The sequence below is a fragment of the Puma concolor genome, chromosome A3, assembly GCF_028749965.1.
Source record: "Puma concolor isolate L17-30 chromosome A3, mPumCon1.1.hap2, whole genome shotgun sequence".
Classification (NCBI taxonomy): Eukaryota; Metazoa; Chordata; class Mammalia; order Carnivora; family Felidae; genus Puma; species Puma concolor.
Genome location: NC_141669.1, coordinates 122163052 through 122284947, shown reverse-complemented (window position 1 = coordinate 122284947; position 121896 = coordinate 122163052). Strand labels below are relative to the sequence as shown.

The 121896-nt window shown below is 41.4% G+C and overlaps 1 protein-coding gene across 1 annotated transcript; it reads right to left on the bottom strand.

Moving 5' to 3' along the window:
- Nucleotides 1–1046: 1046 nt before the first annotated feature.
- On the bottom strand, nucleotides 1047–98035 carry TOP1 (DNA topoisomerase I). The gene is made up of 23 exons (XM_086702812.1): nucleotides 97961–98035; nucleotides 96962–97183; nucleotides 96454–96756; nucleotides 96099–96123; nucleotides 64463–64565; nucleotides 50624–50747; nucleotides 49620–49675; nucleotides 46372–46467; nucleotides 45240–45315; nucleotides 41707–41813; nucleotides 33719–33834; nucleotides 29691–29812; nucleotides 28653–28775; nucleotides 26320–26507; nucleotides 25895–26039; nucleotides 12034–12177; nucleotides 10340–10525; nucleotides 9264–9332; nucleotides 8623–8737; nucleotides 7539–7666; nucleotides 3711–3805; nucleotides 3333–3482; nucleotides 1047–2350 (listed from the first exon to the last, which is right to left on the bottom strand). Exons 1-23 carry the CDS (start codon nucleotides 98033–98035, stop codon nucleotides 2248–2250), a joined length of 2871 nt encoding a protein of 956 aa, XP_086558938.1. The 3' UTR covers nucleotides 1047–2247.
- Between the last annotated feature and the right edge of the window lie 23861 nt (nucleotides 98036–121896).

The window sequence follows — 121896 nt, the reverse complement described above, 5'->3', positions numbered from 1 at the left end:
CCCATGTTCTCATCACTCACCCCCAAGCCATAAAGTACAGTGTACTGATCAGGTGTTGCAAGAGCCTCTGTTGCCATTTCTTATGTTCAATGCTTTAGCTACCTCTACACCACACGATTAAAAAAATACGTGGTTGTAATCTGCTCCAACGCACTGACGGTATATAACCTCCTTTATTCTTGGGGTGAATGCTACCTCCCTCACTGACCGATGAAATGCGGGCTGCCAAGGAGCACCTCCAGGGTTCTCTGCAGTGGGCCAACACCAGACCAGCACCCAGCCCCAGGGAGCTGAGAGACCATCCAGGAGATGGCTCTCCTCCCAGAATATACCTGTGCATGCATGCTAGCAAGCTAGAGGGCCCAGGGCTAAGTGGCCAATTCTGACCACTGATCTTCTTCCTGCTCCATTTGGCCAGGAAAGCTCTCTCTTCACCCTAAATTCCAGACTTAACAGTAACCTAGTATAAAGAAAGGAACAATTTTTTAGGGACCCTACAAATGTGGGTACAGGAGCCCTGGGGAGTGGCCACAGACCACGCTTTTTCAATTAACCAATCAACACGAGGAGAAGCCTACAGCTGGGCCTCTGGGATCCAGTGTCCTAACTGGCTTAGTACCCTTAATTCCTGCCATCCTGACTGTAAGCTTACCCAGACAAGCAAACCCAGACAAGCTCCCTACTGCTTCTGGCCAATATGCTCAGAAAGCCTGTCTCCCAAATACATTCACTTTATCTTGCTCAATAAACAATACCTACCCTGGGCTCCAAATTCAGTTCTTGCACCCTCCCTTACTTCCTGGGCCCGCTTTTATCTTAGGATATGGACTTTGGCTCCCCTCTGACCCACACCCAAGGCAGCAAGACAGGTGCAGCCCCTTCCAGGCCCCACCCAACCCCTGGGGAGGGAGCCGCCAGTGCCGAGCTGAGCAATGAGAGCACATCCCACACAGAGCCGAGCCCTGCCCTCTCCCACCAACGCCCCCCACCCCAACTTTGCCCCAGTCAGGTCGGGGACCTTGTGTAACAAAGAGGCAGACACTAGGTTTCCGTTAAGTTGTAGGAATTTATTTTAAATAACCTACAGTTGATTAAAAGGGAATTCATGATAAAAATAGAAGATACTTGAGGAAAGATGTGGGAAATGGACTCTGCACACACGCTAAACTAACAATGCTTCTAAAACTAATGATTATAGCAAAAAATGTCTTCACATTAAAATTCTGCTTTTTATGGTTTTTTTTTCCATTTTTTACACAATTACAAAAGAAAAAAATAAAAGCCCTAAATTCTTGATTATTTTTCCTTTTTTTGGACCAAATACTCATTTTCCTCTAAATTATTGACTCGTGGAACTTTTTACACAATAAAATCTTTCAAGTGAAAGATTGGGTTTAAAATGAAAAAGATGGATATATGAAGGGTACAGAGAATGCTCAGAACAAAGAATGATGGGAAAATGGTTTCAGTCACTGATTATTTCATTATCCTTAGACTCACTCACCCCCTCATCCCTCCCCAACCCCAATCTACACGATCTTTAAGATCAAGAAAAAGGTTTAAATATTTTAAAATAATTAAAAAGAAATAAAAATTCACATTTAAAAAGGAACACTCAAGTCAGGAAATATTTTCCCATCATGCTTTTCTGTGAATAGGTGTCTGAACCAAAACACTGCCGATGTCACGACTGCTTCAAGTTTAATGAAAATTGATTCCCATGACAATAGATAGTGACAATTCTCACTAACAGGTGCGCTGGGTTTTTGTTCTACTTAATTTTAAATTCCTGAAATGGGGGAGGGAGGAGGGCGTTTAGGAATTCATTTCTATTAAAATATAGAAGTTATTGCAAAACCCTAACTGTAAAAACGCACCAATATAATCGGACTTCGTATACAGTAGCTAAGAGAATCCAAATGCTTCAGTGAAACAGTGAATTTGCCTGGCAGAACTCTGACAAATTCCTATCCACTTGCTCTCTTGAAAATAAAAACAAAATTCAAAACAAATCATACAGCTAGAATTTTGATATCTGAAATATTTTTAAATAAGTTGTCCATAGGACAACTGGCTCAGCTCTCCCTTATAATATCTCCAGGTTTATCTTTTCGCAAAGATGTTCGTTTGTTAAGACTTGCCGCCTCTCTCCCTCAGCTGTGAGGGTAAGCAAGGCTCACAGTTTATCCACCTTCCCCAAACCACACTGTTCCTTTTCACAGAACCCTGCCCGCCCCTCGAGACTGGCTAGAACTCGTAGTCCTCATCAGCCATGTCGATGGCCCACGCAAACTTCTCCCGCTGGGTTTTGTTGTAAATTTTCTCAATTGGGACCCCCCACTTCTTGCACCTGTACACAAAGGAGAAAAAGGGGGATTAGTGTCTCAGGGAGCAACAGCCCAGACCCAGGGCAGGGACCTGAATATGCTTGCTTTGTGTCCATCTGCTGAGAATGAATTTTAAGAACATGCCAAACATATTCTAACAGTATCATGTGCTCGTGACCTCTAAAGTAGATGCTACTACAGATGTACTAATGAAAAAAACCTAATGCAGGGAGTTGAGTAATTTGCTTACCTTGTCATGCAGCTAGTGAGATGGAGCTAAAAAGTTAACCCAAGCTGTCTGGCTCTGGTGTCCATGCTCTCAACCACAATGCATACTGCCCGTCAATCTAACTCAACCTCTAGCACCCAACAGGGCAAAAGAGCAAAAAGGGTACAAGAGCCGGGTGGAATCCCTGACCCATAGGAGCAGGTCAGGCTCAGAAAAATGCACATTAATTAATAAGCATCTTCCAAAAAATAAATAAAACTCACTTATTTTGGACGTCATTTTATGACTGTGGGGTTAAAAGCGGACACAAACAATAGAGAATTTATCTTTGTTATAAGCTCCCTCTAACTCTGTACGTTGCTCAGATCTGCAGTCTTTTTTTTTCCTGCTTGTTCCTTTCTTCATTTGTAAAAAAAATTTATCGAAAAGTTTTGTTCAAGTGTAGATAGATGGGCTCCTTTTAGATTTTTCCTTTAATAAGGGCCAAGAGTTCCTATTCTTGTCCTAAAGTTCCATAGGGGTAGAGGCTGCAACTGCCTTTTAAAAACAGACAAAAACACGCTCCAAGGCAGTATAACAACATTACTGACCATTTAGGGTCACTGAAGATGTTCTAGTGCAGTTGCAGTGTGCATAGTAGAAAGGCAAGGATTTCCCAAAGGACTTGCAAGTATGAGGTGAAGGGATGGCATGGGAAGGCCAACAGTGCTCTTGAACCCTCCACTACATTCTCAAGCCAGCAGCAGGACCCCAAGAAGGGCCCAAAGATTACTTACCAAGCCACTGTAATCCTTGGGTCCAGATAATTGAGTTTGGAGGTTCCCAAAGCAATTTGTTTATTTTCTTCTCGGTCTGTGGCCTGAACTTCGAGCTTCATTAACTGCTCCTCCAGTCTTTGCACAGCCTTCTTCTTTGACTCTACCACCCTGGAAGAATGGAAGTCATCAAGAACCAGGCCTAGCTTCTGGACAAAAACACTGCAACCCCACCCGGCCATGCAGGGGCAGCAAAAGCAGGAAAACCCTAAATACATACAGAGATTTCCAAAAGATACCACTCAGAAACTCTAGAAAAGCTGGGGCCCTGGGCCTCTGATATTACCCCTGCTTTTCTCTCAACCAGTCCCCAGCTCTGCATAACAACCAGGTACATACTTCTTGGTCTTTGCATCCTTTAGGACCTTGGCATCAGCCTTAGCACTTTTCAAGTCTCTCCGGGCATCTGCTAGTTGTTCCTTCTTGGCATCAATCTAGGTGGGGAAGAACAGTAAGGTTTAAAAATAAAATAAAATCAGCCCGGAGAGAAAAGAGCTCCATCAGACATGAAACCTAGAAGCTGTCTCCACCAGGCAGGCTGCCTATGTCAGTGGCATGCCACATAAACCTCCCCCCTCTCCCAGGGTGGCTTCATGAAGGCACAGATTAGATGCACAGTGACTGCTGAATGCAAATGCTATTTCGTCACTTATGTTCTTCAGTGACCCTTCAAGAAATCGGTGATCCTTCTATAGGCAGTGACCCAGGGCCTGTCCCCTTAATGCAAAAGCTCAGGTTACAGAACCTGCCAGGACTGGGAATGTGAGTGCCAATCTTTCGATCACATAACGCTTTAGTTTTAGACACCTGGGAGGAGGGCTACAGATGAAAACTGTTTACTAAATGGATCCTGTGTCAGGTTATAGCCTTCCTTCTACAAATACTGCAGGAGATAACTCTTTATGAAGCTGAGACAGGATCCTTGCATCTACTGAACCCAGCTCATTCCTCAGATTCTGCCAGCACTCTGGGAAGGAGCTGCCAGCTTCTCAGGAAAAAAGGATGCACTGGAGAGAATACCCAAGGGAACCCAGGAAGCTAAACAGCTCAGCCAGTCGGCTGAAACCTATATATGGCACAGCCTGGCTTTGGCCTTCTGTATTTTAAATGAAAGGGAGCTGAGACTGGAAGGAAATTAAAGCAGTTATCACTCAAAAACAGAGGTCTGAAAACATTTTTAGCTATGGAGCTTTTTTTTCCAAATAAAATCTCACGGAATCCCGGTTTATAAAGGATGAAACAAGCAATTCCACCCTTTCTTGCTTATAGAACACTTGGAGGGCCTCTGGAAAACCTAAGCTCTTAGTTCTTGCTTAAGGACAGCAGCAGGCAACACCAGGAAACTAGAGCCCAAACCAGGGAGCTCATGCTGCTGGGGGCAGAACCTCAGATGTGCTATTACCTTTCCTAACCTACAAGGTCGAGGGAACCTCTGCAGAGTAAATAAATACTTGCCTGATTCAACACAGTCTGGGCTGTTGCTCTCAGCCTAGAATTGTCTGTTAAATATACACATATAGCCCAAGTTTGGAAACAGAGGCCACCATTGTGAGAGAATCATTAAATGTATTTTACTATGAATGGCTTACTTCCAACATCCATGTTGTCCAAAGTCAAGCTGAAGGAACTGATTCTATACACAAAAGCATCAGACACCACTAGCTAGATTCTTCTTGGGCTAGAAATTTAACAGACCACAATCTTTTAACCATTTCCGTGGATGTTAAATTGGCAGGCTGTTTCAAATTCTCTCAAAGCATCAAAGACTCCATTGATTCACTTGGCAAACAGGGGCGTGTGTTTGCTTTGTGGGCACACAGGAGAGGGTTCCTGGGCTCGGAGGGCTCGTCTGGCAGGCGGCCCTGGGCTGCCCAAACAGTGGTTCCAGAGTAAGATCAACAAAATACCTCCTCATGCTCCAGGGGGATGGGTAGCTTGAATTGGGTAAACAGCACCTGAATATTCATGCTTTTATTTCTGGCTTGGAACAACAACACGGGGAGAGTAGATGATTCCACATGACCACCATTTAACAGAGTGGCAGCGAACAGGAGCTGCTAGGATGGGTGGCCTATAGGGTTCTTTGCCTGCCAACCATATATTCTAAGGATTTGAGAGGCCTAGGGGTATATATTCATTTACTGTGCGTATGTGCATCCCTCTAGCAAAACCAGATGGCACCTGTAGCATGAACTGTAGGTTGTGGGTATCTTTTGACCCAGACATACTACTACCGGGTATTTATCTTGAAGAAATTTCAACAGGAGGAAAATATATGGACCTGAAAATGTGTATGGAGCCTCACTTTATAGCAGTCATTTTTAGTTTTTATTTTAAATTTATTTATTTAAAAAAAATTTTTTTTCAACGTTTATTTTTTTTTTTGGGACAGAGAGACAGAGCATGAACGGGGGAGGGGCAGAGAGAAAGGGAGACACAGAATCGGAAACAGGCTCCAGGCTCTGAACCATCAGCCCAGAGCCCGACGCAGGGCTCGAATTCACGGACCGCGAGATCGTGACCTGGCTGAAGTTGGACGCTTAACCGACTGTGCCACCCAGGCGCCCCTATTTATTTATTTAAGAGAGAGAGAGAGAGAGAGAAAGACAACAAGCAGGGGAGGAGCAGAGATGAGAGAGAGAGACAGAGGATCCAAAGTGGGCTCTGTGCCGACATCAGAGAGCCCAGTGTGGGGCTCAAGCTCACGAACCATGAGATCATAACCTGAGCCAAAGTTGGACACTTAGTCAACTGAGCCACCCAGGCACCCCTGTAACAAGTCATGTTTAAACTCCACCTGTCCTAGTACAGAATTCTGTAAATGTGGATGGAAAAGAATTACATCTGTAATTTCACTAACCTGTTTGAAATTCATCATTTCGTCTTCAATTATGAATGTGGGCAACAAACCATAGTAGTATCAGTAGTACCTATGATATATTCGCCACCAATATAATACAGATATTTCCGGATCATTAAAATTGTTGCAGAAATCTTAAGTATTGTTTATGTATTCTTTACTACCCTTGAAATTTAGTGATTATTAGACCCACCTTGAAATTTAGTGATTATTAGACCCACCTTCAGATCTTACTTAATAAGTTAATAAGGAAGCACATCACAGACTTTAAAATATACTTGGTAAGTGTATTTCAGGATAATTGGTCCTTTGTGACAACCCTATGTGTCTGTTCTAGAGTGAAATACCTGCCAGTTCTCACTGAGAGTTAGTACGTTGGAATGGATTAGTTACGTAGCCATCGCTAACACAGAAACGCTCACCACCGAAGTGTTTAGTGCCAGACAGAGTCAGAAGGAAGAAAAGCACATGGAAGAGGAATAGCATCTACTTGTTTGCATGTCTCTCTCCCTCTAGGGCAGCAACTCTGACACACAGCCAGAATTCAACAGATGTTTGATGATGAGCTACATAAAAATATGAGTCATGTGGAATGTGTAAAAATAAAAATAGTTGTGCTAGGATTAGGGGGAAATAAAATATCATTGTTCATCATCTTTTTAATTTGAAGCAATCTAATTTAGAAACAGTTGTATTTCTGGACTGTGGCAAGGAATGGTGAAGACCATCTTTATATCCATTATTCTCATGTATAATAAGGACAATAATATTTCAAAAGAGGGCACACATCAAACTCAGCTTTTCAAAATAGGAAGAGTGGCCAGTGCAGGAGTTCTGTCCACAGAATACAGACTTTATTAAAAAAAAAAAATAAAAAAAAAAAAAAATTTTTTTTTTAAATGTTTATTTTTGAGAGAGAGCAGGTGAGTGCGCACGTGCATGTGAGCCTAGCAGGGGAAGGGCAGAGAGGGGGGGAGACACAGAATCTGAAGCGGGCTACAAGCTCTGAGCTGTCAGCACAGAGCCCGACACAGGACTCAAACCCACGAACCGCAAGATCATGACCTGAGCCGAAGTTGGAAATAGACTTTCTGAACAATGAGTACCTGATACTCAGTTATCTTCATCAGGGATAACTCCTATCATATTTCCATTTGTTTATCTTTAGCATGGACATATCTTCCAGAACAGACCTAGAACTGGCCTTCTCATATCCCAGCCCAGAAGGCCTCTTATTTGCAGATCATCTATCCACAGCAGATGTGGCTCCCTTCATTTTGCGACCACACCATCCAGATCCACATTACCTTAGACTGCAAGTTCATCATGGACTTCTCAAAAGTTTTGGGTGGTGCCCTCTGATGGTTACAAAGAATTGCAACAGCTCGGTTGGCACGGTTGTAAGACAGGATCTTTGCTGGGATGTTCTCATCAGCTGTGAAGAAAGAAACATGACAATAAAAGAGTTAGTTTGTATATCTGAGGAGAATATACCACATGGCTTCCCCAGCACTTCCTCATGATTCTGCCAGCCCTCATCTCACTAAGATGATCAAGTTCTCCTGAGACACAAGGTCAAAACTGAGAGTCAAGTCATCAGCTTGTCTGAAAGGCCACCCCCTGTCCCCCAATGTAGTCTGAAGAAAATGTAGAATTGGAACAGAAAATGTCTGTAGAGGAGGACAAGACAAAAGGATCACAAGCTTTATGTTTTAAAATCATAAGTTGGTATCTGTTTTACAAAGAAAAATTCAAAGTGTCATTGGAGGAATATTTTACTTATGTCACATGGCATCCTTTGTCCCACCCCAAAATACTGACCCTCAAAATACCCTCTTTGGATTTTCTGGCTTTTATATTCTAAAGCCATTTGACATAGAGGACAGAGGAAATTTAGCAGTGGCTGGGCTCTAGAAAAAGAAGTTTGTGGATGTTGGTCATACCTCCTGCACCTAGTTTTTAGGAGAATACTATCAACTCTTAAGGGGGTAAAAATGGCAGAAACTTCAGGGGAAGGATGTGCTCTCCTTTTGCAAAATAACATGACAACTTTGTTCTCTCCAATTTAACCAAACATTATAGCACTTTCATCCTATTACCTTTATTAACATACATATAAAATATAAAATGCAGGCATTTTCAGAACAAATAAAAGCTCCTGTCAGCATTCCATGAAAATAAATCTTGACGTTGGGGTAGGAAAGGTGAAATAGCACTGACCTTCTGTTTATACAACTAAGCCTCAGCTCTCTATTAGAGATACGGAAGGAAAAGTTTCCAGTCACAAAGTTAGGGAGAAAAAGCAAAACCGATCCAGGACTTAAGCTAGCTGAGCAAGGGCAATGGACGTACAAATAAGGGTACAGGACTGCTTGGCCAAACAATACTTACGGGCTGTGAGTTCTTTCAACTGTTGCTGTAGCGTGATGGAGGCATTATATGTACGGAACACCTTGGCTGTCAAGCCCTCCATGAGATCCTGAAGATGCTTATTCAGAATACCAGTCTGGAGGAGACAAGGCACAGAGTATATTGGGATTTAGGTAAAAGCCCTACCACTCTGCCCCTTCTGGCAAGCAAGCCCTAGGACATTTATGCCAGTGCAATCTCAACTCTGCCAAGTCTACTGCCTTGCCAGTGAGAAGTTAGAAAAAAAAAAGAAGAATTCCAAATTACAGGCTTGCATGATACCTCCCTATGAAGTACTTTAATCTTAAGCAGGCCAATAAAACAAATGTGTCCTTCCCTATTAAGACCTTCCATGATAAGCTATCAGGCTTTGGTCTCCAGCAGAGGTGGCTGGGCATCCAGCAAGAGAAGACTCTGTTAAGAGCCAGAAGAGGATAAAAGGCAGGGTTTGTCTACCTGTCTCAGGACTTTGGTCGTGAATTCACTATGTGCCTGAGGGAGGAAGTGTGTCTAGGATAGGATGGCACAGGAGGAGAGTCCAAGCCACCCCTGGGCAAACCTCTCCTTTAGGAGCTCGAGTGGCTCTGGCCCCTCCTCCAACCCACTGCACTTTGTCCACTCACATTGAGTCTATCAAAAAGATCATCCTCAGGCTGTTTGTTCTCCATAAATAGCTGTAAGTTCTTAAAAACCTAAAAGAAATAGAAGAACCTATTATTTGAAAAGCCTTTACTTTGGAAATAATTGCAAACGTACAAAAACTTGGAAAACAAAAAAGCACAAGGAACACTGACATCCTTTACCAGATTCACCCATTATTACCATTTTACACGTCATTTGCCACTGACATAGTACACATGTCTGCCCCATTTCTATGTGTGTGTATATACATGTTCATTGTTTGTTCTGAACCATTTATGGGTACTTGTATTATAGTCCTTTACCCTTAAATACCTCAAGGTATTTCCAAGAATTTTCTAAGGATAGAGATACTGCCTTACATATGCACAGTACTCATCAACTTTATAAATCTGCATGAGGACATACTTTAGTGGTCCAGTTTGGTCAGCTGACCTAGTGATGTCCTCTACCTCCCCAGTATGGAACCCAATCTAAGGTAAGGTATTATATTTGTCATGTTTCTTTAGCCTCATTTAATACGGACCACTGCCACAGCCAGCAAAGCCCAATTACCTGATTAGACATCAGGCTGTTAAAGGACTGGATTATGGGGGCCCTGCAGCACCGTCTTCAGCTGTGGGCTCAGAGGTTTGAGGATAACAGGCTACTGCTTTGCTCAGTCAGGAGTTGGGGAGAGGCTGAGCAAAGCTACAAAAATGACAAATGTGCAACATGACCAGGGGATACTAAAACATGGTTGAATCATTACAACATGGTGAGTTAAATCTTATGCTGAAATTTGTCATAAGGGCCCACTCTCTACAGCATGCTCTGTTGAATACTACTACAGGATGTGGCCCCCTAATCCCAGAAAGGTAGCATGGAGCAGAGGAGGTGAGGGACAGGGACTAAAAGGAGGTACACAGGACAACCAACAACACCTCTCCCCTCCCTTTCAAATCATTTTCTTCTAGTGCTGAGCAAAATGCAGAGCATACAAAAAGCACTCAGTAACTGTTGAATGACTGAATGGAAGAAAGAAAAAACAGGCAAGGGAGCACAGGCCACAGGAACTTACTCGTTTCTCAACAGGTACTTTGTTATAATATCTGATTGAATCTTTCCCAAGGAAGTCAAACTCTACCACGTATTCCTGACCATCCAACTCTGGGTGCAGATTGATATGCTCCACACGAAGTGAACAGCAACCCACAGTGTCTGCTGTTTCTCCTTCTTCCTTCTCATTGCCTGCTCTCAGAGCAAGCTGTCCAGGGAGGAGGGAAAAATGAGAACAAATGAAAATACTTCAATCTCACAGGATCTACAAGAAACCCAAATAAGTCTCCCAATTCTCTTTGGGACAGAGCATCAGTCTGCAAGGTCTGAGAATTCTGGATTCTACACTAGTGCTGCTTCTTCAAATAAATGAAGTACAGAGAATCAAAATAGTATTATCCTTTCTCAGAAAACCAAGCTTCTCTTTATTCTGTTCTCTCAAATGGGGATGGAGGAAAGAACCTCTTTCTCTTTCTTTCTTTCTTTTTTCTTTCTTTCTCTCTCTCTCTCTCTCCTTCCTTCCTTTCTCCCTCCCTCCCTTCCTTCCTGTTCCTTTCTTTCTTTCTTTTTTTTTTAAACAAAGCAGGGGCACCTGGGTGGCTCAGTCTGTTAAGTATCCAACTTCGGCTCAAGTTATAATCTCATAGTTCACGGGTTCAAGCCGAGTCAGGCTCTGTGCTAACAGCTCAGAGCCTGGAGCCTGCTTCAGATTCCATGTCTCCCTCTCTGTTCCTCCCCTGCTTGTGTTCTCTCTCAAAAATAAACAAATATTTAAAAAAAGAAAAGAAAAGAAAAGAAAAAGAGTGGCTCTCTCAGCATTTTTTACTTAAAGAGATATATTTCAGTTTATAAAAAAGTAATAATAATAAAACAAAGCAGCATTCCTATTCTGGGCAATCAGACTCAACATGCGAGTCTCTTAATTTTGCTTATTTTTTAGATAACTCAGAATTTGAGCTAATCAGCACTAAAATTTTCTAAAAGATACTGACAAACTGACCTCCCTCACGGTCTTTCAGGGGTGCCTGGGTGGCTCGGATGGTTAAAGCTTCAGACTCTTGGGTTTCAGATCAGGTCATGATCTCATGGTTCATGAGTTCAAGCCCCATGTCGGGCTCTGCATTGACAGTGCAGAACCTATTTGGGATTCTCTCTCTCTCTCTCTCTCTCTCAAAATAAATAAACTTAATAAAAAAAATTTTTTTAAAACATAGTCTTTCAAACTGTAGTTGTGATACATTAGTGGTTTAACCAGTTTTAAGGGTTATAACCACCCTTTTTAAAAACAAGAAACAATTTAAAATGTCAGAATTCACTCCTTGTAGAAAGCTAAACATTGTTTTGTGCAACTTTTGTTTCAGTTATACACAAACACCTATATGTATATGTATACATATATACATATATACATACACACACACATATATATATATATATATATATACATACATACATATATATATATGTGTTGGGTCTGTGATGTAAAATAAAATTTTTTGGTAGCTTATAGTCAAAAAAGAATTTGAAAATGTCACAGTATTTCTGGCAGATTCAGATAGCAGTAGACTCTGAACGCCTCTCTCTCCACTTCTACCTTCCTTACTCAACCAGAGGTTGGTGCTTCTCTAGTACTTAGCACAGGGCCTGGAGGAGTAAACAAGCTCCACATCTTTGATAAGCTGAACATGTTAAGCAATGTGACAGGACGATGCTCACCTTGTCGATGAAGTACAGGGCTACAGCTCTCTGCCGAACTTTCATCTCTTTGGACTTCCAGTCTTCTCGATACTGGTTCCGGATCTTGTCCACACACTTCTTAAGCCGCCGAGCGGTCTCATATTTCTGCCAATCTTTCTCACCCTGCAGAGACCCAACCCCAAAGGTGGATTGCTTAGGAATGGTGGAGTAAAAACAGACTTTGAACACCCAAGTTCAGAGCTGTGAACCAAAGAAAAGAAGCCTGAGCTTAAGCAAGGTAGAAAAAGAGTAGTGAAGAGAAACTATAAAGCATTTAACCTGATGAGAACTCATGCTGTCCTGTTTCACTGTCAAGCACACACACGACTCCATTCTAATTGCTAAATTGTTTATGTTCTTGGGAAAAGCCCACATGGCATATCCCCAAAACGGACTTCTGTCAACACAAAGGGTATAAACATCCCCATTCCCACATCAGCATCATGGCTCTCTCTGCTCCTGAATCTGTGAGCCAATAGCAGTTTTCTGCTAAGACCGAATTTCATTACATTCAAGACAACCATGCACAATTTGATGGAAGTGTCAAGGAAATAGAGCCAAAGATTACAACCTGTAATTACTAAGGAACACAATGACTTCCAGGAACAGCTGTAATCATTCACCATTTTCTAACTTCTGCTTTTTTTTCCCAATATATGAAATTTATTGTCAAATTGGTTTCCATACAACACCCAGTGCTCATCCCAAAAGGTGCCCTCCTCAATATCCATCACCCACCCTCCCCTCCCTCCCACCCCCCATCAACCCTAACTTCTGCTTTTAAAAGTATTCTTGATTAGATTGAGGAAAGCAATGTTACTAGGAAGACTTTTTTTTTTTAAAACATTAGAGCTTTTGATATAAGATTTTAAGATGGATTTTAAAACCAATGAAGGGGCGCCTGGGTGGCGCAGTCGGTTAAGCGTCTGACTTCAGCCAGGTCACGATCTCGCGGTCCATGAGTTCGAGCCCCGCGTCAGGCTCTGGGCTGATGGCTCGGAGCCTGGAGCCTGTTTCCGATGCTGTATCTCCCTCTCTCTCTGCCCCTCCCCCGTTCATGCTCTGTTTCTCTCTGTCCCAAAAATAAATAAAAAACGTTGAAAAAAAAAATTTAAAAAAAAATAAAAAAATAAAAAAAAATAAAATAAAACCAATGAAATGTTTTTGAAAGAGAGTGAAAAGATAGTCTCTACCCAACAGTGACAGGAGATTAGTCCTGCTGCCACGCTGAAAGGAAATTCACAAGCAAGGGCTGATACTAATGTCAAGTGAGAAAGGTAAGAAAGGGGGAAAAAAAAAAACCCAAGGACTCCCAAGAGAGTCAGGGAGTATTCTAAGGTCTAAAACAGATTATATGACATGAATACAGGGATGGAATTCAAGAACCCAAGAATCTCTGCAATTAATTCCCCCACCTATGAGAGAGAGGGACATCGTGATTTTTACCCACATAAGCCTAGCTCCCGCCTATGCCATGGGACACATGGTCCTTGAAGTGTTCAGAACTGTGGTCAAAGTAATCAGCCTTCTGAGCATGCAGGAAAGTTGGCTAAGTGAAAGCAAGAAAGATCTACTTCTAGCTCCACCAGCACCCCGAACTGCAAGCTCACCCGGCTGCACTAAGGGTTCATCACTCTGCCACAAATGTATGTGCCCAAGTTGTTTGTAAGTGAACTACTTGTTGTGGGTGGGTGATTTAGCAGTTGTTGATACAATACAGAAGAAGTATCAAAGTTCTATTTCCTGACAATGGCAAGCTGAAAATTTCTCACTGGTTTTTCCAAGTATGTACTAACATTTAACAGGGTGAAGAAAAGGTGTGATATAGCTGTCCTCATATACAAGTAATCCATTTCCATGACAATCGTGCGAGAGAGACACACACGCACAATCTTCAACAGCACAGCCTCCCGCTCAGGAGTGGGCTCTTGGCCATCACTCTAATGCATGCAGGCCTACTAAAGCCTAACTCCAAGTCTTCAAAATCCTGTAGGGTCACATTTGCGCAATTCCTTAGTTATGCCACTGAAACAAGGTTTAGAAAAACCCAACAAATAAGCCATTCACAGAGGGTACCACAAGACCAACTTTTCCTCACAGGTTGGCTCGGCTCCTGACCCAAGGATCCAGGATTCTCTCAAGTAAGGACATAAGAGGCGGGGCGGAGGGGCAGAAGCCACTTTGTCTAGGTCTGGGGGAAGGAAAGCTAGCCTCCAGGAAGTATGCTTAGCCCTGCCGTCAGTTTCCTTGAACGGAATCCAGACAGTAAAAGGCACTTGAACAAGCTTTCTCAGACTACTCCCAGAAAAAAAAATATCCATTTAGGTCTTCCAGACAGGGTCCTCCTCAAAACCATTGCAGTGAAACAAGGTATCCACCACAGGGGAACTGCCTTTAACCCCCTCCCATCTTTCCCTACCCAGTCAACCCTCTCTACGGATGAGAATCTAATTTGATTACTTATAAGTGACATTCTTTGAGAGATTGTTTTTAACTAGTGGGCTCACCATATTTTCTGGTTCTAATATAACTGCTTACTCATTAAGCATACTGGATAGGGGCACCTGGATGGCTCAGTTGGTTTAAGTGTCTCTTGATCTCGGCTCAGGTCATGATCTCACGCTCATGGAATTGAGCCCCACATCGGGTTCTGTGCTGACTGTGTGAGCCTGCTTGGGATTCTCTCTCCCCCTCTCTCTCTGCCCTTTCCCCACTGGCACACTTGCTTTCTCTCTCAAAAATAAACTTAAAAAAAAAAAAAAGTCTAAAAAAATATATATATATATACACTAGGTAAATGGGGTCAGGATCTGAATTCAGGATACAAAGTGGGAAATGAGCTGTTCCTGTTCTCCAATCCTCTCTCAGAGATTTGTATTGGGGAGCGATGACATTTGCCAATATTCTTAAGTGGCTCTTCTTCTTTATTTGTTGGAAGATTTTTTAATTTTTTAAGGAATCTCTACACCCAACTTTGGGCTGGAACTTACACCCCTGAGATCAAGAGTCACACACTCCACCGACTGAGCCAGTCAGGAGGCCCATAAGTGGCTCTTCTCACTTAGCTGGTGATGCACCAAAAGAGGAATGACTAGCATTCTGAATTCCAAACATCTAACATTTAAACAAAACATACAACAAACTGGCCTCATACATTTAATACCATGTTTAAAGATAAAATCCAACCAACTTTTCATATATGCTCATTTTTAGATGTTTGCCTTATTACTGATATGTAGAGGTTGTTATATATATTCAAATTCTTTTCCACATACAAGTAGTGCATTTTAGTCCACTATTTCCTATTCATCTTTCATTCTGAATAAATCTAAAAGAGATTTTATGTTATACAATTTTAAGTGTACTGTTTAATCCGTTTTAACAATTCATAACCCCTGTAACCTACATCTCATCAAGACAGAGAATATTCTCTATCATTTGAGAAAGTTTCCTCGTGCCCCTTCCCAGTTAATCACCAACTAAGCAAGCACTATTCCTTTAATCTGACTTGTATCATCATAGCTTGGTTTTGCCTAATTTAGAATATTGTAAGAATGGAATCCTACAGGGGTGCCTGGGTGGCTCAGTTGGTTAAGCGTCTAACTCTTGATTTGGGCTCAGGTCATGGTCTCACAGTTTGTGGGTTCGAGCCCCATGTAGGGCTCTATGCTGACAGCGTGGAACCTGCTTGGGATATATTCTCTCTCTCTCTCTTCTCTCTCTCTCTCTCTCTCTCTCTCTCCCCCTTTCTGCTCCTAACTCATGCTCATGCATGCGCTCTCAAAATGAATAAACTTAAAAAAAAAAATGGAATAATACAGTATAGGTTCTTGTGTCTGGGCTTCCCAATACGTTTTTAAGATTCATCCATGTCGTTGCATTTATCAGTAGCTTGCTCCTTTTAATTGCTGGTATATAGATACAATCCAGGACTATCCCTAATGTGTTTGATGAGACCATGCGTTTATTCTGTTGATGGACCCCCCTAGGATGTTTCCATTTTGAGACTTGCACGAATACAGCGCTGCTATAAACATTCTTGTACAACTCTTTTCGTGGACATAGGTTTTCAATTTCATTTAGGGCAAAAATACCTAGAACTGAAACTGAGATCTCATTGTGGTTTAAATCTCCTAGTAATTAGTGATGTTGAGAACTCTTTCGTGTGCTTATTTATTGGCCATACCTCTATCTTGTTAAGCATCTGTTCAAATCTTTCGCTTTTTATGCGAATGTTTGTCTTTTTTATGGAGTTATAGGAATTCTTTGTATATTCTCGATACAAGTTTTTTGTCAGATATACATGCTTCCAATATCTTCTCCCAGCCTGTAACATAAATTTAATTAACCTTGTCCTTTGTTGAACATAAGTTTTTAATTGTAATTATTTTTTTTTACATTCACTTATTTTTGAGAGACAGAGAGAGACAGAGTACAAGTGGGGTAGGGGCAGAGAGAGAAGGAGACACAGAATCCGAAGCGGGCTCCAGGCTCTGAGCTGTCCGCACAGAGCCCAATACGGGGCTCGAACTCACAAACCGTGAGATCAGAACCTGAACTGAAGTCGGATGCTTAACTGACTGAGCCACCCAGGTGCCCCAATTTTAATTTTTTTAATGTCAATTTTTGAGAGAGAGAGAGAGAGAGAGAGAGAGAGAGAGCGAGCAGGGGAGACGCAGAGAGAGAGGGAGACACAGAATCTGAAACAGGATCTAGGCTCTGAGCTGTCAGCACAGAGCCCCATATGGGGCTCGAACTCACGAGCTGTGAGATCATGACCTAAGCCGAAGTCGGATGCCCAACCAACTGAGCTACCCAGGCGCCCCTACAAGTTTTTAGTTTTAATGAAGTCAACTTTATCAATTGTTTCTTTTATCATTAGTGCTTATTGTGTCCTAGGAAATCTACAACAAGGTCATGTAGATGTTCTATCACGATACCATCTACAAGTTCTAGTGTTTTATTCCTTCTACTTTAGAATTCAGAATTTTAAAGATTCAGAATATAACTTTTTAAAAAATAAGCGTTATGTCTTATTTTACTTTTCTAATAAAACTCACCAAAATCAGAGCTTCCCAAGACTATAAAGTTTTATAAGGACATTTTCCTTCAATCCAGCTCTTTAATCCCCAGATGGTTACATTCAAAAGTTTGTAGGTATATACATCTTTGAAACCCCCCAAAATTATAAGCTCTAAAGATAGAAAAGTGTATTTCTCCCTAAGAATATTTTATTAGGATTGAATGCAATGTAATGTCAACACGGATTCTAAAGTTTGCTGTACTTAATTTAAAGAAAAAATGACAAATTTTGTTCATAAAGTTAAGACCGGTTGAAGAACCTCACTTTTACTAAGGGCTACTTTACAGGTAATGAGACTAGATCATGTTTCCAACCTTGGCAGTGGGCTGGACTTAGCAGTGAGTACCTTAATAAGCAGTCCTTTTAACCTCTGGATCTATGGTTTATCCAGGATCAGAGAGCTTTGTAGAAACCACTGGTTCCAGAAGGCTGACTGTCATTTTCCCGCTATTTCATATTCCATGGGCACCAAAGTACAGAGTGGAAGAGGAAGGGAATGGAAACACTTGCAACAAGATGTCTATATAATGAAAATCCTGGAAGGTAAAGCAGAACTAACCAAGATGAGCATAGAAAGATGCGAATGAGCTCAGGACAGTCTTTACCTGAAACACACATTCCTGCGGCTCTCAAAAGTCCCTAATGTTTCGACGGCTTGTGAGGCTGTTTGTAGTATAAACCTGACTCTGACTGCAAGTAGGCCAATTAAAGTTTCCGGAAAGGGAGACATTAAAAAGATACACTTCAGCTGTGTGTTTTTTTTTTTTTGTTTTGTTTTTTTACCCTTGACTGCCCAACTTTAAAAAATTGCCAAAAGTCTCTTAGGGTGTCTGGGTGGCTCAGCTGGTTAAAGCATCAGGCTCAGGTCATGATCTCACAGTTTGTGAGATCTGCGCTGGGCTCTGGGCTGACAAGTGCAGAGCCTGCATGGGACTCTCTCGCCTTCTCTCTCTGCCCCTCCCCTGCTTGTGTTCTTTCTCTCTCTCAAAGTAAGTAAATAAATATTAAGAAATAAAAATAAAATTGTCAAAAATCTCTAAGTCACGTCATGCTTGAGCTAAATTTCTTAATGGAACAGAGATGGGGTAGAACAGAACAATAACATAACACAGGGGAAGTGAATAAGTAAAATAAAGACAAGCAAAAGAATCTCAGAATAGAAAAGTCTCTGGAGGCCGAGAAGAAAGGTATAGAACAAAGCCCCATCATGGTAGCCTCCCATGTTTTGGATCCAAAGTCCCTAATGAAGTACAACCATCAATTACCACTCAACACACTACTACAAAAACTTATTTATAGACTTTTGGGTTAGATGGGGTTAAGTGAAATCATACTTTAATCCTCAGGTTGCTTCAAACAGCAATGAAAGTGCTCCAAGCAAGATGGGGAGACCTAAAGCCAGGGCCTGTGTTAGTTTAGGCTGAGCTGGGCTCGAAGACTGCTATGAGGAGGGAGCAGAGAAGTGGAGAGCAAAGAACAAATGAGAATGATAACATGGACAAAAACCACCTCCCAAAGTTTACAGACAGAAATTCCAGAAGACAAAAGAAAAATGACTTAGAAAAACTGCCAACAATAATTAGTACACAAATTCAGTTCAGGCAACATTTTAAAAAACAATCTAACAAAGGTTTCCTCATATATATCAATTATGAATAAAGAGAAAACAGATGTAACAGCCACAAAAAAGGACAAAAAATTATAAAACAAAACAACAGAAATGAAGTGAAATAAAATTCAGTACACATGAAATAATAATTAGAAATTCTGAAAGCAAAAATTAATAATTAAAATGAATTATAGGGGAGATACAAACTTCAGGATGCATATAATCAAAAGGAGAATTAGCAAATTGGAAGGGAGTCCTAAAGAACTTCCCCAAATAAAGACCAGAACTAGAGGTAAAGAATATGAAAATAGAGGGGCGCCTGGGTGGCGCAGTCGGTTAAACGTCCAACTTCAGCTTAGGTCATGATCTCACTGTTTGTGAGTCCGAGCCCCACATGGGGCTCTGTGCTGACAGCTCAGAGCCTGAAGCCTGCTTCAGGTTCTGTGTCTCCCTCTCTCTCTGCCCCTCTCCCACTCCCGCTCTGTCTCTTTTTCACTCAAAAAGTAAATAAACAGTAAAAAAAAAAAAAAAAAGAATATGGAAAATAGAGCTTTAAAAAAAGTGTAGATGGAGAAGCTCCAATGTTCATCTAAGAGAATTCCAAAAGAAGCAAATGGAAGGAATGATCTAGAAGCTGTGGAAAAATGGCTGAGAGTTTTCTAGAATAAAAATACATTAGTCATCTGATTCAAAGTCTAGTCTGAGCATCTATACAAAAACAGCAAAACCTTGGTTTGTGGGCATAATTCATTCTGGAAATATGCTTGTAATCAAGCACTTGTATATCAAAACGAATTTCAAGAACCACTGGCTCAGTCGTGATCATGTGACATTTGGTGCCACATACTACGACTTCTATTGCAAGACATCGCTTACTAATCAAGTTAAAATTTATTAAAGTTTGTATGTCTTGAGGAACACTCAGAACAATCCAAAGTTTTACTGTATATCCATATTTAGATATACAGTAATAAAGATACTCTTTACTGGAGAAAAGATAGATTATAAGAATGAAAATAAAGAAATTTTCAGATAAATAAATACCTAGAGAAAGGTATGGAGTGTAGAAACTAATCAAATATATCTCACTGTGATAACTACTGAATGGACAGAAGGTTAGGATTTTATGTATGATTGTGGGTTCTTGTAAAAAAAAGAAGTAAAACTTAAGCAGAGGAAGTATGCGGTGTAAGAACTGGGAATGATTAGTTTAAAATGCCCTTATTTACAGGTAATTTAATTGTCTATGTAGAAAATACAAAGGACAGATGCTTTTAGAATAAGAGCTCAGCAACGTTGTCATATATTACCACTCTAGGAAGAACAGAAATGTAGTAGAAAAAAAATCACATTCAGTAGCACTAAAAACTGTAAGGTCTCTAAGAAAAAAAGGCTTTAAACATAGGAAAAATTTCTGTGGAGAAGATTACAAAGCAATATTAGAGGGTATATTCAAAGACATGAATTAGTGAAGAAGTAGAATATGTTCATGGACTGGAGGACTCAAAATAATGTATCCTCCCACCCCCCCACTAATCTACACATTCAATACAATACAAATCTCGGGACACCTTGATGGCTCAGTCGGTTAAGCATCCAACTCTTGATTTCAGCTTAGGTTATGATCTCACCAGTCGTGAGACTGAGCCCTAAGTTGCCTGTTTGGGATTCTCTCCCCCTCTCTCTGCCTCTCTCCTGGCTCATGCGCACGCACTTTCTCTCTCTCAAAATGAATAATAAACATTTAAAAAATTTTAAAAAATCTCAACAGTATCCATTAGAACATGACAGATTTATCTCAAAATGAATGCAAAACATCGGAGAGGAAAGAACAGTCAAGACAATTTTGAAGAACGAGATGAAGGAAAACTTGTCCTATGCAGTAAAAACTTACCAAGCTACAGTAGTTAACACAGTAAGCTACTGATGAAGAAACAAACAAACAGGACAGAGAGCCCAGAAACAGATTGACACACATGTAGAAATTTGATATATAAACAGAGAGGGTAATACAACTAAATAGTTCTGGAACAACTGGTTATTCATTTGAAAAAATGCATTAGATCTCAACTTCATACCATACACAAAAATACATCTGAATAGATCAAAGATCCAAATGCAAAAAGCAAAACTTGAGAAATGTTGACAAGGATACATGAGACAGAAATGTGTACATGCTGTTGGGGGAATGATGGTGATGTAAACTGGTTCAGGCACTTTAGAGAACTTAAAAGTATCTAATAAAGAATCTTTAAGGAAAATTTTCATCTATACAAGGAAAATGTGTTTATTCCAGAACTATTTTTTTTTTAATTTTTTTTTTCAACCTTTATTTATTTTTGGGACAGAGAGAGACAGAGCATGAACGGGGGAGGGGCAGAGAGAGAGGGAGACACAGAATCTGAAACAGGCTCCAGGCTCTGAGCCATCATCAGCCCAGAGCCTGACGCGGGGCTCGAACTCACGGACCGCGAGATCGTGACCTGGCTGAAGTCGGACGCTTAACCGACTGCGCCACCCAGGCGCCCCGTCCAGAACTATTTATAATAGCAAAGTATCATAAATAACTCTAAATGTTTCTTGACAAGGGAATTTTTTTTTTTTAACATTTATTTATTTTTGAGAGATGGAGAGAGACAGAGCAGGAGCAGGGTAAGGGCAGAGAGTGAGGGAGACACAGAATCTGAAACAGGCTCCAGGCTCTGAGCCGTCAGCACAGAGCCCGATGTGGGGCCTGAACTCATGAACCATGAGATCATGACCTGAGCCGAAGTTGGACGCTTAACGGACTGAGCCACCCAGGCACCCCAAGAATAATTTTTTTTATAAAATAGAATACCATGTAGCAAATAAAACAAGTAAGTTAGAAGTATATGTCAAAAGAAAATCTCAATACAAAAGCTGAGTGAGAGAAGTTGCAGAATGATCTCAATAACTTACCTAGTTTAAAAATGTGCCTTGTAAAACAATACTACATATTATTTATGCACACAGAAATAAATTATGAAAAACAAAAATATACACAAGAATGAAAACATTAAGTTCAGTAATAGTAACCTCCAAGGAAGAAGGAGAATGGGGGGTGGGGTTCAATTGTGTTCATCAGAATACTTTTTAGGAAATGAAGTAACTGAACAAACAGGATACAATGTTAAGGTTTGACACAGCCAGATGGTGGACATAGTATTCAATACATTATCTATTCTTGTATGTTTGAACTAGTTCATAAAAAATAAGACCCCTAATGTTTGTATCTATTTTTTTTTTAATTTTTTTTTTCAACGTTTATTTATTTTTGGGACAGAGAGAGACAGAGCATGAACGGGGGAGGGGCAGAGAGAGAGGGAGACACAGAATCGGAAACAGTTGTATCTATTTTTTTAATTTTAATTTTATTACTTTTTAAATTTACATCCAAGTTAGTTAGCATATAGTGCAACAATGATTTCAGTAGATTCCTTAATGCCCCTTACCCATTTAGCCCAGTCCCCCTCCAGTAACCCTCTATTTGTTCTCCATATTTAAGTCTCTTATGTTTTGTCCCCCTCCCTGTTTTTATATTATTTTTGCTTCCCTTCCCTTATGTTCATCTGTTTTGTATCTTAAAGTCCTCATGAGTGAAGTCATATATTTGTCTTTCTCGGACTGATTTTGCTTAGCATAATACCCTCTAGTTCCATCCACATAGTTGCAAATGTCTCTTTTAAATTTCTTTTTAATGTTTGTTTCTGAGAGAGAGAGAGAAAGGAGAGAGAGAGCGCGAGCGTGCGCATACGAGCAGGGGAGGAGCAGAGAGAGAGGGAGACACAGAACCCAAAGCCGACTCCAGACTCCCGAGCTGTCGGCACAGTGCCTGACTCAAGGCTCGAACTCACCAACCATGATATCATGACCTGAGCTGAAGTCAGACGTTTGACTGAGCCACCCAGGCGCCCTGGAGTTGTCTATTTTTATCTAGAGAATGCTTCTCCTACTGGCACTGCATTTAAAGACTATTCAAAATACTGTCAAACCCCAACCTCTGATGTTCTCACTGTTTTGGTGAGTGGGAAACAGCCAACAAGGATTGGCAAAAAGCTGGAGAAATCACATTTCTTTTTCCCTTCCAACTTCCCAAGCCTTTAACCATCTTCATGACTCTTAGGATCCCAACCCAGCTGAGGAGAGTCAGCCACTCTGTGAGGGGTATAAGATTCTAGGCAGGCCTACCTGTGGGTGACTTCTAGGTTCATTACCATAACCATCATTCAGAAACTTGCACAAATCCCTACAGTATATGGGGGTTATCTGGATACTGTCAGGAATAAATTGGTGGCTCTCAGCTCTGGAGGGTCTCCACCTGGCCTATCAACAATGGAGATCTCAACCGGTGAAGGCTCTCCTATAATTAACTTGAATCCTGGATATTAAGAGAACGCAGTATACATTTATCTGGAATCTGTTCACCTCTCTCCACCCACACTGGCATCATTTTGTCCAGGCCACCACTATCCATTGCCTAGAATACAACAGTATCTGATCAATATTCGTACTTCTGGTATGCATATAATCCAATCTTCACAGAGGTTAGTGCTCAGAATGATCAGTTATGTCACAAGTTTCTAAAATACGAATCTGGTATTGTTCCTCTTGTTAAAACCCAATAGCTTCCTACTGGATTTAGGAGAATATAAACAATTTTACGAAACAGCCTGAAAATCTGGCCTGCATCCCCCTGTAGCCTCCTCTTCCTGCCCCCTTCCTGCTCACTGTACTTCTCTCAGTACAATGACCTTCTCTCAGTCCTCAAGACCACCAAACTCTTTCTCACCTCAGGGATTTCAAAAGGCAATTTTCCTTATCTGGAACATCCATTCCCTTATCCTTTCCATGGATAAATCCTATTCATCTTGTAAGTCTTATCTTAAATGTCACTTCCTCAGAAAGGCCTTCCCTCCACCCCGGTCAAATCGAATGCCCTGATACATTCTTATATGGTACCCTGTACTTTCCCTTTGCATCATTTACAAGAGCTCGTGTTTACTGGTGTGACTGTGTGTAAAGCCTCGGAATCTTGTTGAAGCGGGTCTATGTTCCAGACACGCCTCTGTTCAAAGTCCTTCAATGGGTCCTCACCAGATGCAGAGCACAGACCAGTCTCTTTAGCATGGCACTTAAGGCTGGCCACAATTTGGCAGTAGGATTATCACACGCAGGCAATCAGGAGGCTAAGGATTTAAGTCAGAGTGAGTAACTAACTACTGGATCATGAGCAAGTTTTTTGGCCTCCAAGAGACTAAATTTATTTCGCTATAAGACAGTGGCATTAGTACATGTGGTATGGTTGTTAAGATAATCAAATATAAACTTATGTGAAAATACTTAACAGTAACCTGGTATCATTATTTTGTTTTTTTGTTTTTTTTTTTTAAGTAGGCTTCATGCCTAGTGCAGAGCCCAACACGGGGCTTGAACTCACGAACCACCCGAGATCAAGACCTGAGCTAAGACCAAGAGTTGGATTGGATGCTTAACCAGCTGACCCCACCCAGGTGTCCCAAATTTTTATTTTTTTTCCATGTGTAAAATACACATAAAATTTAGCACATTCACAATGTTGTGCAAGAATCACCACTTGCTAATTCTTTTTGTTACTTCTTTTTAACACTTCTCACTCTCCATCTATAATGACATAATTCTGTTTGGAATATCTCTCTTTTAACACCAACAGTAACCTAATTTCCTTCATAAAGTTGTTCCTCATCCGTAAGTGCTGGGAAATAACTGCTGCATTTCTCTAAAGCACGTAATGCTTACCTTTCTTCTAATACAGTTGAATACTTACCCAATTTGCCCACTAGCCTAGGAGTTGAGAGCTAAAACCACCATTTATCTACCTTTATTTCGGAAGAAAATAACATGCCCCTTTAGAACACCTGACTTCTGCTCGTGAGGGTTTTCTTTCTGATTCTATACTTAAACTAGGAAAAGTGACATTTTCCAACTGAATGGCAGGAAGTATCCGAGATTTTTCATATTAGAACAAAGAACTATGGGGTGCCTGGGTGGCACAGTCGGTTGAGCGTCCGACTTCAGCCAGGTCACGATCCCGCGGTCCGTGAGTTCGAGCCCCGCGTCGGGCTCTGGGCTGATGGCTCAGAGCCTGGAGCCTGTTTCCGATTCTGTGTCTCCCTCTTTCTCTGCCCCTCCCCCGTTCATGCTCTGTCTCTCTCTGTCCCAAAAATAAAAATAAAAAAACGTTGAAAAAAAATTTTTTTTAAATAAAAAAAAAAGAACAAAGAACTATAAGCTAGAGAGTGTGCAGTTTATAGCGCTGGCAAAACACATAGCCTTTTTAGGTGTGGCTTTCATGTCTTACCATGTTCAATAACCTATAAACCAAAATTAAGAGTGTCTTTAGTGCCAGTCCTCTGTAAGTTAACAGTCATAGTCTACAAAGAACTCATTTCTTGGCTGCCTTTTTAGAGCTCATCTCTCTTTTAGGTTGTTATGCAAAGTTCCACAGTACATCAGAGGGAGGAAGTTCTCCCAAGCAGGGTATGCCTAGCAGGCTAACAAGAACGGACTGTCCTTCCAAGACAGTTTTCCCCTTTCAATAATAGTATTAACAAATAACAACACAGGGGTATACAATGGTTTATGATGTGCTTTCATATACATAATCTCACCTGGTCCTGGTGGAACCTATCCAGGTGTAACCTTAGGAAGCCGAAGTATGTTAAGACTCTAGATTTTACAACTTCTGGATTCAGAGCAATTCTGCTTCCTTCTTCAGAGCCAAGAAAGGGGGGGAAGGAAGCAGCAGGAGCCAATTTACATTTACTGCATTTTTCATCACAACCCCACCACTGGATAGTAAGCAACACGAAGGTAGGGACTGCATCTGTTTTGTTTACCAACACAGTTCCTAACACCATGCATACATATGGTATGCCAGGCACATACTGGGATTTCAGTAAATATTTGTGAATAAATGAATCAGATTATAATGTGACGCAGAAGACAGATACACCTAAGGAAGGCATGAAAATACTTGATTTTGTGGAGAGTTTTTAATTTGTCACAGTGATTCTAGAGACCAGTAACACTACATTTCAACAAGAGATTATCAGCCCCACTAACTGGGGCAGCTCTTAGCTACGTCTTACCTTGATTCGTGAACTGGGGTTCAGCATGATATATTTAATGGAACCTTGGATGTTCTCTGTCCAGGAGACCAGCCAAGTAACCTTGTTATCATGTCGGACCTCTTTCCATTTATGTCCTGTAGGAGGAGAAGGAACCTTGGCATCTCTGTGGAAATAACAAAGTAGGAGGGTAGTGAATTGAGGAGAAGTGAGGGACAGTTTCACCTTTTGTGACCTAAAGTGGGTAAATCTGCTGAGCATGTATTTCCAAATTTCCTCATCACCAGTCAGTAACTGAAAAATACTAGGAGATCTATATATATGGAAATACTGTGCTGTTCCCAAACAGACTTATGCAACCTAGGAAATACTCCCAGCAACAATATTCCCAAGAACAAATGAAGCCCCCAACTTTATTTCTGGCCCAAACAATGAGCTGTGCTCACTTGCTACAGTTGATGATTATATCCTCAGGCATGATCCGTCTCTTCAGCATGCCCATCTTGGGGTGGTTGCCACGGCCACGGAAAAGCCCAGGAGGTTCTATCTTGAAGTTGGCAATCCTCTCTCTGTGGTTATCCATAATACAGAAGCCATATTCTTTCAGTAATTTTTCATTCTCCTCTTTGATTTTCTGGAACAGAGCAAAGAAGTATTCAAAAGGGATTCAAATTGCTGTTCCCTATTCCTACTATTTTATCTCTTATTTGAGAACAGGTCAAGGTAGAGAAAAGTCTAAAAATCACTAAGAAATATGCAAATAGGGGTGCCTGGCTGGCTCAGTCAGAATAGCATGTGACTCCTGAACTTGGTTATGAGTTTGAACCCCACCATAAGTGTAGAGAATAAATAAAACGTTTTTAAAAATTAAAAAAAAAAAAAAGGAAAGAAATGCAAATAAGGATAACTTCTAACAGTTTCCAAACATAAACACAATAAAAATTCCCCAAAATATCTATGCTTGACTTCTAATTACAGATTCAAAACTGATTCTATTCTCTTAAAGGATTTATGTGTGAACATGTTACATAGGTATTTCTAAATATAACTTTAAAAACTAACGTCATTTTGTTGAGTAGTGTCAAAATGGCAGAGGGGTATGACTCTCTGACAGGCCTCATAAAAAAACATCTCCATGTTTTCTCATAGGTTCCAGACACATTTTAGTTGTACAGTACTTCAGATGGGTTTTCAACTCAAGCATACCTGTTACAGATTCTTTCCTAGGTATATGGGTACATACATTGTCTACTTTGTGATCCTTGCTCCAAAAAAGGAGTGTGGGTGTGGAATTTGGAGCCTCCTTACCCTCTGCTGACTCTTTCGTATTATACTTAGAAATTCAACTTAACTAAGTCCTGTTGCCTTGTAGGTAGAAACAGATTCAGAACTTGCTGGCAGGTGTCCTTGGCCAGGGCTCTGACAAGGTGATACTTCTGAAACTGTCCTATCTTTGGGTCACTATTTGCAAAAACAAAGCTCCAAAGTGGTTTAAGTTTTAAAATACCCCTGAAGTAAATAATAAATCAAGTTTCACTAACTGGGAATACTGAGAAGACTAAAATGGGACTGAAAAGTCTGGTGCATTTATCATTCTTACAGTAACTCAAATTTTAAACTAAAGGTCAAATAGGTACCATCAAACAATGAGTTATATAAATACAGTCGTCTAAACTGTATAAGCATGCACGTCCTTTAAAATATAGAAATTAAAGGGCTTTAAAATTCCTTACAGTCCTTAACATCTGGACCTCCAATTAAAGACAGAAAGACGGAAAGGAAAAGGAAAAGGAAAAGGAAAAGGAAAAGGAAAAGGAAAAGGAAAAGGAAAAGGAAAAGGAAAAGGAAAAGGAAAGAGAATAAAAGAAAAAGAAACTTTGGCCTGAATTTCTGTAGATCAGGGTTTGGCAAATTTTCTCTGGACTGAAAATATTTTGGTCTTGAGAGCTACACGGTCTCTGCTGGACCTACTCAACTCTCTTACTGCCTCATAGAGGCAGCCACAGAGGATATCTAAACAGCTAGCTGTGGCTGTGTTCCAATAAAACTTTTTAATTAAAACAGACAGCCTATAGTTTACCTACTGGTACCCTAGAAGAAAATGACATCTCACTGGATACTAGAAAGATCGTTCTGGAATGAAGATGGAGATGGATGAGCATGCCTAGATCCCAGGGAGATCAAGAACAGGGAGGTATGGGAACAATATTATCTGTTTAAAACCCTAATATCCAGAAGTCACTGTGCAGGTCTGCCCGTCCTTAAATACTGTATTACTGGAATTACTGACTGGTTTTGGATCAAAAGAGCACCAGGTTCTTACACTAAGTCATTCAATAAAGTGCCTATTATTCACAACATTCAGTATGTAAAGCCCTTAAGAAAATTTAAACTTTACTCGGCCAAGAATCCTAAATCTTCAGTACAGAGCCATGTAAAATTACTGAAGTCAAAGTTGTGTAGGAACCAAGAAGAAAATTAGATGAACTAATCACTATTCCAAAATTCTCCAGAGGTTTAAGACATTCTATAGTACCGGGGTGCCTGGGTGGCTCAGTACGTTAAGCATCCAACTTCAGCTCAGGTCATGATCTCGTGGTTTTTGAGTTCAAGCCCCGCATCGGGCTCTGGGCTGACAGCTCAGAACCTGGAGCCTGCTTCGGATTCTGTGTCTCCCTCTCTCTCTCCCTGTCCCTCCCCTGCTTGCACTCTGTCTCTGCCTCTCTCAAAAATAAATAAACATTAAAAAAAAAAAAAAAAAAAAGAAATTCTATAGTACCAGTTTCTCTTCCTTGCTCATCTGTTTGCGAGCTTCTGACTGGGCTTTGAAATACTGGCTCATCTGGGTAAAATCACATTTGCTTAAGTTGGTGATAATATTCTTCTCTTCATTAGTCATTTCCTAGTCAAAAAAGGGGGGGGGGGGAGACAGAAGAAGAAGGTAAATACACTATTTAATACCCTAGGTTTCTTTGTGATTACAGCAAAGCACCATTTTTTTCAGCCAAAGGTGTCTGGAGAGGTAGCCAATCTAAATTTGTGAGTTTCGAAAAAAAAGAAAACATAATTTTATTGCTTTGTGCTATTATAAAATATTTAATAGAAAAAAACTTTATATGATTTATCATTGAAAAAGCTCATGGAACTCTTATGTAATCTGAGCTCTTTACACCCTGCCATATCCACAGGCCTGTGTATCCCATAGTTGAGAAACATGAATACGTATCATTTCCTTTAGCAATAAGAGAAACATTTCCATACTTATTCTCTCTTAGAAACATCCCTACTCTACTCACTTAAAATGTTATTTTCAGGGCTATTCAGAAGGTAAACTTCACCTCAGCCTCTGTCCACATTATTCAAATTGAGAGTAAGTAGATTGTTTAAAATCACCTCAACAGATGTAGGACATGTGATTTCAAGAGCAAAAAGTACCAAAAGCAAGGAAGTAAGAATAAAAAGGGAATGGGACATCACATTAACATCTCTCTTTGCAATAGGAGACAGAGGGGCAGGCAGTCTTGCAGAGACAAAGTTTCCTTTGCTCAACCAGAATTGAGGTTTTTTTTGTTTGGTCTGATAAAGTCCCTCCTGCAGCCATATGAAAGTGAGAGGAAAGAAATATACATATTCTTGTTGGATAGAAAATCTATGTAACATAATGAACAAATAGGGAAAAAGGAAAAACTTTAAATACAATAAAATTCATAAAGCTCAAATTTTACATCAGAATTTTTTGTGAAGTTACAGTTTACTATTTAGTATTTGATTAATATCTTTGCGAGGTGCTAGGATATTAATACATGAGCTACAATACCTTTCTCCAGTCTTTAAAGAAATTTTTCCTAAATATTTCTTTAGTAGTATATTCATGGTCGAGCATTTTTGCAAAGAACGTAGCTACTTCTTCTGCTTTGGGGCTCAGCTTCATGACTTTACCTAGAGGAAAAAGTGGTTCCAAAAATTGAGGTGTATAATTCATGTTTTGAGTATAAATACTGAGCTCTGGAGAAGTCTTCTAACTAATGGTTTACCTTCCCAAGGTATACAAGGTCTGGTGACACATGGTAACAACAACAACAAAGACAATACACTGATTTATATCTAGTTGTAGAAGTTCTCCTTCTCTTTAGCAGATATTTACCTGGGTCATTCTCTGGAGACTATGCCAGTAAACTGTTCCCAGGTGCCTGCTCAGGACAGGGATGAGCTGGGGGAGGCCCAGCCACTCTTCCTTTTCCTTTCAGCAAGCAGGGTCCTTTACACCTCTTCAATGGTTTTTAAAAATCAAATCCTCAGAGGGACTCCTGCCACTGCTAAGCTAAGCAGCCTCTGTTCAAGAAGGGGAGGAAGGGATAGGGCAGGGAGTGGAAGAAAGGAATTGTGGGGAAAAGAAATAGGCATCTTTCTTCTTTAAAGTTAGGTGGGTGGAATATGAATAAAATAATATATATCCACAGCAGGCAAGCCCAGATATCCCACACGAAAAATCTAAGTAAGACCTTCCTCTAGAACTCTGATACTCAAAGTGTGGCTCACAGATCAGCAGCATTAGCATCACGTGGGCGTTCTGTTAGAAATGTAGAATCAAGCCCCAACCCAGATCTATAGATTCAGCAAGTGCATTTTAAGAGACCCTCAGGTGGCTCGTGTGCATACTAGAGTTTGAGATGATTGCTCTGGAACACAGGCATTATGAAGTTGCCTCTTTCAGGGAAACAGACTCATCCAGAGCACAAGGGATGACTGGGATTCTTGGTAGCATGCACGTTAGCAAAAGCTGTTCTAAAGGAATCCTGATGTTATACAATGAAAAATGCTAACTGTAACGTAAATCTGAATGAGGCCTACGGGCTTTGTGTACCTTAATTAGATAATAAAGCAATAAGGGGACGTACTTGGGAGTTTAATCTACTTTTAGAATAGAGTATCTTTAACCGTACTCTTAGGGACAATTTCCATTTTTTCTTGAACATCCAACTTTACAACACCATCTGGAACTAATCCACGGCATAATAATTTGACTATACCTAAAATGCGGTTAAATACCATCCCACTGTCTTGCTATTACATAGCTACTAAAATTCACCAAGGATTTTCACTTTCATTATAGAAAACTAAATCTTAACCAGAAATCCATTCATTTCAAAACTCAGAAGATAACTCATTTCATGATGGCTGGGAAATCATCATCCCTAATTGCGGGATATAGGGAATCATGGCACAAAACTGAAATCGTCAGGGTAGACAGAACTTGTGTGGAATCCGCAACTCGAAAGGCCAACAGGTGGCACCACATTCCCCATTCAAATCTCCTCCCCCTCCCCCCAACCTCCTGCCTTTGAAAGAAGTCATTTTCGGGACGACAGGGTTATTAGCTTTCAAGGCTTTCCGGCACTTCTTCAGCTCTCCCCAACTCAGGTCTGAACTAGAGTTGCCAGTAAAGCTGTAACATGTTTCTTTTTCTTTTTTAATGTTTATTTATTTTTGAGAGAGAGACAAAGCATGAGCAGGGGAGGAGCAGAGAGAGACAGAGGGAGGGAGACACAGAATCCAAAGCAGGCTCCAGGCTCCAAGCTGTCAACACAGAGCCCGATGCGGGGCTCGAACCCACAAACCACGAGATCACGCCCTGAGCTGAAGTCAGATACTTAACCGACTGAGCCACGCAGGCACCCTGTAATGTTTCTGATATAAAGGAAAATTTAAGTCACTAAATTTAAGTCACTATAAATTTAAGTCACTATATTCAAGTCACTAAAAATAAAATAAATGAAATAAAATAAACGGCAAGAAAAGAATGTAAACTGTTCTTAGGTCTGTTTGACATAAACCAGTATCAATAAATATTTGAAAAACAAAAAAATGGAGACTCTTTGGGCAATTTTACTGAATTCTGTACCAACAGAGGAAGGAATTTTGATGCCTCCTATTTTAGATGAGCTGTCAAAAGAGGAAATGACAGCTCCCCAGCAGCAGAGTGGTGGGAAGAGGACTAGAAGTTTCCTGGCAATGGGAGCACTTTGTGGAAAAGCCTGAGCTCCAGGAAGAAGAAACTGCTGAGTCAGAGCTGAAAACTGGAGGTTCTCAAGAGAGACACAAATCACTGCTTCAGCAAGCGGGTGCCCTGCCTCCCTGGCAGTTCCAAAGGAGTCTGAGACCTCTTTTCCCTAGAGAGCAGGCAGGACTTACAGTATCAATTTGGACCAATAATTCAAATACAACATCCTAACTTACTGGACAATGCGAATTTACGTAATCAAAGGGAAGAAATACCGGTGAGAAACCCAACTGAGAAAATGATACAGCTGGAGCTCCTATAATGGAGCACTGGCCAAGAATGAAGGAAAGGACCACAGTGACCAGTGATGACTGGTTCAGGCCTTGGCTTCCCATCTTGAAAAAGAGAAACCCAGAGACTAGAGAATCTAGCTTTCCTTCAAATCATTTTGAACCTCAAAATGGGGCTTTACTAGTTGAGCTTTCTAAAGCTCTTGGTAAGTCCAGACATGAGCTACAAAATACATGGCCTTTTAGGATTGTCTTCTTCCAAGATTCTAGGCTCTTTTTCCTCACTGGAGTTTGGCTTTGGAGTTATATTTAAGTAACCAACTATGAGGGCTAATAGAACTGTGTCCTGTGTGCTCTGGTCGACACAAGTCAGAATGTTTATATGATGCAAGTAATTGTCATTCAGGCTATAGGGTCCTGGTAGACTGCAAATACTGTGCAATCAGAGCGTGGTCAATATTGTCCATTGCTGCTGGGTCTTGGTGTCTAACACAGGCACACTGGATAAAAAATGAATTCCAGCTTGCCAAGCTTGACACGTCCCCCACTTGCAAGACCCAGTATAAACTACTACCTTTATCTATAAATATCTGTGGCCCTAAGGCCATTACTGGCGGACAAAGAGATGTACGAGAATTTTCCTGAGTGTGTTCACCACTAATGCCCTTAGGCAGTTTTCCTGCCCAGTATTTCTCAAGGTTTGGTCAGCAGACCCCTTGGTTCAGAACCACCCAATACTATTCCACATCTATTAAATGAGTCCAGATCCACCTAGCAAATCTTAAGCATGTAAGGGTCTGGGGGAAAATGCTCTACCCATTAATGGATAGAACTCTTGGAATGAGGGAGATCAGTTGAACATTCCCATCTGCACAGTGCTACACTGCAAAGAGGAAGAATGTCAAAGGTACTCTTCAATTCTTCAGCCCAAGGACAGAAACACCAATGGTAGTTAATGGACAACTCTGAGTGTTCTGAGAGAAGCGCGTAGGCAGGGCAGTTCTTTACAGCAGCCTATGAAATCTGACTGCACATATAGTAAAGGCATATTGTTGTGCTATGTACAGAGTGATTGACACCGACCAGCCCTACCTAGAGGCTGATGGCTGACTAATCTTCAACTGAATACTAGTACTATTTCTCATGATGAGCAGCTTATCAGCTTGCATTACATTGCTAAGGTAAAATACTACCATTCAAGTAAGGCTTTTCTAATAAATCTTGCAAAGAGTGGCTTCTCAGAAATGAAGTTCAGATAAAAACATTTAACTGGGGGACCAAGTGCTGTAAGCTATGTGGAGGGAACTTTTGGGGACCATGTAATTAAAACATTAACAGTCCCTTTTTCTCAAGGCAGTTCCTTCATCACCAAATGAGCCTTTAAGAGGTAAGTAAACACCTGATGACCATTCCCCCAAACCACACAATGACAATAAAACAAAATGAAATAAACAAAAAGGATTATATAGCACAAGATCCCTCCACGTTTTCTATTCGTAAGTAGAAGCAGGCTCTTTTCTTGGCCAACAATTAGACAACCTTGGAATAACTCACCATCATAGTAAAACTTGACATTCTCTGGAAGAGGCTCATATGGTGGAGCAAAAACAGGGCCTTTATGTTCTAGGAATTTCCACTTGATGCCTTCAGGGTAGCGTTCCTCTTCCCACCTTTAAAAGATAAAGTATAACACCGTTCAGTGATCACCTAGTATACAAAGTGTCATTTTTAAATGCCCAAAGAATTTATCGTTCAATTGGTTGATGCTCTAAAATAACTCTGGGCGCCACATTCAAGACCTGGATCAAAAGAACCAGTATTCTTCACCTTCAAAAAGCCAACACTCACAATAAATAAAATGGAATACTCAAGTGAACACAGGAAAATACAGTTCAACAGTTCAGTTCTACGAGTGGATACAAGGGATCCCAACTCAAGGACCTTGGCAATAACTGGGAGATATGGAAATGGAAGAGTTGTTTTACCACCATGGTATACATGACAGAGGTAGATGCCAGGTGAAGATGTAGGGAAAAACAACCCTATAAGAAAGTGCAAGACGGAACAGAAGACTGGGAAATAACAGTTCAGTTGGGGTACTGAGTTTAAGGTACTCATAGGTTACCTAGAGCTATCTAGCAGACACTGGTAACTAACTGAATGTAAAGTTTAGTGCAAAGAGTTTTTTAAAAACCTTAAAAATGATCAGACATACAGAAAAAGACAAATACAAGGAACACCATATCCCCATCACTTGCGTTCAACAACTGCTAATATTATGCTAAGTTTCCTATTTTTTGCTGAACCATTTCAGCAATGTAAACTGCAGTATGATACCTCACCTCTAAATAGTTCACCTGTAAAAATAAAGATATTCTCTCACATAACTATGATACTATCACATCTAATAAAATTAGCTTCATTCTAATACCTAGACCATACTAAAAACTTCCCAATTATACTCAAAATGTATTTTATAGGCCAGGATCCAATTAAGGATCATGCACTGAAATTGGCTGATAGGTCTCAAAGTCTTTCTTTTTCTGAATTAGACCCTCTCACCATCATCACCATTTTGTTTAAGAGTCAGTTGTCTTACAGATAGAATATTTTATTATTACTTTTGGTTTTATTTTAGAGAGAGAGAAAGAGCGCCAATGGGGGAGAGGGATGGAGGGAGGGAGTGGGACAGTGCGGGGGGGGGGGGAGGAAGAGAGAGAGGGAAAGAGGGGGGGAGGCAGGGAGAGAGGGAGAGAACCTTAAGCAAGTTCCAGGCCAAGCACAGAGCCCAACACAAGGCTCAATCCCATGACCCTAGGATAATTACTTAAGCTGAAATCGAGGGTCAGATGCCTCAGAATAGGATATTTTAAAACTTCACAAATTTTAATCTTCACTATTTCTACTTTAAAATTAAAAAGCTCCAAAGTTCTACAGAATACTCCTAAAGGCTAACTATGCATATTATTTATCATCTTCCAACTACAATATTTTTTCCAACTCCAATATTTTATTTTTTATAATTTTTAAAAAATGTTTATATATTTTTGAGAGAGTGAGAGAGCACAAGAGGGGTAGGAGCAGAGTCAGGGAGACACAGATTCCGAAGCAAGCTCCAGGCTCTGCTTGAACGCGCAACTGCCAAGATCGTGACCTGAGCCAAAATTGAACACTTAACCGACTGAGCCACCCAGGCGCCCCTTATTTTTTTTTTAAGTATTTGTTTATCTTGAGATAGCAAGCGCACCCACAAGCCAGTGAAGGGCAGGGTGTGGGAATCCCAAGCAGGCTCCGTGCCCAGCACAGAGCCTGCTGTGGTGCTCGATCTCACAACTGTGAGACCATCCTGAGCTGAAATTGAGAGTCAGATGCTCAACTGACTGAGCCACCCAGGTGCCCCTAACTCCAATATTTTAAACGAAGTTCAGAAACATCAAATAAAAATTACACATACCAAATTACTGTAAAAAGAGCATCACTATAAAACCAAAGTCAACGGAGATGATCAAATGATTTTTGACAAGCGTACCAAGACCATTCAACGGAGTAAGTAGGTTTTTCAACAAATGCGCTGGGAAAACTAGACATTCACATGCAAAAGAATGAAATTGGGTCCTTACCTTACACTATATGCAAAAATAAGCTCAAAATGGATCAGAGACACAAACATACAGGCTAAAATTATAAAACTCGTAGAAGAAAACAGAAGGGCAAAAGCTTCATGACTCTGCATTAAGCCATGATTTCTTAGCTAAGACAACAAAAGTACAGGCCACAAAAGAAAAAGACCAACTGGACTACAAAGTTAAAAACTGCACATCAAAGGACACAATCAACAGAGTGACAAGACAACCCACAAATGAGAGAAAATAATTTGCAAAGCATTATTATCTGATAAAGGATTAATATCCAAAATAAAGAACTACAACATAAAAACAACAAACAATCCAATTAGAAAATAGGCAAAGGAGGGGCGCCTGGGTGGCTCAGTCGGTTAGGCATCCGACTTCAGCTCAGGTGATGATCTCACACTCCGTGAGTTCGAGCCCCACGTCGGGCTCTGTGCTGACAGCTCAGAGAGTGGAGCCTGCTTCCGATTCTGTGTCTCCCTCTCTCTCTGCCCCTCCCCTGCTCATGCTCTGTCTCTGTCTCAAAAATTAAAAAAAAAAAACGCTAAAAAAAGTTTTTTTTTAAATAGGCAAAGGACCTGAATACACACTTCTCCAAAGATATACAAATGGCCGGTGAGCATCTGAAAAAAAATGTTCCACATCACCAGTCATTAGGAAATATAAAAGAAAACTATGAGATTTCGCTCACACCTATTAGGATGACTATTATCAAAACATAAATAAACCAGAAAATAACAAGTGATGATGAGGATATGGAGAAATTAGAATCCTGTGCACCGCTGGTGAGAATGTAAACTGTGCAGCCACTGTAGAAAGCAGTATAGTGAATGAGTGCTTGAAAGTTAAACACAGAACTACCACATGGTCCAGCAATTCCACTCCTAGGAATATACCCAAAACAATTCAAAGCAGATATTTAAACAAATTCACAGCAACATTCCATTCCAACATTCGTAGCACCACTATGCACAACTGCCAAAAGGTGGAAACAATCTAAGGATCCATCAATAGATGAATGGATAATCGAAATGTGGTCTATACATACAATGAAATATTATTCAGCCTTGGGAAAGACGGAAAATCTGACACATGCCACAACACAGATGAACCTTGAAGACATTTTCTTAAGTGAAATAAGCCAGTCACAAAAGGCCATACATTGTATATTTCCACTTACATGAGGTTATGTAATCAAATTCAAAGAACAGAAAGCAGAAAGGTAGTTACCAGGAGCCAGGAGAAAGGGGAATGAGGGAGAGTTTCAGTTTTGTAAGATGAAAACAGTCCTGGAGATAGATGGGATGGTGCTAAGGGTTACACAACAACGTGAATGTACTTAGTACCACTTAACCGCACACTTAAATGGTTAATATGGCAAATTCTAGGTTTTTGTATTTTATAACTAAAAATTAAAAAAAAAAAAAAAACCTCAAAGATTTAACAGAATCTTAAATCTAGAAGGAGCACTGCATCAAAGATCCTCAATAACTAACCTACCACTTCCACATATGAAACTGGCAGAATCTCCCAACTAGACACTGGCACAGAAAGGCTTAGATGCAGGAACCCATCCAAATTCCAGAGTCTGTTACTCTCCAAATCATAAAAAAATCCACATGTACGTATATATGTATTATGTGTGTAGGCATGTATATGAAAGCAACTGCAAGACACCTATGTGCAGCACTGCCAGAGTGACAGTGAGGAGACTGAGGAACACCACGTTTTCCCTTATACTGGGACTCGGTTCCATTCTTCTCATCAACTCCAGTGGTGGTGGTTATTGTTTGGGGGGGAAGGGTTGGAGAAGAGAGGGAGGGAAAGAATCCCAAGCAGGCTCTGGGCTGACAGGGGAGCTGGATCCCACGAACCGTGAGATCAAGACCTGAGCCAAAACCAAGAGTGAGACACTTAACTGAGCCACCCAAGTACCCCAACTCTGGTGTTTTTTTTTTTTTAAGTTCATTTATTTATTTTGAGAAAGACAGAGACAGCATGAGCAGGGGAGGGGTAGGCAGAGAGTGAGGGAGAGAGAGAGAGAATCCCAAGCAGGCTCCACACTGCCAGCTGTGGAGCCTGACCTTAGCCTTGATCCCATAATCTGTGAGATCATGACCTGAGATGAAACCAAGAACCCAGAGTCAGACGCTTAACCAACTGAGCCACCCACGTGCCCTCCAGTGGTTTTTAAATTAAGACTCCAAACTGTTTTTATAATTCTTCCTATTCCAGCATGTTCATCCTGAGGACTCACAGTAACTTCTCTACCATTTAAGTAAAATAAGAGATTCAGTGAATCACTCAACACTAAACCTCAGTTTAAACAGAAAGAGACCATATCCTTCAACAGGCTGATATCATCGGATCAACAACTATTACTGTAAATATGAAAACAGTAGTATTGCCCTTTTAGGCCTACATCAATGGCTCACCAATAAAATTAAGGAAAACATGTACCTAGACACCAAAATGACTTCTTTATGGCAGACTTATGAATTCAAGGTAGGTATCAATGGATAGTAAAATATGCTTGAAAAGGGGAAGGTGGAAATGTGCTAGAAATGTATGTAAGACAGGAAGGTAAACATCCATGTGCTGTGTGAAATCAAGCTCCCTCACAGTTAAGAAGCACCTCACAGTACACTGTAAATGCGTGATTTTTAAAATTTCAGAAATAAAGCTCAGTTACTACAGCTTTCTTGAAGCTAATCTCTGGAATCAAGGACAGTTTCTCTGGTTTGAGGAGAGTATCAATTCATATTCCATAAATTTCATTATCTCTATTACTGATTATATTTCTGAGTCCTGGTCTTTCAACACTAATTCCTTACATTACAATCCTAAATCCTTACAGCATTTTGCCTTTGTTGAAAAAGACTGAAAACTCCATTTAAAGTCATACCTAATACAGCAAACAAACACCCCAGTTTCTAGGTCTTTTTGTGAAGAATCATCTGTTTAGAACAAACACGGGACTTCTGTTCCGACAGGTCAGTCCTGACAGAAAAGTGTGTTTAACTCAAGAACTGAAACTCCATACACCTACAAAGAGTAACCCTCAAAAACAGGGGGGCTCTTGGGTAAATAGGTCTTCACAGACAAGCCTGAGCATACCACAAGCACTTGTAACATGGTCTGTATGGGGGAAATGTGAAAAAATAAAACCCAGAGGGGATCTGAACCATTTTCCCCTCTCCACAATTACCAAAGTGAGGAAGATAAAGATCAAAGTTTTTCTGGTTTCTTTTCGGCAAGATTAACAAGTCTGCAGACTTTGCGGGGTGGGTAAGGGGGGGGGGGGGAGAAAAAAGTTCTTCATGTGTGCCTGGTGAAGTGTGTAACACTTTCAGTGGGATGCCAAGAGGAATAATAAAAATGAGAGCATCTTCCACTTAAGGTCCCTGACTATGCTGCCAGTGGCAGGCAGACACTGAGGACTAGAAAACTGACTTCAGAGTACAGTACGCAACCTACCATGAAAGGAAGAACGGGCAAGCTATCAGTTAAGAGGCCAATCATTTTTGTTCTCTACTTCTAAAAACTTACAGTGTGCCAACAAGCAATGTGCTTAAGAAAGCACAAAATTTAACAATGTATGAGGACAGCATGCATTGGAGGCTGTAGTAAAGACAGCTCACCCCCAAACCAACCATCTTCAGTGAAAGACTAAGCAGTCCCACTTAAGCCAAAATAAGAATATAAAAATCAAAGGTCATGGTCTCTCGGGATTAATGTGTGGCAACACTGATAAGGATTTCAACCACAGAAGCAAAACGAGACTATTACACTCTTCAAGGGTTATCTAATTCCACACATACAAGGCTGGACCAGGACAAGAGAATGTCTGCTTCAGGGCCCAATAAAAGCCAAGGCTCCACAGGAAGGGGGAAGACAGCAGGGCGCTAGTGATGACCAGGAAATAAACTTGTTCGTTCAGCAAACACTTAACTGATCACTACCTCACCATTCTCATGACTCCTAATAACAACCCCTAATTTACATAATCATTTCATTTTATCTTGCAACAGTCAACAGTCTATCTCTGAAAAACTCTGAAGAAAATAAAAACACATCCTTTTGTTTCCTGACTCTGGCCCAGGATTCCTTTGCTCTGTGACTTTCTGTTTCTAGACTTTCCTTTTAACCCCACATATGCTCAAACCAACTATGCCAATTACATAGCTGTGTTGAGCATTTCTGCCACTTTAGCTCTGCTCCTCTCAGTCACCTCCCTGGTGACTGATCCTTCCCTTTTCCTCAGACATGCTGGGTTGGGGAGATTACTGTTCCAAATTACAAAAGCCACAGAGGAAATGCATACTAGTGGGTCTAAAACTCTACACACCAAACTATGAATGGTAGTTACTTCAGAGTTGGAAAGGAAAAACGAGAATGGGAAAAAGAACTCATTTTTTTCTAACTTGTACACCTCTGGATCATTCAAATTTTTTTCAACACAACTACAAATCATATATAATTATACAGTAGTTAAAAAGTTGTAAGAGGGGCGCCTCTTGGGTGGCTCAGTCGGTTAAGCGTCCGACTTCGGCTCAGGTCATGATGTCACAGTTCGTGAGTTCGAGCCCCGCGTCGGGCTCTGTGCTGACAGCTCAGAGCCTGGAGCCTGCTTCACATTGTGTCTCCCTCTCTCTCTCTGCCCCTTCCCTGATCATGCTGTGTCTCTGTCTCAAAAATAAATAAACATTAAAAAAAAAAATTTTTTTTTTAAAAAGTTGTAAGAAATATCAGTATTAGGGGCACTTGGGTGGCTCAGTCAATTGGGCGTCCGACTCTTCGTTTTGGCTCAGGCCATGATCTCATGGTTCGTGGGATCAAGCACCACGTCGGGCTCCACACTGACAAGCATGGGGTCTGCTTAGGATTCTCTCTCTGCCCTTCCCCCCATTCATGCTCTCTCTCCCTCTCAAATAAATAGCTTAAAAAACATATCAGTATTAAAAATACTTGTTTATTTCAAAATTCTAAATAGCTAAATTTATTAAAAAATAAAATTTCCCAACCTAAGCACATTTCAGAAGTACCCTGTTACTACTATACTCCTCCCATAAAGACTAAATCTTCACTCCCATTGTCGATGACACTTGTTTTCTTAATTACAACCCTAGATATTTTGATACGCATTGTTTCCTAATCTGAAAGACATTAAACAAAAAGATGTATCATTGATTATTGTTCTTGGCATCTTTCTTTTCTCCTATCCTAAGATGTTTTACTGATCACTTTTCTAAGACTGTTCCTTTCATATTTATGTTAAAAGACCTTTTTTCATATTAAGAATCTCAGTCCTCTGCAAGTATTTTCCCATATGATTGTTTTTAATGCCATGAATTTGTCGGCCATATGCAACATTTTAATTTCGATAGACCAATTTTATAAATCTTTTCCTTATGGCTCTGGTTATATATCCTGCTTCAAAAGGTCTTCGTTATTCTACAATTATAAAATATTCATCCAGATTTTCTTGTGGAGTTTATTTTTTAAACCTATAAATAGGCAGTTTCCTGAACCTGATTTATAGAATAATCCATCTTTTCTCTATCATTTTAAATGCAACTTTCTTCATATGCCAATTCCTCTAACACACACACACACACACACACACTCTCTCTCTCTCTCTCTCTCTCTCTCTATTTCTCTCTCTACTTCTGTAGTTCATTCTGTTCCAGGGTGGGACCAAATTTTGACAACCAGTACGTTTGAAATGCAGTTAATGCTTTCACTAGGATGTTTGCTAGGACCTAGAAAACTTATTTCAGCATGTTATTCTGGAAAGATTTTAAGTACTTTCCTCCTCCTCCAAATATCAGGCTATTAAATTTTAATAACACTTTTGTTCAGTTAGGCCGTGGAACCCAAGAGTGGACACTGTAACCAGGGCTGCCATGTTACCATTTCCACTTCTGTTCCTCTTCTTTCTTCGGCTTCTTTTTCTTGCTATCTGGCTCAGGAACTTTTTTATCTTTATCTTTATTCTTGGGTTTTTTCAATTTACCATCCTACAAAGAAACATGGTGAGAAAGCACTTAAGTAAGTACCAATCACATTTTTAGAAGTAATTCTGAGGGGCCATTAGGAAGAAAAACTGGAACCACAGAATATTATAAGTGGAGAGGTTCTTAAATCCAATCCTCTCAATTTAATAAGTGAATGAAAATTTACTGGTCCTTTTCTCTAGAGCAGTATTTCCCAAAACTCCCTGACAAATGATTACCTAAGAAAGTAGTTAAAAACATTCACCATGCATGGAAGAGTCTAGGAAATTATACGTATGTTTTTTAGCCTCAGAGGAATGTTTGGGAGAACACTGTTAATAGAGAGTAATCCCAATGTATTACACTCACTTGTTTTTAAACCTCTCCCAACACCATCAAATAATGGGTATAGGCCTTGTATTAGAAACTTACTATACAATTTGAAAGGAAATTCCTGACGGAGTCTAGTGGGGGAATATTAACTATCACTGTTGCTTGCATATAGAGTCACGAAGCAGTAAACAAGTATTTGAGAGGTCCTAAAATGATCACCAATTTCTAGTACAGTAATGTATTTCTCTATGGCTCTTCTTTGAACTGTGACCCTAGATGAGCTGTCATTGTGGCACAAACATAAACAAATACAACTCAGTAACACAGGAGATTAATCTCAAAACACACACATCCAGTAAAAAGTATGTTATTCAACAGGTGGGGGTCCTGCTCCACAGGATCTAAACTCTTAAAGAATATTTTCCTTTGTCCTAACTATCCAAGATAACTTCTTACTCAGCAAGTTTTATGTAGCTCTGAAAGGTGGTTTTGAGTCCTCTTAAAATCAATTACAGAATGGCAGGGCTTGAATCAAGACCTTTATCGACAGTTTGACCTTTTCCAGTTATAATCAAGGAAAACTCCAAAACAGGGTTTGGTCACTTGTTCAAGGTCCTATATAGCTGCTATTACCAGAAAAATAATAGTGTGACTCATGGGAATGACTGGAATATATAAACATTCTAGGACTACATGACAGGATATAACTATCAGGATAAACTCAGGATTTTTTTAAAACTCTTTTTTTAATGTTCATTTATTTTTGAGAGAGGGAGAGACAGAGATACAAAGAGACAGAGCGTGAGCGGGGGAGGGGCAGAGACAGGGGAAGACACAGAATCTGAAGCAAGCTCCAGGCTCTGAGCTGTCAGCACAGACCCTGATGCAGGACTCAGACCCATGAACCGCGAGATCATGACCTGAGCTGGAGTCGGACATTTAACTAAGTCACCCAGGCGCCCCAAACTCAGGATTTTAAAGCAAATGATTTTTGGGGTAGAAGGAAGGGGAAGGACTATGATACCAAACTATTTTAAAATAGGAATGGAGAATATAAATGTATGTTTGGGAGGAGAAAGTACTAGAGGATCATATAATCCAGATAATGTTTACTATTTAGCCTGAAACACACCACAGGAAAGGGAAATGTTTTTCAGTTAAGACATTCTCCCTACAGCTTCTGAACACGCAAGCAGATGGTCCCATCAAGAAACCACTGGCTACACTGTATGTTTTCAAGCCTCAAAATGGGATAATCAGTCACTGAGAGACTTCCCAACAATTCCCAGAAATGAAAAAAAACCACAGCCAGTTAGTGAGGTTTCAGGACTGCTCCTGCCATCTAGGGTACTGGCCATAATAAGACTGTGTATTAACTCTAGGTCTTTCAGCCTGTGTGTTTTTTTTCCTCCCCTGTAGGGAGAGGGTTGCTGAAAAGGACAATAAAAAAATAAAGTTAAGCGTCCTTTTTTCCAAACGGTTTAAAGCAGTTATTATTACCTCCTTCTAAACTGTGAAAAAGGTATTATTTTACATTAGTGCAGCAAAGGCCTAAAGGCAGTACAGAAAGCATCGAAAAGCTAAAGTTGTGTGTATTTCTTTACCCACTAGTCTGTACTGATAATCTACACAAAAGTGGGGTGACTACCACAACCACTCAGCATTTCACTCTCGATTCCTTGAGAGGGTGCTCATAAGCTGACACTGCTAAGAACGGGCTAGCTGTCAGGAAAACCAGTTTCCTAACTTAGGACCTGATCATCTCTCTCTATGGCTCTCCTTCTCATTAATAATCTTAATGTGATTTCACTTCAGACTCTTCTCCCCTCCCGGGGAGTTAAAAGATCAGCAAAGACATGCAGGAGACAAGATAACATGGTAGCTAGTGTAATGGTTCTGGAATCAGAGTGCATGGGACTGAATCCTGGCTTTACTACTTAGTAGTAAGTAGGACTCAAGCAAATGATTCAGCTTCTCTATACCTCAGTCTCTGCATCTGTAAAATGGAGAGACGATAGTAGCAGTATTTACCTCTTAAAGGTGATTGTAAGGATGAAATGAAATCATTCATTTAAAGCACTAATAGTGTCTGACACACAGTAAGCATCTGTTATGTTTAATTTTAATTATTATAAATTTTACTACTACTATAATAGATTACACTCTTAAAACCCACTGCTCCTATTACTATCTTTACTGATCATACTCTGATGTGCTAGTGACTTAATACCTGTGAATCCATCTTGCCCATGACCATGGCTAACCACAAACACAGCATAAGAGCCAAGAACTCATTCAACCCCCTCTGAGAATGCAAGATGTTAAGACTCCTGTGATCTTCTAACATCTTTCACTTGAATTACTCTTTAGTATAAGAAATAGGAAGTGTCAAAAGAAGGGACCATATTATTTTAAATCTACTACAAGCATAAAACCAAACCCCTAGAAAAGTACTTGTGATGAGCTGAGATGTTAAGGAAGGTGATAAGCCAGGAGAAGAAGGGAGGAAGAGCATGTGTGTTCCAGACAGAGGGAACAGCATGTGCTACACAAAGCTGTGAAGCACAAAAGAATCCAGTGTGGAAAAGAAACAAAGGAATTCAGTGTGTCTGGAACAAGCTAAATTAGAGAAGAGGCACAAGATGAAGGGAGGTACCAGATGCAGGGGCCAGACCTGGAGGAGTTGTGGTAAAGAGCTTGGATTGCATCATATGTCCAAGCGGCACCCATTAAAGACCTTTAAACACGGAGAGTTACCCTAAGTAAGTGATGAGCAAGCTTTGTTAGATATGAGAGCACTAAAAAGCATTCTTAGGGAAAACTCTTCTGGGTTGTAAGCCAAAGTATGATTTCTTGTTAACACTTCCTCTGCAGGTATGAAGATGGTGTACTTTCTCCAAGAACATCAGCTAGCAGCAGAGCTATGGGCAGTCACCCACGAAGGCTAAGAAAGATCTTAAAACTTGCAGTGCCACAGCAACTGTTACACGTCTTTCTTAGCAGTTCCCCTACGAAAGACCAATAAATTCCTAAAATTCACCTGCCTTCAAAAGCTGTTTTATGGAAAACTCCCTATTCCAAACCCAAGCCTCCAAGGGCCACAGTCTCTTTACTAACCTCTTCTTCCTCCAGTTTTCGTTTCTTCTCTTTCTTGAGATCTTCTGTTTTAATTTTCTTAGGTTTATAATCAGCACTACAAAGGGGAACACGAATATGCAATTAACACAACTTTGACTCAGTAGTTCTCACCAACAGGATCAGGACCTCCAAACTCCTCTTGGAGGCTTCCAAAGCAGGCATGACTATTATTCTTGGCTGGGGACTGATTCCACAGTCAGAACAGGAATGGAGAAAGTCAAGAAGGCCTAACAAGGACTAACAGTTATAGTCCTACACAGAACAAAACATTTATATTATATACAGGCCTGGAAGAGATGGGGAATGGAGGGCTATCTACAGAAACAGACACCACTAGAAGATGAAAGTCTGGGGACCAAATGCCCAGCGCAACAACAGCTACCACAAAGTAATACCTACCTGGAAAGGGGAGGAAAGAAATACTATATGCATTCTAAGTGAATACAAATGAGTTCACTAAGTATTTTCCCTCCTCCCTTTCCACCCACTTTCTATCATAAATCTTTTATAGATTCCTGGAGTATAAGAAGCTATACAAGATTGAAATTATAATGAGTAGAACTTAACCTCACTGAATCTGAGAAAGAGGTACACACAAGCCTCAAATAATTATTTTAAGAGCAATTTTATTATCTCTATACACTGAAACTTCACTTAGAATGCATGGACAGGCACACACACACAAAAAAACAAACCCAAAAAAGAATGCATGGACAGGCACAGAACCTAGGAAAAATTGTTTTAACAGTGAAAACTTATCTGTGGTAGGAGATAATAAATTTAAAGTAACTTGAATAATTTAAATGTTCTTGATGAACTCTGTATTATTCGAAATTTGTACAATAAACAGGCATTACCTTTTTAAATATGAAAAAATAAAAAGATAAATATTTCTGCATTAAACATCAGTCAGGTACACTACTTATTTGCTTAGCAAAGCCTACATTTATAAATCAAAGATGACTAAGCTGCCCAGACCATTAATCACAAATTCCAAATGACTAAAGTCAATCAATGCCATTTTTCTGCAAACTGGAGAGACATATATCGCATTTACTGTTTAAACAAATCCTTTTTTGTTTCCAAAAATCAAGGAATAAGAAATACTCACTCATCCTCTTCTCGAGGTCTCTTTAATGGCTTTATATCCTCTTTAGGAGGAGCAAAATAGCCATCATCTTCAGGTTCATCTTTAATTCGTGGTGGACTGAAGAGGGAAAAAAGACTAGTTAATGAGACTGGGAATGTCTATAGTTTGTTAAGTACTGCAAAGTAGGGATAAATCATCTCACTGATAAGTAGTTAATACAAGGATAACAACATGTACTTGTACAAATTATAAAGGTTTTCACTTCCTTACACTTAATTCTCACTACTGTGAGAAGTAGAACAGTAGAAGTATCTACTGTGAAGTAGGCAGTATTGCCCGCCATTTTACAGGTGAACAGGCAATATCAAAATCTGGGATCAGGACTCCTTAATCTAAGTCAGTATTCTTTCCTACTGCATGTTCGCTGCCTTTGCCAGCATGACCCAAACCACAACATGAACATGTATCTAAACCCACCAATGATGCGAACTGATTATTCTAGTACCAAAAGCTAAATACAGCTTTTATAAGGAAGGGAATAAAAATTTATTTCTCGAACTTGTATCTTAAGATTCTAATGGAAAATAACCTTAGTTACATGGAAAAATAACTAAGCTCACATTACAACAAAAGAAGTGCATGTGCTATATGACAAGAAACTGCAGCTATTCCAAGCCAAATCTATTCATTGTTCAACTTCCTCCCAGAGTTTACTTACTTTATACACAGGAGAGTGCCTTGCCCTATTTTTGTTAAGACTTTTTGCCTTCTGAATACAAAAAGATGATTCTCTTAGACAACTATTTTGAACCAGAAAGAGGAACAAGTTAAAAAAAAAACAAAACAAAACACACACACACAAAACCATGGGACCAGCAATCACCAAACCTTGGGATGTTCCCTGGCCTGGCATAAGTCAGCAGAACCTCACAGTTCACAGACAGAAGCAACAACAAAGCTAACTCAGTAGAGGGAATGCCTCCCAACATGAAACCATCTGTTTCTAAGGGGTCCAAGAGATAAGCATCCAGAGTCAGCTGCCAAGAACACTCAAGATATTCACAGGGTTTCAATGCTACCACCCTCCAATTCCCCAACCATACTGGATCCACTTGCTTGTAACAGAATCTGAATGTTTAAAGAGATCAGTTTTTCTTCCTTACACCTGCACACTCCTCAAATGCCAATCTCTATAGCTGCTTCTCCTCACCACGGAAATTACTAACATAGTGTCAAGAGTCCAGTATCTCCAAACACTTTGCACCAGAAGGAAAGAAACATTGTCATTCACCCAACTAGTTAAGTAAATGCTAGATCCTAGTACTATCACAGGTGAAGTTAACAACATGTGGGAAGGGTTACTAGGCCTGAAGGAAGAACTTGTAAAACAATTTACTGTAAAACTGTGTTCCACCCAGTAAAGTATCTGGATTGGTCCACAAAAAAAACCTGCAAGCTAGCAAGCAGTCTGGCAAAGTGAATGGAAGGCTGCCTGGAAGGCTGTGTTCCTGATCTTCTAACATGGAATTTCTGAAACTGAATCCTGGACTACACACCAAGTCCAGAGAGTCTATTCGTATCTTAGTGTTAGTTTAATGAAAGTCCTAGGTGGTCTCTTGGCAGCAAATAGCTACCCTGTACTCACTGTGAGAAATCAGAACACCTAGGGAAGCTTTCAGCTCTAATGCTTCTTGACTTGTATTATTCTGCATTCCTAGAACAGTTACAAAATGTGCCTGAAGAGGGCACCTGTTTCTCCTAGTCAATGGACTCAGAGTACACAGCAGAATTTTCAAAACTGTTCTCAAACGAAACTGAAAGTTCGAAGTTCCAAGGAGGCAAAATTCCCCAACACTGTGCTCTAGTTAATATGCAAACCCTTCCACCAATTCTCAGAAAAACCATTCTGTCATTCAATGAAACAGATGAGAATATATGACCATAAACTTTTTATTTTTTGAAACCAGAGGGGACTTTCATGTTTTTTTTTTAGGGAGCTAAGGTTGATGAAGAGAATCAAAATGGCAAAAACAGTACAGGAAAACCAAACTCGAGAGTGCATTTTCCTCTTCTTCTTGAAAAGAAATCGTGTATCGCTACTCAAATCTACACCAATCCCTAAAACATATATCAAGTAAGCTTCTACAGATGAGCCTCAGAATACAGTAGTGCCCCCTTATCCACAGGGGATATATTCCAAGACCCTCAGTAGATGCCTCAAACCGCAGAGTACTGAACCCTATATATGCAATGTTTATTCCTATACATACATACTTGCAATAAAATTATAAGTTAGGCACAGCTAGAGATTAATAATAATAATGAAACAGAACAATTATAAAACACTTTAATAAAAATTATTTATGTGAATGTGGTCTCTTCCTCACTAAAAATATCTTACTGTACTATACTCATCCTTCTTGTGCTGATGTGAGATGATAAATGTTTATGTGATAGGATGAAGTGAGGTGAATGATGTCAGCACTGTGCATAGCATTAAGGCTACTACCGCCCTTTTGACGGTATGTCAGGAGGATCATCTACTTCCTGACCGTGGCTAAATGAAACCACAGAAAGCAAAACTGTGGATAAGGGGGGATTACTGTATTACTAAGGAGGAATTCAGAGTAGAGTTTTCTTCAAGAAATCCATAATTACTACTGACTGAATATGAAGTTTCTTTTTGGGGGTGATGAAAATGCTCTGAAATTAGAAAGTGGGGTAGGGGGAGGCTGTACAACCTTGTGAATACACTAAAAACCAATAAACTGTACACTTTTTTTTTAAGAAATTTTTTTAATGTTTATTTTTCAGAGGTGGGGAGGGGCAGCGAGAGAGGGAGACACAGAATCTGAAGCAGGCTCCAGGCTCGGTCAGCACAGAGCCCAATGCGGGGCACAAACCCACAAACTGTGAGATCATGACCTGAGCCAAAGTCAGACGCTTAATCAACTGAGCCACCCAGGCACCCAAACTGTACACCTTTAAAGGGTGAATTTTATGGTATGTAAATTATATCTGAATTTTTAGAAATTTCTTCCTGTCAATTTTCTCCACAGAAAATAGCCTTCTGGACAATGTGCTGGTCAGTTTCACTAAATGACACTTTGGAAATGCTTAGATTGGCTTAGAGCAAGTCCTCTCACTACTGACCTCCTTGGGAACCTAGAGGTGGGTCAAGTCAGTATATTTTATTTAAGTTCAGACAACACTACAACATGCATAGCTGGCCAAGAGAAAGAACAGCCAAGGTAGCAGAGGAGTCTTACCTAGAGAAGCCATTTTCCTTCTCCTTTTTTATTTTTGCATCCCCAGAGGCTCTAACCTGAAAATAATAGTAACTGGTTAGTACCTTGACAGGACTAAATTTGAAGAAGCCTCGCTCTGATTTGAGAACATGTGGTCTCAATTCTTGATCACAGACGGACTTATTATTAGCAAAACTGAACAGGTGAACTAAAGGTCTTGACATTTTCCTAAGACTCATTTTTTACAGTTCTTCAGGGTGAATTATCCAATTTACTAAGAAATGTTTCCCTTCAAAATGACAGTTTTTTATCATTAAATGATGGCAGGTCCCCCTCCCGCAATAAATATACTCCACCTCTCAAGGATTTGCCCTTGGCAGTGTGCAGAGAAAATAAAAAACAAAACAAAAGGTAACGATGAAGGACAATGAGCAAGAGGTGAAAGCAGGTGTAATTTTCATTACATTCTCTTTCATATTGTCTGAATTTACCAAGTACCAACACTATTTTCTCAGAAACTAAAATAAAAATGATTTTTTTTTTTAATGATTTACCACTCATTTGCAGCCAGATGAGCCTAGCCATTTTAAGAAGGCCTATACTGGTTATGGAACCAAAAGCCACAAAGGGCACCAGCATCACTAAGTTTTCACTCAGGAAGGACCTTCATTCAACAAAAGACCAACATGGCATTATGCCTTCTCCCAAAAACAGAATTATTTTCCCCACAAAAGAAAGCTGACATTTCCAGAAACTCTACATTCTTCATTTATCCATATGCCATTTAAAGTAAGATAACGATATGGATAGATTTGGTTCTGTGAAATTCAGTGGTAAAGGGCTTTGGTCTTCATTGCTTAAGACTGTGACTGACGCCGAAGTCTCCTGACAGAGACCTTTTCACTCAAAGGCCAAGGGATTTTACTATGCAATGAAGGTACTTTCATTACCTGCTTTTATAGATAAAGAAAATGAAAAGTACATCTCACAGCTCTTCCTTCCTCATTGGAAAGAAAGTTCTGTACCTTTTCCTCCTTTCGTTTCTCCTTGTCTCGGTCTTTGTGTTTGTCTTTATGCTTTTCTGAACTTCCATCTTTGTGTTTGGTTTTCTCCTTCTCTTTGTGTTTCTTTTCAGAATCTTTATGTTCACTGTAAAAAGAAAAAAAAAGAAAAGAAAGAGTTAGCCCAGAGTAGGGACCACAAGGGTTCATTTCACAAGATCAACTCACAAGATACCCTAAGATGACATGAAACCATGGAAACTTATAATGCTTTAAACAAACAATCCTGACAGAAGGTTCAAGTAGAAGCTCTTGGCTACTGTACTTTCTTTATTCTTGTTTGATGTTTTTATGTTTTCGAAGGAGCAAAGAAACCAAAGAGAAACACAGTCATTCTAAACATACCAGGACTTTTTGTTAAGTGACTGATAATATACAGACTGGGCTTCTACAATATTCTACCAGCAAAAACTATGATGGAAGCTCCAAACTGAGCAATCACATCTGAGGTGAGAGGGTAGAAACAAATGACACAAAAATGCATTTGGTGACTATGTACACCCAACGACAACCCAACACAGTAGATGTTTCCTGCTAGCTTAACTAGGAAAGGCTCGTCCCTCCTAAAAAAAATTTTTTTAATGTGTATTTATTTTTGAGAGGGAGGGAAGGAGGAAGGGAGAGGGGGAGGGAGAGAGACAGAGCCCGTGCACGTGAGCACACGCGTGCAGAGGGGTGGAAGGGCAGAGAGCGTAGGGGGCGGACAGGACAGAGGATAGGAAGCAGGCTCTGCGTTGACAGCACAGAGCCTGATGTGGGGTCCGAGCTCACGTACCATGAGATTATGACCTGAGCCGAAATCAAAGTTGGGCGCTTAACCGACTGAGTCACCCAGGTGTTCCAAGGCTGGTCCCTTCCAGAGGTGGCTTATAAACCCTGCAATAAGAAAAGACCTAGCTAAAAGCAAAGACATATCCTGTGCTAAACGTTTAAAGCCTTGCTTTTAAAGGGGTTTGTAGACGGGGAACCTTGGTGACTCAGCTGGTTAAGCGTCCGACTTCGGCTTAGGTCATCATCTAGTGGTGAGTTTGAGCCCCACATCAGGATCACTGCTGTCAGTACAGAGCCCACTTCAGATCCTCTGTCTCCCACATTCTACCCCTCTCCTGCTTGTACTCTCAAAAATACATAAAATATTTTTTTTAATTCATTAAAAAATTAAAGGGTTTTGTGGACATACTGGTAACCACTGTAAAGGAACTGCTCCTCTGGAAAACTAAATATGACATTACAAAGCAAGAGCCATTAGAATGTTCATACCCTAGGAGCACCTGAGTGGCTCAGTTGGTTGAGCATCTGACTTCGGTTCAGGTTGTATTCTTGGGGTTCGTGAGTTCAAGCCTGATGGGACTCACTGCTGTCAATGCAGAACCCGTTTTGAATCCTCTTTCCCCCTGTCTGCCCCTCCCCCACTTGCACTCTCTCAAAAATAAAAACATTTAAAACAATGTTCATACCCTAGGATCTAGATCCTGGAAGTTTCTCTTTGGGAAATAACATTGCATAAAGATGTTATGCAGCTATCGTGCTATAATTTGTAAGCCCTACAGATATATACATACAATGCCTATGACCACAGATGGAAAAAAGGAATATATAAAAGCATGCATGTGGATAAAAACTAAAGAGGCAATAAGCAAAATCACATATTTAGGGTGGCAGAACATCAGATGACCTAGATGAGTGTTTTCTTCAGTGCGCTGGGCAGGTAGTTTATGAAACTTGTTTACTGCACCAACCAATATATTCCACAAGTTAACAAAAGGAGGGTGAACTCAAGTGCTATGCACTGGGGAGCCCAACTTAGACACAGGAAGCTGGCAGCAACCCCATCTCACAGGGACAGTCAGGCCTATAGGTAGCATCGGCTCCTGCCTACCCTGCCACCACACACTGAATTTCCCATCTGTCATATTTAGCCTCAGCCCAGAAAAAGGAGATTTTACCAACAATGATCTCATTAGGCTATGTTCATCCCATGGGGTTTGTTCTAAAGAGATTTGGCCAGCACACCTGGGTACATAAAAGGCCAAAAGGGAGAAACAAATGATGGCATCCAGTTAGGGGAGAGGCGCAGAAACTGGATCAAAAGGGCATCTTCTGTCACACACATCTCTTTGCTTGAAAGGAGCCTCAACTCGAGGTAGGCATTTGGGTGATAAATAAGCAAAAGCTTTATGAAATCTAGCCAGGAGGACAGAGGAACTAGTAGGAACAGGACTACAGGGTTAGGAAGATCCAGGAACTGTCAGATAAAAGAAAATGATGTCAACTTCCACTTGTTTATATACTCCTCCCTCTGTTGCTCTCATCAGGTTGTTACTTAGATGTGCCACAAAATGAAGTAACAAGTTTCTCCATAGGCAAACTTTAACTCATGAAGGCTGAGCCCAGTTCAGTGTACTTGGAGGCATATGGTGACAGTGTCCCACCATGCTTCTTGTGCTCAGCATGATAACGATGTCACCTCCACTTAGTGTGTTCTCCTAACTGGTTTTTACCAAGATGCAATGTTTTACCAAAATATTATTCTTTACTTTGTACAAAAACGGCTCCCGACTCCCTTAACACTCTTACTTCCAGTTCTCTCCCACTTCAGACTGACTAACCAAAGAGCAAAGATGCCAAGATTGCCATGAATTCTTCAGAAGCTTACACGTACAAAATCCCATTACAGCAAACCGTGTGAGCTTACTATTCCATTAGATGAGCACTGTAGTTTTAGTGCTTTTTAAACATTAATTATAAGAGGAATTAACGGCCATCTACACAAGTTTTTGCCTAAGAGCAAAAAATTTGGAACAATTACATCCATAATACCTATGGATAAATGCCCCCCCCCCCCCCCCGCACACACACAGTAAGAAAAACTCCCACTTTCCAAAGAAGCATTGTGCTTGGTATTCTCACATACATTTCATGCAATCCTCACCTGTGAGGTGGATTTTATTATCCTCTTAGACTGATGAAGAAACAGAGGAGTCAGTGTTTCAAAGTCTAATTCAAAGGTACAATGTTAGAAAGAAGGGAAGTTGGGATTTAATTCAGTATTTCCACCTCCAGTTCAAAGTACTTTCCACTAAATCAGTACCATTACATGTCCATGAAATTGATACCTACTACTTAAAGTAGACCGGTATTAGAGAAAGATGCATGGCCAGTCTGAGATTTGAAACACAAGTCAAAACTTTATTGTACCATCAAGGAGAAACTTTCTAGAATAGACATCTTGGATATCTGAAATGATAAGACCTTTGGGATAGTTGTTCCTTATTTTTTCTTCCCATGAAACTATAAACAGTTGATTTAGGAATCTAAGTTTAGGAACGCTCCATCTTCCTTTCCACTTTCCTTTCTTTCTCAATGAAAGCAATTCCTAGAAAGAACATCAGTCTGTTTCACTAGGAAACTGGCTTTCTGGCCTTTTGGCCATCACAGCATGGGAACCTACCTGTAAGTGTACACACAGCCCTCCAGTTTTCAGCTTTGCTGTTCATTATCATACCAAACAGAGATCAAGGAAAAGAAGTCAGCAAACAACAAAGCAATGTGACAGTACCCAGGCCACCCCCAGGAAAGTGAAAAAAGTCAATGATACTTCCTCTGCCTACATAACGAGAGGGAAATCTATTCAGGAAATTCAAAGTACCGGCTAGGTAATACCCCTTTTATAAGTCATAATTAAACCAAAGACCAGAATGAGATGGGAACTACTGATGTGACTTTCCAAAAGAAACTCACTTTCTTCCATTCCCAATCGTTTAGATGCAAGAGAGCCAGTAAGGATTTTTATACTAAGTGAGCTCAGATGACAATTTAGGACTGTTAAAAATTAGAGTTTATGAATCCCTGAACACAAGGCTAACAAGTCTACTTGTCAGGTGCTGTTCCTGTCCCTGTGTCCAAAAACAGAGAACAGAGTACTGGAGTCCTACCCCCTCATCCATAACTCCCATGCTGGCAGGGGTGCTGGCAAGGAGCAAGACCCAGTGTCAGTCTTTCCTGGGAATCTACCTGAAGTGGCAAATGCACATGGGGTACAAAGACCTGTGATACAGAAGCATGTCTAAGGCTGCGCCATGGAAGGTTAGAAGCAGGATTAGGTCAGTGGCAGATAAATGGAGCCAATCTGGGATCAGTTAGACTGACTCATCATCACTGAGGATTTCCTAACATGTACCTCTTTTTCCAGAAGGCTTAAAACTAGTTTGATTTTCATGGTGGCTTAATGAGCAGCATCTTTTCCACTGATAGTGAGTTGATACAAATTCTGACCAGTGTAGAAGAGTTCATATGTTGACTGCTTGTCGAGAGAAATTACCTTCACCTTTATTCTGATCCTTCCAACTTTTCCACACATAATAGACACAATGTCAGGGGCACCTGGGTGGCTCAATCAGTCATAAGCATCTGCCTCTCGGTTTCAGCTCAGGTCATGATCTCGCAGTTTTGTGAATTCAAACCCTGCATCGGGGTCTGCGCTGGTAGCACGGAGCCTGCTTGGGATTCTCTCTCTTCCTCTCTGCCCCTCCCCCACTAGCATGGTCTATGTCTCTCTCAAAATAAATAAACTTTAAAAAAATAGACACAATATGTCAAAGTCACAAAATAGACTTTAATATACTGGCCAATTCAGAGGCAGTAAACAGATGACTGAAACACTGAAGAAATTTCAGTGGGGTGACATAAGAGACATCAACTAGGAGAAAGGCTTACTACTGATCATAGTAAGAAACCCAAATATAAGAAAAAAATGCATTTTAAGAATGAGTTTAGTCTGGAGGAGCCCGGGTGGCTCAGTCGGTTAAGCGTCTGACTTCAGCTCGGGTCATGATCTGGCGGTTCGTGGGTTTGAGCCCCACGTCAGGGTCTGCACTGACAGCTCAGAGCCTGGAGCCTGCTTCGGATTCTGTGTCTCCCTCTCTCTCTGCTCCTCCCAGCTCACACTGTGTGTGTGTGTCTCTCTCTCAAAAATAAATAAATATTAAAAAAAAAAAAAAAGGAAAAAATTTAAGAATGAGTTTAGTCTGGGATATACTGAAGGCCAAAATACAGACAGTAGCTAACATTCCTAGAACTTCTGTAATGGTCACATTTTTGGATGAAATATTAATTTCACCATTAGAATCCTGGGAGAGAAAGCACCAATTATTGGCTAGGTACAGAAGCTGGCTCCTTGGCTTAGGGCTCCTGTCTGTCTGGGGTTTAGATCCACCACACTAGCAGAGCCTGGACAAGCAAAAGGCAATGCCAAAGAGAACAAATGGAAAGATTCAAAGCCACATCTCCAGATTCTACCAAAAAAAGTAACCCATGCTACACTATTTTTAAAGTGACAGTGAAACCTTTGGTCTGTACCTCCTGCTGGAGCTGAGTAGACAACAGAGAAGGTTGACCAGGGTTCTAAGGCACTGAGGCAGAAGTGTGGAAGTAGGGAGATGGCAGCAAGAAGCCAGGAGGAAAAAGTATTTTCCTTTTGTCCTGGGAAGGCACTTGGTACCTCTTTAGGGGAAAAAAACAACAACAAACTTGTGTCCGATATTCTGGGAAGCTAGGACGTTGGCAATGGGAAACCATTTAAATCTGTTAAAGAAAACAGAAACTGTCCTCTATCACCAATAAAAATATTTAACAGATGGGACATCTGGGTGGCTCAGTCAGTTAAGTGTCTGACTTTGGCTCAGGTCATGATCTCATGGCCTGTGAGTTCGAGCCCCACGTCGAGCTCTGTGCTGACAGCTCAGAGCCTGGCGCCTGCTTCAGATTCTGTATCTCTCTGCCCCTCCCCATCTCGTGCTGTCTCTCTCTCAAAAATAAACAAACAATAAAAAATATTAAAAAAAAAAATTTAACAGCACTAGTGCCATCCCCCCTTCCAAGCAGTTTAAATCCTCATAACAAAACCCTTGAGATAAGTATTAGTATCTCCATTTTACAGATGTGGAAACTGAGACACAGAAAAGTAAATCAAGGAATACCTCTAATGAGAGTCATAAAGATTTAAACTCAGGCAGTCTAGCTTGAGTCAAGCACTCAATCACTGTTATGTCACCTCTCAAAACAAAAAAGAAAGACTGCTAGGGACAGAAGGAGGCTTTCTATCTTCTGAGAATAGGACTTAGCCACTAATGGCTAAGAGAACAAACTCATCCCTGCTACTGGGCCATTTCTCAAGGAAGCAGAGCACAGCCAATGGCGAATTCCTATGGGAGAGCCTAGAGAGCTTCAAAGCTATGGAAGGAGGACATTCATGGCCCCTTCAAGGAAAGCAGGCAATTATGGCTTAAGTAGCGTTTGCTAAATAAAAAATTCCAGGTAAATTCAAAAGTTGTCTCTGGATCAAGAACCCAGCAGTTTCTGAAGGCTTCTAAGAAACGAAGATTTCCTATTACAAGTTACTAAACAAAATCACGAGAATTATCAAAACTTTGTATTGAATGGAATTTTAGAAAGTATTTATAGACCCCTCATACCATTTGTGGCTAAGTCCTGTATCTTCCTTTCTCAAGTGTTTTCAAATGGCTTCTAGCTCCCTTCAGAATCAAGTCCCAACTTTGCAAAATAACATTTAACAGTTTTGCTTCAAGCTGTTTTTTTGAGTCCCATTTTCTATCCCACCTTCTATTAACCCAAGGCCTACCTAAATGGATTCCTTCCAGAGCAAAGCACATTACAGCCTGTCCATGTTTGTATAAAACTTCTCGCTGTCTCATGTCATCTTTCTAGCCATCATCTTCCCTTGTCAAGACCTTAACAGTCTTTTTTAGTGGCTAGCTCAAATCCTCTTCCTACCATGAGATCTTTAAAAATAAATTATTACAGTTCATTATAATAAGGCTAGACAGAATTGAAAACTAGGGCTCCAAATTGGATGTTATCAATTAGCAACTACTAAACTAGATTCTAAGATTACGAAAACTGACAGCTCTACTTTATCTGAATGACACTCTACTAGGATTTAAGGTCACCGTCACCACCACCTCAATTATTTAGTATGTTAAACTTTCCAAAGACTTTTTATCTACCTAATTTCACTGACTTCTCCCCCCAACAAACCTGAAAGGCTTACCAGACCAATACTGCTATCAACAATTGACCAAAATGGAAAACAAGATCCAGAAAGAAATAAAATGGTTTGAATCAGGACACACAACTAGTAAATGTACGACACACAGTAAATTATAGAACCTGGACTCTCAACTTCTATTTTTTGTGTGTTTCTACTATATAACATTGACTCCCACGTGAATGGTGGTGGTACTTCAGTTTTGTTTCTCAACTACTCAACTTTACCTACCTACTTAGGTTAACTGTCCCCCCCCCCCCCCCCCCCGACATGCTGATATAGGGATCTGCAGATAAGTGGCAGGGCGTTGGCAAATAGCTCACAAAAACGAAAGCAAAACGTCTTTTAAATTTGATTCCTTTAAGAAAACGTCCCCTGAGAAATGGATACTTAATCCCAGGGTATTTTTCCTAAGATCATACATTCTCTCAATTCTAATTCAGGTAGAGTTTGAAACTGAGGAAAACAGAAACCAAAAGCATCCTTATCCTCACATGTTTCTCACACTGTACAGATTAGCACTGCCAACATGGCTGGAAAAGCACTTCCCTTACTATTTCACAGCAAAGCTTTTCTATCTTCCCTGGCTTTCCACAAATTTGTCACTCCAGCCTGAGTGCCAGGCTTAAAATTGGCCAGAGACGCACAGTCAAAAACCAGCAGGGACTGGGGTAGGGGGAGGGACTCTAGCAGGAGGAATCTTGTTTTTAATGTATGATAGTCCTTTATTTCTAAAAACCAACCCCCCCCCAACACACACAATTGCTTCTAATAATGTTGTTTACATAACAGGTCCAGCATTAAAGATAATTTATGGCTAAGATTGTAACTTTTCTTTTTTTTTTTTTTTAATTTTTTTTTTTTTTTTTCAACGTTTATTTATTTTTGGGACAGAGAGAGACAGAGCATGAACGGGGGAGGGTCAGAGAGAGAGGGAGACACAGAATCGGAAACAGGCTCCAGGCTCTGAGCCATCAGCCCAGAGCCTGACGCGGGGCTCGAACTCACGGACCGCGAGATCGTGACCTGGCTGAAGTCGGACGCTTAACCGACTGCGCCACCCAGGCGCCCCAAGATTGTAACTTTTCAAGAAAGTATCCAGTGAGATCCCACAAGCCCAGTGATTCCTCAGCATCTAGAAAGAATATTCCTTTTGTTTCTTTTGACAAGATTTATATATATATTTTTTAAAAGGACCTGACAGGCTCAATATTAATGCTAAAAGAAAGAAGCAGTGCCAGAGATAAATAATAGAATAAATTATTTTTATTTGACTTTGATATAAACTCTGTGTTATTATGGGCCAAAAAGGTAGTAGTCAGAGATGGGGTTTTCATAGGGTCAGAACTTAATGAGATTAATACTTCTATTACCAAAACTTTCAGGGATTTGAGGCCCAAAGAGAAGAGGCAGTGCCTGAAAGGTCTGGCATTTTAAAACCTGAGCTGCCAACCACTGCATATAAGAAAGAAGTGCTTGTGTTAACGCAGTTCAGCTATACAACTAACCTTTCTCAGGGAGATTTTTTTCTTTTTACTAGAAGGAATAATGTAGTGGGGAAAAAACACAACTCAGAAGCCCTGGTCTATCATCCTTGCTCTGCTACCACACCACCTTGTGACTTCGGGCATGTCACCTCAGACTCTTGACCACACAAAGAGATAAGATGGAATGATCTTTCATACCCTCTCCCTTATTTTGTACCTTAAGTAAGAACAATACAGGAGAATGTATATGAATAAGATGGGATCTCCCGAGGGATGGGATGGGTCCACATCCCGTCCTGTCTCAGCAGAAAGGCTGGTTTCCCTTTCTCTGGCATTCCAAGTATGCAGCACATGTTACTGTGTGGGAGAAAGAGGTCTCCTGGACCTCCTTTGGGTCCTAAGTGTAGTCTGAGAAATAACTGATGCTAATATCTAACAGAAAAGAAAAGACACAGAAACACATTAGTGTAAAACTTGTTTCCTTATAACACCAACAAAATCATGCCAAACTGATTAGCGAATATTGGAATCAAATGAAGTTTTAAGAAAACATGTTAATAAATCTTAATTATTCTGGGCTTTTGCTACAGAAGGAAAATGAAGAAACCCAAAACTACTAGAAAGATCAGAAGTCACTTAAAAAAAAGGAACACAAAACTGAAACAGGGGCACACAGATGGCTCATCAGGTTAAGGGTCCGACTCTTGATTTCGGCTCAGGTCATGATCTCATGGTTCATGGGTTCAAGCCCTGAGTCAGGCTCCCCACTGACAGCACAGAGCCTGCTTGGGATTCTCTCTCTCTGCCCCTCCCCTGCGTGCATGCTCTCCTCAAAACAAATAAACTTTAAGAAAAAAAAAAAGGGAACACAGTGTACAGGATTTTAATGAAATATAAATATATAACCAATTCACTTGCTTTGTTGCAAAGAGGTAGTATGTCAGTAGAGGTCAAAACAGGAAGTATTTAGAAGTCTGCTTACAACACATCATCTGGTTAAACTGTCTTAAACTTACATGTGAATTAGAGATCCAGGGCTAGATTTAGTCATTTACTAGATTTAGTAAACAGAAACTTGGGCCAGGTTTTTCAATGCCTCTTGGCAAACACAGGCTATTATTTCTTAAGTATTTTGATAAAAATGAAGAAAATATTAAATGAATTAAATGAAATATTCAATGAATGTGCCTATGCTATAATCTTGGAAAAGTATGCTTGATAGATGTACAAAATACCACCTCCTCCTATTTGTGAAACTGTTCACAGTTAAAGAGCTCTCACAATTAAAGACTCCTCCTGACTCCTCTGAGTCCCCTCTGAAATGTGTATTGATGCACAGGAACTGAAGAGGAGTTAAGAAAGGTTAGGTGACCTAATGAGCAAGGTCATGGGAGACGTAAGCAGAGGGACCAGGATGAGGCCTTCTTCTAGACAGAGGCAATTAAGCTACATTGGGCTTTCCAAGAAAAAGGACACCAAAATAATATCTTTTATTTTTAGAAAGGAAGTTTTGGTAAAATGGAGCAGGGCCAAACGGATGTCCCAAAGCTTTTTATGCCACTTCTACCTAATCTTTTCTCACACAAGGATAAATTTTGGTTGGTGAAGTCAGATGTACCAGAGAAAAAGGGATTCATCTTAAAAAGCTTGTTTTAAACATTAACCTCCGTTTTCTCTTAAGATTTGTTGGTGGGGGGGGAGAGGGGGGACAGATTCATGCTAACATAGAAATTAGCATTCTTTAACAGCATTTTCCTCAGGATGAAGTTCTTCGTGGTCAAGGATTTCTTTTCTTTTCTTTTTCTTTTTTTTTTTGGTATTTCATATCAACCAGCAGAAGAGAAGCACAGCAGGCAGGATAAAAATACTTGTTTCACATGAGCCAGCAATTCTACTCCTAAGTATTTACCCTAAGAATTGAAAGCAGGGACTCAAATAGAGACTTGTACACCCATGTTCACAGCAGTGTTCTTCACAACTGCCAAAAGGTACTAACAAACCAAGTATCCACCAACATAGGAAGAGATTTTTTTTAAATGTGGTACAGACACACAGTGGGAGTATTATTCAGCTATAAAAAGGAATGGAGGGGCGCCTGGGTGTCTCGGTCAGTTGGGCGTACGACTCTTGATTTTGGCTCAGGTCATGATCCCAGGGTCATGAGATCGGGCCGTGTGCTGGACTCTGAGCTGAGCATGGAGCCTGCCTGGGATTCTCTTTCTCCCTCTCACATTCTCTCTCTAAAAAAATTTAAAAAAAAATAAAAATAAAAAAGGGTATGGAATCCTGATATGCAACAATATGGATGAACCTTGAAAACATCAGATTAAGGGAAATAAGCCAGACACAAAAAGGATAAATATTTTGTGATTCCACTTACATTAGTACTAGAATAGGCAAATTCAGAGACAGAAAGTAGAAAAGAAGTTGCCAAGGGATGGGGTTGGAGGAGAATGGGAAGGAATGGTTTAGTGGGTTTGGGATAATGAAAAAGTTCTAGAGATGAACACTGGTGATGGTCGTACAATACTGTAAATATACTTAATGCCATTTTGAAAGCGCAAAACACATTATGTACATTTTACTAAAAACACAGAAAAAACCTGCTTGAAAAATGGAAGCGCCAGAGGGAACTATCTCGTCGAAGATTAAGAGTATGTGAAAAGAAGAGAGAAGATGGCAACCAGTGTACCCACAGGTCATCCATGCACTGATCCAATACATGCTAGGTAAGTGCCAGTTATCCACCAGGGACTATACAAAGCCTTGAGAATGCAGAACAAAACAGACTTCAGCTCTCTTCTGAGAGACTTTAAGAGTCTAATGAGGAATACAAAGAAGAGACAATTATAACACCAACACAACTTGGCAATTACTGTGATAGGAATGTATTCAAGGTGTCAGAGAGCACACTGAAGTCACACTCAATATGAGGGGATGGGCAGAAAGGATACCTGAAAGAAGTAAAGTCTAAGTTGTAACTAAAAGAATGATATTAAGAGGGCAACAGAGTACTCCAGAAACAGTAATCGCATATTTTAAGGCATATTTTAATAGCATGTTAAATTCAAATGAGATTAGGGGCACCTAGGTGGCTCAGTTGGTTAAACATCCAACTTCAGCTCAGGTCATGATTTACGGTTCGTAAGTTTGAGCCCCCTACCAGGCTCTGCGCTGACAGCATGGAGCCTGCCTCAGATCCTCTGTCTCCCTCTCTCTCTGCCCTTCCCCCACTTGCACGTGCCCATTCTCTCTCAAAAATAAACATTAAAAAAAAAAAGTTTCCCAAGACTGGATATGGAATATGAGAGAAGGGTAAATGTCAAGAGAAGTAGCAGATGGAGAGCCAGAGAATTGCTACGTGCACTGGAAGGAGAGGAGAAAAGTGGCCAGAAAGGTGGAAAAGGACAGATGCATGAAAAGCAAGGAAGCTGGTTTTAAGGAGGAGGGCTGGGCCCAGAATATAGTGTATCTCAGAAAATGCTCTAGGTGTCAAGAATCTGTATTCTGCTGTTGTTGAGTGGAATATTCTATAAATTCCAATCAAATCAAGTTAGTTTGTGGTGTTCAAGTATTCTACATAATGATTTTTCTCTCCGCTTACACTATCAATTGAGAAAGACTTAGCAAAATCTGACTATAAATTGTCCATTTCTCTCTGTAGTTCCACCAGTTTTTATTTTGCGTATTTTAAGGCTCTGATATTCATACATAAACATTTATAACTGTTATGCCCTCCTAATTGGTCCCTTTTTATCTTTATGAAATGAACTTCCTTATTCTTGGCAATACTCTCTGCTCTCAAATCTACTTTGGTAGATGTTAATATGGGCTGAACAACTATAAACTGGAGAAGAAAAGATACACGTGAATGGAGACTGGATTCAACTACTGATATTAAATTCACCAGAGTAATGAAAATGGAAACTAGATGATCGAATGGTAAGCAATTAGTGAGTGGTAGGGGGAAAAAAAGACCACAGGAGTGGTAGATGATACATAAAAGCAATGTCCCCACTAGAGAAAATTTATCTGGTTATTTAAAAAAAAAGTTTTTACATGTTTTTATTTATTTTTATGAGACAAAGAGACAGAGAATGAACGAGCAGGGGAGGGGCAGAGAGAAGAGGGAGACACAGAATCCAAAGCAGGCTCCAGGGTTGGAGCTGTCAGCACAGAGCCCAATGCAGGACTCGAACTCGTGAACTGCGAGATCACAATCTGAGCTGAAGTTGGACACTAAATCAACTGAGCCACTCAGGCAGCGCCCTTAATCTGGTACTTTTAATGATTCATAGACTTATTCATAAAAGGAATTCATTAGAAATATCTTAACATTTTTTAGTGGCTCATAAAGAACAGACTTGGAAAAACAATTCTCACTTTTGACTTGTCTGTAGACAATATGCCAAGAATGATGCACTTCTAAGAAACTCTAGGCTAGAGGTACTTATTCCAACACACAATTGATCTTTACGTTCCCTTTTAACAAAACTTAGGCCACTCTGAGGATATCATATAGCACTGTTCCCCAACAACTGCCTTTAACTTAAAATGGAAGCATAAGTCCTCAACAAGGGGTTACATATCCAAAGATATGCAAAGTCTTTGGGCTTAACCACTTGCTTCCTACATCAAAAAATGGGAGCAAAGCAAAAATGAAAACATCTTTCTGAGGCTTGAATCCCTGAGGTAGCACTACTGAGTTTCATTTATATTGGTGGTCACTGGCTTCTGTAAGAGTTGAACCCTTCTGATAATTTCATGAAACTAAAAAATGCTCTCTCCAGGAAAATCTCATATATCCAACCTTTGCAAATGATTTCAGGGGCTCATAGACCATGGATGCTCAAGGTAAGAAATTTTAATTTATGCCTGCTTAAAGTACAGAACGAATATATATAGAGTCTCCAATCCAGTCACACCTTTTTATCAAGCAAAGTTCTCTGGACCTCATGTGTTACAATGAATCCATAGCGGACTTAGTTAAAAATTATATTTCTTATGAAATATATATTGAAAGAGGATTCACCATACTTGCTTTGTAAACCTTGATGTGAACAATAGCCTTCCCAGTAAGGCCGAATTATCAAGGCTATACTCTTAGCAACTCTGGAATCAAATGCAGTCTCTGCTTACTTTGCTATCCATGCTATTTACCCATGGCTCAAGTTAAGGCCTATTCCAGGTGAGCCAAGCCACAGTCAACCCACTGCCAAATGATGAAGGACTTGCTGGTTTAACCCTTACCTGTTGCTATGCTTGGACTTTTCTCGGTCCTTCTCCTTGTCTTTCTTGTGTTCTTTGTGCCGGTGTTCTCGATCTTTATGTTTATCTTTGTGTTTATGAGAATCTGCAACCGTAAGAGATGAGTCAGTTAAGAAGAGTCATAAGCTATCTCCTGCCCACCTATCTTGACAAGTTGGTCAAGAAGCACAATGACACGACTCAAATGGAAGGTAGCCATAAGAGCACACTCCACTGGAAGGAAAGATTTCACAAAGCCGCCCAGACAAGGCATCCCATTACCCTGCCTCTAAAACCAAGACATGTGTTACAAACATGAAGGGGAAATGGGAATGAATTCTACTATAAAAGGAAGTAACAGTTTGGCATTCTTCTCCCTGTATCTGGTAGCATTGAGACTAAGTCATAAATGATACAAAAGGATAAATCTTGAACACTGACTCTCGAGATGGTTATCTACATAAGTTCTGGAAAATACAAACCTTAGGAGATATGCTTTTAAATCAACTTTAATAAAGTATAATTTCTATGCAGAAAACATACACATTTTTAAAGATACAGTGTGGTAAGTCTAACAAACATATGCACAGGTATAATCCCCATCACAATCAAGATTTAGAACAATCCCATCACCCCAGAACGTTTCCCTTGCATCCATTCCCTGTCAATCCCCATCTTCCCCCCCCCAGCCCCCTCCTGCTGAAAGCAACCACTAATTTGCTAGCACTATGGATATGTCTGAAGTTTTATATAAATGAAATCATACAGGATTTACTGTCGTGTCTGACTTCTTAGCATGATACTTTTGACATTCATCCATGTTGCTGGATCTATCAGCAGCTGGTTAAGATTTTACTGCTGAGTGGAATCCCACTGTTATGGATATACTGCAATTTACTTATTCACTTGTTGATGTACATCTGAGTCGTTTCTAGGTTATCATGAATGAATCTGCTATGAACATTCATATATAAGTCTTTTTGTAGACATGTTTGCACTTCTTTTGGGTACATACTTAGTAGTGAAATCACAGGGTTATATATGTTTAACTTAAAAAAAATTTTTTTTAACATTTATTCATTCTTGAGAAAGAGACAGAGCATGAGCGGGGGAGAGGCACGGAGAGGGGGAGACACAGAATCTGAAGCAGGCTTTAGCCTCTAAGCTGTCAGCACACAGCCCAAAGTGGGGCTCGAACCCATGAACCGTGAGATCATGACTTGAGCTGAAGTCAGACACTTAACCAGCTGAGCCACCCAGGCACCCCAGTATATGTTTAACTTTATACAAAACTGCCAAATTGTTTTCCAAAGTGGTTGTACTATTATATATTCCCACCAATATGCGTTAAGAGCTCCAACTGCTATAAATTCTCTAACACTCAGTACTGTCTTTAATTTTAGCCATTCTAGCAGGTATGTAGTGGTATCTCACTGTTGTTTTAATCCAGCTTCCTAATTAAATAACGGGCATCTTTTCACATGCTTACTGGCCACTCATGTATCTTCTTTGGTGAAGTATCTCTTCGAATCCTTCCCTCATTTTAAAAACATTTGTCTTCTTGGGCATCTGGGTGGCTCAGTCAGTTAAGTGTCTGACTTCAGCTCAAGTCATGATCTCACGGTTTGTGGGTTCAAGCTCTGCACTGGGCTCCACACTGACAGTGCAGAGTTTGCTTGGGATTCTCTCCCTCTCTCTCTCTCTCTCTCTCCTTTCCCCATGTGCACGTGTGCTCTCTCTTTCAAAATAAACTTAAAAATATATATATACACACACATACGTACATATATACATACATATCTGTATGTATGTATATGTATACATATACACACACATATGTATGTATATATACATGTATGTCCTCTTATTGAGTTTTATAAGAACTCTTTATACATTTTAGATTACAATTTTTTGGCTGGATATATGTATTGTGAATTTTTCCTAGGAATTTTACAGAGGTAAAGGATAGGGCACATTTTTAAAATTATAAAGATATCCAGTTGCTGTAGCGCCATTTCTTAAAGAGATAGCCCTTTCCTCATTGAACTGCCTTGGCCTATATGTTGAAAATGAAGTGACCACATAATCTTAAGTCTTATTTCTGGACTCTATGACACAAACACACACTATTTTGACTACTATAGTTTCACAGTAATTTTCTTTTCACAGTATGTTCTAATATCGGGTCATAAAAGTAGTTTTGTTCTTTTTCAAAACTGTTTTGGCTACTCTACGTCTTTTGCATTTCCATGAAAGTTTTATATTCAGTTTGCCAAATTCCAAAAAGAAGAAAAAAACAGCTGAGAAGTTTGTTTTCACAGGACAATGTGGAGAAGTGACATAAAAAAATCATTAGGTCTTTTGATCTGTGAACATGGTATCTCTCTGCATATTTATGTTAGTGACTCTTAAATTTTATTGCATATGAGAATTATTCCAAGGGCCTATTAAAAATGTGGCTCACTGGGGTCAGGTCACACCAATGCTGAATATGAATCAATTGGAAGTTTATGTACCCAAAACATGTGTGGTGGTTTTTTAAAATCTGTCCAACAGATTCTCTGACACTTCTCTGTTCAAGAAGTGTAGCCTAATTTTCTTCTCCTTGAGTATAGGCTAGATCTGGTAACTCGTTCCTAAAAACCAGGATAAAATGGAAATGTCAGTATGAGACTTTTGCCACCAGGTCATGAATGGTGCTGGATCTTTCTTCTTGTTCTGGGGGGAGCCAGGTGCCATACTGTTAGGACACTCAAGCAACCCTAGTGGAGAGGCCCATGCAGTGAGAAAGTGAAATTCTAAGAACAGCCATCGGAGAAAACAATCTCAGAAGTAGGTCCTCCAGTTTCAGTTATGTCTCCAGACAACTCCAATTTCATGACAGACCCTGAGCCAAAACCACCCAGCTAAGCTGCTCCCGGATTCCAGGCTCACAGAAACTACATGAGAAAACAAGTGTTTGTTGTTTTAAGCTATAAACTTTGAGGTAACATGTTTTGTGTAACACATGTTCTGTGTAACAATAGATAACTAACAATAATGTGCAGGCAATGTGCATGCTCATCCCATTCCTGGCTCACAGCAAAAAAAGCCACATTTGGCATAATCCACTAAGCATCTATCCTGTGCCAGGCCCTAGAGAAACAAAAATTTGATGACCATATCCCTAGCTATAAGAATTCTCATCCCAAAGAGATGGGAAAAATAAAATCATACGGTGTCAAAAAAAAAAAAAAAAAAAAGAACTTAAACCCAATCTTCCACTTAGCACACAGAACCCTCTAACTTCTCGAAGTCTCAAGTCTAGAATTATAAAATGCTGAGTTAATCCAATACACAAAGGTGGTGACCCCTGTTTACAACAGTAATAAATACCCACGTTATGTCTGCCCCAAACTAACAACTTATGGTTAAAACCACAATAATAACAAAACATGCCACCAGCACTACAACCTGGAATGAAGTCTGTGTGTTTTGATTTTGTTTACGGGTCAGATTTAACAAATAAGAAACAGAACATTAGGATCTGCTATTATGGCCAGAGTAATGGCAAGGACACAATATTTTTTTTTTAATTGCTCTCTGTATAAGTTAACACATACATAAACAAACAATATTAAAAAGACTAGAAGACAGACACCCAAATGTTAAAAGTATCTCTCTGTGGTTGGTAAATTTATGAGAAAACTGAGATTGTGTGTTGCTTTCTTTGCCTTGTTTTCCAATTTTTGCCCATGATGAATCACTTATATAATAAAAGCTATTTTTAAAAATCACCAAGATTTGCCAAATACTCATATACACAAGGAAAAAGTAGTTTAATTCATTAAAAAGCACTAAACTTAAAAAAAAGGAAACTAAGTAAAAGATGAACTGAAAGTAATTCCAGGTAGGTTTCAGGGAACTATTCTGCCAATAACATTATCTTTTTAAGGGCACAAAACTTCAAAACTGATTTTAAAGCCAGGTCAGGTCTTTTAAAGCAATTGCTAATCTAAAAACTCGTAACTAAAATGTCTGGTAAGAAACTTAAGGCTGTAGCTAATAATCCAATGATATAAATAAGACTCAGGTTAAAGATATAAAACCAAGTGCCTTAATTTCAAAAGACGTTATTACATATCTATCGTATCGATCATATGCTCAAACTGTGCTATGTGTGACATGACAGGTACCAGAAACTCTAATATATGACAACTTCAAATATGTGAATGGCTACAGTATAGCTCCACATGGCAGGCTGGGTCCTCCGAGGAGAACTGACAGAGAGGTAAAATGAGACACCTGCAGAACATCAACAGTGTATAAACAAACACAATTACCAACTGACAGAGAAACTATAGAGATGATCTACACCAGGTAAATTGATAAATAACCTCTACAGATGCATACAGAAGTACTTCCAGGTAAATGCTATCTGGAATTTGCTTTAAAATATGCTCAAGGCAAGAAAAAAAATCAGGGGGATACGGGGAAAGATGAAACAAGATTGGCAAAAAGTTGAGTTACTGAAGTGGGGGTGTAAGATACATGGAGTTCATTATACTACTCTCTCTACTGCTGTTCATGTTTGAAAGTTTTAATAATAAAAAGCTGAACACTATCTTTAAGCTTCTTCCCTTCCAATCCCTTACTTTTTTATGACATAAGGATACAAGGAGAAGACTAGCTTAGCCCAAGAAAGGATTGTGTTAAGGAGCAGAGAGAGAAAAGTTTGATAGATAACATTAACCCATGAGCCAGGGTGTCCTACTCTAAGGGTGACAGGGAGCCACTTCAAGCAGAAAAGGAACAAAATAAAAGCCATACTTAAAGAAGATTAGTTGAAGGGCAACATGAATGGAAAGGTAAAATCAAAATAACTAGCTAATGGTTTTTTAAGCAGTCTAGGAAAAAGTGATAGCAAGGAGTGGAGAAAGAAAGGGAAAATGTAAAAGCACGCTGAAGAAAATGGAAATAGAACCCAGTTCCAGGAACTCCATAGATTGTGTATAGTAAATACATTCAGAGGAAGAGTCAAAGAGAACTCAAAGACTGGGTGTAGGTGATTAGGGGAACAAGGTGCTTTCACAGACACAGGAAAGCTGTGCAGAACGAAGATGGGGGTCAGGGGGAAGAATGGAGAAATGATAAAACTAACTCAAGTCATATTATACTTAGGGTAACAGTAGACCATCCAACTACAGATGTTGGTCAGAAGAGAAGCCAGTAAGTGAAAAAGTGAAGCCAATAAGGGCAAACTGATCTATGTCCCTCATGGTGAAAATATTTATAGAAAGCAGACTAAAGGCCTTAAAGATCAATAAGTATGTACCCCTTCCCCTTAACTGGAATTCATCTAAGAATAGATACTGTTAAAATGTTTTAGAGAGGGGCGCCTGAGTGGCGCAGTCGGTTAAGCATCCGACTTCAGCCAGGTCACCATCTCGCGGTCCGTGAATTCAAGCCCCGCTCTGGGCTGATGGCTCAGAGCCTGGAGCCTGTTTCCGATTCTGTGTCTCCCTCTCTCTCTGCCCCTCCCCCGTTCATGCTCTGTCTCTCTCTGTCCCCCCAAAAAATAAATAAACGTTGAAAAAAAAATGTTTTAGAGAAAGGATCTTGCCACTTTAAGAGTCTGTTAATGCAAAAAGAATGGTGTTGAACTTGACTGATAGATTAGAAATGTAAGATGTAAACCACTACATATAAAATCCCTAGAAAACCTCATTGGTTGTAAAGTTAGGTCACCTAATAACTTGACAAAAACTGTTCCAAAGGCTAGCATTAAAAATTTTGAGAAGACATGGGGGGATGACCCCTGAAAGAAGGCAGCCTTGAGGAAACAGGCTAACTGCTAATTCCTTTCACTGACTTCACTGGAGTTATAAAGACAGATAAGTAAATGAACAAACAGAATAGCAATCAACATCTCTTGCCAATATTATCTAAGGTGTTCCTTAAAGTTAATAAAGATTTTAAGTAAAGACACTTCCAAATGACAAAAGAGGAAAATACTTGTGTGTCCTCAGGACATAATTCTCAGGATAAGTTGCTGGCTAGCATAACATAAGGATTTGATGGTTCGTGTGCAAAAGAAAAGGAAATCTTTTACTACTAGATTCAGAATTATATTCTTAGGGTTAATTCAGGTACAACCATTTTTAATATATTATTAAATCCAAAGCGTCCTGCTGAAGATTCATCAGACATGAGCTCAACCCTTAAGGAGTTTACAATCTAGTAAGATATTTAAGACACGGAGCCAAACAACCACGGCCCAAAGCAAGCAAGAAAAAAGGGGCACTAATATATGTGCCAGAACCATGCTAGAGTACTCAGAAACACAGTTTTATTCAATTTTCTTATGACTCTTCTAAGAAAATATTCTCGCCGTTTCACAGAAGATAATATTAATGGCTATCTCCTATTAGGTGAGTTCTCCATGCAAGTTAGTAGGCTTCACATGTCATCTCTGGTTTTTACAACTCTGGGTGGTGCCAATTTCCTCAAATCTGAGACACATTTTTGCCTCTTTTAACATCTTAAAAGTGCACATAGTTCATTAACCTCTGTGGAGGGGGAATTTGGCAATGTCTAACAAAACTAACTTATACACAACTTCTTTTAACCCAGCAACCCGTATCTAGGAATTCAGCCTGAAGACACACTCCCAAGAAAGAAAATTTATGCTGCTCCATGCATATGTGAAGGCAGAGAAAACCTTTTTAAATTTGAGACTTGCTAAAATAGATTAAATTTCGTTTCTTAACCCCAAAAATCTCAAATGTCAAATGATTAACATTAAAGCAACAGTGTTTTATTGCATCATGATGCTCATATTCAGAAACTATGCAAACTTTTTATAAAGATAATAGACATTTTCCCCAGTCTACACATGAAACATATGGATGTCATGACCTCCCCATCTCTTAATTGATGGCAGAATTTTCTACTTTACTGCCCTCCTGCTATCTTTCATTAAGGGTAGTAAAGCAGTAGAATTACTTAATTTATGGACGTTTTGAAAAGAGTCTTAAGGGTAAAGATAATTGGGGGTGCCTGGGTGGCTCAGTTGGTTGAGTATCCAGCTCTTGGTTTCAGTTCCAGTCATCATCCTGAGGTCATGAGATGGAGCCCCGGGTCAGGCTTCATGATGAGCATGGAGCCTGCTTGAGAATCTCCCTCCCTCCCTCTCTCTCTCTCTCTCCCCCTCTGCCCCTCCCCCCCAGCTTGAACACATGTGCTATTTCTCTACTTTAAAAAAAAAAAAAAAAAGTAAAAATAACTGAAACAAGGCTTAATGACTCCTTTGTTTCCAAGTGAAAAGTAGAATGATGAGGGGAAACAACCAGGGAACAAGAAGAAATAAAGAGCCAGGGTCCAAGAGGGCAGTGAGGAGTAAACTTAGGCTCCCTGGAGGAGGCAGTGTGTGACCTAAGTCTTACTAAAGGCAAAAGGGTTAGGAAAGTAGAAGGAGAGAGGGCATTCTTGGCAGATGAACAATTGAAGTCAACTGTCAATTATTACTGTTTGATTTTGCTGAAAAATTCATCTTCTTCATGACTGAGCAAAAATTAAGTGCGATCTACTTTCTGCCAGCTAGGAAATGACAGAGTTGATTCTTGCAAGGGGCATATTAAAAAAATAAAATTCCAGAGTTATATTTAATTTGCCTCTCGAAAGCCATGTGTTCCAAAAGCAGTGTCTTAAAAAAAGATATAGATGCACTCCTACTTCTTGTAGCTTTAGAGTCCTAATCTTCTGCTTAGATAGAAAGGAAACCAAATACCTAAGAATAAGAAACATCAGTATCAAGTAAGTCCAGCAAAATTCAATCCAACTCTTATCAAGTCCCTGAAAGCTGGTCTAATCCCAGGCTCACAATGAAGCTGCAGGTTTGGAAACCAGGTAGAGAGTCAGCTCCATGTTGTCAAATCAGTGTCAAACCAGGCATAAGGAAAGAGTTCATTCCCCATTAAGAAAACCAGATACACACACACACACACACAAAATTATATGAAAAACAAAACCAAAAGACTTTGGTTAAATATGTTCAAGAATGATGCAGTAAGCACAAAAAATCATGACTAAACCCTAATGCTGATTATGGACGTTACAGAGTAGCACAGAATGCTGGAAGACAACTTCTGAAGGAAGCTGGAGGAAGCCGACCAGTTTAACAGAATGAAAAATAGCTGATTCAAATTCTTGTCCACTTACTGTATGACCTGGGGTAAGTCACCTAACTAGGGGCGCCTGGGTGGCTCAGTCAGGTTAAGCGTCCAACTCTTGAGTTTGGCTCAGTTCATAATTTCACGCTTCAGGAGTTTGAAGGCTCCTGTGCTGACAGCTCAGAGCCTGTTCGGGATTCATATTCTCATATTCTCATATTCCTCTCTCTCTCTCTCTCCCCCTTTCTCTATGGCCCTCCCCTGCTCACTGCTCATTCTCTCTCTCAAAATAAATAAATAAATAAATAAATAAATAAATAAATAAATAAATAAATTTTTTACATCACTTGACTATTGGGTCTATCAGAAGGCAGCACAGGTCAGTGATTAAGAGCTTCAAATCTCTGTTGATCATCAACTCAGATACCTGTAGCCTTAGTAAATAAACTCACCTCTCTTACAGATGAAGAAACTGGGGTTCAGAATATTTAAGTGACCTTATTTTATCTCAAAAGTCAGTCAAATTCCTTGTGTATGGTTGTAATGGAATTCCTGGCTAAGCGCCACAAAATTACAAACTGTCAATTACGTACAACTATTACTGACCCCTCTTCATGATTAATTTACATAGAACTAAATCAAGCCTACTCACTCATTCCAAATAACTCAGAGTTCAGGTTCTACACATGCATTTAAGGCAGCAATCATGCCCATTCATCTTGCACAACAAGCCAATTACAAATAAAAGCTTATCTGATTTTCTTACCTGTCTACAGATCCAGGTAAGAAAAGCACTTATGAAGAAATAACAAACCGACTTGCTCTAACAGTCCTGTACCCAGAAGTCTAAAAAACCTACAAGTTTTAAGGGATGTTAACACCAGTTAACACCACCTGCATGGAAACATTTGCATTAGTTTAGCTGCAATCAGTAGGTGGCTAACAGTATTTGCCAAGCTTATTCTGCTCAGGGTCTCTAATGCAATCACTATTCAACTCAAGCATAAACATTTACACTATGAGAAAAGGCTAAGGAATTGGCAAATGTTACTGATCATTTTGTCAACTATTCCATGACCTTAAAAAGCATTTACCACTCCACCATTCTCCTAAACTATTAGGGTAATCAGATCAGGGCAGGAGAGAAGAGTCCTCTGCTTCCTTGTAAACAAAGGCAGAGACTTTTCTGGTATAAAGAGCTCTTTGCCATGTTTTGAGCCAGACCTCATTTTCGATGACCTTTAATGACAAGTTTTGAGACTTAATGCAGCTGTATAATATGATGGGCTCCTCCTCCAAAGACAGTCATCAAGTGTATGAAGGATGGGGATGAGGAATAGCTATTCAACCAAAAGCTGCCCTCCCCAAGGAGGCAGTCACAATACAACTTTGCCAAAGATAACCTCATCAGAGATGATACATAAATATACAACCACTGCATTAGGAAGGTGGGCACTGGAATCATTTGGGTGAAAGCACGGGGTGAAGAAATTAATTTTTTTTTAAGTTTATTTGAGAGAGTGCGCACGCACATGCAAGTGAGCATGAAGGAGTGGCAGAGAGAGAGAGAGAGAGAGAGAGAGAGAGAGAGAGAGAGAGAATCCCAAGGAGGCTCAGCACTGAACCTCAGTGCAGAGCCCAACTTGGGGCGTGAACTCACAGAACCAGTATATCATGACCTGAGCCAAAATCAAGAGTTGGATGCTTAAATGACTGAGCCACCCGGACGCCCCAAAGAAATTAATTTTCTAAAGAAGATATTCATCACCTGCTGCTCATTTATTAAATCACGTTTACTGGGATAAATCCTTGCATCTTCTCCTTGCTCCCTCACTTTCAAACCTATGGATACCACATCTCCAGAAGCTGGAGTTTAAATAAAATCAACACTTCTACTTAATACTCTATACCCAGTATGTGCCAGCACTTTAAAAGTTTGTCTAGGACAGATAACAAGCTGGTTTTGGTGATAAAAGACTGGTATCCGGGAGTGTGGTCAGTATCAAGGGTGTGTGAATCTCCCCAGGAACTTAATGCCAAACTAAAAGCAGGAAGGAAAAATAACTGAGGGGTGCAAGAACTCTACCCTTCCCTCCCCCCCCAGCTCTCTAAATTCAGACTTTACCAATGGTAATCTGGTTTCAACCTGGGAAACCTGCTCTGTGATCCATCCTAACAGTGGCCGATTTAAATTTGTAGCCCACAGAAGAGTCCTTATCACTATTTTACAGCAATTCTCAATGAGAACATTTCCAAAATTCCAGGGCATAGTTAATAGCCTTTCAAAGTAAGGAGGACAGATGGTGTTCTGGCTAAAAGCTCAAAGAACTCTGGAATTTAAAAGAAAAATGTTGGGAGAATTCAGCTCTAAAGCAAATCAAGAATGAGGGAAGGGACTAGTAACATTTCCAATTTTTAAAGTCAAATTATCATTTGTATTTGTTTTCCCCAAATGTGTACTGTATATATACAAGACCTTTTGTCACAGACTTGGGTCAAACTTAAATAAATCTTACCGATTATTTTGCAAATTGCTTGTGTCTTTCTCCTCAATATTCAATACTTGGTAATACTTCATCATCAGAAATTCAGAAGTACACTGCATTAAAAAACTCAGAGTTGGAGCGCCTGGGTGGCTCAGTCTGTTTAAGCGTCCAACATCGGCTCAAGTCACAATCTCACAGTTTGTGTGTTTAAGCCCCGCGTCGTGCTCTATGCTGACAGCTCAGAGCCTGGACCCTGCTTCAGATTCTATGTCTCCCTCTCTCTCTGCTCCTCCCCTGCTCTAGCTCTGTGTCTCTCTCTCAAAAATAAACATTAGGAAAAAAAATTTTTTAATAAAAAATAAATAACTCAGAGATGCTCAAAGATAGACATCTCGTATTTTCAACTTCTGTTATCAGCAACACAACTTCAAATTTCTAAAACCTTTCACATTTCCCAAAGTATCTACATATTCAAAAGAAATGCTACACATTGACTTAAAAACCCTTAAGAGAACCTGCTGTGGTTCTTAAACATCAGCAACTCTGTTAGTGGCCAGATGTTGCCTTTAAGGAGCTTGTCAAGAAAAAGACACAAATGAAGCATCCAACTGGTTTGCTTTAGGCCTCAATCCCACACAAAAAAGGGGTTAAATGGTCAGAGGATGTTTTTCTTCCAGTCAGTCTACTTCCGCATTTAAATTTCTTGGACTCCTTTTATGCTTTTACAACACTACAATTACCTTAATCTGTCTTTTCAGGCTCTTCCTGTCTATGCACCCTATTTTAACTTATTTTACAACCTTCTCTCCCATCCTACTCCTTCCTTCCATTATGCTCCTTAAATTCAAGTTCATCTTCCTCTCTTCCTCTGGTTCTCATTCCCAATTAATTACATTAAAAAAATTTTTTAAAAGAACTCAGATTTCAGCGATAGGACCACCAAATTGTCTTCAAAAAAAAGTATGTTACCTAATTAACTATAAGGTCTTCTGAGCTGTGGTTTATAGACACAATCAGGGTCCAGAACAGGCTGCTCACATTATTATTATGCCGAGAACTAAATGACATATTTAAAAAGTCAATTCTTAGAGCAGCTCTGAGTGTCCTTTATGCAATGTCCTAATGGGGTCCTTAATTTATTTCTCTGCTCTGGTCTGTTTCCCAATCTGTAAAATGACCTCTACTGACGCCTACACTTACAGTCCAAAGAATTCTATGACCTTTAAAAATTGTTTTAGTTTAAACGGATTAAGGTATAAAGAAAAAAATTGAATGCTTGATAGCAGTGGTTCTCAAACTTTCCTAACATCTGGGACTTATATCATCCCCAGATTATGTAGAGTTTAACACAAACTCTCCAGGTGACTATCATCTACATTGTCCAGAATCCTATTTTGAAAAATTCTGCCTTGTTGTTTCTTGGTCCTTTGAGCAATAATACCAAACACCAGCCACCTGCAATAATAGACATGCTACTGATTTTATTTCCAGTTTCTGTTTCAATTGGGTTTCAGTGCCTTTAAAAGGCAGGCACAAGGTGCTGAGTCAGTCCCTGGGGACTGGATTGATTCATTCATTCATTCATTCATTCGCAGCTAAGAATACAGAGTCTCTACAACTGAGGAAGTAAAGAGGCTGTTTTCACCTGCTACTCTCCCAGCCCCTATTTGAGAGGAAGAAGAGCTACATAAGGGGTGACACAGCTTACATAAGGAGTAAAACAGTCAAGTTCTCTAGAACAGAAATTTTCTTTGTTGTTTAGACATCACTGGGCAGAGCCATGCTTAGAGAAACAGGTAACCTGAGTCTGGCCAGTAGGACTCTGTTGGGAAAATGAGTAAGAAAAAAATGGATTAAGACCTAAAGAAGTTGCAAGTTCACAGTAAACTTCTGACACCTGGCTTATACAGATTTCTTTGGGGGCTAGAGGCTACCAAGTAATATGGAAAGAGTCTTGTGAGCTTCCTGTGATACATACATTCAGTCAGGTAAGCATCTGAGACTACTCACCAATCCAACAATCAGCAAAGTTTTTCTTTAAAGGGATGGGTGGTAAAGTGGTTTAGGCTTTGCACCCCGTTCGATTCCTGCAACAGGTACTCAACTATGCCACTGTAGCACAAAAGCAGCCACAGATTATATGTAAATGGATGAACACAGACTGCAATAAAATTTTAGCTATAGACACCGAAATATGAATTTCATAGAATTTTCCTGTGTCATGAAATAACCTCTTTTTAAAAGTGAGGTATAACTGACATATACAATTAGTTTCAATAAAATAAATTGAAAATAAATTTAAAAGGTGGGGGGAGGGGCGGCGCCTGGGTGGCTCAGCCAGTTAAGCGTCCGACTCTATTTCAGCTCAGGTCATGATCACGGTTCATGAGTTCAACTCCCACGTCAGGCTTTGTGCTGTCAGATTCTCTCCCTCTCTCTCTTTGTCCCTCCTCCCACTCACACTCTCTCTCAGAAGAAATAAATATAATAAATAAAATTAGTTTCAGGTGTATTTAATTCTTTTTGAAACTAGCTCCAACGTACCCTGTGAAGAGAGGTGCCTTTCTCAAGGTCAGTGTGTAAGTGAAGAATATCCTCCTTACCTTTACTTGCAACCTCTCTCTAATTCCTAAGCTTTCTCCTAAAGGATATCCACACTAAACCCCACTCCCACCTCTCTCCTTCCTTCAAACAGCCCATGAATGGGCTAAGAGTCATTAGCAATATGATTTAAAAGCGGTTAAAATCTACTCCCGCTCTGCATAACTAGATGAAGTGAGTTGCATGAATGAGAACACTGAAGGGGAGGCCAATGCTGAGCCCACTGCTAATCCTGCTTCTTAAACAGCAAGTTAGTTTGATTTGTTATTTATCCCCCTTGAAGTGGGAACATCTTAACTTGTTCACATATTGCTAACCAACTCTGATGAAATTCCTTTGTAAATAAGCAGACTTCAGGATCCTTCAAAAAAAAGGGGGCCGGGTGGAAGTGAGGGGTCTAGTTAATCCTTGGCTAACAAAAAGAACCTTTTTCTTTAGTACTCAGATAAAAAGAAGTTTTACTGATTTCTGGAATAACTGGATCCAAGTACAAGCCAATCTGCTAAAAAAGAAATTACCGTGGGGTCTTTGCTGCACAGGCAGGCAGACTTTCCTTAATAGGGAAGTTCAGCAAAGCCTACTAGTCAATGATATTAGTCTGGTAAAAATCCACTGTAAATTAAGGGGAGTGCTTTGAGAGCCCACAGTCTGATACTATATGGGTAGCTCCACTACAGCCCAGAATTCCCAGCAGGCAATGGAGTCACCCACCCAGGTTCCCCTTTACTTTTTTTGTCACATTTAAGAACTCAGGTTGTGGCATCAGGTAGGCCTAAATTAGCCTCCCAGCTCTGTGGCTTTCATACAAACTACACAGCCTTGAGTCTCAGTTTCTTCAAAAGTAAAGTGGAGACAGTAAATGTTCAAATATCTGTTATTTATTTCATCCCTAGTCCATTTCCTCTTCCCACTTCAAAAATAAATGACCATAATTTGAAGCTAAAGCTGAAGGAAAATGGATCTGTCCCTGCTTTTTAAGCATTTTACCCAAGTTGTTCTCTGAGACTTCACATGTCCACTATTGTCAGTGGTCCTCACAGTGGCCAAGGCTACAACCCCACTCTGAGCCCTTGGACTAATATTGTCTAGCTGACTGCGGGCCAGAGTATGTATTAAGTGAGATGCAGTCTACATTCACTATGAGCATGAAAATGAGAGGAAGACTCCCAGATAAGTTGTAGAAACTGAGTTTTGATCTGTTTTTACTATAGCCAACACCTTGAGTGAGTTAACCTCTTGGTGCTATTTGTCTGCTTGTACTTTTTTTTTTTTAAAGTAAACTCTACCCCCAGCATGAGGCTAGAACTCACGACCCTGAGATCAATAGTTGAATGTTCTACTAACTGAGCCAGCCAGGCACTCCTATCTGTACAATTTTAGATTTTCCACCACTTATAGTCATTCACTTATTTAACTGACTACAATTTAACAAATTAACTTGTTATAACAACATGCTAAAAGCTTGCAATTTCAAATTAAGTTGAATACCAACCATTTTAAAGAATAATGATCCATAAAGGTGTATATAAAATGTAAGTTAATCTGTTTTGTTAACTACAAAAATAGACACGACTTATCTCATAAGGCTGCTGAGATAAAATGAGAATTTATTCAATCCAAAGGACCTTAAATGTTCATCTTTGTGTAGCACTAAAGGGGCCAAGTAAAATGGAAACATGCCTAAACTCCCAGCTGTTCTTGTAAACACAACTGTATGTACTAGTCATTAAGTCCTCTTAGGTCACCCAGGATAAGGCAATGTAGATATCCAGAAGGAAGACTTGTTACTCACACTCATCAAATTCACACCACTTTCGGATTTTTAAGTTCCAAGTGCCCCAATCACCTATATTCCAAGGAAAACCTGAATCTCTTTGCTCTTATCTAAATTTTATCTGAAGCTGCGCTGTCAAGGACACCTGGGTGGCTCAGTCAGTTTTAAGCGTCTGACTCTTGATTTCAGCTCAGGTCCATGGTCTCAGTTTGTGGGTTTGAACCCTGAGTCAGGCTCCAGGCTGACAGTACGAAGTCTGTTTGGGATTTTCTCTCTTCCCCTCTGTCTGCCCCTCCCCCCTAGCACTCTCTCAAAATAAATAAACTTAAAAAAAATTAAGCTGTGTCGTCCAATTATGGCAGCCACTAGCCACATGTAGCTATTTTAAATTTAAATAAAATAAAAAAATTTTAAGTTCTTTGGTCACACTAGCCACATTTCAAGGACTCAATAGTCTCATCTGGCTGGCAGCTACTATATGGGACAGCACAGATGCAGAACATTTCCATCATGATAGCAAGTTCTATTGGGACAGTGTTGACTGAAAAGCTTGAATCCAAGTCAACAGCTTCTTCCTTTTACTGGTAGGAAGAACATAAGGCACCATGTTGTGTGATTTGCTCTGGTCACACCTGACGAGGCCAGGATTAAGACTTCCTTGTCCCAACACTACCCCACCACCAAGTCCTCTGCTGGAGGCCAATCAAGGGCCTTTTCCCTACATGGCAAGGTACTATACTGTGTAGTTTTCTTAAGGCCAGCCAAAAGTTTTCCTGGCTAAACTGGCCATCTCAAAAGCAGGACACTTCTGCAGAGTCCCTGGAGAATCAGGGCCTCAGTGAGTGCTGCCTAGAGAAGATTTCAACTAAGGGATCAGTCCACTGAGGTGTAAGTCAAAGCTAGATAGAGCTATTATTTTAAGCATAAGGAGTATGACAAACAAATCCCATTTTACTAACTCACCTGTGTTGTCTAAATACAAGACAAAGTTAGAAAGCTTTACTCCTGCCTCTGAAAGTAATTAACCAGTTATAAGACCCTTAAAATTGGCATTTATATTTCATATACTCTTCTGCAGTGAGTCATGTTTTCACAAGGACATCCCTGCACTGAAAATGCTTCTTCTTTCCCAAGAGGCAGAACTTAAAAGGGAAAAAGGACTTGTCTAACCTGAAAATGTACCTTCTCAGGCAACTCAATTAGGACAGGCCCATTCCTGCAGGCTTGTCCTCCTTTGCTTCTATTAAGTGAGCTCTTAATGCTTGGGAAATAGTAAAAGTGACTATAAACCTCCTGTCTATGCTACATAGGAATCCACAGCTCAGCCTAAGTTGCCTTTGTTTACAACAGGCATGGGCCTCAAAATGCCCCCAAGTCCCAATCAAAAAGAATGAAATCTTGCCATCTGCAACTACGTGGATTATACTAAGTGAAATTAGTCAGAGAAAGACAAATATCATGACTTCACTCATATAAGGACTTTAAGACACAGAACAGATGAACATAGGGAAGGAAAGCAAAAATAATATAAAAACAGGGAGGGGGACAAACACGTAAGAGATTCTTAAATATGGAGAACAAACAGAGGACTACTGGAGGGGTTGTGGGAGGGGAGAAGGGATAAATGGGTAAGAGGCATTAAGAATCTACTCCTGAGGGGCGCCTGGGTGGCGCAGTCGGTTAAGCGTCCGACTTCAGCCAGGTCACGATCTCGCGGTCCGTGAGTTCGAGCCCCGCGTCGGGCTCTGGGCTGATGATGGCTCAGAGCCTGGAGCCTGTTTCCGATTCTGTGTCTCCCTCTCTCTCTGCCCCTCCCCCGTTCATGCTCTGTCTCTCTCTGTCCCAAAAATAAATAAACGTTGAAAAAAAAAAAAATTTTTAAAAGAATCTACTCCTGAAATCACTGTTGCACTATATGCTAACTTGAATATAAATTAAAAAAATAAATAAAAAATTTTTTAAAAATGCACCCAAGTCCACACCTTGAGTGTGCTGATGCACCGCTTCATGCATCCTATTACTAATTCAACCAAGAAGCACAAGTCCACACCTTGTCTACCCATAAAGGAGTCAAGGGTGTTGATGCAGTGGTTTCATGCATCCTATTACCAATTCAACTAAGGGGCCCTCTTTGTCTAGAGTATCACTATTGACCACGCTTGAAATGCACAGGCCATTCTCTGGGCAACTAGCTGGAGAAAGACTAAGCCTGAATACATGTATTTCTTCTTCTGAAGAACACTTTCTAGTGCTAATCATTTAACAGGCTCCTTTTTACGCTTCAGTTATGAATTACTCCAACTTCAAAACTATAAGGAAGCACATGAATAAGTATGGAGGCCTAGCCATGGGCTTTGTAAAAAAAAAAAAAAAAAAAAAAAAAGGAATACTGCTTAAGAGGATGAATTACTACACAAAACTAGTTCTAAGCTTCATATGAATGTCAAAACTAAAAGCTTATTTTGATCAACTTATCTTATTCTTGTCAATTATTTGACCTTGGGGATATAATAATACCAGATACTATTAAATGTCCTCTCATATGACTGAGATAGCTATTATTTATCCCTACTGTTACAGATGAGAAACTAAGATCAGAGTTGTGACTTGCTTAAGGCCACCCAGCTAACCAAGTTTATCTAACTCCAAAGTCTAGATTTCAAGCATGTAAGCATGTGGACTTTGTCAACTTTCATTCCTCCTAAAAATGTGAGGCTAAAAAAATTTTTTTTTCTTTAGTTAAAAAATAAAATAAAAATGTGAGGCTCAACGGAAGGGTGAATTTTAAGTCTTACTTTATTCCACTGGTTTTGTAACTTTAGTGTATATCATATCACCTGATTGGCTTGTTAAAACCTAGATGGCTAAGCCCCCACTCTCAAGAATTTAGGCCAGTAGGTCTGGATGAGCCCAATAATTTACATTTCCTACAAGTTCTCAAACAATGCTGATGCTGATCAGAAAACCATGCTAGAAGAACCACTGCTCTATTCACATCCTCCCATGTCAATCAGTGCCATCAGTAGCTAAAGACCACTAAATTGTACCCATACCTCCACTTACCTTCTAAAAGTCCCTGTCTTAACCATTTTGGGGATATTAGTATGAAAACAACCTCTTGCTCTTTGTGCTTTGCTTAGTCACCCAATCCTAAAAGATGACATCAGGATCAAACAGCTTGTTAAACATGGAAGGAGGAGAAAAATTAGGATTCTGATGAGATAAATAGGAAAACAGCTGCAAAGTCAGTTAACTATCTCTACTATTTAGGTGAATTACTCGTTGAAAGAAGGTATTTAGAGTAGGATAAATATAATCCTTTTATAAACATATACTGAAAAACACTGTTCTGGTCCTTAAAAAATACCATAAACTGAATAGCTTAACCAATGGAGTACCCTGAACAAATGAAGCAAAAACATACATCTTAACGTAAGTAAGATAGTAAAGTCCAGATAGATCAGTTTCTCCAAAGATGATCTGTGGTCTCATGTATTAATCAGAATCATCCAGGATTGTTAGATATGTATTAAAAATGCAGATTTCTCAGTCTGTGCCACTACAGAATCAACTTAAGAGGTTTAGGCCTAGAAATATGTATTTTTACCAAGTACTCCCAGGTGATTCTTAAGCATTTTAGCTCGACAACAATGAAAAGTTAGTGCAGGCGCGCTTGGCTGGTTCAGTTGGTGGAGCAGGTGACTCGATCTTGGGGCTGTGAGCTCCAGCCCCATGTTGGGTGTGGAGATTACTTAAAAATAAAATCTTTAGGGGTGGCTGGGTGGCTCAGTCAGTTAAGTGTCCGACTTTGGCTCAGGTCATGATCTCACCATTGTGTTCAAGCCCCACGTTGGGCTCTGGGCTGACAGCCTGGAGTCTGGAGCCTGCTTCGAGTTCTGTGTCTCCCTCTCTCTCTGCCCCTCCCCCGTGCTCGCTCTCACTTTCTCTCTCAAAAATGAATAAATATTTTTAAAAATTAAAAAAATAAAATCTTTACAAAAGAAAGAAAGAAAACTTAGTGTAAAACTCTCAATTTTTCTCACTGGATTTTCAACCAGCAAATAAGCTAGGAGAGAGAGGGGTTCCCACTTCACAATTTAAACATTTGTTGAAAGCATCTGTACTGTAGTCCACACAGGATGAGATCATGCTCTTACACACTTCCTAGTAAATAAGCAAAACATGTAAATTTCTCCAGTCTAGAAAAAAAAAAAAAAAATTGGAAAAAGAGGACAAGAAAGGCTCAAAGCCAGAGAAAAGTGACTACTTATGGCTTGGGATTAAGTGGTGTTTGCAGACAGACTGCACTTAGAAAGGAAAAGGAGTATCCAAAACTATGCCTTCAGTACCAAAATAGGCGGAGATGTTGCTAACCTTCAAGGAGTTTTTAATACTTAGTGCCTTCCCAAATAGGTAGTAAAATGGATACATACTGGGGACACTTATCCAACTGTACCAAATCCTAAAGACTAAGGTATTCCAGGGTAAAAAGAAATACTTTAACAAAACAGGACTATAGACTTGTGGGAGAAGAATACACACTGAACGTAATTTTTGGGAAATACGAGTTGTTGTGGAACGACTTTTTTTTTTTTTTTTAAGGGGGAGCGAGGGGGCTGGGGGACAGAGAGAGAATACCAAGCAGACTCCACACTTTATGCAGTGCTCAATCCCATGAACCATGAGAGCCATGACCAAAGCTGAAATCAAGAGTCGGACACTCAACTAACTGAACCACCCAGGCACCCCAAATCAAGTTTTCAATAACAAAATTGCTTAACAAAATTATCTTCACCTTTGTACAATAGCACTGACTAGCATGCATATTTACATATGTGCAGTGAGTACAGATTCTGCTTAATATACTGGTAGTCTTACTGATGCAAACACTTTTACTGTTTTCAGTCTCTTATGGACCCAATTGAATCACACTGTACTGTAACTTTAAACTATTCCCCTAAAAACTGGAGCCTAGCACAAACACTATCTGACATCTAAATTCTACAGATTAGCTCCAGTCCTAAAGAAGTGCTATAGTGTTTTCAGGACTATAGGAGGAAAAATTTCAGCTTGTTTGCCCAACTAGAATCTGTTTTTCTACAGTTTGCTAGCAAACAAGCATTCTCTGCTAATATACAACTCTCCTGACATTCTGAGATTAGGAAGATGCTAACATTTATAAAGGACTATAAAGTTCTGCTTAAGTGTCTGTTTTTATATCACACTGCATTCAAGGGAGAAAGGAGGTGATTTGATTTTTAAGGGGAAAAGGTAATAATTATGGTCAAATCACCACCAGCTGAACTTGCATTGAGGAAGCTAACTGGAGACCTCTCAGAGCTGGGGGTCTGGTCTGGCCTTGGAGAGCTTTCTGCTTGGAAGTCAAGTGTAACAAGCCAGCAGTTACAAAGCCTAGACAACTTCTGTTCCTCCTCCCTGCTTTTGTTTTCTTTTCTGGTTAACTGGAACCATGAAAAATTAACAAATAGTCTCAATTCTCTGAGAGACTCTTGTTTCTTCATTTCTGTTGTTAAATAGCAAGCACTAGTGACACTGCATTCATTCTTGTGAAAACTCACTGTAAGAATAAGCATGGTCAGTCTAACATTTAGTCTCAATCACTTTTCCAGTATTCAGATCACTGGAAGTAATACCATTATGTACTCTCAACCTTCTTCTGAGGAGTTTAATGGCTTTCATACCAAGACACTTCATGGATTAGGAAGCAGTAAAAATAGTAATATATTTAAACTGCTTCACAAAATTAGTTTCCCAGGACTTTAAGTACTAAGTCTAATCTCAAAGATCTTAGTTCTTCAAGTTTCTGAAGATGGTGATTTTACTCTATTTCAGGCAACTGAGTTCAAGAATTTTAACCATTTCAAGCAAATACTTGACTGGCTATTGTCACACGGATCTCTTGCACACAATGTGAACATTGCTAGTCACTGATAAATCTACCAGTTTAGGGAAACCTGAAAACTACTTCTCTACAACTCATGCAATACTGTTGTCTAATAATGAGAAATCCATAAACAGAACTTTTAACTTCTTCTATTCCAGGTGAAAGGATTTAATGAGTTTACAGGTATCCTAAAAAAAACTTCAAATAGATGTCCCTCTTTCACGGACAGTTAAGTATTCACTGACAGAAAGTACCTTCCATCCCATTTAACCTATGTCAGGAGCCTTTATACTGTGGCCCCATGAAAAAGATGGCATCTCAACAGAGGAAGTGAGTGTACAGACCTACAAGTACTCACTTCAAAATGTTCATTCTGAGAGCCATATGGATTTGTCTCGTTCATCTGTGTCTAGTCGTTACTGGTATTTACTTTCCGAATGTTTGAACAAATGAATATGGCAGCTTAAATTTTCCATTTGCAATTAAACATGAAATTTTTAGTTTTCTGAGTAGATCTATAAATATTGCACCATCCCAAGTGCAAAGGGGGAAAAGTTACTGGCTGCCAAAGATTCTTAAACTGCAATTTAACTCTGAAAAACAAAGTGGTTTGTACACAAAGTCTTACTGTCCTGAGCCCATCTGGATTCACAGCAACAGTATCATATTCAAAGCTCCCTGGCGACCCTCCCCCTTGGGTACCCCAATTTAAAAATTAAAGATATTCCCTTTGCACAAAAGACTAAAATAAAGTAATCTCTGAAAAAGGTCTGGGTTTTGGATTTTTCTTTTTTAAGATGTGGCAAGGAACTAAGATTCTGTTTTAAGTGTCACCTTTTCTAAAGTGATCTTCACATGCTCTTTAATCCTCAATCTTGAGTTAAGTATTAGACCTAGTTTACAGGTAAGGAACTAAGACTTGGAGATTAACTTGTTCAAAGATCTCACTATTGAAGCACAAGAACTTAAATTCAAATCCCCCTTGACTCAATCTCTGTCCTTTACACTCTATCATGATTTGATGGGGACACACACACATCACACAGATAGACACAATCACCTCCCTCCCCCAACCATTCACATTCTGAATCAGGAATAAAAAAAAAAAAAAAGGGTAAGAGAAAGAAGCCCAAGCTTTGAAGACTTTAATCCAATCTTGGACATTCTCACATACCGAGGGCAAAAGAGCCATGCAGTATTAATAAACAGTCACTTACTCTAGGATTTTTTTTCACATACTTTAGGAACCATATGTTCCTGGGGCACCTAGGTAACTCAGTCAGTGACCGACTTCAGCTCAAGTCATGATCTTGTGGTTCGTGGGTTCAGGCCCTGCATTGGGCTCTGTGCTGACAGCTCGGAGCCTGGAGCCTGCTTCAGATTCTGTGTCTTCCTCTCTCTGCCCCTCCCGTTCATGCACTCTCTCTCTCTCTCTCTCTCAAAAATAAACATTAAAAAACAAAACAAAACAACAACAACAAAAAGCCATGTTCCGGACACGTTTATCTTTTGAAAACTTTTAAAATGTTTATTTATTGGGGGGGGGGGGGGGGGAGTGAGTAGGGGAGGGACAGATAGAGAAGAGAGAATCCCAAGCAGGTTCCATGCTGTCAGCACAGAGCCTGACATGGGACTCAAATTCACGAACCATGAGATCATGACCTAAGCGGAAATTAAGAGTCAGACACTTAACTGACTGAACCACCCAGACATCCTGAAAATTTTATCTTTGAAGACTCTTTAAATCAACACACATTTAAAAAAATAAAATAAAATAAGACCCTATTCTGTAATTTCTCTCCTATAAAATTATTTTCTCTGGCCCACGTTTAACTGAATATTAAGTCTGAAGTCTGCTCCTGTTGTGATGCTTCTGTGAGACTCTTTTTTTCTTAATTTTTTTAATGTTTTTTGGGTTTTTTTCTGTTTTTTGAGACAGAGAGAGAGAGAGAGAGAGAGAGAGAGAGAGAGCGCGCGCGCGCATGAGCAGGGGAGGGGCAGAGAGAGAGACACACACAGAATCCAAAGCTCCAGGCTCTGAGCTATCAGCACAGAGCCCAACGGGGGGCTTGAACTCACAGACTGTGAGATCATGACCTGACGCCCAACCGACTGAGCCACCCAGGCGCCCCTGTGATACACTCCTTTTTTATCAATGGTGTATCTACTAAGATCCATCTGGCTGAATCTAACGGACATTTGTAAACATATCTGCAACTGACTTTGGTTTATTTTCTTTAAGGAGCACTTTCCAAGTAACAAATTCAAGGCAACTCAATAATCAGCATTAGCTAGACTTATGAGCCATTATCGAAATTTCTGCTTACTAAATAAAACTTTTTCGTGGACTCTCCCAAATGCCTATACTCCTGCGTAACTCTTAACATGGAGTTTACTATTTAAGTTCTCATACTTAAGTTTTATTATTTTTTTTAACGTTTTTTTAATTTATTTTTGAGACAGAGACAGAGCATGAACGGGGGAGGGTCAGAGAGAGAGGGAGACACAGAATCTGAAACAGGCCCCAGGCTCTGAGCTGTCAGCACAGAGCCCGACGCGGGGCTCGAACTCACAGACTGTGAGATCATGACCCGAGCTGAAGTCGGACGCTCAACCGACTGAGCCACCCAGGTGCCCCTTAAGTTTTATTATTTAAGACATTCTGTTGCCAAGAATGAACTATTTCGCAGGAAGTTGAGTTGGTCACTAAAAGCAGTATGTGAATAAATGAAAAATGTAGGTAACTCTTAGACACTTTCAGTCTTCTGAGTTTAAAATGTTTTGGGGCAAGAAGTAAAATAGTGGCATTTGAAAAAAAAACATGTTGACACAAGAAATACTGAGTTTTGTTGTTAAGAAAAAAAAAAAATCGCAGGAACACCTGGACAGCTCAGTCGGTTGAGCATCTGACTCTTGATATCAGCTCAGTTCATGATCCCGACAGGGACATGGGACCAAGCCCCTCACTGGGCTCCATGCTCAGCATGGAGCCTGCTAAAGATTCTCTCTCCCTCTGCCCCTCTCCCCTGCTCACACACTCCCTCTCTAAAATAAAAAAATAAATAAATAAAATCATCAACAATGAACTTGGCATTTCACTTATTAAATGCATCTAATAAAGATAAAACTCTGGGTACCTTTTTTAAAATTGAAATATAATTGACATATAAGCTCCGGGTATCTTTAATAGAAAATCCATAGTTCTATTAAAGGGTTGAGAAATTAGCTACAGCAATATGTTTTTTTTCATGTCTAAGCCCATCTCCCCTGAAAAAGTAGTTCTTTCAGCAATGACAACCTTGCCTTATTCTTAGAAAAGTAGGAACCAGATACACATTTGGCTCCTACTTAGCCCAAACCTACATATAGATACACCACCTTTCCTTTTATAGTGGTTGCTTAACAGTCAGAAGACATCAGTGTAGGCTGTGAAGTTCAGTTAGATAAAGACTCAACCAACTCTAGGTATATGCTACTGTTCACTGTGTAAATGTCAGGAAGATTTAAAAGGTTATCAGGGAATACCAGTGAAGGAAGGAAGGAGTCACCAACAACAGTATGTCAAACCTAACACTCAAAATAAAGATCTATTTCATAATAGAAGCTGTCTGACCAAAGCTTAAATTGTAAAATATGGACAAAGAGGCACATTATATACTTATAAATTCTCAATAGCTGGTGAAGCATAGAAATACCATCCTTATCTACAGATAACAAAACAAAATTTGGCAGCCCGAGTTAAGTTTCATACTAAGAATAGGGACTTACTTAGATTTTTCTACTCCAATTTTCTATTTTACCACAGGTGCTCAAGAAAGTACTCCCCACAGCCTCCCTCTTCATCACTTATACCCTTCAGTAGCACTCTGGTTCCAGCCTTTACACCAAATCATCTCTTGAAGACTTACCCTCCAGGTGCAAGGGGTCTAAACTTTCTCTACCAGCACATAATTAAGAGAAGGCTGTGACATCTATACCAGAAGCTTACCAATTACAGTATGGGATTTCCATAATCTAGACCAGGTAATATGTTACCAAAAAGAGGAGTTGAGAAGGTGTAAAAAGCAAAATTTTCCCTTCTTGGTCTCAGCTTCTCCCATAAACCTATACAATCTGTACTATTCCCATTAAATTCCCATTTAATGAATACAAAAATGTGATGTCTACTAAGCTCTCAAAACGTGTTTCTTTCCTTCCACTTCCCCTTCTACTGCCTAGCAAGAGCTCAGATAACGCACTACAAATGAAGAGGCTATCTTATAGGAGTTGGGTAAAGTAAAGGGTCTTAGCCAATGAGATCCCCTAATCCACTGATCTTGAAACCTGCGACGTTTAAGTTCTGCCCAGCCAGTATTCTGCTTACAAACCTTTCTAAATCTAGGCATTCGTATGGTAATAAGATTAAAATCTGGACTTTTTACAAAATAGCAAAAGGGTACATTTCTTTTTTCTTTTTTTTTAAGTTTATTTATTTATTTACACAGAGAGAGTGCAAGCAGGGATGGGGCAGAGAGAGGGGGAAAGAGAATCCCAAGCAGGCTTTGTGCTGTCAGCACAGAGTCCAATGCGGGGCTCCAACTCACGAACTGTGAGATCATGACCTAAGCCAAAACCAAACGTCAGATACCCAACCAACTGAGCCACCCAGGCACCCCCAAAGGGTGCATTTCTAGTGTACTCTAGTGCGGATTAACCTACACCTTAAAACTTTTCAGGGGGATGGGGGAAGGTGAATTCCAAACAGCCAAAGATATCTTCTCCAAGAAAGATCCCAGCATCTATCTTTGCTAGGCTGTGCTAAGAAAAATGCAAATATTGAGACCAAGAGTTGGCTGATTTGTTTTTGTTCTTAAAAAACAGGAAAATGTCAGATACCCAGGGATCTATTAAACCTGTTCTCAACAATATCAACAAAGACAAGAGAATTAAAGTCCCCAGTAATGCTGACTGCTTTAACACCTTTTGTTGGAGCTTCTCTAGGTATATCTCAGGAATGTTAATGAACTAGTTCTTTGGTTCCTCCAATCCACAGAAACAAAAGTTAACTTCAAAGGCTCAGAGAGGAATGAACAGCCTGGTAGAGTTGCACCTCTACCCTAAATCTAATGCACCTCTACCCTAAATCTACCCTAAGCCCTAAGAGGGCATGGAAGGAGATGTAAATAAAAATATCTACTATAAATTTCAGAAAAATTACCAAGAACAGTATACAAAGGTAAAGGTGGCAGTGAGATAACTTAGATATAAAAACTTAAGCCAACAAATTAAAAAGAATACCATCCAAAAAGAAATTTAATACCTAAGTTGCTTATGTCCCTTTGAATTTCTTGATTAAAATTTTAGAGACATAAATGACAAAGACATTTAATAGCTTGATACTACAATCTATATACCTGAAGATATACTTGACATAATCAGCAAAATCACTTCAGTTTGAAAAATACTTAGCATCTTTCTTGAACATACAGAATAAAAATCATGTTAAGTAATACCTGCTACTAAGCATACTGTCATTTCCTATAACCCTACCAAAAATAACCATTAATATCTAACATATTCTACGAGCTTTTTTCCACCTAATAATAAAGCCCAGGCTTCCGTGCTACCCGTCCTCCCTCCCGCCCCCCGGCAATCTTTAACCCCCTCCACAGTACCCAAGCACTGGTGCTATCAACACAGAGCATACATACAACGCACACCTAGATAGGCAGGTTGTGGGGGAAGGGCAGAGGCTGGCAAAATGCTAATTATTCCTTGCCTCTCTTTAGATTTCCCACTTTGATGACTGGTCTGGTGCCATAGGGATAGAAAGCTGTATCTCAAACTTGGATTTACAAGACAAGGAAATAGAGAAAAGACTTGTGCCAACTATTACTACTCAAAGTTTAATCACAATCTGAATGAAAGCTTCCTTTAAACACAATACCTCATTCACTTCTTAAAATCCAGTTAGGAACTTCTCCCATCCCAACCTTTTTACCTTAAGAAGCCAATTCTCAATTCTCAATAGCCCAAATGCCCTTGTTATGCAAAGTTAATGGCTCTAAATATTTAAGAGGCAGATTATCTGAACCACAGGACACGGAAAAGTCACTCAACTGACTCTCCCATATACAAAAGCGATGAATTGACTACCTTTTACCTTCTTTCAAAAGGGTTTTTTTTTTTAACCTCAGGGTCCCATATCAAATATTCAAGCATTTCCATAGCCTCATTCAAAACTAAACAATTACACTTGAATCCTTTTTTCCAAATATAGCTAGAACTTTATTGGAGTTCAACATAGTTTCATATGGGAAGGATGAAATCCCTCACAAAAACATACTTCTGGGGAAAGAACTCTGCATCTGATAAAAATCAGGTTTTATTTTGTACTAAAAATGTGGCTAAAGTTGTTAAAGATCCATAACATACATATGCATTAATACCCAATTAATACAACACGCACAAATTCAGTATAATCTGAAGCCTCCTAAAATGAAATATATCCATGAAGTACAATAGAATCATTTCGCATACGCTTAGCAGAGGATAACTGTTATAATTGATATATGACACCAAGCTTTCTAAAACATAGATATTTTTGCACCCCCCCCCCCCCCCACATATGCTGAAAACAAAGAAAAACCCCCAATGGCCTAATTTTGGAATAAAAGAGTTAAAACATGTGAAGAATCCCTGGCTCTTTCTTGTACATGGTATAAATGGATACCAATTCACTAGAACCCAGAACAAATTAATGAATCACTCCTTCAAACTCTCACAATTCCTCATTTTCATGCTGATGTTAAAAAAAGTCAGATAATTCTTTTTTTACTACAATTGGTAAGTGAGATTTGGGGACTAACTCTGGGTTTGTATTTTCCATTTTACCTACTTTGGTAGAAAAGTAGGAGCTGGTGTCATCAATATTACCAAGTTTCACCTTTCAAACTATGAGGTGTTTCTGATTCCTTTAATAACTCCTGGATTTTCTTGTTTTACCAGCAACATCGGAATCTGAAATTTGTTTGGAAGTTCTGATATGCTAGTAATCTAAAAAACACATGTTGACAAGCAACTTTGTTTCAAGTCTAAATAGTATTAAGATGCTACAGTAGTCACTAATCCTGAAAAGATGCCCCAAGGAGTCTAGCTGTAGAAAGAAAAACACTGGAGCCTGATACTTAAGTGCTTCTGGATTGAGCAAGAAGATGTGCCAGATGTCATTTGAAGGCGCCATCAGTTTGCAGTTTTAAAAATGTGATGGTAACTTTCAGATAGCCACATCATCAGTCTTCCCACCCCCCACCTCAACCTGCAACTAACAGCATAGAAATACATCTGTCTGCATCAGAAACAATTTATATTTAATTCTTCCATACAATCCGAATCTATTAAGCTAAACCAGAATCAACACAAGATGATGTCAAATTATCATCCCATATAACATTGCTTAGAATAGTCAGTCACTGATGGAATCAAGCATTATACTTTGCTCATCCCAAGGAGGGAAGAACCCCACAAATGCAAAGTGGATGGGCAAAAACTTGAAACAGCAGAAGGATCACTAACCCCCAACATGATGTTACCATTTTCAACTCTGCAGATAACCTGGCAGTTACTGTAATAATGACTCAGACCCACCACAGTTAGTGCTACCAACACCTAGGAAAAAGGTAGTCAAAAGATTATGGTTTCTACTACCGAAACTCCAAGCTCACCATCAATATTTTAAATATAAAAGCATTTCACAAATAACAGATTTTCCCAGCAGTTAAGCATGGGCCAGAATGTTGTGAATTTCAAATGAACAGCAACAGTTTTAACTATTGTAAAGAATGAACTCCAAAGGGCATAAAACCTTTCAGATCTTAAGGGACGAGGGCAGGCAGAATGAGGGATGTTAGTATATATGAACTTCCACAGTTATCTGTAAGTTCAGCTAAGTCCACTTACAATCATGCTACAGCAAACTCTTCTTAATACAAAGATCAATAATGACATGTCTGTGTACAATTAAACACTGATTTTTATTTTTTAAAAACAGTCTTTCACGGTTACATAAATCAATCACTTGTTACCAGGCTATTACTTAATAGTGCAAGCACACAGTTACTAACACTACACCTTTCTTCTGAACAATATTTACAAAGATAATTAGTCCAGTGTCAGACACTTACGGTGGTAGGGAGGCAGTTAAAATGCTTTTTCTCTTGAAGGAGTAGGTTAGTTAAAAAGTAAGCAAATGACAAACTAGCAAATCCTTCCCTCCCACATTTTTCAGCTCTGTAAGAAAATAGAGATGTTCAGCTTTTAATTTTGTCATACTACAATCACATATATAGCATACTGGCTACACCTGGGAGCTTTGGAGTGCCCCACTCCCTGCCCTTGGGAAAGCTAGTAAACATACTAAGCCTCAGTTTCCCCATCCATAAAACAGAGATAATAGTATTTAACTCATAAGGTCCTTCCAAGGACTAAATTGAATTAGATAATCCATGCAAAGAGCTGAGATTCGTGCCAGGCAGACAGTAAGTATTCAACAAATATTAACAATTACTGCAATTACAAGTGATCACATTCTAGAAGTCAATATAGTCGGTTTCAATCTCTATAAAAACAGCATTAAAGATCAACAACCCACCCAGCCCACAATCATTCACATACTCAATAGTTCCTTTGTATAATTTAAGTGAGCAACATGGAGAATAACACTGATGAGAAAGGACTAAACTTTCTTTCACTACTAAATACATGACCTACTCAGCCTGGTCTTAAAGTCAAAAGAACACTTTTTCTGTGTTTTGCTCCTACCTTCCCCGAAGAGGTCAAAAGGACTCTTTACAAATCCTCACCTGCCATGTCCTTTCTTTGCTCCCACATCCCTAAGAAACATCTACACTCTTTTCGGTTTTCTGAACTGCAGGGGCCTCATCTCCCTTTTAAAACCCTGACAGGCTAGCTCAACATAGTTAAGAAATACTCCAACCCCTGACACTCAGCACCTAGTCTTGCACAACACTCAGAAGTCACCTCCTCTGAGAAATTTCCCCACCCCCAGACAAAATTAAGTCCCCTAGTTTCTCAAAGCATTTTGGGTATACATATGCCTTAGCACCCACCTTATAATTAACTAATTATGTCTCTCTCGATAGACTGAATTGAGGGCAAGAGAAGCGTTGTGGCCAAAGGTTCAGCTCTAGCACTATGCGCAGTGTTTGGCACATATCAGGTGCTCAAGAAATGCAACATGTGAATTTAACCAGAATCTTTCCTTTCAGAGTCCCATCTCTTGCTAGATGCCCCATTACAAAACCTGAACATAAGGCTGCTCTCAGTATACCAGGCTAACACGATGGACTGCTGATTACAACATCAGAAAACATACTCATCAGCTTCTCCCATTGGAGAGGTTCCCAGAACCCAAACTCAATTGAGCAGGATTATGTACCATCAGAATCAGTGGGACTTCCCAGCACACTACAGAGGGTACTTTTCTCCTTCAATAAGATTGTTGAAAAGCCCTCAGGGTGAGCTTTTTATTGGGGGAAACTCTTCATTAAGTGAAGTGGAAATACTCAAAGATAAATAAATGCCTCGATTTGGCTGAAAAGGGGTCAAAATCATAAAGTTCTGGGAAAAGCAAGCTAGCTCTTGATTCCTGAAAAACAGAGACCTCCAAAAAAGAACAGGAAGCCGGGGTGGGTGCTGGTCACTCTTTGTTTCAATAAATAAAATCTCTTTTTCTTCCCTACAGCCCAAAAGAAAAGGCCAATACACCAAGTCCAGATGAGATGCTCAACAATCTTTCCTCCTGACAAGTACACTAAACTGAGGTTCTTTAAAAAATAAAAAAGGAAGAAAGAAAAAAGGGGGGAAAAGTGCTGCCTTAGGAACCTCGGCCACAATGAAAAGTTCTAGTAATACTTTAATTAAAAAAAAAAAAATCTATCTCCCTGGGTCCAACATTTACATTGGACGGCCCACACACTTGCAAACTTTCTGAAGGGAGGGACTACTACCTTCGCAAAGAACACAACTTGGGAAAAACAATCTCAAAATATGAAGAACTCCACAAAGGGCAGCTTTAGTTTTAGAACCATAATTCCCATCACAAACAACTTACACCATCACCACCCCCAACCACCACCAAATTCAACAGTTGCCGGAGGATATCTTTCATTCTGGAAACAGAAAAGGAAACAAACAAGCAGCAGAAAGGGAATAACCCCCAAAATAAAGTTCTCTTTGGAAAAAAATTGTAACAATTCAGTCTCCCACCCTTCCCTCTCTGGTGAAGTCTATGATTTATACGGCTTTGCTCTGCAGAAAGCTCTTTCTGGGCAGCTCAAGGAAAGAGCCGAGGGAGGGAGAGAAAGAGACACAGGCACAGAAAGGAGAGGAGAGAGAAAAAGAAAATGGCGCAGAGACTAAGTCCCGACTGTCGACAAGGCGACTTTCCCGGGAGGAATCCGGGCCGGGAAAGGCTGCCCGAAGCCCGGCGGCGGGCGACGCCGGGTCTCCGTTGCCCCCTCTTGGGAGGGCCGTGATCTGGGGGTGCTGGGGTCCCCGGAAAGGGGGTCCAGAGGCGGCCCGATGGGAACAATGGGGCCGGTGAGCGAGGAGCCGGGACTTAGTCTCTGGGACGCCATGTCTGTCCTCTGCCCGGCTCCAGCGGGGCGCGGGGTAGGCGGCCGGCGGCGGGAGGACCTGGGGTCGGGGCGGGGGGCACACTCACCATTCAATCGGAAATCCGCTTCAATCTGGAGAAAGAAAAGGGGGAAGATGAACAAAACAGGCACCTTTAACCCCGCGGGCGGCGAGCGCGCGGAGCCGGGGGCCTAGCCCACCCTGCGCCCCAGGGAGGAAGGGACCCCCGGGAACGGCCTTTAAGGGGCAGCCATTCCCACCCCCGCCACCCCAATATGTAACTTGGCGGCTTTCGTCCTAGGCCTAGCGAGCCCACCTCCGCCGGCCGGCCGCCCCTGGCCTGGGGCTCCGGCCTGTCAAAGCGGCCGGGCCGGGGCCTGCGCTGGGGGTCGCGGAGAGCCGGGGTGGGGCCGGGGCGCCGAGAGGACCGTGCCGAACTGTACCTGGGAATCGTTGTGGAGATGGTCCCCGCTCATGTCGGCCGGAGCGGTGAGAGCGGCGGGCGGCGAGTGGCGCCGAGGAGACGCAGACGGTCGAGACCGGCCTATGCGGGCGGACGGGAGCTCCCGGAGGCTCCCGAAGGCGCGGGTAAGCGGCGGCGGCTGCGGGCCTGAGACTCCCGGAACCGCTAAGGCGGCGACAGCGGCGGCGACGCTGACTGACTGCCGGGCGGGCGGCGAGAGCGGACCCCAGCAGTTGTGTAACAGCCTAAGTTCGCATTTCGGCTCACTGCGCCTGCGCGGCCGCTTTTAAACGAGACGTCGCGACGTCAGCGACTCGCGGAAGGAGGCCGAGGGTTGCGGGCCCGCCCCCTCGCGCTTCCAAAGGCGGACCAGGCTTTGCATCGCAAGCCCCGCCTCCTGGCCCTTGCGCGCCGCTGTGATTTGCATAAGGAGTCGACTCCTCCCAGGGCCGCCCACCCTAAGCAACCTTCCTTTCGTTTCCCCGCGCCTTTTCTCGGAACGCCGTACTCCTCTGCGAAGCAGTGCGCAGGCGCATCCCAGACGCCGCCCCCGGACCGTGGCCGGCAGCGCGGCCACGTGGTGGGCCTTTAAAGGCCGCGGCGGGACCGCGCCAGTCCCCGGCCGAGCTGCTGTCCTCGTGCTCCTTTTCGTAGCAGCGAATATCTTGGTGGCCTGGGCTCTCGCCCTTCCACCAACTCTTCTTTGCTCGCTAGCCGGGCGCCGAGGCAGCCAGGAGACAGGAGCTCCCGCCCTAGCCTTTGTCCATGCCTTTCAACCTTCTGAATTATTTCACACTATTATTAATTTTAATTTTTTAACAAACCAAAGGTCTGGTGCAGCTCCAGTTTCCAAACGAGTGCATGTAGTCCTGGGTCACAAGGGCCCTAATTTATTTCGTTAATTCAACAGACATTTATTGAGCGTCTACTGTGAGTCAGGAATTGTGCTGAAAAGGGGTGGTGGTGCAGGGGGCCAAAGGGAATGGGACCTCAGGGTAAACCCGACCTGGCTCTGTCCATCGTTGCATCCCTAGCACACTATAGGGCAGAAGTGAGATGCACAGGATAAAGAACTGCCATTTAGGGACCACCTACTATGTTCTCTGCTCTGAATCCAACACGACAGCTCTGTGGGGCTATTTTATCAAACTGTGTCAGAGATAAGTGACCTACAACCTTCTACCTGACATCTACATTTGGATAACCTCACAAGCTTCTCCAGGGCCGAACTCAACATCTTCCTCCACCCAGCTAGAAAAGCTCCATCCTGGACAACTTCCTCCTTCCTTTCTCATTAGTCCAACCGGTTGCTTCTCTTCAACCCATCTACCTCTTCTGCCCACACATCTGTCGAAGTCTGCACTATCTCTTGCTTGCATTATCACAATACACTCCTAACAAGGGTCTCAGCCTCCATTCTGGCCCTCTCACAAGCTGATAGCCAACAGGAGCCAAAGTGAACTTTTCAACACGCGGGTCTACCTTACCCGTTTCCCACAATACTTCCCATCACTCTTGGCATAAAGCTCAAATTTCCTAAAGTAGCTCCCAGGGTGCCACATAGCCTGCTTAATTCAAGTGTGACCTCTGTGAATTTTGCCATATCTACTTACCACTTCCACTATTTTACTTACTATTTTAATCGATCCCCTTCTTTACTTAGCTTCCTCCTAAATAATAATATCTATGAAATAATAATGTCTATGAAGTCATTTACAAATAAATACAAAAAGTGTCCATCCATGGACCACTGAAATATCTCTATCACATCTAGTGGTAAACACTTTGGGATTAATTCTTGTGAATGCTCCAAAGCTCAACATTAATATCACTTTTTCAAAGTGATCCCCTTTCCCCACATTCTCTCACTCCCTCTTTCCTCACTGGGATCAAGTGCCCTTCATAGAGTGTCTTTTCCTTTGTAACACTTATCACAATTGTTATTAAGTTGCTAAGGGGGGCAATAAGTGATTTTATGTCTGTCTCCCCTATTGAACCCAAGGTCTGTCTTTGTTGAAACTTGATCCCCAGCACCTAGCAACAGATCCTACCAAAGAGGCATACAATAAATGAATGAAAGCAGGGTAATACAGTGGTTAGGAGTGCACACATGGAAGTCAAACCAATCTAGGTGTGAGTTCTGCTCTGCTGTTAATTAGCTGTGTAACCTCAGACAAGTTGCTTAAGTTCTCTGAGCCCTAGTTTCCTCATCTGGACAATGACGATAATGGTAGAATTTTATTAGACTATAAAAAAAAAAAGTTTCTTGAGAACAGACAGCTAGTAAGTACTGAATTTTGGATTTAAACTCCGATAGGCCTGACTCCAAAGCTATGCTCTTTCTCTCAGGCAAACTGCCAGAACGAGTTTTGCCTTGCTAATGGTGTCTTTCAATAGACTTCCCATCTCAGAATCAATCCTAGACCACCAAGTGAGACATTTCAATACTATCTGTTTGCTGCAGGTAGGCCAAGATAATTCAAAGACCGCCTTAAGGAATAACAGAGTCTCTTACTACTACTCTACTGCCAACCCCCAAAGCCAAAGGAGAATCTGCATTTGATTGCCAGGTCCCTCCAAAGAAGATCTGGGTAGGCATAAAAACAGATCACAGACTCCAAAATTGCACAGTAAGCATGGTCCCAGGCACAAACCTGCAGGTGTGCAGGCATTTTGTCACATAGCCACCCTGACTCTTGACACCTTAAATCAGTGTCTCTGCAATGTGGTCCATCCACCCCTAGTACTTGAGAAGATTATAGATAATGCATGGACAAACACTTTTACTGTAATTGTTAAGGATGTATTTCCATATGTATGGGGGGAAAATATTTAACCACCACATCAAATCCATGATTTTAAGGATATAACTGTTTTGGATCAGGCTTTTAAAAAGTTGGTTGATTGGGGAGCCTGGGTGGCTCAGTCAGTTGGGCATCTGACCTTGGCTCAGGTCATGATCTTGCAGTTCAGGAGTTTGAACCCCGCGTTGGGCTCTGTGCTGACAGGTTAGGGCCTGGAGCCTGTTCCAGTTTCTGTGTCTCCCTTTCTGCCCTCCCCGACTCATGCTCTGTCTCTCAAAAATAAATAAACATGCAAAAAAAAAAATTGTACCTCTAAAAAGTTGGTCAGTTGATTTAGATAAAAATATCAAATAAGGGGCACCTGGGTGGCTCAGTTGGTTAAGTGTCTGACTCTTGATTTTGGCTCAGGTCATGATCTCATGGATCATGTGATCAAGCCCCGCAACAGTCTCTGCATTGACAACACAGAGCCTGCTTGGGATTCTCTTTCCCTCTGTCTTTGACCCTCCCCCACTCACATGTGTTTGCGTTCTCTCTCTCTCTCTCTCTGTCTCTCAAAAATAAATAAACTTTAGGGGCGCCTGGGTGGTGCAGTCGGTTAAGTGTCCGACTTCAGCCAGGTCACGATCTCACGGTCCGGGAGTTCGAGCCCTGCGTCGGGCTCTGGGCTGATGGCTCAGAGCCTGGAGCCTGTTTCCGATTCTGTGTCTCCCTCTCTCTCTCTGCCCCTCCCCCGTTCATGCTCTGTCTCTCTCTGTCCCAAAAATAAATAAACGTTGAAAAAAAAAAATTTTTTTTTAAATAAAAATAAATAAATAAACTTTAAAAATACATATATCAAATAATAACAAGAGGGAACATATAAGACAAACTCCAGTGAGGTCATAGGCAAATAAATGTGGCTTGGGAAACACTGCTTTAAATCAAGGCCCATGGACCATCCCAATCCCTATAAAAATAACTAGCAGATGACAGCTGATGTTATGGGCCTGTTTCCAAAGTATGCACTGTGAAAGGTGGATGATTTATAGATATCCCAGTAAAAGAAGGGCTGCATACACGTTGTTATGATTTAAAGTGAAACAGGTCTTTTCTCACAGGACTTCTCAGATTTATCAATATTCTAATACATACGCAAATCTTAAATAGAGGGAAATGAAATGCAGTATCTCCAAAATGTATGTAAGCCCAGAAACCTTTTTTTCCACACTGCCTTTTGAGACTGGGCTCCTTGGAATGATCAGACCTTAGGCCACCTGATCTAGGTTGTCACCCAAGATCCAGCCTGTACTTATTTGCTTCTCAGTCTCTTGGGATTCTTCTTATCACCTTGGCCCAACTCTTGGCTTCCAGAACTGAACACCTATGAGGTTGTCTTGAACAACCTCTACTTTTCAGGGGCCTGTTCTTCTGCACAATGTACACATGTATACAACAAATATGCTGCTGTCCTTCTGGCTGCGGTTGTTTGACCCAGGCTGACTCAAGATGAGTCACTCAGATCGACTTCCTTGAGACTTTGGAACTGGGAAGGAGAGAGTGGTCTCTCTTCTTGTGGATGGATCTACAGGATGTACACTGGGGAGTTGCCCTGGTGGTATTTTCTGTCAAGAGGGCCCAAAAAAGCTGGGAAAGGGGGAGAGAAGGAGGAGGGGAAGAGAAGACCCTGAATTCCATCAGCCCTTATTTCACTCCTGTTCCTGTACCTTTGAATAAATTCCCCCCTTTTGTTCAATTGAGCTCCAATGGGTCACTTAAGACCAAGAGTTCTGAATAGTCCTCAGTCCTAATCTACGTTTGACTCCTGGGCACTCTCAAACCCTCTGTCACCCTTTGGACCTGGTCTGGACCCCTCGTGTTATGGCACCTGGATACACCTGCCAGCATTTTGACCATGGATGCTGACACAGTCTCGACTCTGCCAATTCTTGGGCAGCGGTATCTTCTGGAAGTCCCCCCTGCCTGTGGCACCTTGTCTAAGGACCCGCTGCCCTGTTGAGATTTGGACACCCTCAGAAAAGAGTCTACTTGACACACAGGAAGGAGACTCAGACTAGCAACCCAGTAACAACCAGAAACACCCTTTTGCCTACTGGTAACAAACATCTCAGCAAAGGTTGAAATTTGTGGAATAAAAAGAAAAGAACTAACAGGAATACTGGCAACTCTTGAGTCATGGAAGGATAGGATAGCGACAAGGATGGAGGAGCCTGGCTATGTGTCTCAGGGCAAGGAGGAGTGTTCACTTTCACATGCCTCCTTTATCTTACTGCCAGAAGGCATCCATTCTGTAATGAGGACATTTATGCATTCAACCAATGGTCACTGAGGAATGAAGGAGGGCTATGTGGTAGATAGGAACTAGTTATTCCTTGGGAATATAGACATTAATAAGACCTAATCCTCATTTTGGAGGAATTCCTAATCTGACAACGAGACAGACATTCCCCAACTGTTACCATTAGGTACAAGGAATAACAGAGAAGAGGGGGCCAGCCACCAGTTGCTATGGGAATGCTGGAGGTGGGGGAAGCACATCCAACTCACCAGTGGTTGTAGTAGGGGCAATGTTGGGAAAGGCTTCCAGATGAATGCCATTCTTGAAAGATGAGGAGGGTCTGGCCTGTGGAAAAAAGGGAGGGCATTGCAGCAAGAAGAGCACTTTATGAAGAGGTGGAGAGTCACAGGCATGAGAGTAGGTTTGGTCAGAATGAAGCAAAGGGTACATGTGAAATACACCAGAGAAGGAGGCTGGGAGGGTGGGGAGGCCTCTCCCATGACCGTGGCACTACTTCAGGGTGAGAAATGACAGGGTTTGGAGCAGGGGTGAGAACAACCATGCGCAGCAGAGTGGGGACAGTGTGGCAGAGCTGACCCGGGAGATAGGCAAATTCATCAGTGGGCCCGTGGAAACACTTGCAAGTGCTTCCGAAGTGTCATCAACCATGGCAGGTCACATGGAATCAGGGTGAAGGTTCAGACTGTTAAAAGAGGGCAACCCACGGGGAAGTTGTGAAAGTGCTCTCTCTCTCTCTGACACTCCCTCTCACAGTGTATGCCTGCTGGGGACATCTTGGGGCTGCCTAGGTCCAGCTGCCTCCAACTCAAGAACAGCAGGTAGGGGGAGGCAAAGAGGCAGAAACCCGGGGCCCCAGGACATTCTGGAAAATTCTGGGAGCGAGAGACACCCCAGGCTGACTCAGCATGACTCTCTAAGAAAATGGAACAAAAGCAGCAGCCTCCCTTAACAACCAGCAGGTGACAGCTTAACCCAAATCAGGTTTTGACAAGATCTACCTCCCTGTGCTCCCTAGCAAGTCCTCCAAATACTCAGTCCCAATGCCAACACTGCCACCCCCCTGCCCCCACCGCCAGAGTCTGGCTCACTCCATCATTTTCTCTCCCCCTCACACAGCAACTTTTCCACTTCTTCTCCTCTCCCACTCCCCCCCACCCCAACTACCACCTTGTTAAAGACAACGTGTTACATCAATTGGCAAGTTACTTGCTCTGCTAAGTGCTTCACTTACATTATCTCAGTTCTTAGGTCGCTATTCCCCTCGCCTGGGTTGACATGTTTGGAAAGGCTAGTCCACATTTGCTGCCTTGTCTGTCTTATTTCCCATCCTTCAAACACTGCTGATCTGGCTTCCATTTTAATCAGAGACTTCCTAGTTTCCAAATAATTTAGCCATATTCTCCTCTACCTTCTTGTAGCACTCAGTGATGTGGATGGGCACATTCTCTGGGCCCATTCCATTTGGCTCCAATGACCGTGAATTCTCTTGATTTCCCTCCTACCTCTGCAAATGCCATTTTCCTGCCTCCTCCTCATCTCCCAGCACATTGTAAGCATCCCCAAGGCTTCTGCCATCAACCTCTCTTCTCTCTCTACACCCTCCTCCTGGAAGCTTTATGGATTCTATATTGACTTCTGTAGAGAGCCTCTCAGATGGGTGTCTCTTGTCTTGACTTCTTTTTGGAGCTACAAAAATATCTACCCATCTGTCTATTGGTATGTGTGTTTCATAGCCCCCACAGTCCCCTGCTCCTGAATTCAACTTTTCCCTGAGCCTACCTTTCCCTTCTATGGTCACTGTTGGTGAATAGCTCCATATGCTCCCAGTTGTTCAGGCTCAAACCATGGGAGCCTCTTGAGTTGATCCTGTCCTCCACATCCCATTAATGGCTATAATCTCTGAGAGTCAGCCAAGCCCTATAATAATTTGTCCCTCATTCTCCAGGGTTCTTATGGCATCTGCCCCTTCACTGCATCTCTCTCTCTCTCTCTCTCTCTCTCTCTCTCTCACACACACACACACACACACACACACACACACACACACACACCATGAGCCAGGTACCATGCCTAGTGCTAGGGATTCAGCTGTGAACTAGACAGATACGGTTCCTACCCTCAGGGGCCTTGTAAGTGGGACAGACAAGAGGACAAGTAATTGCCATCTACTATGATAAATGCTTTGGGGATAAAGTACAGTATGTTTACTGTAGGAGCCCTTTAAAGGATCTTCCAGGCTAGAATTGACGAGACAAGGCTTCTCCGTGGAAACAACATTTAAACTGAGGCCTAAAGGTGGAAACAGAAGTTGGCTAGGTGAAGGTTAGGGAGGATAAAGAAGGCAACTGGAGATGAGCACTGGAGGTGAAGGAACAGATGGGCAAAGACTTGGAAACTGGGCAGAGAATGGTTCACTGGGGGAGCTTTGGATGATTCAGGATGGCTGAGGGGTAGAGTATAGCAGGGTGTTGAGAGATGGGGCTGGAGGGCTAGGCAAGGCCCAACTCATGCAGGGTCTTTTGTGTTGGTGAAGGAATTTGGAATTTATCCTGAGAGCAATGGGGAACCACTGATGAGTTTTAAGCAATGGAAGAATGTAATTAATATGCATTTTAGGAAATACTACTACGATATAGATTTGAGGTAGTCAATGGATTGAAGTAGTCGAGATTGGATGCTTGTTAAACCACAGATAAGGTTGATGTTGTCATGTAGGCAAAAATGATGGTGATGACAGTTCTGATCCAAAAAGCGATGAGGACAAAGAGAAGCGCACGCATCTGAGGGACATTCATGACATAGCAGTGATGTATGAACAATTGACTATATATGTCAGACAAAGGGAGAGGGGCAGATCAAGGATATGGATGGAGATGTCATTCACAAAGGCAAGGAACACTTAGGGGTGACCTGGTTTGGGGGAAAAATAATGAGTTCAGCTCTGTACATTAATTCTGAGGTTAGCCAAGTCAAGATGTCTACTATGTGGTTGGATATGTGGGTTTGGAGTTCAGGAGAGTGTCAGCATAATGGCAATAGCTGAAGTGATTGGACTAGATGAGATCATCCAGCAGGACCTGGAAGGAAAGCCTTACTTTAGGGATGAGTCTGAGTTAGGAAGTGAATAAAAAGTGAGGAAGTTGAGGATAGCAAGTTTAGACAAGTTGTTCAAGAGGTTTAGCTATAAACAAGAGGGGGAACATACAGTAATTAGAATAATCTAGGGTTAAGAGGCTTTTTGTTTTATGATGGGCAAAACATACTCATATCTAATAAGAACGAGAAAAAAATTATTTCTAGTTCAGGGTCTTTTGAACCGTCCCAATCCTTTTGACAAAATGCTAGCACAATTGAGCCTATATGCTTCCTTATCTTTCTGCGTGAGATAAGGAGGCAGGTCCCTTTGGAGGAGACACTTCTTTTCGCCTCTCAGAAGCCACTGGCTGCTTCAAATATTCTGGGCCCTTTCCCACCAGAACTCACTCAAGGGTTGACTCAGAGAACTCGTTTTTCAGGATGGCTCATCCAGGCGCCTGGGGATATTCTCCTCCCAAAGGGCAGAGTCCAGCGGTGCGTAATCTGTCTCTACCTTTTCAGGATTTAGCAGGTGCTAAGGAAAGGGTTCGCCAGAACAAATACCAGCTCTGGTGATGGAGCTAGAGAAAGATACCCACAATTTGGAGGATAGATGTTCCTCCTCAGGTTTTGCAATGATGTTGTTAAGTCCACTAACATTTCCAGATGCCTGTTTGGTGCCAGCCCCTGGTAGTGCTGTGATGGACTAGAGGAACCACAGTCCAGAAGAGGAGATATATAAGTAAAGCATCAATTACAAGACAGTGTTCTTAGAGCTTCATGAGACAGTCCTTGGGGCTGGGAAGCCAGGCAGACTCTTCTACAGGAGCCCAGCCTCAAAAGTTTGATGGCAGAAAGTAGAAAACTCTAAATGCCTCTACCAACCCAGAGCCTAGCTGTCCTATTATTTGTGGGGGGGGGGGGGGGGGGGAGGCAACACAATCTATTTCAAATTGATTTTTTTTTTTTTTCCTCTGCAGACTTTTCCTTTCTGGTGAGCATGTGTATTCAGGACTGGGAGACAGAACATTGGGAAAACATTTGCACAAAACCTTATAGAATGTCCAAGTCTAGCCTTGGAACCTCCAAATTCAAAGCAGGTGAGGCCCCCATTGCTGGATATTGGAAAGCCCCTGAGCTCAATCCTCACACTTCTCTTCATTCCCTCATTCACTATCTCACCCTCTCCTGGTGGCTTTAAGCAGCAATTACATATGGAGAAGCCCTAAGTTCACATCTGTAATCAAGACCTTGCCCCCTGCCTTGTACTTGTATACCCAGCAGCGTACCCAACATCACTATTTGGGTTTCCAGTGGGCTTTTTCCCCCAGTGGGCTTCTTAAACACACACCTCCAACCACACTTCTTTCTTCCCAAACCTGCCCCTCCCTGGTTTGCCCCCATCACAGTTAATGGTCCCCCATCTCCAATCTGTCATCAAATCTAGGGGACACCCCCTTCAAATATCCAGATGCTAAATATCTCTCCCTTTTCCCTCTGCTTCCCCTTAGCCGGAGCCTTCATCATCTCCACCCGCTTTAGCGCAGGGGCCTCCTAACTGGTATCCTTGCCCCCATATTGTCTTTCCATGGAACATCCTCAGAACAACTGACTCTTCGAAAATGTCAGATCTCATCACCCCATAGCTCAAATATTCCCAGTGGCTCCCATCTCATTCAAGGTAGAATTCAAAAAACTTAAAACTTACAATGGCCCTTGAGGCCCCTTTCCTCTGCTAGTGCCCTTCACCTTGACCACCCCTCTCCAGCCACACTGGCCTTCTGACATTTCTTGTCAACACCACTCACCCTCCTGCCTCAGCACCTTTGCATCTGAGAGCTTTTCTGCCTGGAACATCCATCCCCCAGACATCTCCACGGCCTACTTCCCACCTCTCTCAGATCCTTGCTAAAATATCTCCTTTGCAGTGAGACTTTTCTGACTACTCTGTTTAAAGTCACAACCCCCTCCCCTCATCACTTCCCCACCTTTAATCTAGGCTTTATTTGTCACCAAGGCACTTGTCACCATCGAACCTACTAAATATTTTACTTATTTGCTTATTGTTGATTTTCCTTCTCCTAGAATATAATCTTGACGAAGGTAGGGATTTTTGTTTGCTTCATTTAATGCTGAGTTTCTAGCATCTACAGCAGTGCCTGGCACACATAGGGTACTCAGTTAATATTTGTGGAATAAATTAATTAATCCCAGGTTGCAATGAGCTCCTGACATTTGTCAAACAGGGGCCTGGAATGTGCCAGAAAACCCCTTATAGTGAGCAACACAGTTCTCATTTAGCAGATAAGGAGACAGAAGCATGGAGGGTATGAGTGCCCTGCCTCTCTGTTCCCATAGCAACCTGCGCATGTCCCCAGTACCTATCGTTCTGCACTGTCATGGTCCATTTGCCCAGACAGCTGTAAGATTTTTGAAGTCAAGGACCATCTCTTAATCATTGTTGCATCTCCAGTACCTGGTAGAGCACTGGGCACATAGTAGATGCTTAAGAAATGTTTGTTGCATGCATGCATGAATGAAATCGGGACAGAAACCCGTAACTGTCGGGTATACAGGTCTCTGCTCACCCACTCTGCCCTGGGGTGTCCCTAAGACAGCTACAGAACAGCTAAGTTCCCTTCCCCTGGCAGAGTGCCTGTCTTACACATCCTCACCCACAGAAACAGAAGTATTTCAGATGGAGAACACTGTATACTGGCTGACAGTTTTTTCCCCATCACACTAGGCAAATGGAAAGAATTTCTCCACTCAATCCCTATGCAGTTCCCCAGACACACAGGCAAGGTCTCTTTGTTCCACTCCCCACCCCCCACATCTGCAGTCTGCCCTACTATTTTCCCCAACTTCAGCTGCTGGGTTGGGCTGCCTGCCCATCCATCCACTCATCCAGCCTTCAGCCAACAGCCTCCGCAAACCTTCTCCAGGCTACGGTGGGGGGGGGGGGGTGGGGGGGGGGGCGGATCTAAGCCGACCCCCTACCTGCCCTTACCTCACTCCTCCCCGCCCCCCACTGTGTGTTCAGTAGGTTCTCCAAGTCTCTCCTTTGCCTCTTCTTTCTAATTTCTCCTCCAACCCCCAAACCCACGTCTTGGCTTCATGGTGATGGCTTGCTCCATCCCATGGATGATTGTGGGCCTCTTTTCCCATCTGTTTCCCCTTCTCTAGATCAGTAATTCTTTTTTTTTTTTTTTTAAGTTTATTTATTTTGAGAGAGGGAGAGAAACAGAGCACATGAGCAAGGGAGGAGCAGAGAGAGGGAGAGAGAAAATCCCAAGCAGGCTCTGCACTGTCTGCACCCAGCCCCATGTGGGAATCAAACTCATGAACCATGAGATCATGACCTAAGCTGAAGTCAAGAGCCAGATGCTTAACTGACTGAGCCACCCAGGTGTTCCATCTAGATCAGTAATTCTTAAACAACTGTGGGGGAGGGGTCATAGACCCTTTTGAGAAACTGGTGTGGGCTATGGACCTTTTTCCCCCAAAAACCCATGTACATTTTTTTTTTTTACATTTATTTATTTTTTGAGAGACAGAGACAGAGCATGAGCAGGGGAGGGGCAGAGAGAGAGGGAGACACAGAATCCAAAACAGGCTCCAGGCTCTGAGCTGTCAGCACAGAGCCCGACGCGGGACTCAAACCCACGAACCATGAGATCATGACCTGAGTCGAAGTTGGACGTTTAACGGACTGAGCCACCCAGGTGCCCCCAAAACCCATGTACTCTTAAATGCAGCATTTTGCATAGATGTTCAAGTGCAGCCCGGTTAAGAATTCCTCCTGTAGATGGTCTCTCTTCTCCTTCTCCCCTCCCCTCTAGATTTCTGGTTGTCATTGGCTTCCACATCAATCTCCCCAGTCTCCTTTCAGAAGCAGAATCTTCTCCCTACCATATTATTACCAATGGTGTTATTGTTATTAACAGCAGCTACAAGGTTTGAACATTTGTCACGCATCATCTGATTTCATCCTCTCGACAACCCCAAGAGGAAGCAACTATTATTGTCCCATTTTTACAGATGACAGAACTCTTGGTCACGTCGTTTGCCAATCCCACAGAGCTCTCAGTCCACGGTGTCTTTCCTCTGCCCCACGGTGTGTTGCCTCTTTGTTATAAACTGCTGTTTGCTTTGACCTTCCCCCTTCTACCACGTGAAGCTGGCCTCCACCGCCCCACCCCATGGTGTGTTGCCTGTTATTCTTAACTACTGGGTTTTTTTTAAACCTCCCGTCTTTACCACCTGAAATGCACCTTTTTCATCACCTCCCCCACTCCTCGGAACCTCCCTCTTTCTCCCCCATCCACCACTTCAAGTGACCACAGGTGGCTTCTTTGCAGTTGCTTGAGCACATGTGAGCCATGAAAAAGGTTTCGTTTCCCTTCCCACTCTCAGCCCAGCTGTGACAGCCTCTGTGACCCTTGCCGGCCCTAAATGGAGCACTTACAGCCGCTTCTGACAGAAGGCCTTGTCACTTCTGGGACTGGCAAAACTGACATCCAGGTAAGAGGAAGGGAGAGGACATCTAGTTGACAACTCACCTGTACCAGGCCTGTGCTTGGCACGGGGACACAGAACCCGAGCTATAAAGGCCCTAGCTTCTGGGTGTTTCCAGGCGTCCTACTGATGGACACTTAGAGGCTCTACGATGATTGGCCTCAATCCATCTACTGCCTGTCTCTGGATGGTCAGGGGTCCCTCTGCAGCATGACCAGCATCCAGCTGCCAGCGGAGCCAGCAAAAACACTGCTCAGACCCTACCCGAGAAACAGCTGGCTGCTGCATCTTTCTCCTCAGTTCAAATCTCAGAGCAGCCTGATAATTTTAGTTGTATTAATCATAGTCATACTTTTGTTCTTAGCATGATAAAGGAGTATACCATCACAAAAGCAATTTCTAAAACTGTGACTTGAAGGGCAATATACATACAGAAAGGTGCACACATCAAAACTGTGCGGCTTGAGGAATTTTCACATTTGTGTAACCTGCATCTAGTCAAGAAACAGAATTTGTCAGCACCCCCAAACTGCCCTAGTGCTTCCTTCCTGCCATTACCCCAGGGTAACCACTATCCTGATGACTTCCAACAGCACACGTTGGTCTTGACTTTTTTGTGGACAAAAGCAATGTTAAAAGAAACAGACCATCCTCTTGTCCACCCTCCAGGCACACATTTTGATTGACTGAGGATTCATGGATTCAATTAGTGATTGACCAGAAGTTGACTGTATGCAAAACGGACCAAGAATCTTCTGAATTGAGGGGTGCCTGGGTGGCTCAGTCTATTAAGCATCCAACTTTGGCTCAGGTCATGATCTCGTGGTTCGTGAGTTCGATCCCCATGTCGGGCTCTGTGCTGACAGCTCGGAGCCTGGAGCCTGCTTCGGATTCTGTGTCTCCCTCACTCTCTGCCCCTCCCCCCACTCATGCTCTGTTTTTCTCTCTCAAAAATACACATTGAAAAAAAGTAAAACAGGGGCGCCTGGGTGGCGCAGTCGGTTAAGCGTCCGACTTCAGCCAGGTCACGATCTCACCGTCTGTGAGTTCGAGCCCCGCGTCGGGCTCTGGGCTGATGGCTCAGAGCCTGGAGCCTGTTTCTGATTCTGTGTCTCCCTCTCTCTCTGCCTCTCCCCCGTTCATGCTCTGTCTCTCTCTGTCCCAAAAATAAATAAACGTTGAAAAAAAAAAATTTAAGAAAAAAAGTAAAACAAACAAAAACAAGAATCTTTTGTTTTTTTTTTTTTTAATTTTTTTTTTAACGTTTTTTATTTATTTTTGGGACAGAGAGAGACAGAGCATGAACGGGGGAGGGGCAGAGAGAGAGGGAGACACAGAATCGGAAACAGGCTCCAGGCTCCGAGCCATCAGCCCAGAGCCCGACGCGGGGCTCGAACTCACGGACCGCGAGATCGTGACCTGGCCGAAGTCGGACGCTTAACCGACTGCGCCACCCAGGCGCCCCAAAAACAAGAATCTTTTGAATTGAACCAAGGGACTGTAGCCTCCAAGGGACTTAAACTGACCCTCTGCTGGGGCTCAAAGTATGTTCTCAACAAAGGGCCCGGCACCTGTCTGCATGCACACCTGATCACTTCCTCTACAGTTCAAGTTCTCATGCTCACTGCTGCTGGTTTTCTTTTTCCTTTTTCTTCTTAGTTCTGAAATAAGGATATTAAAGACTCTAGAAAGCACTGTCCTCCAGAACTCTGGCCTGATCACTCCTAGTGATGGAGAAATCATGATCTCATGAGCTTACCTATTCCAGGCAGATCTGACAAGTAAGTTTTAAACTGTTTAAACACACACACGCCTCTGGAAAACTTTCTTGTTTGAGCTAAAATATACTGCAATTTTTGCTCGTGGATTCTAGTCCTGCCTTCTGCAGCGCCCCAGAACTAGTCAATTCAGTAATCAGATTTGGGTGCTTTCTCTGTGCCAGGCTCAGAGGCATGTGAGGCTCCCTGAACCCCAAATCCTTTCTGTGGAGATCCTGGGATTTACTGAGTCAGGGATGTGGCTAAACTAGCATTTACCAAAGAACATTCTAGTGGATGCTAATCCCCAGAAATACTTTATGAAAATAGAGCTCTGAGCTCAAGTGAGTTGGGTAAGAGCTCCACACTCTCTGGTCTGTTTCTAGTGTCACATCCTACATGAGCTCAGATAAGACTCTGGGAGGTCTTGAAGCATAGAAACACTGTCTCACTTTGTCAGTGTTTTCAAGACTTACCTGACTTAGAATCCTTTTCTATAGAGTGCCTATGCATATTTCTCAGAATGAGTGTCCCTCAGAACAGGACCTAGGCCAGCTAGCTTTAAGCCTTCTCCAGAACTGCACTGTCCAATCTGGTAGCTGCTGGCACATGGGGATATCGAACACTTGAAATGTGACTTCAAACTGAGATGTGCCATGGGTGTAAAATATACACCAGGTTTCGAAGTCTTAGTACAAAAAGGACACAAAGTGTCAATAATTTTGTATTGACTCTGTGTGGGAATAAAATGCTGTTTTTGAAATATCAGGTTGAAATATATTATTAAAATGAATTTCTTTTTACTCTCGAAAATGTGACTGCTGGGAAGTGTATGGTTATCCATGCAGTGTGCGTTATATTTCCGCTGGAAAGTGCTGCCCTAGCCTTCCCTGCTGGTCATGAAGGCTTAGTTGGCACATGGAGGGGGGGAGGGGTTGGTAGCGTCATGGAGGAAGTTCAGGGGAACTGCGGGAATTCATTGAAGGGACAGCTCACAAAGCTTACGGGGCGGGGGTGGGGGGGGGGGGGTGGGGGGTGGTCAGGAAGTGGTGACAAAGCTGAGACCTGAAAGATGAGAAGGAGTTAGCCTGAGGAAGGCAGTGAAAATAGCATGTGCCTAGTCCTTGAAGTGAAAGAGGAACTGTGGGTATTCCAGGAGGGCTGAGGCATGGGAGTGGAGAACAGAGAGGGCAGCATGGGCCAAGATTTGGGGGGCCTGGGAAGCTGTAGTAAGGGGTCTGTCTTGAGGACATTGGGAAGGCACTGAAGGCTTTTCAGTTGGGTGAGACTAGGCAGATTTGCATTTTAGAAAGATCTCCCTGATATTTGGATGAGACATAGATGGGGGTAAGGACAGACTGAAGGCAGAATGGCTGATTCTGAAGCTGTTGGAGTCATCTAGGAGGGAGGTGATGAAGGTCTGGACTATACCACAAACCATGGAATTAAGGAAACCCAGTGTGTGGGAAATAGGGTCAGAGTTAGGACCACTGGTCCAGGCTGCTACTTGGAGATGAGACCAGGGGAGGGGTGGAGTCCAGGTTGATATCCTAGTTTCTGAGTCGTGAGGCGGTGATGGGACCACAGGAGGCTGTGGGAAGGGAAGATGGTGAGTTTAGGATCATTCCAGTTGAGTTGGGGAGGTGTGGGGGTGTACAGATTGGGATGCCTGAGACGAAGTGGATATCGAGGTCTGAGCTCAGAAGGGAGTTCCATGGTGAAGGAGAGTTGACACGAAACAGCTACCCTATGAGTCTGAGGTTCCTCATTGCAAGGTGGGGACGTGATCTACTTCCCAGAATCAGTGTGATGATCAGATGATGTAACATGTTGAATGTGCCTGGCATTGCACAGGCACACAGAAGGTGCTAGGGGAACAGTGTGGTTCTTTGTTTCAGAGGGTCTATCATCCCTGTTTCCTACAGGGTCAAACCCACCATGATCTTTGCAGCTGCCATTTTGTCCTTCACTACCCATGGGCCCACAACTGTGTTTTTGAAGTTTCCAATGCAGCGATGGAGAGATGTTGCCAGAAAAAGTTGGGGGAAAGGGGAGTGAAGGCAGCTCCCCCTTCCTGGGTGGCCCTAGAGTTAGAAGGGAATGAGCAGTCGGTACTACAAAATGAAGACTGCACTGGCTGCTGGCTCCCACCCTGCCTAGCAAAGCAATAAACCTTGCCCTACTCTAAGCCTCAGTTTCTTCACGGGCTCAAGGAGAGGCCTGTCAGCTGGACCCTCCCTGGTCCTGTCCTTGCCTTCTTCTTGCTCCCAGAAAGCCTCTTTCCTTCTCTTGACCCACAGAAGACATCACTTCCTTGAAGACTTGGCTCACTGCAGGCCTCCTGGCGGCTCCTTCCTGGGGCAAAGGGCCAAAATCCTGACAAGATTAAGAGGCTTTGGGACTGTGCCAGGCTGGGAAAACAGGAAGGATGACGAAGTAACCCCCCCTTCTTCTGGGGCTTGTTTACTTCAGCTTCTCCTCAGCTGAGTTTTCTGGATACACAGTAACCCCTGACATTTTCATCCCATGCCCAGCCTCTGGCCCCACAGCACTTAATGCACCCGTTGGACATGGAGTTCACGGGACAGGCTTGCTCCTGTGTCCACTTGGCTAACTGCACCGAACTCCTGGAAAGCAGGAAGAACATAGATACATCCTAACTGGATACCTACAATGTTCCACGGGAGGAACTGTCCTCTCAGCTCCCCAGGATAAGCAATGTTCCTACATTTCCAGCTGTGGAAACTGAGTCTCAGGGAGGTGACCCATGTCACCCAACATGTTTGTGTTGGACCCAGAAATAGGGAAAAGTGGAAGGGAGAAGGACCTCTTAGCAATTAAGAGCATATCTTTCTGGGTGCCTGGCTGGCTCAGTTCGAGGAGTGAGCCACTCTTGATCTCGGGGTCATGGGTTCGAGCCCCATGCTGGGGGTAGAGATTACGTTAATAAATAAATACACTTAAAAAAACAAAACAGAGAGCATATCTTTTGGAAGCTGACCGAGCCTTGATTGATTCTTCCACTTCCTGCCTATGGAATTCGGACAGGTTCCTAGTGGGAGGCTGTGTGGGGTAGTGGTTCCAGAGCACAGGCTCTGGAATCAAATGTCGGTTCCCCCATCGGCTCGTTATGTGACCCTGGGAGAGTTTCTTTGCCCCTCTGCACTTCAGTTTCCACGGCTGTAAGACAGGTTAATAATAGCTCCTAACCACATTGACTTGTTATGCGGATTAAATGTGATAATCCACGTGGAACACTTAGCACAGTGTCTGGCCCATGGGCCAGCTCCATCAGTGCAGCTACGATAGGCACGGACACAGAGCTCGCTGACTCTAGCTGCCACCTGTCCCCCAGCCTGTCACCAGTCACCCTGGGGGCTCACTCAGCTCTTCCCGTATGGTAGGCGCTCACTGGCATGCCGACAGAAGGACGGGTTGGGAATTGACTCAGTGTTTCTGAAAACAGGCTTCTGACGATATGTGGGAATCGGATTCTGAAGGAAGACGGTTTTCAGGAGTTTCCCAACCAACCAGCAAGTGACAGCTTTTTGCACGCTAGTAGGAACTTAAAATATTTCCAGACTCCTTTTTTTTCTCTCTGATTGCAGGAGCAACTTATCCTCATTGTGCCCTATTCAGATGTTACATAAAGATATAAAGCAGGCAAGTTAAAGTCCTAAGGAATCCTGCTTTGAAAGAGGTGCACACTGTTAATCTGAGGTGGGTCCTTCCAGACTTTTCCTATGCCTACGCCTAGTTTTTGAGCTCTGTTGTGTGGCCCACTCCGTGTCAGACATTGTGGGGAGGCCCCCGCAGAGTAGAGATGACTGTCTGTACCTCAGGGGCAGGCACAGTTGGGTCGGGACACAGAATTTCGCAGAACACTTCATCAGCAATTAAAGCCACCATTGTACTGATGACTCATTCTCTCACCACACACTTATCATTCAGGGATCTGGGACCCGGAAATGACGAATCAAGGTCCTACTTGGCTTCAGAGAAAGAATGGAGACTGAATTAGCAAGACCCTCTGGTGTACTTGTCCCCTGTCAAGCGAGAGGGCGGAGTGGGTAATACGACGCCCGCTCCAGAGAATAGCTCCCTCCCTTTGTGTAGGGAACTGAGTCTAAGGAGCCAGGCAGGCTGGGCTTACCACAGGCGGTTTCCGTGACCTTGGGCAAATCACTTCCCTCATCTGAGCCTCAGGTTCCTCACTGAGTGAGGACAATCTTCCTGCCTTGAAAGGTACATTTCCTCATTCATTCATTCATTCATTCATACACACTCTTACTTCCTAGGAGTATGGGGGGATTACTCATAAACATGGCCATCTAGGGGGAAAACAAGTGGGGTCCTGTGTAATTTGTGTTATTGTTGAGCAAATATTTACTTCCTCCAGCCCTCCTCAGTGTGGAAAGAATATACTTCCGCCCTCTGTTGATATTGGACTTAGCCATGTGACTTATTTTGGCTAAAAGAATGTGTGTGGAAGTGACAGAGGCCAGCCCCAAGACACCGAGTATTCCATTCACCCATCTTGAGCAACCGTCCTCAGCCATGAGAACCATGAGTCCCAGGCAGCAGGGGCTCCTTCAGCCCGGACCCAGAGTGACAAGACCGGTGAGGCAGCCCAGCTCAGCTGGGGGAGCCCCGAGGAGCCCTGGCCACCCCACAGACCCCTGGGTGAGAAATGAATGTTTTCTCAGAAAGCATGGAGTTTCTGGAAGCTGTTTTTTTATGGAGCATTGTTGCAGCAAAACCTGATCCCTAGTGTGGATCCCTTACGCTGATGTCAGCTTGGATCTGAGGAAAGATTCTCTGATTTGGTGATACTTGACCTGAGATGGGAATGTTAAGAAGGAGCTAGTTGTGGAGCCGTCTCAGGGGAAGTGTTCCAGGCAGAGGGAACAGCAGCACCATAGTCCTGAGGCTGGAGGAAACTGGGCCTCTTCAGGAATAGAATTAAGGCCAGTTGGCTGTATTGTCTGCTAAGGGAGAGTACAGAGGTCTGAGCCCTAGACCCGTATGTTCAATGGGGCACTTCACGTTTCTACTCGGACATCCATCAGACGCTTCAAACTCAAAACATTGCCTCCAGAGCTGAGCTTGCGGTTTTCCCCCAAATCTGTCCTTCCTTTCTCATTTCCCCATCTCAGTCAGTGACACCACCACCTTCCTAGCCAGTCACCCAAGCTGGAAGGCTGGACCTCATCCCTAACTCCTCCCTCTCCCTAACCCACCTCATCTCTCCTCAGATCCTGCCCGTTCTACCCTGCTCGTTCTCTCCTATCTGTCCACTGCTCTCCACTTCCATAGAGACTACCCCAGTTGAAGCTGCTTAGATGACAGCATTAGCCACTTCCCAGCTTCCCGGCCTCCCTGCTTAGCCCTCCTCCAGCTGGTCCTCCACATGGCAGCCAGTGGTCTTATTTAAAAACAAACCATCTTGGGGCGCCTGGGTGGCGCAGTCGGTTAAGCGTCCGACTTCAGCCAGGTCACGATCTCGCGGTCCATGAGTTCGAGCCCCGCGTAGGGCTCTGGGCTGATGGCTCGGAGCCTGGAGCCTGTTTCAGATTCTGTGTCTCCCTCTCTCTCTGACCCTCCCCCGTTCATGCTCTGTCTCTCTCTGTCTCAAAAATAAAATAAAAAAACGTTAAAAAAAAAAAAGTCTCTCCATAAGCGAGTGGCTAGCACTACAGATAGCACAGCCATGCGATGGAATATTATTCAGCAATAAAAAGGAGTGAGCTAAGTTCTGGAGATGGACAGTGGTAGTGGCTGCACGACGTGTGAATGTACCGAATTCCACTGGACTGTGCACCTAGAAATGGTTAAAATGATAAACTTTATGTGAGGAAAAAACCCACAGAAGAACCTTGCATGCGTGTTGCTAAATGAAAGAGACCAGTCTGAAGAGATTATGTACCATCTGATTCCAACTCTACGACATTCTGGAAGAGGTGAAAGAAACTCTGGCGACAGTGGAAAGACCTGCTGGGAGGGACAAGGGAAGGATAACTAGGTCAAGCACAGGGTATTGTTAGGGCAGTAAAGCTGTTCTGTATGACATGTAGTGGCGAACTCATGTCGTTATGCGTTTGCCAAAACTCAGTGAACTGTGCAGTACAAAGAAGGAGACTGGATGTACAGCGTGGACTTCGGTCAATAAAAACCTCCGCAAAAACAAAGACAACACATCAAGTTTCACGAGTCCTCTGTTTAGACCTTCCGATGCTTGCCCCTTTGATCTGGGCCGTAAGGTTTGCCAAGCTTCCCCCCGGAGTATTCCCCGGCATTCTTTAGGGATCAGTTGAAATGCCACTTCTTTTGAGAAGCTTTCCTTCATCCCCCAAAGTAGCCAGCCCCCTTCATCTTACCAGCCCCGTAGAGTCCGTTCTTAACCCTGTAACATTTGCACATTTAAAAAAATTTTTTTTGTTTTACGTTTATTTATTTTTGAGACAGAGAGAGACAGAGCATGAACGGGGGAGGGTCAGAGAGAGAGGCAGACACAGAATCTGAAACAGGCCTCAGGCTCTGAGCTGTCAGCACAGAGCCCGATGTGGGGCTCGAACTCACGACTGCGAGATCATGACCTGAGACGAAGTCGGTCGCCCAACCGACTGAGCCACCCAGGCGCCCCTGCACATTTTTAATGAGATAGTTGACTATTTATTTGGGTAATGGCAGTCTCTTAGGCCCCATGAAGGCAGAGATCACGTCTGTCCTTTCACCATCTTATCTCTAGTCCTTAGCCAGTGCCTGGTCCATAACAGAACTTGGCAAATGTGTGGCTGGACACAGTTTCACATAAAAAGGTCACATATTATATGATTCCATTTATATGAAATATCTAGAATAGGTAAATCCGCGGAGACAGAAAGCAGACAGGTTGTTGACAGTGGCTGGGGAGTGAGGGACTGCCTATGAGTATAGGGTGTCCTTTTGGGGGAGATAAAAATATTTTGGAACTTGACAGAGGTGGTGGTTGTACAATATCGTGAATATACTAAATGCTGCTGGACTATATATATATATATATATATATATATGATTAAAAATTTTTAATGTTTTATTTTATTTCTTGAGGGACAGAGCACGAGCAGGGGAGGGGTAGAGAGAGAGAGAGAGAGAGGGAGACAGAGAATTTGAAGCAGGCTTCAGGCTCTGAGCTGTCAGCACAGAGCCCGACACGGGGCTTGAACCCATGAGTGCAAGATCATGACCTGAGCCAAAGTCTGATGCTCAACCGACTGAACCACTCAGGAGCCCCTGGACTGTATATTTTTAAAGTTTATTTATTTTTTTAGTAATCTGTACACCCAACGTGGGGCTTGAACTCAGGACCCCCAACATCAAGAGTCGCATGCTCTTCCTACTGAGCCAGCCAGGCACCCCTGAACTGAATATTTTTAAAATGGTTCATTTTATGTTAGTTGAACTCCATCTCAATTTAAAAATTTTTGGAGTATTAGCCCATGTCTGTCTGTCTGTCTTTCTTTCTTTCTTTCTTTCTTTCTTTCTTTCTTTCTTTCTTTCTACAAAATCTCTTATTCCTTTACCTTTCTCGGGTTTACACTAGTACCTTTGGCCTCAGAGGTAGTTTTGACAGAAGAAATGCACAAGGAATAAAAATAAATTAATGTTACTTTTTTTCCCTTAAAACTTTATTATAGGAAATTTTAAGTATATGCAACAGTAGGGAAAATAATATAATGAAATGTACCAATCACCCAGCTTCAACAGTTATAAACCCAGGGATGAACTTATTATATGCCCATCTGTTCCTCTGCTTTCTTGGGTTATTTGGATGTAGGTATCAGACATCATATAATTTCATCTGTAAATGTTTCCTTATGTCTCTCTAAAAGAGAAGAACTTGAAGGGCGCCTGGGTGGCTCCGTTGGTTAAGCGTCCAACTTCGGCTCAGGTCATGATCTCACGGCCTGTGAGTTCAGGCCCCACGTCAGGCTCTGTGCTGGCAGCTCAGAGCCTGGAGCCTGCTTCGGATTCTGTGTCTCTTTCTCTCTCTGCCCCCCCACCCCCACTCATGCTGGCTCTCTCTGTCTTTCAATAATAAATGTTAAAAAAATTTTTTTAAATAAAATAAATAAAAGAACTTGAAACATGTAACCACAAAATCATTATCACCTAAAAAATCAACAACAAATTCTTAATATTATCAAACATGCAGTCAGTGTAGAAATATACGCAGTTGTTGCCTAAGTTTAAAACATAGGATGCACTGCAATATATACATTGCATTGATATGTCTCTTAAGTCTCTTTCAACCTATAGGTTTTCCCTCCCCTTCTCTCTTTTTATTTTATTTTATTTTTTTAACGTTTATTTATTTATTTTGAGAGAGAGAAAGATAGAGGGAGGGAGAGGGAGAGAGAGAGAATCCCAAGCAGGCTCCAAGCTGTCAGTGCAGAGCTCGGCCCAGGGCTCGAACTCACTAACTGTGAGATCATGACCTGAGCCAAAATCAAGAGCCTTTCACTTAACTGACTGAGCCACCCAGGTGCCCCAAACGCTCTCTCTTTATAAAGTGGAATGTGTGGGAGTGGAATAGACAGGAATTCTCCCTTTCTTTGTCTTCAATTTATTTTTTGAAGGAATGAGGTATTTGTCCTGTGGAGTTTCCCACATTCTGGATTTTGCTAATTGTATCCCTGTGGTATCATTTAATATACTCCCTAAGCCCTTTATTCCACGTGACTAGACTCTTGCTAGGGTCAGGTTAAGTGTTTCTTCAGCAAAAATACCTCACAGGTGACGTTGTATACCTGTATCAGGAGACACATCACATATTTATCTTTCTTTCTGTGAAACTCCTAGCGACTGATAAGCGTGGCCCAAATCCAATGTTTTGTTAAAGTTTGCAAAATACAAAATGCAAAATTCTAATTGTTAAAATTTTGTTTTCATTTATTAGCAGAAACACTTTGATCAGGGAACTTTTCTCTAACCAATAAAGTTTGCAAAATACAAAATGCAAAATTCTAATTGTTAAAATTTTGTTTTCATTTATTAGCAGAAACACTTTGATCAGGGAACTTTTCTCTAACCAATTATTTGATTACAATGAGATTCAGTTACAGTGAAATTCAGTTCATATAGGAAAAGTAGGAAAATGCTTGATTTTTTCATTGACCAATTTTCAAATGATGAGTAGGTTTCCTAACATGTTCAAGGGAAATCCAATGAGGTTTTCTTTCTCTCTCTCTTTCTTTCCCTTTTTCTTTTTCCTTCCTTCCTTCCTCCCTTCCTCCTTTCCTCCCCTCTTTCTTTCTTTCTTTCTTTCTTTCTTTCTTTCTTTCTTTTTCTCTTTCATATGAATTCATGGATTTTAAACTGGTTTGATTTTAAACCATATTGTTGCTTAAATAGTCTCATCTTTGGCCAGCTAGAGCTTCTTCACATTGGCTTCTGAGCTCTTTTGACATGACCCTATAGCTTCCTTGCTTTCTGGAATGACAAGATGTTCCAGGTTTATCTTGTACATTTTTTTGCCCCAGACCTCAAGGCAGCCATTTCTCCAAGGAGCCCTGGTTCTTTTATGGGAAATGGTATTTTGACCTTTCACACTTTTTTACCTAGGGTTGCTCATAGCTACTATATTGGTAATTGTTTCTAGGCCTTTTCAGTGGATACAGAATTTATTTATTTATTTATTTATTTATTTATTTATTTATTTATTTAGAACATGAGAGTGTGAGAGCGGGAGCAAGGGGAGAGCGGCAGAGGGAGAAAGAGAGAGAGAATCTCAGGCAGTTTCTACACTCAGCATGGGGCTCTATCCCACTACCCTAGGATCATGACCTAAGCTGAAATCAAGAGTCGGATGCTCATTAGACTGAGCCACCCAGGTGCCCCCAGAATTTTTTAAAAAGAGATCTTGAGTTCACACTGATAGTTCCTTTTCAGAGTTTTTACTAAATTTCTTCCTTTTTATATTTCTTTTCTCTTAGCCCAAGAGTTTTGGTTTCTTTTTTCTTTCTTTTTATAAATGTTTTTATTTATTTTTGAAGGAGAGAGAGAGACAGAGCATAAGCAGGGGAGGAGCAGAGAGAGAGGGAGACACAGAATCTGAAGCAGGCTCCAGGCTCTGAGCTGTCAGCACAGAGCCCGACGTGGGCCTCGAACCCACAAACTGTGAGATCATGATCTGAGCTGAAGTCAGATGCTTACCTGACTGAGCCACCCAGGGACCCCCAAGAGTTTTGGTTTCTAAAGTCAATAAACATTAGATTTATTTGCTTTAGCCTCTGATGTATAAAAATAACAATTTTATTAACAATATGATATCTGGAAACATTTTAATATTAAAAACCTTTCTTTCTTTTTCTTTTTCTTTTTTTTGCTCTTCTTCATGTCCTTTGACTACATTCCAATAGGAATAGACAATCAAATTATTGTGTCTAAAGCTACTCAAAATAATTCTTTTCTAAGTGGTTACACTTCCGAGCGCCTTGGGTGGCTCAGTCGTTTGAGTGTCCGACTTCGGCTCAGGCCATGATCTTGCAGTTTGTGGGTTCGAGCCCCACGTCGGGCTCTGTGCTGACAGCTCGGAGCCTGGAGCCTGCTTTAGATTCTGTGTCAACCTCTGTCTCTGCCCCTCCCCTGCTTATGCTCTCTCTCTGTTTCAAAAATAAATAAATGTAAAAAAATGTTTTTAAGTGGTTATACTACCAATTTAATTCATAGTTTGATACATCTGTTTCATTTTGCTTTTAAGTTTTAGGGATTACTTTACTTAAAATTCAATTTTGCTTTAATAATTATGTAGAACATTTATACCATTCCATAGCCGAATCTTCAAAATAAGGTATATTCAGGTAAGTATAGCTTCTATACCTGTTCCCTCCCCTCCAGGTCTTCCTCTCCCATTGGTAATCATTTTGTTTTAAGTTTTTTGTTGTTGTTGTTGGGGCACCTGGGTGGCTCAGTTGGTTAAGCGTCCAACA

Bases quoted from the DNA above. Each gene is read 5' to 3' on its own strand.
- TOP1 (XM_086702812.1), bottom strand. From the start codon at position 98,035: ATGTGGCACCCTGGGAGCTACTTTAGGAAATTTGAGCTTTATGCCAAG. The intron at 46,468-49,619 runs GTAAGACTCCTC...TTCCCTCTTCAG, and splicing joins AAGGAAAATGGCTTCTCTAG to TCCACCACGAATTAAAGATG. The intron at 10,526-12,033 runs GTGAGCATCGTC...CTCCCTGGACAG, and splicing joins CCCTGTACTTCATCGACAAG to CTTGCTCTGAGAGCAGGCAA.